This window comes from Jaculus jaculus, chromosome 18 (assembly GCF_020740685.1).
Source record: "Jaculus jaculus isolate mJacJac1 chromosome 18, mJacJac1.mat.Y.cur, whole genome shotgun sequence".
Lineage (NCBI taxonomy): Eukaryota > Metazoa > Chordata > Mammalia > Rodentia > Dipodidae > Jaculus > Jaculus jaculus.
Window position 1 is genome coordinate 6,803,174 of NC_059119.1, and position 143,803 is coordinate 6,946,976.

A 143,803-nucleotide genomic window follows, 5' to 3' on the forward strand; every position below is an offset into this window, starting at 1 on the left:
CCAAGCAAGTCAAACCATGAAGTATATCATTTAGCACCGCCTTACATCATCCCTGAAAAGCCAGAGGGAAGCTGGAGTATTATTAACCTCTTTTTATTACGGGGAAACTGAGGAACAAAAAGATTAAATTACAGTATGTCACAAAATAAACCATCATTTTTTCTACCATTTTAATTAAAGGTTGCAAGTCCACATTCCACCCTTTATTCTTCCCAGCATTTAAATATTGTAACTTTTACTGTTGTCTTAACTGGGGAAGAAACTGAAGTAACTGAATTGGTTATTTTTCCCAACCTGGTACTGTCACTCAAAAGTTTAAGTTTCTGGACCAGTTAAAGACCCTTTCTTGTAAAGCCAGACCAGAAGCACCAAGTGACACAGGAATCTGGAGTTCACTTGCAGAAAGTATCAAGAGGCCCTGGCCAGTCCCTGCTCATTTTCATTCATTGTTTCTCTTCTCTGTCTCTCTCTCCTTGCAAATAATAGTATTATTAAAATCCATAAATTCCTGGGACTGGAGAGATGGCTTAGCAGTTAAGGCACTTGCCTGCAAAGCCAAAGGACCCAGGTTCTGTCCCCCAGGACCCATATAATCCAGATGCACAGGGGGTTCACACATCTGGAGTTCATCTGCAGCAGCTAAAGACCCCTGTGCACCCATTCTTCCTCCCTCTCTCTCAAATAAATAAATAACAATAGTTTTTTAAAAATTAATAAATTTCTAAGCCAGGAACGGTGGTTCATGCCTTTAATCACAATACTCTGGAGGCTGTGGTAGGAGAATCACTGTGAGTTCAAGGCCAGCCTGAGACAGTGTGAGTTCCTGCCTAAGATAATAAATTTCAGTGAGTTCGAGGCCATTCTGAGACTACACAGTGAATTCCAGATCAGCTTGGACTAGTAAGACCCTACCTCGAAGAAAACAAAATATTAAAAACATTTCAATCTTCTAAATTTTATTTTTGACATATTTACAAGAACCGGAAAGTTAGTGATCCACTCGCCGCCACCACAATAGGTTAAGAGTAGGGCAGGCCGAGCATGGTAGGTGTAGCTTTTCCTTTGGGGACCTGGCAGGCTCTAAAAAGAAATGCCTGCAGGTTTGTGTCTGTAGAACAAGCTTTGCAGACACTCGCACGGAAAGATGCCTAGAAAGCCCAGAAACAGCGTTATCCTCCCTCCAGCCCCGCGGCTCCACGCAGCCAACGCAAGACGCAGCGCTGGGGCCCGCACCACGCCAGGCCTGCGCCGCCCGTGCCCCGGGCCGAAGGGCGCCCAGGGTTTCCGCCGCACGGGAGGCGCCCACGCCCTGCACGACCGAGCTCTCCGGGGCGTGGGGCCCGCTCCGCACCATTCCTTCGGACGCTGGCTTCCGGCTAACGTCGCGTGTGTGTGTTTTAAATTTTCTCACGCGTGCACACACAAACCCCCGCACACCCCAATCCGGGTCCTCGGCCTCCATCACTGGGAGATCTGGGGCTAGGTCGGAGCGCAAAGAAGGCAAAAAAAAAAAAAAAAAACAAGAGAAGGCCGCCGACTGCGCAGGCCTTCGCGGAGGCGCGGTTCCGGCCGGCCTTCCCACCCCCACCCCGGGAACCCGCCGCCGCCGCCGCCGCCGCCGGCCCCGCTCCGGTCCAACGCGCCGCCGCCTATCAGGGGAGCGCAGGGGTGGGGCGGGGCCGGCCCGCTCGGACGGCGACGGAAGCCCGGAGCTGCCAAGATAGCTCGGGCCGCGCGGGCGGGCGCGCGCACACACAACACCACACACACACACACACACGCACACGCACACGCACACGCGCACACACCCCGGGCCCGGCTCGCCCAGGGCGCCAGCGCGGCCCCGGGGACGAGCGCGACGAGAGCCGGCGGCGAGCGCGCGGCCTTGCCGTTGGGACGGCCCGACCCGACCCGGCGTGGGAGCGGGGGGGCCGGGCGCAGGGGGTCCCCGGGAAGATGGTGTCGTGGATAATCTCCCGAGCTGTGGTGTAAGTGCAGACCCCCCCACGCCGCGTCCTCCCGCCGCGCCGCGCCGCGCCTGCTCCCGGGGGTGGGGGCGGCGGCGGCGAAGGCCCGGGCTGGGGAACGCGGGCGGGCGGCCTACCGTGGAGGCTGACGGGCTGCGGCCCGCTCCGGGTGCTGCGGGCGCGGCCGGCGGTGCTCCGGGCGGGCGCCGGGCCGGAGGTCGGGCGCGGGGCCGCGGCGGGGCGTGCGGAGCGAGCGGCGGCCCTCTGCTCGGCGGCGCTGCTGGGGCGGGCGGCGGGCGGCGGGCGGCGCGCGCTCCCCGTGCGGTCGCTCGCTCGCGCTGCTCCGTGCGCGGCACCGCCCTGCGGCCCGGCAGCGGCGCGCCCTGCGCAGGCTCCGCAGACGCCCGGCGCCGAGGCTCCTGCGCCGCGGCCTCGCTCGCTCCCGGCGGCCGTGCGGGGTCTCCGCCCGCGGCGCCCTGCCCTGCGGTCACGTGTGCCGGGACAGCGCCGGGCCGCCGACCGGGGCTCCTCTGGCCCGCAGCCGGGACGGGGCGGGCGGGCGTCCCGGGGCTCCTCACCGAGATGGACAGCAGGGACGGGCAAGGGGGCACCTTCCAGATGGTGCCCAGCCTCCACCTGCGCCTGCTTTGGGAGGCAGATTTGCCAAGGAGCTGAGAGGATGCAGTTGTCTGTTTCCTTTGTTCAAAGGATGGGTCCAGTGCATTGTGCCCAGACCTACCTGAGCTACAGGTTTATAAGAAAAGAAAGACAAAAAAAAAAAAATCCTTGAAGTGGGTCGTTTACTTCTGTAAAAGTGTGTGTGTATATAGTTATGTATATAGCTTTTTCCAGGTATGGTCTCCCTCTAGCCCAGGTTGACCTATCTAAGCCAGTGTGTTCTCCCATCCTTGCCTGTCTTCCATCCTAAAAGAAAAAAGTCACCGAATAAACAACAGTGATGGGGGCCTGTGGATACGTTATTCATGATCTCTGTAGGACCAGTGTCCTCTCGGTAGCTTAATGAAACCTTCCTGTGACGCGACACGCTTCCCCGCTTAGCTTTATACTTTGAGGAGGGAGAAAATAATAATAGTTGGGGTTTTTTGTTAATTTAATTAGGGAGATGGAGCTTACATTTTCTTACTTTTGGTTTTACTTTGGAAGTGAGTTACTTACTATGTCTACTTTTAGCCTAATTTGCAGTGCATTCAGAACTTGGCACTTTGTGGAACCTTTTTGAGGTGGGTGGGGGCGGTGGGGGCACATCAGGGCTTCTTGCTGCCACAAATGAACTCCAGATGCATGTGCCACTTTTTGCATCTGGCTTTTTATGTGGGTACTGGAGAACCAAACTCAGGCTTTGCAAACAAGAGCCTTTATTTAACCACTGAGCCATCTCTCCAGGCCCATTTATAGTTTTAAAATCTGAGAATTTTTTATGTTAATCTAAAAAAATTACACTACAAATGCCATCAAATTGTTCATTAGCCTTTCCTAGGACGGTCTTTGTGTCATTTGCACAATGCAAGCAAACCTTCCTCCAGTCAGCGGAGGTCTATCAATTACTGTCTCTCTCCCCAGAAAAGTAAGCGCTCCATTAAAGAAACTGTGCCTTGGCTGGGCGTGGAGGCGCACGCCTTTAATCCCAGCACTCGGGAGGCAGAGGTAGGAGGATTGCTGTGAGTTCGAGGCCACCCTGAGACTCCATAGTGAATTCCAGGTCAGCCTGGGCTAGAGTGAGACCCTATCTCGAAAAACAAAAACAAAAAAAAAGAGAAAGAAAAAGAAACTGTGCCTTGCTTAGTGATGAGACACGGAAACCTGATTTTCTAGGGAAAAAAGAAAGAAAAAAAGTTGTGCCTTTTTTTTCTGAACTCCGGCTTCCTTTGATGAATTCCATTAGTAGCTGGTTGTGCATTGTGTTGTTCGCATGACTGGCGTTACACTTTGGCTTTTGATTGCTGATCAGGAATGTGAATTGGTTTTGGTGTTGACTGCAATACAAGGGTCAGTAACACGTCTATAGTCTTAATGGACCTGCCAACTCACATGCACAGGTCTCTAGTACAGGCCAGATTATCAAATCCAGGGAGAGGTAAATACCTAGTGTTGGACAAGGAAGGGATTATGCCTGCTTGGAGAATCATCAAAGACAGCCAGAGAGATTAAATTTGAATGGGCTGGGCAGGATGAAGGAGGAAAAAGGAAAAGATTCCTGACAGAGGGATTTGTGACCCAAAGCCCATCCGAGGGAGAGCCTCGGTTGGTGTCAGTGGATGTGAGGACACTGGGGAGAGAAGCTGGAAAGGAAGACCAGACAGCTTAAGAGAGCTGCAGTGTTGCTTTGCAAGAGTCTCCAACATTGTGTGAAGCTTGGGTAATCCAGAGGCTGGGTCAGGTAAAGACACCTGCACTGCCAGTAATGCAGGGTTTGAGGTCCAGGGAGGGATCAAGTGCCCTAACTGTGCAGGAGATCCCAGGCCCACCACAAATTCCAACTTTTGGGTTCTTATCTGAGTTAGCAAAGAATTGAAAGCACAAGCTCCAAGAAGGGTAAATTACGGATTGTGAGGTTTATTTTAGGGAGAGTTTGGATCTGGAGGGAAAACTAGCTGAAAGGCTCAAGCTAGAAAGGAATTCTCCCCTTGCCTAGCTGGAAGGGGTGGGAAGATGGAGAAAATCTCCTCAGAGAAACCTCTAGGGAATAAGCCTCTGGAGAACACACACACACACACACACACACACACACACAGCAAAACATAAGCGCCCAAGCCCTAAGATCCCCTTCACACTAACATGGGCGGTCAGAGATGAAAAGATGGGAAAGGACTTGGGCCTTGAAGTGAGATTTCACATGTGGTGAAGCAGGAAAGCAGCCAAAACTACAATACATACAGAAAGTCAGTGAAAAATGCCCAACTCCGCCCCTTTCAGTCTGTGAGCACTTTCCAAACCAAGAACTAGGAGCATCAGGCACCAAGAAAATGGAGAGAGACCAAGAGATGCCAGGCATGGTGGCACACCTTTAATCCCAGCACTCGGGAGGCAGAAGTAGGAGGATCTCTGTGAGTTCTAGGCCTCTCTGAGACTCCATAGTGAATTCCAGGTCAGCCTGGGCTACAGTAAGACCCTACCTTGACAAAATAAACAAAAAAGTAAAATAAACATCCAATTAGGATGAGCCTTATCATTAAACTAGGGTGAATGAGAAAGAGACCTGATTGGGTGGTGGACTCAAGAAGCTGACTCAGGAGGGGCCAGCCACAGGTGTGCTAAACTGAGGAAGAAACAGGAAGCTACTGATGGGGAGTGTTGGAAGAGACTAGATAGGGCGTGAGTTCCAGTCCTGCCAGGGCAGGCAAGGTGACATTTATGCTGTCCTTGGACCTGGGCCTCTGTCCCTGTCTAACACACAAAAGGCTAACTTGCTCCTGTTTCTCCTTCACTAGGACCCACAGAAGTTAAGATCTGAGTGAGAGAGCAAAAGTGTGAGGAAGATGCAGAATGTGTTTGTCAGGGGTGAAGAAATGTCTGTAGTGCATTAGGAAAAAACACTTGGCAGGGAGCACAGCCATCCTAGTGTGTTTCCTTGACCCCAGGGTCTGCACCCGGCAGCTGCTTGCTTCTCAGCAGGAAGGAGAAGTGACTTACATTCTGTCCTAAGCAGGATGAGACAGCTCTCAGCAGGATCCTCAGCCTGAGCAAGAAACAAAGGAAGCTCCACTTCCCAGAACTCCCAGAATGCTTAGCATGTTCACCCCAGACTGCTCAGTGTAACACTGGGGCCAGAACCCCGGCTTCAGAATCAGATGTCATGACAGTTAATAAGCCGTGTGGCCGCAGGCAGCATGCTAAACCTGAGTTTCACTCTCCTTGCGTTGAAATGCTTATAGTAAAGTCTGCCAACTTCAGCTTCACAGGCCAGGTTAGCAAGCCTAGGGAATGGTGATGTGATTACCAAATGATCCCAAACTCACACATCGTACACATACCTCACCTCTTAAACATGACTCAGAAGTTGAGAGAAATCCTACTTTCCCTCTAACTTTTCTTAATTTATTGACATTATAAGGGTCAGGACTAAAGCTAACTTGCCTGGATTCTAATATCATTTCTGTTATTCAGTGACTATAACCTAGCCCATAAGGTGAAATGCATTTTTATATTTAATGTCCATAGTCCATCATCCAGTGAATAATGAGTATTCTGTAAGTTCCTGAGGTTGATATTAGAAGACGGCAGAATAGACTCCTAATATACCTACATATTGGATGTTTAAACTGCATATTCATTGTTTTTATTTGAGTCTGTGTTTAGGTAACGAAGTTCTATAGTAAGTTTTTTGCTATTCAAGTACAAATATCTTCTCTGTTGCTCTGAAATCTTGTGTGCTATCTTCTATTTGATTGGACCAGTATTCATGATTGTTATAGCCATTTGTCTAATTTAATTGTGCTTTTAATTGACTTCCAATATTTCCTGATAAGTAATGCTGTAATGCAGTTAAATACCTCAGAGGTCAAAGGCAGTTGCTTACAAAGTCTATCGGCCTGGGTTCAGTTTCCTATTACCCAATGGTACTTACACTGTGCAGGCAGGAGACCTTGGTACACCCTTCATATTCTCTCTCTCTCTGTCGCTCTCTCTCTAATAAACAATAAAAATATGACTATTGGTATGAATCACCAAATTATATTCAAAAAAATATTAATACCTTAACTGCCATCAGCCTTGTGTGAGAGCTTTTTATCATGATAACAACCAGAACTGGGAATGGGGATCTTTGTAATTTCCTAGTAAGCATATCAGATATCATTTGTTTCTTTTGTATTTTACTTCTTATTTCCTAAGTTGAATGGTTATCTTACATTTGCTTATTAATTATACATCCTATTATGCAAACAATCTGCATATTCTTTACCCACTTATCTCTTGATTACTTGTTGATTGACTTGTTTTTTCTGAGCTCCTTAAATAATAAAAGTCTCCTCCTCTGTCATTCTTCCACCTTATTTCCCCAGACACTCTCTCACTGAACCTGGAACTCACTGCTTTTCAGTTAAACTGGCTGAGCTGGGAGCCCAGCAATCTTTCTCCATCCACAGGAATGCTTGTTGTGTGAGGACCAAACTCAGGTTCTCATGCGTACACAGCAAGTATTCCTATCCACTGAACCATCTTCCCAGCCTCTAAAATGAAATAAATTTTAAAATTTAGCCTGGCATGGTAGCACATGCCTTTATTCCCAGCACTCGGGAGGCAGAGGGAAGAGGATCACCATGAGAGCTCGAGGCCACCCTGACACTACTTAGTGAATTTCAGGTCAGTGTGGGTTAGAGTAAGACCCTTCCTTGAAAAACAAACCAAAACAAAATTCAGTTTCTTAGTTATGCTAGCCACGTGTCGACTATTCCATGACAACACGAAAGTGGAACATTTCCCCTGTTGTAGAAGCCCCGAGCAGGGGCCTCCTGGTAGAGGTAGTGTGGTTAGCGCACCCCTCTGAAGGTGGCGGGGTGTTCTCCACCAGCTCCCTCTGTGTGCTTAGTGGAGATATTATAAATCCCATAATGATACTGGAAACTCACAAAGTTAGCTCTTTCCTTTAAATTTTCTGGGCAAAATACTATTGCTGATCAATGTGTCATAATTTTTTTTACTATTTCAGAAATAATTTCTATTTCTGTTATTTACAGAGTTTTCAAAATTGAAAATTACTGAGCACTTTGAAAATAATTTTTATAATAACATTCTTTGTGTCATCACCCCTTATATTCCATATGTTCCAAAGTTATATATGAAGTGTAATTTTCAACTTGTAAGTTTCCTGATGTTGGAAGCTCATTATGGTATTAGACCTGAGAGTCTTATCTCAGTGGCTAAGCTTTTCAGTTTGGTTTTTCGAGGTAGGGTCTCGCTGTAGTCCAGATTGACCTGGAATTTACTATGCAGTCTCAAACTCACAGCAATCCTCCTTATCTCTGCCTTCTGAGTGCTGGGATTCAAGGTGTTACAATTTGGTTTTGTATGGTTTGGGGTTTGGGGAGTGTTTTGTTTTGTTTTTGTTTCTAACTAGTCTTGAACTCAAGATCCTTCTGCCTCCATTTATTTTGTTCTGGGATTATAGTTGTGAACTGTCCATACTAGAGCATTTGCCTAGCTGTTTTTAATCTAAGTCCACAAAAAAATACTATAATTAGAATAACTAAATACTAGAATCAAACACCAAAAGCTAGCAATATGTTGCCTTTCTGACTTAACAGTGTTAGTGACCGTGCAGAAGCAGAGTTACCATGGAAGTCAGACAAGTGAAAGTCAGAAAAAAGTCTAAAGTTAGGCTTCTGCTGACAAGTCATTCGGAACGTAATTTCACAACGTACTGAGATACCCTAGTATGAGCACTTTGATATCTTTCAAGTAATGACATGCATGTGCCCATGTTAGGAAGGAATTGTCTGCATGCAGAAAGTGAATCATTCTGCTGGTGAGACGTCATGAACCTTTTCTCATGTCGCATTTCTGGTAAATACATTAGTTTGCTGGGACTGATAGCAGAGTCCCACAAACTAGGTCAGCTCAGAAGTCTGAGATCAAGGTGACAACAAGGCCGCTTCTTCTGAGGGCTGTGAGGAGAGTCTGCTTTGGTGCTGTGACTGCCTTGTAGGTACTGTCTGATCTCCCTCATCTTCTCATCTCCCTTCATCTTCACATAGCACCCTCTCCCTTGCTGGCCTTCTGTCCAAACTCATTTTGGATCAGGCTGTACTCTGATGCCCTCATTGTGTCTTGATTATCCCCATGAAGACCCTCTCTCCTAATAATGTCCCTGTGTGAACTAGCGGAGGGTAGGTCTTCAGTGTACATTGCTTAGGGGAGTGTTACAGTCTACAACATCACTTTTAGACTATGCTGTATGTATGCTTCTCATAGAGAATCATACATAAATTACTTCTTGAGAAAAACTATTTAATTTTTTAAACTACTTAAATAAATGGCTATTAAGTTTGTATTATAAGAATATCAACAATGATTAACAAACAGTATTGTTTGACATTAAAATAGCAGGTATTGAGCTGGAGATTGCATAGTGAATTTCAGGTCAGCCTAGATTACAGTGAGACCCCACCTCAGGGGAAAAATAAGTGGCTTGAGAGATTGCTCAGTGGTTAAGGTGCTTGCCTGCAAAGCCTAAGGACCCAGGTTCAGTTCCTTAATACCCATGTAAGCCAGATGCACATAAGTGGCACATGCGTCTGAAGATTTTTTGCAGTGGCTAGAAGCCCTGGTGCACCCATTCTTTCTCTATCTGCCTCTTTCTCAAATAAATAAATAAAAATAAAACATTTTTTTAAAAATGTGGACTGGGCTGGAGGGATAGCTTAGCAGTTAAGGCATTTTCCTGCAAAGCCAAAGAGCCCAGGTTCAATTCCCCAGGACCCATGTTAGCCAGATGCACAAAGAGGCATCTGGAGTTTGCTTGCAGTGGCTGGAGGCCCTGGCAAGCCAATTCTCTCCCTTTCTCTGCCAGATAAATAAATAAATATATTTTTTAAAAAATGTGGGCTGGAGAGATAGCTTAGAAGCTAAGGTGCTTCCCTGCAAAGCCTTAGGACCCAAGTTCAATTCTCCAGGTCCCAGGTAAGCCATATACACAAGGTGACACATACATCTGGAGTTTGTTTGCAGTGACCAGAGGCCCTGGCACACCTATTCTGTGTGTGTGTGTGTGTGTGTGTGTGTGTGTGTGTGTGTGTCTCCCTCTCTCTCTCTCTCTGTGACTCAAATAAATAAAAATAAATTTAAAAAACATGTAGAGGTGAGTGTGGTGGCACATGCCTTTAATCCCAGCACTTGGGAGGCAGAGGTAGGAGGATGGCTGTGAGTTCAAGGCCACCTTGAGACTACAGGTCAGCATGAGCTAGAGTGAGACCCTACCTCAAAAAAACTAAAAAGAGAGAGAGAGAGACTCATTAGTTCTCAGTAAAATGTAAATTGAAGCCATATTCAAATTCTGTTTCACACCTACTAGATTGCAAAAATTAAGAAGTCTGAAAATACCAAGTGTTGGCAAGGATGTGTAGAGCAACCGGATCTTTATATCGCCAGGAAGAGAGAATGTGGCTGGAACTGCCTTGGAAAATACTTTGGCCCAAGCTTTCAGTGTTAATCATTCACACACCCTGTAACCTGAGTCCATAGTGAGCTGTGTAGCACAAGAGAAACTCGGCATGTACAGGAGACATCCATGAGAGTACTTACAGAGATGCTCTTAAAGCAAAACTCTGCACAGAGTGCTCTTTTACATGGCAAATGAGTAAATGTTGGCTATTTACATATTGGAATATTATACAATAGTAAAACCAGATGGATTGTCACTGACAATCATCCGCATATTGCATGATCTTGTAATTTTTAAAGGCCTCAGCATAGGCAAATACCAAACAATATATGCTTACATTGTTTATGTGCGGCAAATCTGTTTTTCATAAAAGTGAGTGATAAACAGAAATTTGATTATAGAGGTTAGTGATGCCAGGCTGGGAAGGGATCTAAGGCAGTGGCATTGGCATCCTGCCCCTAAGCTAGGTGACAGATGCGCAACATTCCTTCGGTGACAAGTATGTGCTTTTCATTCCTTCCTGACGTCAACTGTTACATGGAGTGAGTCAGGCCCAAGCTATCTGCAGTAACTGAAGGGACAAGCTGAGACACGCAGGGAGCAGATACCAGGGGAAGGAGCGGCTGGTCCCGTCCCAGCCCATATGCTCCGTGCTGGGTGAAGAGGCCAGTTTCTGAGCTGCGCCAGGCCCCAGATGGAGGCGGGGCGGGGACTGCACCTGTCACAACAAGTATGTGAGCAGAAGGCCTGAGCCTCCAGGGAGCCTCCAGGCAGGCTGTCTCTTCTCCTTTCTTCTCCTCGGCACTGGTCTGAGTCCAGTGGAGAATGTCCATCTTCTTACCCAAGGCATTCTCAAGGCTCCTCAGACCAACTCTAAGAGGTAATGTGCATGTTGGGACGTAGAAATGTAACCCATCGCCAGCTATTGCTGTGTTCCTTCACGATACTGCTGTTCTGTTCTGTTGGCTTAGCCAGTCAAAACTTACACTGGTTGAATCTCCCCAGAGCCTCCATGACAGTAGTTTGCCTTGGTCTGGGAGTGTGGCTCTTGGTAACATACTTGCTTAACGTGTCCAACGTCCTGTGTTCAATCCCCAGCACCACAAAGTACTTACAGTCTTGTCTGTTGCAGAGCAGTTCCCCAGGAGTAGAAAGGAGGGTCCCCACCACAGAATCTGGTTGGTTCTGAACTGTCAGGGGAAGCAAGCCTCTGATGTTAACATGTGATACCGGTGTATTGTTCTTGATCTGTATACACATTTATGTAAGAGAAGGAGAATGTCACAGGAAAAGCATGTCTCTTCCATGGGGTCAGCATTGCTGTGGGGGTGATCTGGCCAAGAAATCTGTCACTCAACCAGGATTTATTTGGCCTGTTAGCCTGTCCCCTGGCCCCTTCTCATTCACACTGTGCTCAGTTGGCCCATAAATGGCATGCAGAGCATCGCAAGACCTCAAGATCATGTGGCCATACCTCACAGACTGGCAGATCTGTCTAAAGATTTCTAATTCAAGGAGACAAAGTAAATAAATTTACTAGGATTGCGTTTTAAAAGTTATCTTCAGGCTGGAGAGATGGCTTAGCAGTTAAAGTACTTGCCTGCAAAACCAAAGTACGCAGGTTCAATTCCCCAGGACACATAAACCAGATGCACAAAGTGGTGTATGTGTCTGAAGGTCGTTTGCAGCAGCTGGAGCTGACACACCAATCTCTCTCTCTCTCTCTCTCTCTCTCTCTCTCTCTCTCTCTCTCTCTGTCTCTCTGTCTTTCTCTCTCTCTGTCTCTCTCTCTTAAATAAATAAAATATATATTTTTTAAAGTTGCCTTCAGCCAGGCATGGTGGTAGCACATGCCTTTAATCTCAGCACTTGGGAGGCAGAGGTAGGAGAATCACCAAGAGTTCAAGGCCACCTTGAGATTACGTAGTGAATTCCAGGTCAGCCTGAGCTAGAGTGAGACCCTACCTTGAAAAAAACAAAAAACAAAAAAAAGTTACCTTCTATACCCCTGTATTACAATAGTTACTCAGAAATACCAACAGATTGCAAACGTCAGTTTAACAGCTTTTGTAAAATTTTTCATTGTGTGTATGTAAGTATAGGTGCATCAGGGCTTCTTGCTGCTACAAACAAATGTCAGACAGATGTGCCACTTTTTGCATCTGGGTACTGGGAAATCAAACTCAAGGCCAGCAAGCTTTGCAAGTAAGCGCCTTTAACTGCTGAGCTATCTGTCCAGCTCTGCATCCTTATTTTGAAAATCTCCTCAGATGATTGGAATATGCAGGCAGATTTTTACAAACTCTTATGCCAGGAAACGTGAAACAAAAAAAAAAAAAGATGATTTCTTTCAGAAATAGTAATGTCAGAAACTCAGAGAATTGAACTGTGAAATGTTGTTTCTATTTTAAAACAAGGAAACAAAAATGGGCAACACAGTGTCTTGAGTTTGGTCCTCAGTGATTTGGTGGTATTACTAAAATGAGGAAATCTGAGACCATAAGAAATATCTTTGATATTTTGTGAGAAGCAACATTAGTGTTGTAGAGAGCAGTCCTTCCAGACAGACTGGTCTTTCCAGATTGAATTTTGGTAGTTTTAGAAGCAAGGAAAGCAATAGATGGAATGTCTGGGTTTGATGACAACATTCTAAGCAGTACCTCATGACCCTGTGCTGGGAAAGAGGTTCCAGGTTCCCGGCCAACCTGAGAGCAGAGTCTAGCAGATAGGAGAGCACCACGCCCGAAGGGGCCACAGGGCAGCTGGCCGCAGGAGCACGCTCCACTCCATCTGCGAGGCTGAGATGCCGCAGCAGTGTGTAAGGAGCTTGGTGGCCACACCTGGCCAAGGACCCATGTGAAGCCAGATGCACAAAGTGGTGTGTGTCTGGAGTCTGCTGCAGCAAGGGGCCCTGGTGTGCCCACTCTTTCCCTCGCTCAAATAAATTGTAAAAGTTCTTTCTAAAAGAACATTAAACTTTTCTGGTTGCAGGAGAAGAAAGCTTTGTTTTGCTCCTCTTCAAAAACCTGTAATGAGGGCTGGAGAGATGGTTTAGCGGGTAAGGCGTTTGCCTGTGAAGTCAAAGGACCCAGGTTCAATTCCCCAGGATCCACGTAAGCCAGATGCACAAGGGGCACATGAGTCTGGAATCAATTTGCAGTGGCTGGAGGCCCTGGTGTGCCCATTCTCTATTTGTCTCTCTTCTCTCTAACTCTGTCTGTTTGCAAATAAAAAAATAAAATAATTTTTTAAAAACCTATAATCATTCTCATTGTTCAGTGTTAACTCCTAAGTTCTAAATTTGACATTCAGAACTCTTCACAGAAGCCCAGTCTGGTGGCATAGGCCTGTTCCAGTACTCAGGAAGCAGGAGGGCAGAGTAGAGTGGGACATTGCCACTTAGGACTGTGAAGGTCAGGGGTTCAAGACCAGCCTGGACTCCCTGAGACCTGCTCATTAACATTAAACCTTTGCATGAATACCACCTCCTCTACCACGCCTTTGCTGATCGGATCCCACCTAGGCGTGGCTTCCTTCCTCCTCTGACTTGAGCTCAGTATGCAGTCCGCCACAGGGGTGCCATGGCGGGATGCGAGGCAGCTGTCACGTCGCACCCGCTCGCAAAAGCTGAGCGACACACAGACCGTGCAGGGTTGGTTAGCCCTGGAGTTTTCTTTATGACATGTGCGGGAAAAATGGGTAAAACTTGAAATTATTGTGTTAAGTGAAATAAGCCAGGCCTAGAAAGACCTATCACTTTCTTTCATGTGTAGATTTGTGTGTGTGTGTGTGTGTGTGTGTGTGTGTGTGTGTGTGTGTGTGTGTGTTTAAAGAAAATAGAAAGGGGACCACTAGAGGAGAAAAAAGGAATCTGAGTGAAAAAGAAAAGAAAGTAGTGGGTACATGTGACTTGAAAGCAGAAGAGAAAATTGAGGAGGAGAATGGGAAGGACAGGGCCCTGGGAAAGGGGACGTGTGGGAAAAAGGCAGAATGCTGCAATGAAACCATTATTTTGTATGCTATCTTAAAAAATAAAGAATCAGGTTCCATTTATGTATTTGAGAGATGGAGAGAAAGAGGCAGATAGAGAGAATGGGCACAGCAGGGCCTCCAGCCATTGCAAATGAACTCCAGACCGAGGAATAGAACCTGGTTCCTTAGGCTTCACAGCTTCCTTTACCACTAAGCCATCTCTCCAGCCCCAGGGTCTAAGTTTTTTATTTAAAGTTCAGCCAATAGCATTTTACATGAGATTTAAGTTCACGATGATATTATAAAAATTTCACAAAGCTGGGCATGGTGGTGCATGCCTTCAATCTCAGCACTCGGGAAGCAGAGGAAGGAGGATCACCATGAGTTGGAGGCCACCCTGAGAATACAGAGTGAATTCCAGGTCAGCCTGGGCTAGAGTGAGACCCTGCCTCTAAAAAAAAAAAATTCTCAACAAAGGATAATTTTTTCATCTAAAATAGTACTGCCTGTAGCATTAGGATAAAAGCAGCATTTAATTCCTTCTTCCAGCCAACTTTGAAATGATTTTATATGAAAGTAAAACAATTTTCAAGATTTTTATTATTTGGATTTTTGTGCCCAAGTTAAAACATCAGTATTTTTGTCTTATTACTTCTAATTTCTAGAACTTAGAGTTTAATCGAACACAACCAGGTGTCATCATTATCCTCTGTGGCGAGTGCCCTCACTGCTTCCCATAGCTGGTGACTTTACTCACCCTGAAGAAGGCTGGTTCTCTTCCCAGCAAGCCCTGTGGTGGCTGCCAGCGTGCAGGACCCTGTACAGGCACGCGTGGCCTGTCACTCTTTGCTCCTTGGAAACAGTCCGCTTACAAAGCACTGGTATGTGACATGACCGGAGTGTGTAAGACAGGAGCGCCTTTTGAAGGCTTCATGTCTGCTTTATGTCTAAAGAGCCTCTAGGTGTCAGCTCATAGACCTCAGGTAAGATGATTTTCATAGGTTAACTCTGAATCTAGTAGATTAGAAACTCTCAGCTGTGTAACTGGTTAGAGCTCAGTTCTTCACGTGGCACCCTCAGGAAACAGGAAGCCACAAGTAGGGTCCCTGAGGAGCTGTAGCCCTGCACTTCCCTCCTCTTTCCTGTGCAGGCTTGTGTTCCGCCCATGGAGTGTCCATTCTCCCGGGCTGCTGAGCTCTCTGGCTGTGCTCAGGACTACCACAGCCACCTGGTGTCCTGACATTTCAGGTGTCCACTGCACTGCAACAAAGTGGCCCAAAACTTAGTGGCTTAAAGTGACAACCACACTTAGAGCTCACAGTTCTGTTCTACTTGAAAAAGACAATTGGCTTTCTCTGATCTCTAATCATAAGCAACTATTGTGTGCAGTTGTTTGGTTTGGTTTGATTGTTTCTTCAGAGCTAGGGATGCTGGGCAAGCATTCTGCCACTGAGTACTGCATACCCAGCCTTGGGTTTTGTGTATTAAAGCTACTTCATGCATTAGAAGAATTCTGGTACATTCAGCTTTTTCTCTGAACTACTAAAATTCAAGTTAAATTTAGCAGTGGTAGAGAGCGTCTTCAAGCATTTAAACCAATAGTTTTTTCTTTCTTATATGAAAGTTATACTTCATTGCTACTCCTTTCTTTCTCACACAATGCATCAAGTTATAAGGTTAGTTTGAATAAGTTGTCCTTGAGAAAGAGTTGTGTCAAGAAGAAGGGAAACTGAAGCAAAGAGCACAGGTTTTTTGTCACTCCTTAGTGATCATGAGTCATACCTCTAAAAGCACTGTTTCTTGTTTTTGTTGTCTGAGAAAGGCAGACACAGAGAGCAGTCTCAAGGGGAGGCTTCATGATGGCAGGGGACAGCATGGCACGAGCAGAGGCTGACGTCACCCCTGCCACGGCAGCAGGAGAGCCCAGTTCTAGCAAGGGCAAGCTGGCTATAACACCCCAAAACCCACCGCCAATAACCTCCTCCAGCAAGGCTCCACCTCCCAAATTACCATCAGCTGGGGACAAGCATTCAAATACAGGATTTTATGGGAGGCTGCTGATTGAAGCCACCACAGATTGTAAATCTCCCAGGGGAAAAAATGTTTTTAAAAAGTCTTATTTGTGTGTGTGTCAACGTGAGCCTGCCAGGGTCTCTTGCTGCTGCAAGTGAATACTAGATGTCTGCACCACTTTTTGTGTGTCCAGCTTGATGTGGGTGGATTGGGAATTGTACCCAGGACAGCAGACATTGCAAGCAAGTGACTTTAACCTTTGAGCCATCTTCCCAGACTCAGAGGGTAAAAACTCTTTCTACAAATTTATTTTGGGGGCTGGAGAAATGGCTTAGCAGTTAAAGCATTTGCCTGCAAAGCCTCAGGATCCAGGTCCAATTACCCATGTAAGCCAGATGCACAAGATGGCACATGCATCTGGAGTTCATTTGCAGTGGCTGGAGGCCCTATCACATCCCCCCCCCTCTTTTTCTCTCTTTTAAAGAAAAAATATATATATATATATTTTTTTTTTGGTTTTTCAAGGTGGGGTCTCCCTCTAGCTCAGGTTGACCTGGAATTCACTATGCAGTTTCAGGGTGGCCTCGAACTCTCAGAGATCCTCCTTCTCTGCCTCCCAAGTGCTGGGGTTAGAAACGTGCACCACCACGCCCAGCAAAAATAAATAAACAAAATATTTTATAATTATTTTTGTATATTTGCATATGAATAGGTTGGTGGGAATACCAGGAGTTCTTGCCACTGCAAGCATACTCCAGATGCGTGCACCAGTTTGGGTCTAGCTTTACATGGGTTTGAGGGAATTGAACCCCAGTTGACAGCCAAGCACCTTCAACAGCTGAGCCATCTTCCCCAACCTCAGGAGAAGAGAAGTCTGTAAGGGTTCAGTTACTGGTAGAAGTGAATTTTCTGAGTGAGAGACAGGAGGACATATGATCCATATGATACCGATTCTGGCCAGTCACACTTGGAAGGTGTCCACTTGCGCACCCCACTTCAGTACAGCAGACAAATGCCGAACGCGCGCACTCCTAACAGATTACCAGAGCGCGGCCAGCTTCTCTCACGTGTGCTCTCCGCAAAACCTAAGAAATGTCATGAGAGTGCGTCACACTTAAAAGGCTGCTCAGAGTGCTGTTATGGAAACTAATAAGAAGGCACAACAAAGACCAATAAGGAAAATATTCTGTGAGAGTTATTTTAATGAAGCAAACACATTTTAAACAAATTGAGTAGAGATTTTCTGTACAAAATAATGATAGATAAGGAAGTGACCATTAACCCAAAAAAATAGAATTGGGGAAATATGACTGTTTTCAGAAAAGTATTATTGCTGAGCATGGTGGTGTATACCTTTAATCTCAGCACTCAAGGGACAGAAGTTAAGAGGATCTCTGTGACCAGCCCGGAACTACAGAATGAGTTCCAGGTCAGCCTGGGCTACAGTGAGATCATACCTCAGAAGAGGGGGAGGCACATGGAGAAATGGCTTAGCAGTAGGTATTTGCCTGCAGAGCCTAGTGTCTTAGGTTCGATTCCCCAGTCCCCACATGAAGCTCGATGCACAGAGTGATGCATGCATCTGGAGTTGGTTTACAGCTGCTACGGGCCCTGGCACTATTCTCATATTCTCTCTCTCTCTCTCCTTGCAAATAAATAAAATTGCCAGGTGTGGCGGTACACACCTTTAATCCCAGCACTCAGGAGCCAATCATAGGAGGATCACTGTGGGTTTGTAGCTATTGCCTGGAACTACAGAGTGAGATCCAGGTCAGCCTGGGCTAGAATGAGACCCTTGAAAATAAATAAATAAATAAATAAATAAATAAATAAATAAGTCTTATTTTTTTTGGAGAGAGATAATGGACACACCAGGGCCTCCTGCCATAACAAACAACCTTCAAATGCATGTGTCACATGGTGCATCTGGCTTTACATGGGTCCTGGGGAATTGAACTGGGCCATCAAGCTTTATAAGCAAATGCCTTTAATCACTGAACCAGCCCTCCAGCCCCCAATGGTCATATATAACCACTTTTACTGATGTCAACAATAAGAATCCTGTTACTGGCCAGGCGTGGTGGTGCACACCTTTAATCCCAGCACTCAGGAGGTAGAGGTAGGAGGATCACCATGAGTTTGAGGCCACTCTGACACTACATAGTGAAATCCAGGTCAGCCTGGGCTAGAGTGAGACCCATCTTGAAAAACAAACAACAAAAAAAGAGTTACTGAAGGAAAGCAGGCTTCTGTTACTGCTTTTTCACCTTTATGGATTAACAAATTATGACAAAAATGCATAGTGTATCAAATTGAAAATTAAAATTCTGATTCAAAGGCTACACACGGTGGTACATGCTTTTAGTTCCAACACTTGGGAGCTGAGGTAGGAGGATCGTTGTGAGTTTTAGGTCTGCCTGGACTAACGTGAGACCTTGTCTAAAAAGCACATGGGGGCTGGTGAGATGGCTTAGATGTTAAGGAGCTGGCGTGTGAAAGCAAACAACCCAAGTTCCATTCCTCAGGACTCAGGTCAAGCCATATGCACAAAGTGGCACATGCATCTGGAGTTTGCAGCAGCTGGAGGCTCTGGCACACCCATTTTATCTGTCTCTGCTTGCAAATAAGTAAATAAAAATGTTTTTGTGAATATTTTAGTTATTTATTTATTATAGAGAAAGAGAGAGAATGGGTGCATCAGGGCCTGCAACCACTGCAAACGAACTCCAGACATATGCCCCACTTTGTACCTCTGGCTTACATGAGTACTAGGGAATCAAACCTGTCCTTAAAACAAGTGCCTTAACCACTAAGCCATCTCTCCAGCCCTAAAAAATATCTTTTTAAATATATTTATTTGAGAGAGAGGAAGAGGCAGAGAGTGAGTGTGAGAGAGGGGGTGGACATGCCAGGTCCTCCAGCCACTGTAAACATCTGCTTTACATGGGTCCTGGGGAATCAAACTGGGGTCTTTTGGCTTTGCAGGCAAATTCCTTAACTGTTAAGCCATCTTCTCCAATCCCCTAAAAATATTTTTTAAAAATACATGTAAATAAAATACAATGCTGAGGACCCTGATTTGATTCCCCAGGACCCACCTAAGCCAGATGCACAATGGGGTACATGCGTCTGTTGTTTGCTTGCAGTGACTAGAGGCCCTGGAGCATCCATTCGTGTGAGTTCTCTCTCTAGTAAATAAATAAATTCTAGAAAATAACAATTCTGGTAAGTATATGCATGCAGTGATTACACTTTACCCACCAGAGAAATACTACCGCTGTCATAATTTTTTACCTTTTTAAATTGCGACTTTTACTGGATGAGCATTGCTTACATTCCCATCAGATTATACTCGTGAGCTCCTTCTCTCCAGCTCCGTTCTCCTGCGGCTCTCTTCCATGGGTCACAGGTGTTTCGCGTGGGGTTCTGAATATACGTCCATCTGGATGGGGGATTCAGGGCCTCAGGATATTCCTTCCCACCCTGTGGCTCTGGCATTCCTTCTGCTCCCTCTAGTGCACTTCTCTCTCGGCCTTGGAAGGCGTGTTAGAGGTCTCCTTTAGTGTTGAGCTCTCCACAGCCTCTGATATTCTGCTTTGATGAGTTTTGAGTCTCCCCATAATTTTCTACTCTTAGTGACCACTGTGTTTTTACAGACTATAAAATAAAGACACAGAGACATTGGGTTGAATGTTCATTTTGTCAGTTTCTTCTGCTCCTTTTGCATGTTTCAGTCGCAGCTTGGGCTGACTGGATTATGTGGCCAGAAGGCTTAGTTATGGCCTTTCCAGCCCCTGGAAAGGGTTACCCTACTTCAGCAAACCAAACATTTCTTCAGCTCCTACCATGTATCAGAGAATGTTCTCGTTTTGAGCATACAGAGCTAAACGTGGCAGTTTCTGTCCTAAAAGGATTTCCAACACAGACCACAAGTGGGAAGAACAGCCAACATAGATAGCATTGAGTGACTGCAATTACTAGTAATAAATACTTCAGGCATATGACGCTGGGCCTGGTGCTGTGACTGACTTTAACTCGTTGAGTGCTCCCAGAGAGCCTCTAGTACCCGGGAGCTTCAGGAAAGGTCATGTCCACACCAGGTTCCCTGCTACTGGAACAGGAAGCTGTGGCCACATGGGGAGGGCTCACCCACAGGAGGCAAGGAAGTCTGCCAGAGAAAGGAGACTTTGCACTCTGCCTTTAAAGCCACTTCTAAAGCCACGTGTGGGGTCTCACACCTTTGATCCCAGCACTCAGGAGGCTCCGGTAAGAGGACTGCCAGTTCGAGACCAGCCTGGACTCTAGATAGGATGAATTTTAGGTTAGCCTGGACTAGAGCAAAGTCATCCGGTTGAGAACTGGTCCCAGTCAAAGGGAACAAAATAGGCCACAGCATAGAAAAACAATGTGGCCCACTGGCTCTGTGTAGTTGGACACAGCTGTACAGGTGGCTCGCTGCCCAAAGGATTGCCTTGGGTAGGTCTAATATTAACAAGAGGATCTAGGGAGAGTGAGTGAGGGCAGACAGTTCCCATGAAAAGCAAGGTGAGAACCACGGCTGAAGTGTTTGAGTCATGGGGACACATAGGAGAGAGGCGGAGGTGGCAAAGTTGGTGATTGGGTGTGAGGAGGAGGAAGGAATTTGAGACTTCTGGCTGGGTGATTCAACGGAGTGGGAGTTGTCACTGTTTTGTGAGATGGGAGCTTGAGCAGAAGAGCAGGTTTGCAGAGACCCAAGAGCTGAAGGGCCTGGACTGGGAAAGGTCGAGTCGGGGCCGAGGCTGCTGCTGAGATCTCTAAAGTCAAGGCAACGCTCAGTGGATGGGTGTGTGAGGTGATATCTTCATCTTGCTTTGGATATTGGGGTCATGTGTCCATTTTGTTAGTCGTCATAACTTACACATACATTGCATATATTCTGCAGTGCAGACCATATAGTGCATAATAAACTTTAAAAGTAACATTTGTAGCACTCAGGAGGCAGAGGTAGGAGGATCACCATAAATTCGAGGCCACCCTGAGACAACATAGTGAATTCCAGGTCAGCCTGGGCTAGAATGCAAGCCTACCTCAAAAACCAAAAACAAAACAAAACCAAAAAAAATAATAATAATAACATTTGGTACAGGAGCCATTACAGTTACTTTTCCTCACTGGGACAAACATCCAACCAGAAGAGGCTTATTGGAGGAAAGGGCTTATTTCAGGCTTACAGATCCAGCAGGGGAAGTGGATCATGGTGGAAGAACTGGCTCACTTCCTTAGATCAGTAGCAGAGGGACTCCACCAGCTGCCAGCAAACAGGAACAGCCAGAGTTCAGACTGACTCTTCACACCCAGGGCTGGACTAAGAGATCCACACCCAGTGACACCTTCTCTAGTCGAGTTCCACCTACTGGAGATTTAAGTAGGAAGCTTAATCTTAACCAAAAGTCCCAGGCTTTGAAGGACATACATTCATATTCCAACCACCAGAGCAGCTCTTGAAAAAAAATACCCTAAGCCGGGCAAGGTGGTGCACCCTTTAATGCCTGCAGAGGTAGGAGGATTGCCATGAGTTCAAGGCCACCCTGAGATTACATAATGAATTCCAGGTCAGCCTGAGCTAGAGTGAGACCTTCCCTCAAAAAAAAAAAAAAAAAAAAAACTCAAGTTTTCTTTTGAATGTTCCCATTCTCCCTGTGTAAATATGTATTAGAGATTAATATCATTGAAGCAAAGACCATCAATTTACATAGTTATTTATGCACTAGAAATGAAAAGAAAAAGCAAGAACTAAGATCTTTGAGCAGCAGTAGTGTTCTTGCCTGCCAAACTGGTGTTTACAATTAGGTAAAACTGTGGCTAGCCAGGTATGGTGGTGCACGCCTTTCATCCCAACACTCGGGAGGCTGGGGTAGGAGTGTGAGGCCAGCGTGAGACTACACAATAAATTACAGGTCAACCCGGACTACGGTGAAACCCTACCTTGAAAAACAAAAAATAATAATTCCGTGGCTTTCTTATTCTTGCAAATACAAAAAGAACAGAATCAATTATGTGAAACTTTGATTTCTTTAAATTGCTTTAGTTGGAGCTAGGGAACACAAAGTCTGTGGTTTAATTCCCACACCCTGTAAAGCAGGAGTGCGGTACAAGACTGGATCCCAGCCCAAGTTCCGGGTCATCCTCTGCCACTAAGCAGATTCAGGCCATCTGGGGATACTTACAGCTATTAAGGGCATTCTTGGTTGTGTTGTATTTCTGCCAATGGATAAAACATAGCCACCCAGCACTCGGGAGGCAGAGGTAGGAGATTTACTGTGAGTTGGAAGCCATCCCAAGACTACATAATGAATTCCAGGTCAGCCTGAACCAGAGTGAGACCCTACCTCAAAAAACCAAAAGAAAAAAATTTTTTTAAAGATGAACCATTATTTGGGTAGAGTTTTCCCTTAGTCTGGGAGCGGGGTGACCTCCAGGGCTTTACAGCGGGGATAAGGAAGTCCTGTGAGAAGTTGACAAGCGACAAAGACTTGCGGGGCGTGAGGGCATGGCTGCTCACCAAGAAGATCCACGTCGTTTCTTGCTTCCACAGAACACTGAGAAAAGATTTTATTTATTTGCACACTTGTATGCATGCACACCAAGCCCTCTTACTACTGCAAATGAATACCAGACACATACCATGTTTTGCACTTGGCTTTACATGGGCGCTGGGGAACTGAGCTTGGGCCTATGTGTTTTGCAAGCAAACATCCTTAACCATTGATCCATTTCTTTATCCCAAGATTATTGTTTATAATAATGTCTTGCTTTATTCAGACACTTACTCTGTGCTCATCACTACCCACTGCAGGCCACATACACAAAGTCAGCTCCAGATATAGTCAGTTCCAGAATGATTACAAATAAAGGACACAATGAAGGTTCTAGAATACAGAAAGACATCTTTATGACTTTAAGACACAACAAATACAATCTTAAACAAAACAACATACTGAAGTATTAGCTATAAGGGAAAAGACTCATCATGAGAAATCTGAACAGATTAAAGTTAAGTTTTCCTTATGACAAAGACCCTGTTATGAGTGCAAAAGAAGCCAGAATAGAAGAAAAATATTTGTAGCATACAAAAGCAAGAAATGGCTCCTGTTTGGAATGTATAGAGACAGAGAGTCACAGAGCCTCCATCAGAAGTGGCTCCTGTTCAGAATATATAGAGACAGAGAGTCACAGAGCCTGAATCAGAAGTGGCTCCTGTTCGGAATATATAGAGACAGAGAGTCACAGAGCCTGAGTCAGAAGTGGCTCCTGTTCGGAATATATAGAGACAGAGTCACAGAGCCTGAATCAGAAGTGGCTCCTGTTCGGAATATATAGAGACACAGAGTCACAGAGCCTCTGTCAGAAGTGGCTCCTGGTGGAATATATAGACAGAGAGTCACAGAGCTTCCGTCAGAAGTGGCTCCTGATGGAATATATAGGGACAGAGAGTCACAGAGCCTCCGTCAGAAGTGGCTCCTGATGGAATATATAGGGACAGAGAGTCACAGAGCCTCCGTCAGAAGTGGCTCCTGATGGAATATATAGGGACAGAGAGTCACAGAGCCTCCTCAGAAGTGGCTCCTGATGGAATATATAGAGACAGAGAGTCATAGATCCTCCGTCAGAAGTGGCTCCTGATGGAATATATAGGGACAGAGAGTCACAGAGCCTCCGTCAGAAGTGGCTCCTGATGGAATATATAGGGACAGAGAGTCACAGAGCCTCCTCAGAAGTGGCTCCTGATGGAATATATAGGGACAGAGAGTCACAGAGCCTCCTCAGAAGTGGCTCCTGATGGAATATATAGGGACAGAGAGTCACGGAGCTTCCATTAGACATGGTATTATGCAAATAGCCAAGAGACAGGGAGAGGAGGTCCCTCGTCTCTGCTTCCTGGTGGCAGCTTGGTAAGAACTGCATCTATGCCAACTTTCTGTATCCATGGGGAGAGGGCTGCCTGGATCTTTGTACTACTACACCCTTAAGATTGACTAGGAGTCATAATGTTCAAGTGCAGTGTAAAATTTCTATAGCTGTGTATTTGAAACTAAAAGTCTATTTTTTTTATATTTTATTTTTATTTATTTATACATGTATTTTATTTATTTGACAGTGGAAGAGGGAGAGAGAGAGAATGGGCATGCCAGGGCCTCCAGCCACTGCAAACAGACTCCAGATGTGTGCACCCCCTTGTGCATCTGGCTAACATGGGTCCTGGGGAATCGAACCAGGGTCCTCTGGCTTTGTAGGCAAATGCCTTAACCGCTAAGCCATCCCTCCAGCCCTAAAAATCTATTCTTGAACATGAGATTATGGTCTTAAGAAAAGCCTCAGATAATCTGTAGACACTTGGGCATAACTTGATGAGTTGGACGCTTCGACCCTGCTGTAAAACCGGCAGTGGGATGTGGGGGGTAGGTGGGTGGAGTGGGGGGATGGGAGGGCTAGTCAGAAAAACACCAGCAAGAAAGCTGCAGCTTCAGGTCATAAAAGAAACGTCACTGGGAAGAATGCAGGCTACTCTGTATTAGGGTACTTAGTCACAGTTTGATTTTGACCACTTTACACTGTGTGTAACTTGTAGGAAGATGGAGGCTTCCCTGAATCTCATTTGTCACAGGAGGCCGGCTGTCATGATGTGACCGTGGGTCCCGGGTAGCCAACATGCAGTCCACGGGGCCTGGAGATGGACAGGACAGGAAGGCATCTGTGCTTCCAATGCTCCAGTGAGCACTCGCCGCTCTCCTGAGATGACCCTCGGCGGTTGCTAGGCACTCCTCTCTGTTTCTGGAGTGGGCTGCAGCATTACGTAAAGCTGAGCCACGGTTCAGTCCTTTTTATATATCTTTGGGGAGAGAATTAGAGCTTCCGGGCTATTTATTTTGAACTCTTACATCTTTACGATTGAATAGAAATCAAGATTGTTCAAGTTTGGCCTAAAAATAATGACTAGTTGTTCATTTAAAGAAAAAAAAAATGTATTCTTGAGCTTGAGATTGTTGGTTAATTTTTTTAAACTCTTTTTACTAACTGGGTGTGGTGGCTCATGCGAGGTGGGGGCGTCCCTGTGAGCTGGAGGCCCGCGGGGCTAGAGAGAGAGACCCTAGATGAAAATAAGAGCCAGTGGTGCACACCTTTAATCCCAGCACTCCGGAGGCAGAGGTAGGAGGACCACCATGAGTTTAAGGCCACCCTGAGAGGACAAAGTGAGTTACAGGTCAGCACGGACTAGAGTGAGACCCTACCTCAAAAAAAAAAAACAAAAAAAAAAACAACGCCCCCCCCCAAAAAAAGAAAGAAAACAAGGCAGCCCTGGTGGTGCATGCCTTTAATCCCAGCACCCAGAATCACCTATTCTTAACACTTTGTCACACTTGCTTTGTCCTTTTATCGTGTTTATCATGTTTTGATCTTACTGAACCATTTGAAAGTTGCTTCGAGGTGAAAGACAAGGAGGAGCAACACCCAAGGTTGACCTACGACCTTCAGGCATGTGCTGTGGCATGTCCATGCCCTCACTCACCCACATATATACACACATCAAAATAAAAATAAAAACCAAGACTGGTGCTATTTGGCACGCTCTAAAGAGAAGTACAAAAGTAGATTAAAATATTAACTTGGGCTGGAGAGATGGCTTAACGGTCAAGGCACTTGCCTACAGAGCCAAGGGACTTGGGTTCGATTCTCCAGGACCCACATAAGCCAGATGCACAGGATAGCACATGCATCTGGAGTTTGTTTGCAGTGGCTGGAGGCCCTGGTGTGCCCATTCACTCTTTCTCTCTACCTGCCTATTTCTTTCTCTCTGAAATAAATAAATATAAATAAAATTTTAAAAAATAGATTAACTTGAATAATGAAAATACAGCTAGGATGGCTAGTTTATGGAATTATACCTCATGTCGGCAGTGTGGGTAAACATAGGTGGACCAGGAGTCACGCTCTTGTTTAACCCTGGGATAGTTGGTTTCTTAGAAGTGTCTAAACTGAAAGGTTTCTATGTCAGCACAGGTCAGGAGGTATGAAAGTAAATTTGAAAGGTCCTAGTCTCTGGCATAGCTAAAACCCCCATAACCAGAGACTGTGAGTTGGCATGTCAGGTGAAGTTGCCTTCCCAGGGTGTTGTGGTAATGCACAGCAGAGGTTGTGTGTCTGAAGAAAAAATCCCTCCACATGAGAGAACTTGCTATGTCTCCTCTGACCTGGTGACACAAAACTACAAACTGGGCTGGAGAGATGGTGCAGTGGTTAAGGTGCCTATCTGCAAAGCCTAACTTGCTGGGTTCAGTTTTCCAGGACCCACATAAAACCACATGCAGTGGCACATGCAGCTGGAGTTCATTTGCAGCAGCTGGAGGCCCTGGAACACCCATTCTCTGTCTCTTCTCAATCTCTCTGTCCTTGCAAATAAATAAGTAAATAAATACAAAAAGATTAAAACCCCACAAACTCAGAACTTAGGGTTAAGGATGTGAGGAGTTAGAAAGTCACCAATTACCTGCCGCCCTCTCCCCCGAGAGGAAATAACCACGCTACAAATGAATTGAGACTGAGAGCAGGGTCTACCGCTCTCCGTAAGGAGTGCTCGGCTTACTCAGAATAGACGCAAACAGTAATGCAACATAGAGCTTCAGAACTGCAGGATAACGTGTGCTTATCAGCAAAATGATAAAACCAAGTGTAACCGCCCAACAAAAGTACTACTTCAATGTGAAATAGACAAAGATGACTGGACTCCACAACAGTCCAGTAGCAGCACTACACTAGTGTCCAGCTCTGGGTTTCAGATGCCATCCTCCACTCCGGGAACCAGGACACTGTGGAGAAATGGCTGGTTTTAAGAATAGATAGAAAACATACAAGATGAGCCTGGAATAGTAGTAGTGCCAGAAAATTATGAAGTGCTCCAAACAAGATCAGGACAGTGATGGAGATACATTCACAGGACATAGCAGCCAACTGGAAGAGACGCCAGTGCCTAGCTGTGAACAGATTTGAGCAGCCAAGCAGAGCAGTAGAAATTATCCTGGTAAGGGGAGGAGCAGGGACCCCGCCATGAGCCATGCTAGATCAGTAAGTGATTGAAGACACAGATGATGGAGGATGGCACATCTGTCACACATTAGAATTTGACTTGTCGGCTGGGAAGATGGCTCAGCAGTGAAGATACTTGCTGGCAAAGCCTGATGACCTGGGCTCAGTTCCCCAGTACCCACATGAAGCCAGATGCACTAAGTGGCGCATGCATCTAGAATTCATTTGCAGAAGCCAAGAGGTCTTGGCCCCGTTCCCTCTTGTCTCCCCCACCTCTAATAAGTAAAAAAAGAAGCTCACTTGTTTATGTTGCTTTCCCACTGTGGAGGGGGACATTACCCCCACTCCCTGAATGTAGCTGAAGTGATGACCTCCTGTGAGCACCTGCCCGACCACTTCAGACCCCTGGTTAACTGTTAGTGGTGCATTCATGGTGTGTGCCCTGTGTGAGGAGAATCACGTGTCATCTTTGGAGTATTGTTTATTTTTCTATAAATATATTTTGTCTGAGAGGGAAAGAGGCAGATAGAGAGGTAGAGAACGAATGTGCCAGGGCCTCTAGGCACTGGCTTAGCACTTCAGCCACATGCCTCCAAAGCCAGAGGACCCAGGTTTGACTCCCCAGGACCCATGTAAGCCAGATGCACAAAGTGGTACGTGTATCTGGAGTTCATTTGCAGTAGCTGGAGCCCACTGCACCCCCAGAACACCCATTTATTTTCAACCCCCCTTCCTCTGTCTTGCAAATAAATATATTTTTAAAAAATTAGGTAGGCTTGGGCTGGAGAGATGGCTCAGCAGTTAAAGGCACTTTGTAAAGCCTGTTGGCCCAGGTTCAATTCCCCATTCCCATGTAAAGCCATATGCATAAAGTGGTGTATGTATCTGGAGTTGGTACATGCCCATACTCCCTCCACCTCTCTCAAATAAGTATGATTTTTTTTTTTTTTTTTTGAGATAGGGTCTCACTCTGGCTCAGGCTGACCTGGAATTCACTCTGTAGTCACAGGGTGGCCTTGAACTCATGGTGATCCTCCTACCTTTGCCTCCCAAGTGCTAGGATTAAAGGCATGCACCACCGCACCCAGCTTCATAAGTATAATTTTTAAAAAAGAATTAGGGGCTGGAGGGATGGCTTAATGCTTAAGCCGTTTGCCTGCAAAAACCAAAGGACCCAGGTTTGATTCCCCAGGACCCACAGCCAGATCACAAGGTAGCGCATGTGTCTGGAATTCATTTGCAGCAGCTGGAGACCCTGGCATGCCCATATTTATTCATTCATTCATTCATTCATTCACTCATCCTCTTTCTCTCCCTCCTCATCAAAGATATAAAATAAATTATTTTTTAAAAAAAGAATTAGGAAGGCTTGAGAAGTCTGAATAGACAGGATGATTAAATTTAATGTGGTTAGTGGCTAAGATTCACAGATGGTATCCTAGAACAAAAGCGACACATTATGTCAAAATCAAGAAAATCAAAGTATGGACTTTCATTACTGGCCATGTGCTGTTGCTGCTTCGCTGTGTCAAGTGTGCAAATCCGTGCACAACTGTGTAATCAGGAGACGAGGTGTAGGACGTAAGGGACTTACCTCCCTATCGATACACTCTGACCTGTTTTCCTGCAAAACTAAAACTATTCTAACATGAATCTCGAAAAGAGCTAGAGGTAGAGCTGGGTAGTAGAGTGCTCACCCAGCGTGCACAGGGCTCTGGGTTCATTGCCCGGTACCCCAGGAGATAATTGTTAAAACTAACACCTAGATGCGCACACTCAGAAGGCTGAGGCAGGAGGATTGCCTTGTTCAAAGCTAGCCAACCTGGGCTAGAAGGACCCTATGTCAATAATAATAATTGAGTGGGGTGGCACAGACCTTTGAGGAGGAGGATGAAAATGTTAAGTATTGTTTTAAAAAGTAAATTACAGACATTGTGACAGTTGAGTGCTAACTACTGTGTCTCCTAAGCGAGGCGAGGCATTCCCTTACATAGCCACAGAATCATGCTAGCTGCTAAGCCATCCACACCTAAGGTACAATTCATAGGTAAACGCCTAAGCTGCCACACTAGTGCATGGCATGCCTGATTGCTGTTGTTAATTCAGAATCCAGTCACGACCATTGTGTTTACTTACCAGTCCTCTTTTGTCTTCCTAACATGAAACAGCCCTTCACTAGGAAGGATTTTAACAAACCTTTTCAATTATACCATCACTTAAAATGTTTCTTTCCTAAGAAAAAAGTTGTCAAGTCAGGAGTAGTGGAGATGGACTGTGCCTGTCTCGTGGCTCAGGGACAGAGGAGTCCTCCAGCGCTGCTTTTTATAACACAGTGAGCAGTCTCCCAAAAGCAGAGGCTTGGGTGCCAAGCAGTCGGCGTGCCCATCTTGAGCTAGGATGACTGAGGTCAGGATTAAATTAGGTGGTGTAGTCCTGGCAGCCTGTTGGTTTCGTCTTGTAGTGAGAGAGCAGAGCTCCTCCCCGGCTTCCCACGCTGAGCAGACATCCGACATCCCTTCTGTCGCGCGGCGCAGGAGCATTTGAAAATGCTTTCTCAATGCTTAATTGTTATGCACTGGTTATTTGCTTTGGTAATAAAACTTCTGCTATTGTTTGTCCTACAAAATAAGGCTACCAAGCCTTTCAGCCTCGCTAATGAAAGCCAGTGTGAGAGCAGGGCAGGCTCCCAACATGAAGAGAGGTGGTTCAGGCCGAAGGGAGTGGCCTGGGAGAAATCACCAAACTGGGGATTCTGGACACTACCATGATTTGACTGAATGAAACGAAGGAAGTGGCTTAAAAATCCAAAAATAGAATACTTGGTTTCCAAATCACATAAATGTGGTGGTCCCCATATTGGTGGAAGGCTGTGGCAAGAGAATCATAAGTTAGAGGCCAATCTGGGCTACAAAGCACAACCCTGTCAGCAAAAATAAATGAATAAAAAGAGCCAGGCCTGATGGCTCACACCCGCAACCCCAGCACTCAGTAAGCTGAGGTAGGTAGAAGGTCAATGCTAGCCTGGGCTACAGGGAGACCCTAAACTCAAACAACAGGAAGTAAAAAAGAAGTGAAATTAAAAATAAACACCAGGGCAGGGTGGAGACATGGCTCAGCAGTTAAGGCATTTGCCTGCAAACGACCCAGGTTCAGTTCCCTAGTGCCCACAGGAAGCCAGATGTGGAGTTCATTTGCAGTGGCTGGAGGCCTTGGCACACCCGTACACACACACACATCTGTCTGTCTGTCTGTCTCTCCCTCCCTCCTCCCCCCCCCCCTTGGAAAGAAAAGAAAAAACAATGGCAAGTGCACAGATGGTTCCACGGTGATAGAAACCGGGACGCCCGGCACAGCAGCCACCGGTGGCTGCTGACAGAGGAAGGAAAGCAACTTGGGCAGCAGAGCATTAAAGTGTCTTCAGCTTGGCTGCAAGCTGGTGAAGATACCAGGATGACAGTTGGTCACTGGGCTTTAGATGGCACAGGGGGCCAGAGGCCTGCTGGGAGGGTGCGACACTGGTTGAATGCTTGGTGGGCCGAGCTGACACTCCACCTGAGCGCATGCAGTTAAGCCCACTTTGTGGGCGGAAATTCAACTGCCCTGGTTGTGGCATCCCTTACTTGGCTTTTTTTTCCTCACCCCCCCCCCCAATTTGTGTAGACCTGATATATTTTAGGACAGGAAATTTTCTCAGCGTTTTCAGACTGATTTTCCTTCACCAGAAGCTCTTTTTTCTTTAAACCTGGATTAAACTGAACTCTCAGGCTGTCTGAAGTCAAAGTTAATGGCAGGCTTGGGTTTTGCAGAGCCTGTGCTTAAGGAACTAAGTGGCTGAGCCTGCTGAGTTACCCAGGAGGAGGTGGGAGCCGGTCAGATGATGGCAGTGTCCCTTGACCCCTTCAAGACCAGCTACCTAACCAGTTTGATAGGAATTGGGGATTAAAGATAAGAACATTGCTGGGTGCTGGAGAGATGGCTTTGCAGTCAAAGGTACTAGCTTGCAACCTGCTCACCTGAGTTCCGTCCTCAGCACTTCTCAGAGCAGCTGGAATCCTAGTCCTAATGCACCTCTGGCAGTGGGAAGCAGGGCCAGGAGAATCCCAAAGCCCTTGGGGTAGCTAGACCGCCCTATCCTGCAGCAGCTCGAGGGAGACCCCATCTCAAGAGAAGGCAGAAGGAACCAGGTGGGTGGCACATGCTCTCAATCGCAGAGCATGGGAGGCGAACGTAGGCGATGATGCGCTGGGAGTTTGAGGTGGACTGAGTACATAGTGAATTCCAGGCCAGCCTGGGCCAGAGTGAGACCCCACCTCAGGAAGAAAAATGATGGTAGAAGGAGGGTGGGAAATGGCTTAGGTGCATGCTTACAAGCCTATTTGTTGCAGTCAAGTTCACATTAATGGTAGAAATCACCCAACCAAGAGCAGCTGATGAGAGAAAATGTTATTTTGACTTACAGGCTTGAAGGGGAAGCTCCATGATGGCAGGGAAAACGATGGCATGAGCAGAGGGTGGACATCACTGCCTGGCCAATATAAGGTGGACCATAGCAACAGGAGGCTGTGCCAAACACTGGCGAGGGGAAACTGGCTATAATACCCACCCATAAGCCCACCCCAATAACACACTGCCTCCTGGAGGTGTTAGTTCCCAAATCCCCATCAGCTGGGAACCTAGCATTTAGAACACCTAAGTTTATGGGAGACACCTGAATCAAACCACCACATTCCACCCCTGCCCCCCATAAACTGATATCCAGACATGATATAAAATACAATGCATTCAGTCCAACTTTAAAAGTCCCCATAGTTTTTATCAATCCCAATGATGTTCAAACATGCCCATAGGCCAAGGTCTTTTAACTGAGCCATAATACAAAAAAAAAAAAAAAAAAAAAAAACCACTCCCAAAGGCCCATAATAACACAGAAACATTCACACTGCAAAAGACGACATTGGGCCTAACAAAGAAATATTCAACCAATAGAAGATTTAAAACAACCAGGACAAACATCAAACTCTTCAAGTCCAACAACTCTAGCCAGTGACAAATCTCCAAGTTCGATAATTCTAACGAGCAAGCAATAAGTCTCTGGCATTCCAATTCCGTTCCTCCAGCTAGGCTACTCACAGTCCTAGAAAACTTCATCGGGGCTGGCAGCTCTCCTGGGCAGCCATCTCATGGTCCCAGCATCTCCACTGGGTCTCCACTGCAATCCACGGTTCATCCTCATGGCCCCGTGGGGTCTCCATGCAGGCATCCGGCAAACCTGCTTCACACTGCCCATGGCCATTTCCAAAACACAAGACTGTGTTGCAAACTCAATGACTCTCTGTCCTGCATTTCTTATGCTACACAATACCAAGTAGGGTGACAATTTGTTAATCCGGGGGGAATAAAGCAGACTTTGAAGAACAGGACACTCCTTGAGCACCCAGGCCCCTTCAAAAGTCTACATTCTTTCTGTTGCCACAGTACAGGTCAGCTAACCCAGTCTCAAAGGTTGTAATCTCTCAATTGCAGCTGAATGGGCAGCAGTTCACCTAAAGGTTTTTCTTCCTGTGCCATATCCCTCTGCTCACACCAGATCATTTCTACACAAAGCAATCCTGCACAATTTCTCAGGTCATGGGCATAACAGCAAAGTGCCCACACAAACTGCTAGCCCAGTCCAAGCAAAGCTCTTTCTCACCATCATAAACCAAACCTCACAGTCCATAGTTCTTACTGCATTCAGGTCTTGCAGCTCTGACCAGAATAGTCCATCAAGCTGTATTCACAGCACTGGAAGGTGTCACTTAGGCCAAGGTTTCAAATCCTTCCACATTCCTCTTGAAAATCAGCTCTAAAAAACCAAAGCCACACAGTCAGGTATCTAGCAGCAATCCCACTCCTCGGTACCACTTTACTGTTGCAGTCAGGTTCACATTGCTGACCGAAATCCAAGAGCAGCTTGTGGGGAAAAAGAGTTTATTTTGGCCTACAGGCTTGAGGGGGAAGCTCCATGGTGGCAGGGAAAACGATGGCATGAGCAGAGGGTGGACATCACTGCCTGGCCAATGTAAGATGGACCACAGCAACAGGAGAGTGTGCCAAACACTAGCAAGGGGAAACTGGCTGTAATACCATACCCATAAGCCCGCCCCCAATAACACACTGCCTCCTGGAGGTGTTAGTTCCCAAATCCCCATCAGCTGGGAACCTAGCATTCAGAACACCTGAGTTTATGGAGGACACCTGAATCAAACCACCACACTACCTGCCCAGGTTCAGTTCCCCAGTACCCACATTAAGGTAGACCACAGAAATCGCATGTGTCTGATATTCATTATTCATTAACACTGGCAAAAAAAAAAAAAAAAAAAAAAAAAAAAAAAAAAAAAGCTATACCCATACACATGCATGCAAATAAACAATTTTTTTTTTTTTTTTTTTTCGGGATAGGGTCTCACTCTAGCTCAGGCTGACCTGGAATTCACTATGTAGCCTCAGGGTGGCCTCGAACTCATGGTGATCATCCCACTTCTGCCTCCCTAGTGCTGGGATTAAAGGCGTGTGCCACCACGCCTGGCTTGCAAATAAATAATTTTAACAGTAAAAATACTTTAAAAAATGAAAATAGGAGAAGAAAGCACCCCAGGGTTGTCCTCTGACCTCCACCCATTCTACACACACTCTACACACATACAAATACACTTTAAAACATTTAAAGATTATGGACATTATTTTGTGTAGACTGACTACAGAGTTTTAAAAATTATATGTGACACTTTTATATTCATAGATAACAGTTGCAGAGACTTTGCTCTGGAGAGGTGACTCAGCGGTTAAAGGTGCCTGCTTACAATTATATGACTGAGATAACCTGGGTGTTGACTTCGTCCGTCCCCTGGTATTGGTGACCCCTGTGCATTCTCCTTGTGTGACACATGGTTTTGTGTGGGCTCTGTTTTGGATACAGAAGAAGGCGTGGAAGGCTGTGAATGAGAGGCTGTGGTTATGATGTTTGGCTTCTTCCTTTCCCCACTGGGCAGAGTTCATGAGACGGGACTGGCTCCTTGAGCCGCACTTCCATGTGTCCTGTCTGCATTGTCACTGTGAATAGTACACTCACGGGCCGTGTGGTGTAGATGCCACTGTTTTATTTAAATTTACGACCCCTATGTCCCTTCCTCAGTGCTGGGATTGAAGGCATGCACCACCATGCTCGGTTCATGCGTTGCCGGGAATCAAACTCACTGCTTCATGCATGCTTAGGCAAAGCACTCCACCACCAAGCATTCTCCAGCCCCTCGGCATTCTTTAAACACTTTCCTTTGGCTGAGATTGACCACATACAGGTCCTGTGGTGGGAGCAAGGAAATGCTGAGTGGAGAGGGTGAGAAAGCGGAAGTCGGGTTTGCTCCGATTTTCACCAACCCCTTCCCCTACTTAGCTTTTCTTTTAGAGTAAAACCCTGGATAAAATAAGAAATCTTAACTCTGACAGCATGACCATCCCCAGCTCCACAGTGCGCTGTGACTATCTGTTTCTGCCTTTGGCACATTTAAACCTGTGCTTTTACTTCTAGAAGTCAAGATGGAGGGGTTTGCTTTGTGATTTGGACCTCTTTTTCCTATTTTCCCTGAAGGGTTTCCTTAACCAGTTAAGGGGGAGCTCTGCTGTGGGGAGATTTTCAGCAGCCAGTCTCTTTTTTCTTCAAATGTGTAAGGACAAAAGTCACACGTTGGTTTGGCTGACCATGAGCTAACTGTACTCCACTGGCGACCTGAACAGAGCAGGTGACTCACGTAGGAACTGGATCCTGAGGGAGCAGCACATGCGTTACGTAGCACTTCGCCTTGAACCACTTCCAATCAGCGGTTTTAAGAAGGCATAAGTCAGGTTAAGGCACTTGGCTGCAAAGCCTAAGAACCCAGCTTCAATTCCCCAGAACCCCCATATGCCAGATACACAGGGTGGCACATGGGTCTGGAGTTCATTTCCATTGGCTGGAGACCCTGGTGTGCCCATTCTCTCATATTTTCTCTCTCTCTCTCTCTCTCTCTCTCTCTCTCTCTCTCTCTCTCTCTCTCTCTCTCTCTCTCTCCCTCCCTCTCTCCCTCTCCCTACCTCCCTCCCTCCCTCCCTCCCTCCCTCAAATAAATAACTTTTTTTTTTTTTAATTTTAAGGGCTAGGGAAATGGCTTAGTGGTTAAGACACTTGCCTGCAAAACCAAAGGACACACATTTGATTCCTCAGTACCCATGTAAGCCAGACGCACAAGGTGGCACATGCATTTGGAATTCATTTACAGTGGCTAGAGGCCCTGGCGTGCCCATTCTCTCCCCCCTCCCCCTTTCTCCCTCTCAAATAAATAAATATAAATAAAAATACTTTTAAAAGACTCTCTTATAAAAAATTTTAAAGAAGGCATAAATGATTATTTTCAAAAATTTATAAGGTTTTTAGTTTACCTCTATGACTCTTCTATATTTGATTATCTCAGAGAAGAATAGAGTTATGTAAAAATCAAGATAACCTGAAGTCACTTTCATGCTATTTTAAGAAAAATTGATTCATTTTCACACATGTCAGGCAGGGAATGGGTGAAAATGAATGCCAGATACTCACACCACTTCTTATACCTGGCTTTGCAAAACCTGTTTACAGCCAGGGGTCGCAGTTTACACCTATTATCCCAGCACTGGGGAAACTGAAGCAGAAAGGTCATGAGTTTAAGACCAGCAAGATTATTTAACAAGATAATGTCTCAAAAAAAAAAAAAAAAATTCCAGTTAGACTGAAAGCAGCTTCCCAGTCTGACAGCATTGCCTTGCCATAATCAGTTGTAACTGGACATACAATATGCACAGTATTGTCACGGCTCAGTGGTTGAAGAGTCTAGGAGCTCTGGTTGAAGAGTCTAGGAGCTCGGAATGCTGGGCTCTGCTTCAAAGCCCCTTACTCCCAGCTGACTCTTCTGCAAAGATAGGGTTTGGGAACACTAGAACAAAGGTAAGGCATGTTTATCAGAAGTTCTCAAAAAGGAGTATGCAGTCTGCAGTCCACGCCCCCCCCCTCCCCCCCGCCGTGACCAAGGATCGCTGTGAATGTGACCCAACACGAACTCATAAACTCCCTTGCGGCCTCTTCTTCTATCACACATGTGTGTGTGTGGGCTTTTGTTTTTTAATCTGTGTCCGCTCTTTCAGTGAGCCTCTTCTTTCCAACTAGGCCCTCATCTATTCTGATGACTTTTTTCCCTTGCCCTCCTCCACCATCTGTGGTGGATGCCGATAAATTTAACGTTGTGCAGTAACAGCAGTCACCGTCCACTCATGAATAGGAGACCGGCAGCGTTCCGAAGCTCCGCTCTCCATCCTATGGCTCTCTCTGTGGTGGGAGCAAGGAAATGCTGAGTGGAGAGGGTGAGAAAGCGGAAGTCAGGTTTGCTCTGATTTTCACCAACTCCCTCCCCTACTTGGCTTTTCTTTTAGAGTAAAACCCTGGATAAAATAAGAAATCTTAACTCTGACAGCATGACCATCCCCAGCTCCACAGCGCGCCACTATTATTTTTTTCTTTTTTCTTTTGTAACTCCACTGAGCTTGAACTTGATACTTGACAGGCCATGTTGCAGTGTCAAAATGCTGGACATGGGCTGGAGAGTTGGCTTAGTGGTTAAGGCACTTGCCTGCAAAGCTAAAGGACCCAGGTTCAATTTTCCAGAACCCACGTAAGCTAGATGCACAAGGTGGCGCATGCATCTGGAGTTTGTTTGCAGGGGCTGGAGGCCCTGATGCGCCCATTCTCTCTCTATCTGCCTCTCTCTCTCTCATAAATGAAGAAAATAAAATAATTTTTAAAAAAAAAAAAGCTGGACACACCTCTAAGGGGTCAGTATTCCTCAGAAAGCTCAACTCAACTAACTGCGTCTATCTCTTCCTTGTGAGATTATTAAGAAAGATTTCCTCTGGAGGAAAAAACAATACTTTGTCACAAGTCAGAAAGGTACTGGTATAAAATAGACCGTTTGTAGGACTTCTTAAAACAACTTTCAAAATTCACCGCATTGCATTACTGCTGAAATCCACAGAATTGAAGTGAACTTCCATGAAGACAGAGAGTGCTGTCTTTCTCCTTCTGAATATTTCCTGAAGCCATTGTTATACTTGGATCATGTCATAAAGGCCTGCCTTTTCCTTTTCCACGTCCCTGAATTCTGAGCGCCCCTGCATAGAGGGTCCTATTGTCCCGCTGGAGACACAGCCCAGCTTCCCCAGCCCAGCTTCCCGGGCTCAGGGCCATGTGGGCAGTGGTTTGATGGTAATGCTTAACAGCTGGGCGAGAGAGGACTGATTCATATCATTAGCTAATTCCCACGATGGCAGCCCCACAATGGAGCACTTGAACCACCAGTGTGACCTCACTAAATGTGGAGCCACACACAGCACATGTAGCAATCCCCCATCCAATGAGACCAGATGCACAGACGTTCTAGAGCCTAGCACAGTGCAGTCACCCTATTAGCTATAAACTAACCAGGCACTGAAGGAAGGGGTTCTGAGTGTTAGCATCCTTATCCGTGTATACACTATTTTACTATAAGGAGATGCAGAAACTTCCCAAGCTGCTCTTGGGGTTAATACATTACTTCAAAGTGAAATAAGCCGTTTTTGCATTTTCTACCCCATTCTGTCATTTAAATTAATTACTATGTTAAGTTTAGCAGCAGTAAATCCAATTGTTTGTAAAGAAGATATAGTTAGATTTTTAAAAATTTAAATTTTATTTATTTGAGAAGGAGGCAGAAACAGAGAGAGGGAGGGAGAGAGAGAGAACGGGCACACCAGGCCATCCAGCCACTGCAAACAAACTCCAGACGCATAGCGCCACCTTGTACATCTGGCTTATGTAGGTGCTGGGGAATCAAACCTGGGTCTTCAGACTTTGCAGGCAAGTGCCTTAAGTGCTAAGCCATCTCTTCAGCCCAAGAAGTGTCTGGTGTTCCTTTGTGGTAGCAAGAGGTATTGTTGCCCCCAGTCCCAACCATGCATGCAAATAAATAAATACAATTTAAAAATTAAAAAGAGAACATCGTATAATAACACAAAGCAGGATATTCCCTACTCACCCACCTGACTTCTGATGTGTCTGCTGTTTTAACCAATGCCATGGTGAACGTCTGTGTCTACTGTAACTTTTTCATAAAATGATGCTGTTATTTCTATTTGGTAAGAATATTTTTCTTTTTTACAATTTTTCCATGGATTTCCAGGAAACTAGAGTTAAATTGGTGTCTACTTCATCAACTATATATGGTATCCTGTATGGTCGTTATATTGTTTACTATATTTTCTTATAAAATATTTTATTATTTATTTATTTGTAAGCAGAGAGAGAAAGTGAGACAGGGAGAGAAGAAAGACAGAATGGGCATGCCAGACCCTTTAGCCACTGCATACTCGAGATGCATGTGCCACTTCATGCATCTGGATTTACATGGGTACTGGGGAATTGAATCCAGTCATTAGACTTTGCAGGCAAGTGCCTTAACTGCTGAACCATCTCTGTAATCCTGTTTGCCATATTTTCTATGATTGCTAATTTCTTCATGTCTGCATTCTCTTTATTTTCTTAAATTATATTCATTTATTTATTTGAGAGACAGAAAAGAGGTAGATAGAGAGAATGGACATGCCAGGGCCTCCAGCCACTGCAAACAAACTCTAGATACATGTGCCACCGTGTGCATCTGGCTTATGTGGGTACTAGGGAATCGGACCTAGTCCTTAGGCTTTGAGGCAAGTGCCTTAACCACTAAGCTAGCTCTCCAGCCCCTGAAAAAAACTTTTGATGAAGATATATAAATATTTGAAAAACCCTTTTTAGAAAAAGAAAGGGACTGAAGAGATGGCCTCGTGGTTAAAAGCACTTGCTTAAAGCCTGATGGCCTGGGTTCTAGTCCCCAGTACTCACGTAAAGCCAGGCGCACAGATGGCACATGCATCTGGAGTTCGTTTGCAGTGGCAGGAGGCCTTGGCGTGCACATACTCTTTCCGTCTGCCTATTTCTGTCTCTCGGAAATAAGTAAATTTAAAAAATATTTTTAAGTGGTTTGGGAATATCCAGAGGCATTGATTCCCCCCCCACACACCCCATGACTGCTGCTGTCACGGCTCAACCCGCAACTCCATGGTGAGGAGCAGCTATCCCACTCAGAGGGCCCTCAGTGCAGTGAGGGCAGGGAGGAGGGAAATGGTGTTGCCAAAACATGCTGCGTCCATTCCAACTCTCTATTTAATAAATAGATGTTTTTTTAGAAAGGGCTAGAGAGATGGCTCAGCAGTTAAGGTGCTTGCCTAGAAAAGAAAGTTGACTCAGCAGAGGACTGATAAGTGATTTTGCTTTCTTTCTAATACTAACTGCACCTTCTAACAGCATGATAGCAAGCGGTTTAGAAAAAGAAGTTTGATCAACATGTAGTCAGCAATGATCCTGATGGCTGTTGGGCAGTGTGGGAGAGCAAAGGGCCCTGAGCATTTCTAAGCTTCGAGGGGTCATTCCAGCATTGTGAACACTCGTTCCTTTTAGACTGGCCTTTGAACGGGCTGCGGTTCTCTAAAACGATTTTAGTGAAGGATGAGGGAATATCTGTCCAGAAAATACCTGTCTGAAGCCTTTTCCAAGTATGGAGGCTGCCACAAGGACCACGTGCATCTCTCACTGCTTCCCTCCTGCTACTGGGCTTGCTTGTAACCGAGTAGGTTTCTTAGCATAGCTGGTGTCCATACATTTCAAAAGGCCGCTTTGCCTACTAGAGGGTGAGGGCATGGAGTGTTTTGGCAAAGGTTTCTCTTGTTAGGTGAAAATAAGATGAAGAGGAAATGAGTAACTGTTTCTGCCTCTGTGACTATAAAAATATTCCAATTTATAGGAGAATTTTATCCCTTTGTAAACCTTGAGTTTACCTTGTAGGTGGCCTGCTAAAATAGCTGTGTTCATGCTTTGGCTCCAGGCCCAACCTCCCAGGTTGCAAACATCAACAGTAGACCTCACTGTTAAAGAAAATAATCCCCACAAACCTAGAGAGTATTACAAATGTTACTAATAAATTACACCATAATGTTCACATTGGGCCGCCACAATATGCCATGTTCTTTATAAACTGTCCCAACATTGATGAAGCTGTTCATTCTTTCCCAGGTACCAAGAGAGAAGCATTTCTGTTTTCTGTTCTTATTTCAGATAGGTGCTAGGGATATTCTGGTCATAATTCTCATTTATTTTATTCAATATAGAGAATGAAAAATATAGGTGTGGGCTAGGGGTGTGACTGTCATTAGAGCACTTGCCTGTCATGCAGGAAACAGTGGGTTCACCCCCAGCACCACATTGGATAAAAAACAAAAACGGCATGGGGCCACACACCTGTAACCCCAGCCCCCCGGCGGGAGAGGCCGGAGGATCACAAGTTCAAGGTCATCCTCGGCTACATAGCAAATTTGAATCTAGCCTAGGATACATGAGACACTGTCTCAAATACATAAATAAATAATACCTATATGTATAGTGTCAATACCAAGTCTTTCTTATATTTAAGAAAATTATCTGTTTTGAAGCTAGTTACATATTAAAAAACCATGCCCAAGGACTGGAAGGATGGCTTAGCAGTTAAGGCATTTGCCTGCAAAGCCAAAGGACCCAGGTTTAATTTCCCAGGACCCACGTTAGCCAGATGCACAAGAGGCACACACGTCTGGAGTTCGTGTGCAGTGGCTGGAGGCCCTGGTGTGCCCATTCTTTCTCCCTCTCCCTCTCCCTCTTTCTCTGTCAAATAAATAAATATTTTTTTAAAAAGCCATGTCCAAGACTCTAAGATAGAATATACTGAGTGCAAAATAGCTAATCCTGACAATTTTCTGTAAAGTTCAAAATAACAATAATTCGGATGTTTTGTGCAGAGGGTTGGAGCTTAAGGGGAAATGTGTGATTTAATGATGCCACAAGAAGAAAACAGAAGCCAGGTGTGGTGGCATGCCTTTAATCTCAGGAGGCAGAGGTGGGAACATTGCCGGGGGTTCAAGGGCACCCTGAAGCTGCTGAATTCCACCTCAGCCTGGGCTTCAGCAAGACTGGGGGGGGGTGCGTAAAGGAAAGAAGAAAGGAAGGGAGGGCCAAGTACCCCAGGCAAGAAGGGATCTCGTCAGGAGACCCAGGAGGCATGCTGAGCAGATGGTCCATGAGAGGCAGTGACTCTACAGCTCTCTCTTGATGGGTCTCATAGGGCCAGCAGGCAAGGCAGCGGGAGAGGCGGCAAGCTACTCAAGTCTTAAGCAAGGCAGGGCTGCGCATCTGCAGGACATGATCTGACAGTGTGTGTGGAGGAACATGCTGGGAAACTGTCCCTCGTGTTGGTGGAATGGCGTGAGCTCATGCATTGCTGGCCACAAGACTGAACATAAAGTAGGACATGGCATGAGCCTACGAGCCTGGGTTACAGACTGGAGGAAGGCGTGACCCAGCGCAGTAGGACCATTCCGGGGAGGAACCCGAAGAGTGCCCTGTTGAATTCCAACCTAGAGGCACTAGTGTGGAGGCGGCCCCAGGTGGCCCATGGGTAACAGCTGTTGCTGCTGCACAAGCATGATGGCCCGACGTGGGTAGCATGAGTGTCCATCACCCCAGGGCTCCCACATAGCAAGTTCAAGGCTGTGACCACATGTGACCATGTCTCCAAAGCAAAACAGGCCAGGGGTGGTGGCACACGCCTTTAATCCCAGCACTGGGGAGGCAGAGGTAGGAGGATCACCATGATTTCAAATCCACCCTGAGACTTCATAGTGAATTCCAGGTCATGAGCTAGAGTCCTACCTTGAAAAATCAAAAAAGACAGTTGCTTGAAGGCTTCTCACTGATAAGCCTGTCCTCCTTTCTGACTTCTAATTCAAAAAGTGGTAACTTCCTCTCTCTCTCTCTCCTTTGGATGCTGCCCAGAATCCTAAGCAGGCTTGCTGTGACATTGTGGAGCTTTTCCACCTTTTTCTCAATAAATCTTTGTCTCAAAATATAAAGAGACAAATGGCCAGGGGTGGGGGCTGCTTGGGGAGAGAGCTGTGCCTGTTGACAAGGCCTGATGACTCAGGGTTCAATTCCTGAAAGATGCCCATGGAAGCCAGATGCACAAAGTGGCGGGTAACCTGCTGCCTTACCTGGTTTGCAGAGGCAAGGGGTCCTGGGTACTCACACACACACACACATGCAAATAAATAAAAACTTAAAAATAAGTAAATAAATAAAGAGCACTCTTGGCTCTCTGTATCCTCACTACACTGAACGTGACCGGCTTCTACAAGCTCTTCCGCACTTGCCCCGCCTACTTAGGATAAACTATAACATGTATAGTTCACGCTGAAATAACCCCTCTTCCCTTAAACTGATTAAAAAAGAAAAAACACTCATTTACTTGAGAAAAAGAGAGAGAAAATGGGTGCACTAAGGCCTCTTGCCACTGAAGAATCCACATGTACGTGCCACTTTATGCATCTGGCTTTTTATGGGCAATGGAATATCTAATCCAGGGCATTAGGCTTTGCAAGCAAACATCTTTGACTGCTAAGCCGTCCCTCCAGCCCCCTGAACTGTTTTTTTTTTTTTTCTTTTTGGTTTTTCGAGTTAGAATTTCACTCTATGCCAGGCTGACCTGGAATATACTCAGTAGGTAGTCTCAGGGTGGCCTTGAACTCACGGCAATCCTCCTACCTCAGCCTTCCAGGGGCTGGGGTTAAAGGTGTGTGCCACCACACCCAGCACAGTTACTTTCTTGTTGCTGAGACAAAGCACCTGACCAAAGTCGGCTGACAGGAGGAAAGGTTTTATTGTGGCTTACAGTCTTGAGAAACTCCATGACGGCAGGAAAAAGCATGGCATGAGCAAAGGCTGACATCACCTCTGCCAAGGCAGGTGGGAAACAGCAGCGGGAGAGTGAGCCCCTCACACTGGCAAGCTAATGGATAGTAAACCTCGAGGTCACCCCCAGAAACACACCTCTTCAGCAAGGCTCCACCTCCCAAACTGCCATCAGCTGGGGAGCAGGCATCCAGAACACGAGAGTTTGTAAGGGACATCTGATTCCAGCCATTAGTTAGGCACTTTGTTCAGCGACATGGGAAGTTGACCAGGGCGGTGACCCAGGTCTACAAAATGCAAATGGACATCTCTCTTAAAATAAAACAAGAGTAGGGCTGGAGAGATGGCTTAGCGGTTAAGTGCTTGCCTGTGAAGCCTAAGGACCCCGGTTCGAGGCTCGGTTCCCCAGGTCCCACGTTAGCCAGATGCACAAGGGGGCGCACGCGTCTGGAGTTCGTTTGCAGAGGCTGGAAGCCCTGGCGCGCCCATTGTCTCTCTCCCTCTATCTGTCTTTCTCTCTGTGTCTGTCGCTCTCAAATAAATAAATAAATAAATTTTTTAAAAAATTAAAAAAAAATAAATAAAACAAGAGTAGAACTGTGAGATGGCAGCTTCCGTGGTGATGGAGTTACGTGAGAGTGCCACTTGTTGGCTGTGTGTTCTGTGATGGACCCTCTCTATGTCGGTGTGCTCTGTGTGTGATCTTAACACTTAAGTCCTATTGGTGATTGAAAGCCATGTTATAAATGTTTAAATGCTTGGAGGGAGGGAGGGAGGGAGGGGTGCACATGCATGTGTGTTGTGCATTCCTGTGTGTCTGCACGTATGTGGGCACATGTTTGTGCAGGTGCATGTGCACATGTGTGTGGTGGTTAGATGTCTTCCTTAATTGCTTTCCATCTTCATCTTGAATCGGGGTCACTCCCTGAGCCTAGAGCACGCCAGCTGGCCAGTGAGCCCGCGCGTTCAGTCTCCACCTCCGCAGCGCTGGCCTTCCAGGCGCGCGCTCCGCACGCAGCGCCGATGTAGGTGCGAGGGACGTGAAAGGAGGTGCTGCTGCTGGCGACAAGCCCTCTGGCCCCAGCCACCTCCCTGCCCGCAGCTGCTGCAGTGCGCGTCAGGAGTGGTGCGTCCACCAGTGTTGCACAGCTCTGCCATCAAACCTGGAGCTCAGGCTTCTCAGCTGTGCTGAGAGGGACCAAGCTTGCATTGCCACAGTGTGTCTTACTTCACCCTGTGCAGATAAAAATGGGGTTTGCTGGCAGGAGAGGTAGCTCAGCAGGCTTGCTTGCAAAGCCTGCTGGCCTGAGTTCCCTTCCCCAGTGCCCACGTAAAGCCAGATCCGCAAAGTGTCTGCAGTTCTTTTGTAGTAGCCAGAGGCCTTGGCGCTCCCAGCGTGTCTGTCTCCCTCAAATTAAAAACACAAAGAAAGGAATTTGCAGCTGGGCATGGTGGCACACACCTTTAAGCCCAGCACTTGGGAAGCAGAGGTAGGAGGATTGCTGAGTTTGAGGCCAGCCTGGGACTACCTAGTGAATTCAGGTCAGCCTGGCCTAGAGTGAAACCCTACCTTGAAAAATAATAACAAAAAGGAATTTATAATAATGGGGTTATCTCTGACTAGTAGGATTGGGGCAATCTTTATTTTACTTTTGGTGATATCCTACATTTTTCAGGTATCCTTCAAAAAAAAAAAAAACCACAGTGTTTTTTTGCAGTGAGAAAAAAGATTTTAAATGTCAAATTCTGGCTGGGTGTGGTGGTGCACGCCTTTAATCCCAGCACTTGGGAGGCAGAAGTAGGAAGATTGCCAAGAGTTCGAGGCCACTCTGAGACTACATAGTGAATTCCAGGTCAGCCTGAGCTAGCATGAGACCCTACCTCAGAAAACCAAAAACAAAAAAGTCCAATTTTTCACAAGGCAAATTTTTTCTTTCCATGAAGCTGTGTAAAAAAATATTTTTACTTTGATTCTCAAAGTGAATGTAGTTTACATATGAATTTACAGTTATTGGTTTCCTAAGTATGTTCTGCTAGGTTAAATTTTCTTGAGCAGTTAAAGGCTGAGTTGTGCTTAATTAACTTTCTACTTCTTTTCAGGCTGGTGTTTGGAATGCTTTATCCTGCATATTATTCCTACAAAGCTGTGAAAACAAAAAATGTGAAGGAATATGTAAGTACTTGTGACTCTCCTTTAGCAAACGGCACGGGGCTGGGGAGGAGGCTCCGCAGGATAGAGGGCTTGCCATGCTGCCCCGAGGGCCTAGGAGGGCATGAGAGCACCTGGACCCGCTTCCCCAGAACCCGCATACCGAGCTCTGCATGGCCTCTCGGGCCTGCTCCCTAAGTCCAAGGGGGGCCGAGACAGGAGAGTTGCTGGAGCTTGCTGGCCTCTGCACGGTCACGCGTGGAGCACATGTGTCTGTACACACCAGCACATGCACCACATCACATACCGCACCACACACACTCCAGGCACACATGCCAAAAAAAATTCACCAATGCTACATGCAGAACACTAGGGAAACTAGTGCAACGTAAATGTTTAGTAATGGAAATAGTAATTTTAAAGAGCTAACTTTGAAGACAGCTGATAGGACCTTCAAGCAGACCTCACTATTTTGGGGGTTTCCCAATTCCCAAGACAAGTAATCACATAGCTCCTACATGAGTCTGCAATGCAGTTAAGAAGGGTCTGAGGGACTATTTGGGGCTTGGTTACATTCACAGATGAACTGAGTCTTTGCACAAGCCTGCTTCCTCTCCCCGTGAAGAGCACGGAGCCTCAGCGCCACTGTGGACAACCAGAGCTTGAATTAGACTTTATACACAGTGATCTCGTTCTTAGTCCTCAGCGCCTCTTCTTCCCTGTCCTCTTCCTTTCTTTCATTCACCGTTCCTCTTTCCTAATTTTACTTGTACTGTTTAGGAGAATATGGACTTACTCAGGCTTGAATCCTGTAGTTGACTATGTTTACTGGAGAAAAATTTCAGAGGCTAGCAAATGTATGTCTTATCTGTCAATGGGTAGTTTATCACCAGCAGTTAGCACTGAGATAACTCACTCCAATAAGTATGAGTCTCTCTTTAAAAAAAAAAATTAGGGCTGGAGAGATGGCTTGGCAGTTAAGTGCTTGTCTGTGAAGCCTAAGGACCCCAGTTCGAGGCTCAATTCCCCAGGACCCACGTTAGCCAGATGCACAAGGGGGTGCACGCATCTGGAGTTCATTTACAGAGGCTGGAAGTTCTGGCGTGCCCATTCTCTCTCTCTCTCTCTCTCTCTCTCCCTCCCTCCCTCCCTCTGTCGTTCTCAAATAAGTAAATAAACAAACAAAAATGTTTTTAAAAATCTTTAAAAAATAAAAAAAAATTATTTGCATGTGTGTGGATGGCTACGCCAAGGTCTTCTGCTGCTGCAAGTGGCATGCCCACTTTGGGCCTGGCTTTATGTTGCTACTGGAGAACCAAACTAGGCTTGTAGGCTTTGCAAGCAAGTACCTTTAGCTACTGATCCATTTTCCTGGCCCTAGCTCCTTCTTTTCTGAGAGTAACTCTCGTGAGGTAGTCTGTTCACAGTGCCGCATAAACACTGCCTCTTTCCAGACCTGCATCATTCCAGAATCAAAGCTCCAGCTCATTGAGTGCTCACTGAGGGCCTCTCCCGGCCCTCCCTTCCTGGGGCCTGGCAGCACCCAGGCTGCTTCCTGACTTTGTGTCCGGCTTCTTTTCCTGAGCATACTGCCCTCAAGGTTCACCTGTGGTCTGACAGATCGCTCCTCTTTATGTCTGAACAATATTCCCTTGTATTAATAACCAGGAGAGTGGTTTATTTATCTCTGCAGCAGGAGACCTTGGCGTAGCCATCCACACACATGCAAATAATTTTTTTTATTTTTTTAAGATTTTTTAAAAATATCTTCTTTTTGTTTATTTATTTGAGAGAAAGGGAGGAGACAGAAAGAGGCAGGTAGAGCAAATATGGGTGCATCAGGACCTCCAGACCTCTAGACGCTGTGAACGAATTCCAGATGCATGTGCCATCTTGTGCATCTAGCTAATATGGGTCCTGGGGAATGAAACCTGGGTCCTTTGACTTTGCAGGAAAATGCCTTGCCACTAAGCCACCTGTCCAGCCCCCCTTCATCTCTTGACAGACGCCTGACAATGGCAGCTACGGAAAGTGCTGCCACCAGCCCTTATGTGCAAACATCTGTCTACATACTTTTCATCCTTCGCTCTGCTCATGGCTGTGGCCTGTGTAAGGAGCCTGGGGTGGCCGCCTTTCGTCCAGCTCATCAGATGATCGGAAATCAAATCATGATTCTTTATTCTGCATTTTCAGGGATTTGGGGCTACAGTAACCAATTTGTCTAACAGGAAAGCCTTTAGAGAGACTACATTAAGATGTCTTCTTTGAATAATATCATATATATATATATATATATATATATATATATATATATATATATAATTTCTTACTGATTTCAAAATACCTTTCTTTGCATACTGTTGTCTCCAGTTGCTGCCCTCACAGGTTTCCGTGCTCTTACTGACTCCAATCACAAGATGCTATCCTCGGATAGCCCTAGAAGTCAGGAAGGCAAGATGGAAGCACAGCATTGCCCCTCTGTGCAAGCTCTCTGGTCGCTTCTCCAGCATCAGCAGGCTGCCCTCTCCTTGGCTCAGGGCTGTGTTCTACCCTCCTCAAAGCAAGCATCTTTGGGATGAAACTTTTTCGAGGTAGGGTCTCACTACCTGGTATTCACTACATAGTCTCAGGGTGGCCTCGAACTCACAGCAGTCCTCCCACCTCTGCCTCCCAAGTGCTAGAATTAAAGGCGTGTGCCAGTACACCTGGCGTGAGCTGAACTTTGGTACCACCGCAGGACCCCTTGCCTTCTGCCTCCCTCATCCTCTTAAGGATCCGCTTGATCAGTCCAAGCTAAGCCCTCCGTCTTAATTAAGGCTGTGTGAATCACGGTCTTAATTCCATCTGCCACCAGATTCTCTCTTTACCATGAAACCTAACACACTCAATCTCCAGGAATTAGGGCATAGATGTTGTCACTGGGAAGGAAAGCCCCACTCATCCTTCCTGTGCCCTCCCTCATGGAATCAGCAGAGAAACCTACAATGTTAGGAGTTAGGAGAAGTGCATTTCCTGCCCCGAGACACATGGAGGGTGGTAAAGGCTGAGTGGGCACCTGGTCAGTGTCTTGGGTTTCCGATGTTTAGGTGGGTTTGTTTTTTGTTGTTGTTACTGTGTGTGTGAGAGAGAGAGAGAATGTGCCCGGCTGCAGCCAGTGCGGTCAGACTGCAGAGGCGCAGGTGCAGCCTTGCCCACTTGCACCACTGGGCTCTGGCCTACATGGGACCAGGAGAGTCAGACATGAGTCCTTAGCTTTGCAGGGAAGCACTTTAACCACTAAGCCATCTCCAGCCCTGTTTAGTCTTCTCTATTCTCCCGTGCTCCCTGCAGAGATAGAGAGGCAGTTTCACTGTAAGCAGGGAGTACACCTGGTAAATCCAGACTATATCTTCAGGAACCATATTTATCTAAATATCTTCTAGCAGGGACAGTGAGGCAATTTACCTTATGCGAGGGCAGGACCCAGAGACCCCCAAATCAACTATGAACCAAAAGGTTGAAAATGAAATTGAAGAGGTTTGAAGCTCAATAAAGAAGTCCTTTTTAAAAGGTCCTTTAAGCATTTCCTATCTAATTTTTATATGTGTATATGTATGTATAGTCCAGACAACCTTGGCACACCCACTTTTGTTTTTTAATTTACTTAATTGCATGTATATATTTGTGTGAACACCAGGGTAGCTAGGGAATTGAACCCTGGATTGGCAGGATTTGCAAGCAAATACCTTTTACCATTGAGCCATCCCCCCAGCCCCTCGTGTTACTTTTTAATATTTTTATTTGCTTATTTGGGAGAGAAAGAGAAAGAGAGTGAGCATGGGCACACCAGGCCCTTCTGGCCCTGCAGACTCCAGATGCATGTGCTCCTTTGCATCTGGCTTTTATGTAGGTGCTGAGGAATCGAACCCAGGCTGTGAGGCTTTCTAAGCAAGCACCTGTAACTGCTAAGCCATTTCCCTAGCCCCTTCTGTTATGTTTTTTTTCTTTTTATTTATTTATTTATTTGAGAGAGAGAGAGAGAGAGAGAGAGAGAGAAGAGGCACAGAGAGAGAGAATGGGCGCACCAGGGCCTCCAGCCACTGCAGACGAACTCCAGATGTATGCACCCCTTTGTGCATCTGGCTTACGTGAGTACTGGAGAATCGAACCTCAAACGGGGTCCTTAGGCTTCACAGGCAAGCGCTTATGGCTAAGCCGTCTCTCCAGCCCCTCTGTTACTTCTTTAGTAGCCGTGAAGACAGCTGGCACGTATTCCTTATGGCTCATCTGCCTACAAGAGTAATCCCCAGGGAAGAGCTCCGTTGTTTCGTGGCACTGCTCCCGTCCCTAAAGCAGCGCATGGCCTGCAGTGGTCAGCGTGTGAATGAGTGAACGGATGAGTGAGTAGAGGACAGAAAAGCTGGCTTGGGGAGGAGGATGTAGGGTTTAGTCACACTCCCGACCAGGCCCCTCAACTCTGCCATCTTCCCACATCTGCCTCCCAAGTGCTGGGATTAAAGGCGTGAGCCACCAAGTCTGGCAAAAAGTCTGGCTTTTAAAGACATATACAACCTTGAATTGTACTGATAAGATTTTAACATTTCCTGGGAGAACTGAGCTCATTTCTCAGCTTGCATTCTGCTGGGTCATGGGGCTGTAACACGGTTCAGTTCCAGCACTTATCCCAAAGCCCAGTTTCTTTGCGGTATTTAGTTACGACCTAAATTCTATCTACTTCAAAAGTGTTTTGTAAAAACAAACATTTTTGGTTAATTTACTTCTTTCCACCCTAACTACTACCATTCCCCTTAATCCTGCAAATGGTAGATCGCACCTGACAAAACAGATGCAGTGTTCGTATCAAAACAAATGGAAAGTGCTGCGTGTTTTGGCAGCCTTCCCGTCTCCCTCTGCCTGCTTTGAAAGCAGAGTTTTCCCGGGTACGGTTTCCCGTGCCGTGCGGCTGGTGTGGCCTGCTTCAGCCCTCCCTGCACGGTGAGGAGTTGTGGCCTTGCAGAGGGTTCAGGCTCCGACCCTCCGTTTACTTGCAAGGCACGTGTGATTGCCCGTGTTCTTCTACTAAGAATGCTGTCGAAAGTAGCAATACAAAGAGTGGCTAGCTACGCCTGGAAGTTACAGTCAGACATGTGGTCCTGAGACACCCTGTGAGCCAAGAGGAAGAAGAAAAGATCGTGTGGAGGACATCTCGGGGAAAACCTAGACATGCTCTCCAAGTCGGAGTGTTTCCGCATGAGCCGGCATTTGTCTCAGTGCTCAGGTGATGAGCATGAGCAGACACGCGAGGTGTGCAGCTCGTGTTCCTTGTAGCATCTGGGTCTGTCCGGTAGCTCTGTGTATTTAAAAAGTGTTGTATTTATCATTTATTTTCAAGGAGAGAGAGAACAGGCATACCAGGCCTCCTGCCATGGCAAACAAGCCCCAGATGCATGTGTCAGTTTATGCCTCTGGCTTAATGTGGGTACTAGGGAACAGAAACCAAGGCATCCGGAGTTGCAAGCAGCTCCTTCACTGCTGAGCCCTCCCTCCAGGCCTCTTCAGGTGTCTTTGAGCTTCTGGGCTAGGGGTACTCCTGCTCCTGGGGCTACGCCAGCCTCCCTCCCATTGGCAGCCTGTCTTTTTTCAAAGTATTTATTTATGTGCCTGCATGTATGTGTGTGCATGCATGTGTATGGGTGTGCCAGGATCTCTTCCTGCTGCACATGAACACACCAGCTGCATACACCACTTTTTGCATCCAGCTTTCTGTGAATGCTGGAGACTGGCACCCAGGCTGGCGGTCTCTGGAGGCCCGTGTGTGCCTTTAACCGCTGCGCTCCGCTGAGTCACGTGGGGTCTTAGCTCTAAGACTGTCTCTGGTCTCCTCCTTACGCAACAGTTCATCCATTTCCTTCCTGACTCACAAATTGTGATGCTTCTTATCCTCATTCTAAGCTTGCAACCTCTTAACTGTTGTAAAATTTTATTTTCTGTGGCTTGAATGAGATTTCAGAGGGAGAGACCTTGAGCATGCGTGCCCTGTCCCTCGTCTTCCCCCGGTTCTCAGATGGGCTTCGCGATCGGAATGAATTCTGTCTGTTTACCTTGGGTTTGAGTTATTTATAAGTTCAGTTTTGAGTTTTTGCAAGTTTGGTTCAATTTTGTAGAGCTTGAGATCAAATCCATGGTCTTATGTGAGCTGATATTGTGCTTAGTCTTTAAGTTAAGATTTAATAAATAAATAACAATTTTAATAAACTTGACAATTCATTGTCCTTTAATGAAGTAAATCTACTTACATATACTCAAACTATGTGATAATTATTCTTGCAAATCTGATTTCTTTTTTTTGTTTTCTGAGATAGGATGTCACTTTAGCCCAGGCTGACCTGGAATTCACTATGTAATCTCAGGGTGGCCTTGAACTCATGTGATCCTCTTACTTCTGCCTCCCAAGTGCTGGTATTAAAGGCGTGCACCAGCACGCCCGGCTTGGAAACTTGACTTTTGATGTGTCAGATCTACTTATACATAACACATATCCGTCTACATAGCTTCTCTGGGGCTGGAGCTGTAGCCCATTGAGTCAGGTGCTGGCCTGGTCCACACAGAGCCCGAGTTTGATCCCTAGTGCCGCCTAAAGTGCTTCTGGCGGTGTTCGCCTTTGGTCCCAGTACTGGGAAGTCAGCGCAGGGGAAACAGAAGTTCAAGGCTGTCCTCAACTACATGGCAAGGCTAGTCTGTGCTATATAAAACCCTGAACAAATTAAAAAAAAAAAACAATAACACTCTTTCAGGAGTAGCTGCTGCTGATGCTCTGTTGTCATAAGTGGTTTCTTCTGACGTTTCCTGAAAATGCCCACCTGGGGAATCAATGCGTGTAGCGTTAGGAAGAGCTACATGTGGGTAAGAGGGCGTCGTTATGACTGAACATAAACGCCTAATGTAGTTCCTTCTCATACTTTCGAATGCCAGTTCATGTAACCCTTGACTTTTCTGAGGTGAATTGAAAGCGTTTCCCTGAGCTGCGGCCTCCCGTCCTTGCCAGCTTCCTTGAAAATGATTTGGAAGACACACAGAGAAAACTTCTCACAGTAACACTAAACCTCAGAGGCTAAGTCAGACTTCTATTATCTAGGAAGAATTTTACCAACTGTGGTGCCAATAGAAATGGAGTTTGAAACAGAGACAGAAACAGTTGTTTCCATTAAAGGAAATGTTGCTAAGAAGCGAATTGGAGGGAGGCCTGGCCACCTCCACGCTGATCCCTAGTGAGAGTGAGCAAGCAGCTAGCGCAGGGTCCAAAAGGCTCAGACAGCTGCCGCCTCCCCTCACCTCAGGGAGATGTGCCTTCCCAGCCAGGGCCCTCTGTGCCTGCCCGCAGTTCACACCGTCCCACCTCACCACTGAAGAAACCCTGGTAAGTTCCAAGAAGAAGAAAGCCGCTGAGCGGGAGAAGCACAGGCCAGTCCTGGTGGGCCGGTGGTGCACTTCACGGGCCTCACTCTTGGACGAGAGCGCTAAGACTTTGCTTTGAAAGCTGTGAGAGACAAGTGCAATGCCGGCCAGCGAGGAAAATGGCAGAAGTCAAGTCTCGGAATGGCTGAAGAGATGGCTCAGCATTGAGGCACTTGCCGGCAAAGCCTAACAGCCCAGGTTCATTTTCCTGGTACCCGTGTAAAGAGTCTCTGAAGCTGTGTGTGGCCGTACATGCCTGTAACCCCAGCCGTGTGGTGGTGCACACCTGTAACCCCAGCTGTGTCTGGCGGTACACACCTGTAACCCCAGCTGTGTCTGGCGGTACACACCTGTAACCCCCGTACTCAGGAGGCCACAGCAGGGGGATGGCCAGTTCCTGGGCAGCCTGGAGAGCATCGCAAGACCCTGTCTCAAAAGAAACAGGGACTGGAGAGATGGCTCAGGGGTTAAAAGTGTTTTCCACGCAAGCATGGAGGCCTGAGACTGCCTGAGTGATTTTCCAGCACCCACAGAAGCAGCTGGTTTGCTCACACATGTCTAGAACCCCAGTGTTGTGGGGCGCAGACTGGAGAATCACTGGAACTGGTGAAGCAGTGGCCAGAATCAGTGAGAGACCCTTCTCAAGGAATGCGCAGATGAGCAACGGAGGAGGGACCCTGACAGTCTCCTGGCCGCCACACCACTAAGCACAGGCACCATCTTTCCATTGTGGTAATTTATAAATGAGTGTTCTACCACACACATCAGCGCACACACGCCACAACATCACACCATAGGCACATGGAAAAATAAACAACAACAAAAAAAATAAGCAAGCAAAGCTGGGCCCTCTCGGAGGCAGAGTTACAGGAAGCTGTGAGTTCCAGGTTAGCCTGAGCTAGGGTGAGACCCTGCCCTGAAAATGGAAAACAAGAATGACAAGAGGAGAAGTAAAACAATATGAAAATGACATCAAAGGAATTAATACATCTGTGATTTGTTCACTTGGCTAAGCTTAAGAAGACAAACAGCAGGCGCTGGATACAAGGCCCGTTACTGACATCTCAGCACTTGGGAGGCTGAGCCGGAGAATTGTAGCTCAAAGGCAGCCTCTGCTTCATTCACAACAACTGAATCCCAGCACTCAGGAGGCTAAGGTAGGAGGATCGCTGTGAGTTCAAGGCCAGCCTATGACTAGAGTGAGTTCCAGGTCAGCCTGGACAAGAGTGAGACCCTACCTCAAGAAAACGAATGACAATCAAAACCACTAGCGGCTGAGGTTGGGGCTCAGTTGAGAGAGTGCCCAGCATGCCCAAAGGCTGGGGTTCAGTCCTCAGTAGCACATGAACCAGGTGTGGTGGCGCACACGTGGCCTCATGGCACTCTGGAGGTGACGGCAGGTGACTCAGCAGTTTGAGATCATCTTCCCTACATAACAGGTTCTAAGGGGTCTCAAAACAAAACAAAAGGAAAAAAATAACAAAAACACTTAAGAGACCTGAGGTAGGGAAACCCCTGGGGAGAGGTTTGACAAATGGATAAGCAAGAAGGTTTAATCAAACCACATGGCACATGAAATATTCAAGTACCTTTTTTGTTGTTGTTTTTGAGACAGGGTCTCCCTCTAGCACAGGCTACCCTGGAACTCACTCTGTAGCCCATGCTGCCCTTAAACTCACACTCGTCCCCTGCCTCAGCCCCTTGAGTGCTGGATTAAAGGCAGAAACTACCTCACCTGTTCTATACTACCTTTTTTTAAATATTCTTTATTTACTTGTTAGAAAGAGTATGGGCATACCCGGACCGCTTGTCACTGCCAACGAACTCCAGACACATGCACAATTTAGGGTATCTGGCTTTGCATGGGTACTAGGTAATGGAACCCAGGCCAACAGGCTTTGTAAGCAAGCACTTTTAACTGCTGAGCCATCTCCTCAGCCTTACCTATGTATTTTTTATATTTGTTTTTATTTGTTTATTTGAAAGAGAAAGAGGCAAATAGAGAAAATGGGCGCAACAGGGCCTCCAGCCACTGCAGACGAACTCCAGACACATGTGCCCCCTTGAGCATCTGGCTTTACGTGAGTCCTGGGGAACCGAACCTGGGTTCTTTGGCTTTGCAGGCAAGCTCCTTAACTGTTAAGCTATCTCTTCAGCCCCCTTACCTATAATTTTAATTCCTAAAAATAGGAGGCACTGCCTCCTGAACATGAAGTGTCTACTGCATTCATAATCTCACAGGAGCTGTCGTTTGTTACCTACACAGCACTGGGCCGGCGAACGCTGCATCCTGTGTGATAAAAGAACAGCCGGGCGAGGCGGTGCACACCGAGGGTGGGTATCCCAGTGCCCGGGAGACGGTAGGACGATCGCTGTTAAACTGAGGCCAGCCTGTGCTAGAACGAGACCCAATCTAAAAACAGCCAGACAAAAAAAGACATCAAATTTATTGAGAAGAAGAAAGGATTCAGTAGGAGAGGGTCAGAGAAAGAGGGGGAAACACACTTTTTAAAGTCTCCCCTCTCCATTAGAGGTTAGGTTGTGAGGCGTTGATGCCCCTCTTCTGCGTTATGCCAGGGGTACTCAGGGGTTCGTTGTCTTTCCGTTCTGTGGTTTTATAAGCACAGTGTGCTCTACCAGCTACACATGAAGCCAGCAGTGTCAACCAGGTTTCACGACCTGGCAGAGGTCCTCCAGCCCAAAAGGCCAGGGCTGTTCCTGGCGGTGTTGACTGAGAAGTGAAGTCGGTCCCAGAACTGCATGGAATCTTAAAAGCACATGAGAAAGTTGGTACTCCAGAAACCAAAGATAAATATAAGAAGACACAGTCTTTTGAACAGTCATTTAAAAATTTAGATATGGCCGTGTGGGGATGGCTTGGTGGTTTAAAGGGGTTTGCTTGCAAAGCCTACTGAACCAGGTTTAATTCCCCAGCTGCCCACAGCCAGATGTGCATTCATTTGCAGCAGCAAGAGACTCTGGCATATCCATGCACACACAAACATACACACACATGCTCACAATTACTTTTCTTATTTTAAATATATCCAAATATGTTTTAGTTTACGATCAGAATTTTTTATTGAAAAGAAAAAGGGAAACATGAAATACACACACATCAAACTCTTCAGATACAATGGGAAATAAAAGTTAAAAAGGTCGTAGTCACAGAAAAGACCGATTTGAGTGATTTATATTTTACAAAATCCCAATGACTTCCCAGCCTCCCTTCCGAAGGTTCGGAACAGGCGCAGCCGGAACACTGGCTTCATTGTGTTTGCAAGACTCCAAATTAATGCCAAGAGTTGCTTTCTGACCAGATTCCTCACCTCACTCCTGAAGGACACAGATTTACTCTTAAGGAACTGACGCCAAGTGGGTGGGAACGCACCTCCATGGGTCATCCACACCACACCCACACACACCTGGACAAGTGGACAGCAGCCTGTCCCTCATGGGCTTGGGGCAGAGCAATGTGCCAGGCTGGCATCTGCCGCTGCTCTGCGCGAGGTGTGCCGGCAGCCCTGCTCTCTGCTCTTGCAGACCTTTAAGTTCGGTGGTTTTTGGGTTTTTGATTTTTGGGGGGGTTATTTTGGAGACAGTGTCTCATTCTGTAGCCCAGGCTGGCCTGGAATTCAGTATGTAGCTGGTTTCGCACTTGTAGAAATCTTCCTGTGTCAATCTCCTGAGTGCTGGGATTGCAGGCAAGAGTCCGGGACTAGTGAGATGGCTTGGCAGTTGTGGCATGTGCCTGCAAAGCAAAGGACCCCAGTTTCAGTTCCCCAGGACGCACGCAAGCCAGATGCCCAAGGGGACGCATGCATCTGGAGTTTGTTTGCAGTGCTTGGAGGCCCTGTTCTCTCCCTTTCCCTGTTTCTCTCTCTCTCTCTCTCTCTCTCTCTCTCTCTCTCTCTCTCTCTCTCTCTCTCAAATAAATAAATAAATTTTTTAAAAGCTAAAAAAAAAAAAAAGAGTCACCGTGCTTCTCGGTAGTTATTTATTTATTTATTTATTTATTTATTTATTTATTTATTTATGGGGAGGTGAATGTATGTGCTATGCACAGGTGTATGTGAGCATGTGCACGCCATGCACGCCTGTGGAAGCAAGCAGAGGACATCGGGTTTCGGGTGTGTGTGGTCATTCCACACTTGTTGGGTGGGTTCTGAAGACCCAGCTCATGTCCTCATACTCACCCAGCAGTTAGGCATGGCCCAGGTCCATTCTCCGATGCCCACGTAAAGTGCTGCAGGGCGTTTTCAGTGTTGGGGGCCCCGTCGTGCCCACACTAGCTCTTCCCCTCTGCCTTTCCTTCTGTCTCAATTAAATAAATAAATAAACATTTTTTTAAAAAAAAAAAAAGCACAAATGGTGACAGGGATATGGGGAAAGGCTGCCTCAGGAATATAAGGCACCCTTTTTTCTTTTCTATTTTGTGTTGTTGGTTTTTTGAGGTAGGGCCCCATTCTAGCCCAGGCTGACCTGGAACTCAGCAGCCTGAATTGGCCGGGAACTCACAGAAGTTCTCCTTCGGCCTCCTGCGGTGGTTTGAATGTGCGGTGTCCCCACGGCCTCCTGTACCCTCGTCCTCGGTCAGTGGGCCATTGCCAGGCGGAGTCTGGCTGGAGGAGGTCTGTCCGTGGGCTGATGTCTGTGAGTTCAGCCTTCCTGAAGGTTCACGAGCTCAGCTCCATCTTGCCACTACCTTTCAGCTGCTGTGACAAAGATGTGAAACTTCTCAAGACTGTCAACTGAAAGAAACTCATTCCTCCCACAAACTGCTGCACCCCGGAATGCTGGGATTAAGGGCACGACCCAGCATGCTGCCGTGTCTGACATGTTCCTGTTTTCCTGTTTGTTTTTGAGGGAGTTCTTCTGTGCCCCAGGTTGGCCTCTGAAGAGAACTCAGCTTGATAGCACAGCCACATGTGTAGTCGTGACAGGGATTTATTCTTCCTCTAGTTTTTCTGTGTGTTTTCCCTGTCTGCTTTCTTGGGAAGGCTGTGTGGTTCTCCAGTTCGAAGCGCTGGTCCTTACCGTGTGAACACTGATGACGTGCTTAGACTACGCATTGAGCCTTTCTTGTTCCGCTGCTCTGGTATCAGAGCTGAACAAGGAAATTGGCCATGGGCTGTGTCAGTCAGCCTGGGCAGTCACTGCAGAAAGATGCCTATCAGCCAGTGACGAGGTGAGTGCACTTGGGAACAGACTGACAGAGATGAGGCCTGGCCCAGGGCGTGGTGCCCCTCCCTAGGTAGCTCAAATTAGGAAACATAATGAGCCAGAACATTGGAAACACCAACAGAAAGGAGATAGTAGGGTGACAGTTTAGCTTGGAAGCTAGACTCACCCACCAATCAGATAACCAGTTAGCCCATCTTATTCCCTGTTGGGATCCGCGTTTTCCCATCTTAAAACCCTGAGAAATTCTGTACAGTGTTATTAAAGGGAACCGTTCTCTTACAAATGGGTATCATTCCAAATAAATCAAGAGGATTTTAAACAAAAAAAAAAAGAAAAAAAAAAAGAAAGAAAGGGAAAAAAAGCGACATGTGAATTCTCAGCCAGTGTGGATGGAAAGAGTTATTTTGGGACTGAGAAGTCATTCCTTCCTAAGTTCTGCTCCTGGGAACAGTTCCCTTAAGCAGTTCCTGCTTTTTGCATCTTCTTTTCAACACTTTTAAAATTAATTATCATCTAGTTTTGAGACATTTCTGCACTTTTCCTTCTTCGGAGTCTCTCAGACCCTGCAGAGGTCAGGGGTGAGATATAGTCTTCAGTGAGTCAAGGGTCCTGAAGAGCTGGAAGTAAGCTGGTGACAGACCTCTGTTCTGTCTTCAGTCTGCCCCAGCTTCAATCTCTTGAACACGCAAAGCCTCTGTGTACTATCTGTCTCTCCGCTTCCAAGCAGCAGGGTATGCAAGCTGTGAGGTCGGGGCAGCCATAACCAGAAACTGCCGTAGATCCTGCTACTGTGAGTTCACCGTAGGGACTTGTGGCTTCTGACCACCTGAGTCCCAGTGAGCTGCAGGCCTTCAAGACCCACTCAGTGCAACACCGGGGGGAGAGGTACCCCAAAACTGACCTGCGTACACCTGGTGTGCCTCATCTCTTTGGAAAGCCGCTGTTGAGCCACTGTCTGTCCACTTGGAACTTAACCACAGCGGCTTCTTTCCACCCTGCCTCTCACTTGGCACAGCATGGAGAAGAAATGTCATCGCAGAGCCATCTGGGTTGGATAAAAGAGGGAGTCTCCTATTTGATTTCTCACATTTTGTTCCTCTTTGTTTTAAAAGGGAGAGAAATGTTACGAAATAACCAAATTATTGCATAACGTTAATGAAACAGATGAGATCTTTTCAAGTCTACCATTTCTAAAGAACTTCGTCAGGGGTCTCTCCTTCCTCTGAACTGTGGTGTGGTGGAGAGTTCTGGGTGAAGTGACCCCACTGAGTAGCTAGCAGTGGTCAGAAAATAAAGTGCTCCTTGGGTGGTCTGGAGCTCCACAGTGTTGGTTTCTCTTTAGACTCAGCAAAGTTGTTTTTCTTCTTATGTTTTTTTCTTTTCCACTGGACCATGTTTTATAACATTCATGCTCTGGATTTGTGGTTATAATTGAAGTCATTAGGCATATTTGATTAAAAAAAAAAACTAGCCTTAGTAACTATAGGATTCAGAGATCTCTTTAATTAAGAAAAGTTGGAAAGTTTTTTAATGTCTGATAATTTTGTAAACAACTGTGACAAAATAGTTATTTTGTACGCAACAAACTGCTGCTTCAGTTCATTTTTCACTCGGGTGTCAGTTTAGACTCTCAGTCTTCGGAAATAACGCAGATGTAGCTCACACCTGTAACCCCAGCGCGCAGATGGCTGACGCCAGCCTGGGTGCATCAGAAGTGTCCGGCCAGCCTAGTCTATACGGATTCTGTTGGGACAGAGAGAGAGACAGCAATAGATACCGGTGGAGAGATTCCTGTGGTGCTGGGAAGATGATGATGAGCAAGACACGTGGCGTTGTCTTTGTTGCAGTCGGATGGGGGCGTTAAGTGTACTGACCCCACACACCACGGCGCACAGCTTTGTGTGCGACCTTTGTAGGGGCAAGCTAACTAAGGAAGTGTCTTGCTCATTTATTTATTTGAGATAGAAAAAGTATGGGGGGTAGGAGTTAGAGAGATGGTTTAGCAGTCAAAGCACTTGTTTGTGAAGCCTAAGGATCCAGGTTCGATTCTCCAGGTCCCATGATAGCACAAGGCAGCGCATGCATTTGGAGTTCGTTAGCAGTGCCTAGAGGCCCTGTTGTGCGCATTCTCTTTCCCCCTCCCTCTCTCTCTCTGTCTCTAATAAATAAAATAAATCTTAAAAAAAAAAAAAGAAAGAAATAGTATGGGGGCACTAGGACCTCTTGCTGTAGCAAGTGAACTCCAGATGCAGGCATCACTTTGTGCACCTGGCTTTAAATGGGTACTGGGAATTGAACCCAGGCCAGCAGGCTTTGCAAGCAAGCATCTTTAACCGCTGAGCCATCTCCCTAGCCCAGAAGTCTGTAAAAGTAGACTCCACACAGACAAGCTGGTAAATTAAATTTAGCCTGTAATAAAATATTGTTATATGTTGGATCAAGCAACATGCTGCCAGCCCTTGTTCTTACCCTGTTACATGTCTGCTTAAATTCATGCCAACTCATGGGTGCTTCTAGGGGTAGGAACACCTTGACATAACAGTTTCTTACTAGTTCATGTCAACAAAAAGGCTCGTCTATAAGAGACCCTAAATAATGTTTGTCAAATCAAGTTATCACACTAACTCAAAAAAATAACTTATTATTTTAATTTTTCTAATACATACTATATACTAGTACAATTATATCATTTAACATGTTACTGTCACTGTTATAATATCACACTGGTGATGGCACAACAGAAGTAAGTTATACAAAGGTACAATTTAAGGAAAATGCTTTTTCTCTGTGAGTGTTAGAAACCATAGCAACATACTTCCATAACCAGATCAAGACACCCCTGCCTGTCAGGGCCTGGGTCCTGCTCTCTGTAGTGGAAATGGGAGGGTCACGTCCCAGTGGCAGCTGTTCATCCTGGGCTCTACCTACAAACTTGCTCTAGTGAAGGATGTGGATAATCACCAAAGGAGGCAGCTTTTCTTTCAGCATCGCCGATGTGACTCAGTCCAGTTGGGTGTAGTGGGTCTTCTGAGAGTGAATTTAGCCTGTGAGTACATCGCTCAGGCTTCTAGTGTCTTCTCATCCTGTGGGGAGCATGAAGCTAAGCACTCCCTCCCATGACTGTCTGGGTTTCTGAAATGCTGGGGCTTTAGAACAGCTATATGGATTTCCAATAATAATAAAGCAAGTGCCGGCTCGTTAAGAAGGATAATCCGATCCGTGTACTGTGTAAACTTGAATGTAATTTTAGATACTATGATTTTCTATCACAGATAGCTCCATAATCTTCAAAAGAACTTGCCTAAATATACAAGAATATTTCCTTGGCAAGTGAACTTCTTTTGATATCTGAATGACTTTAGATTTCATTTGAACTGGGATATAGCTCAGTGGCAGAGCGCTTGCCTTGCCAAGTATGCGTGAGGCCTTGGGTCCAATTCTCAGAACTGCTAAACAGGAAAGGAAAGAAAGGAACAGAAAAGAAGGTCACTATTTTGTTTGTTTGTTTTGTTTTGTTTTGTTTTTCGAGGTAGGCTCTCACTTTGGCCCAGGCTGACCTGGAATTAACTATGTAGTCTCAGGGTGGCCTCAAAGTCACAGTGATCCTCCTACCTCTGCCTCCCGAGTGCTGGGATCAAAGGAGTGCCCCACCACGCCTGGCTTAACGTCAGTTTAAAGAAAAAAAAAAGCCCAAACCGGGCATGGTGGCACACGCCTTTAATCCCAGCACTCGGGAGGCAGAGGTAAGAGGATCACTGTGACTTCGAGGCCACCCTGAGACTACATAGTTAATTCCAGGTCAACCTGGACCAGAGTGAAATCCTATCTCGAACCCCCCCCCAAAAAAAAAACCATTTGAGGCTGAGTTTGTTGGCACAATCCTGTAATCCTAGCACTTAGTAGGCAGGGGGAATGACAAATTGGAGGTCATTCTGCTATATAAGACTTTTTGAGGAGTCCATTTGAGAATTCTTAGGTATAATTTACTTTTTTACGTGTATGTGTGTATTGTATGTAGTGTGTTGTGTGTGGCACATACACATGCGTGTGCTGCTACATGCACGTATGTGCAGAGGCCAGAGGAAGATGTCCGGTGTCCTCTCCTGCATCGTGTCCCCCTGAGACAGAGTCTGTCGCTGAGCCAGGGCTCGCTGGCGCTCAGTCGGGCTGGCAGGCAGTGAGTCCTGGAGGCCTCCTGTCTCCACCCCACTGGGGCAGGAGTTGCAGGTAGGCACAGGCATGCCTGGTTCTTCACATGACTGTTGGCAATCAAATCGGTTCCTTGATCCTGCCCAGCAAATGCTGAGCCATCGTCCAGGCCCTCTGTTTATTAGATTTCATGAGTCAAAAAGAGTGAAAAATGACTACTATTTTATTGTGACTATATTCAAGAGAAGTTCATATAATTAGGAGAACTGGAAATTGCACTTTTGGTTAACTCGGTCCATTAACTTGTTTTTTTTTGTTTTGGGTTTTTTAGGTTTTTTGTTGTTGTTGTTGTTGTTGTTTTTTTTTTTTTTTTTTTTTTGAGGCTAACCCAACCAATTGGCCTTTTTTTGTTACAATGGGAGAGGGAGAGAGAGTTGGTGCACCAGGGCCTCCAGCCACTGTAATGGAACTCCAGACCTTGCATGCTTGCATCACCTCGTACATCTGAATTACGTGGGATCTGAAGAGTCAAACATGAGTCCATAGGCTTCACAGGCAAGCGCCTTAACCGCTAAGCATCTCTGCGGCCTCTTTAACTTGTTTTCATTTGTGTGCGTGTGTGTATGTGTGCTTGTATTTGTGTGTTCGTGAGCATGTCAGGGCCTGTTGCCATTGCAAATGAATACCAAATGCTTGCTCCACTTTTTGTATTCACCTTATGTGACATGGGTGACTTGGGAATTGAACCCAAGCCAGCAGGCTTTACAAGCAAGCACCTTTAACTGCTGACCCATCTTCCTAGCCCCTCATTAACTTTTGTAAAAGTGTATTTTATTTATTTATTTGAGAGAGAAAAAAACAGGTACATAGAGAGAATGGGTGGGCACACTGTGGCCTGTAGCCACCGCAAGTGAACTTCCAGACGCATGTGCCACCTTGGGCATCTGGCTTACGTGGGTAGTGGGGAATCAAACTTGGGTCCTTTGGCTTTGCAGGCAAGTGCCTTACCCAGTAAGCCATCTCTCTAGCCCTCATTAACTCCTTCGAACAGTACTTTAAAGCATCTGCCTTGTGCCAGGTTACTGTCACAAGCATCTCGGTCCAATCCCGAGACAGAAAACAAAGCAGTTGAGCAGAATGGAGCCAGGGCTGCGTTCTCACAGGTCTTCCTGGCCTGGTTCACACCTTGACCCAGTGTGAGGTCCCACTGGCCTTCCACCCAGAGTACATTTACTCCAAACTTGATGCCTGTGTTTAACAAGCAAGTTTATGAATTTACCTGATTCTTTTTTGCTCTAGTGGAGGTAGGGGATTGCTGCTGGAGTCATGTAACTGACAGCGCAAGGTGGCAGTTAAAGTCAAGGCGAGAAGCATGCTTCTAGAGAGATCGCAACAGGAACTTTAAAAATTACTCATCTAAGGGCTAGGGGGATGGCTTAGCGGTTAAGGTGCTTGCCTGCCAAACCTAAGGACTCAGGTTGGATTCCCCAGGACCCACATAAGCCAGATCTACAAGGGGCCACATGTGTCTGGAGTTTGCTGGCAGTGGCTGGAGGCCCTGGCATGCCCATTCTCTCTCTCTCTCTCTCTCTCTCTCTCTCTCTCTCTCTCTCTCTCTGTCTGTCTGTCTTTAGTAAATAGATAATAATAAAAAAAGCTTAAATTGCTCATCTGTCTGTGCACATGTGTGTTCGTGTGCACATGGGTACACCAGGGTCTCTTGTGGCTGCAATCCAACGTTGTCTTGCTTTATGGGCTGGTAGGTTTTGTAAGCAAATGCCTGTAGCCACCAAGGAATCTACCCAAGCCCCATGATAGTAATTTAAAATAGTTTTTCTCTGGCTGTGTTCCAGACTGCTGCTTGAGAATGTCACTGCCTCCCACCCTCCAGTTGCTTCCCAAATACTAAGAGTCCCTGGAGACATCTCCATCGTAGTGCCTGAAAAAGTGATCCTCTGCATTGCCCGTCACTGTGGAAGTCCGACCAGTCCCCACCAGCCAGGTCCCCCAGAGACTGTACCAGAGGCACAGGCAGATTGAAGATAATTGCTGTGGTGGCCTCGCCCTCTTGGGAGCTAAAATGCTGGGAGCATAATGTGGATTAAAGATGCAGTGACAGAAGGAATATCGGGATTAGGGACCAGAGTGATGGCTCAATGACTCAAGTGCTTACTTTGCTGCACCGAGTTTGATATCCAGAACCCACGGAAAACCGCTGGGCATGAGTGTATAATCCCATCACTGGGAAGGCTGAGACTTGGGATTCCTGGAGCTCATGGCCAGCCAGTCTAGCTTAATTATTGAGTGTCAGGCATGATGGTACAGTCAGGAGGCTGAGGTTAGGAGGATCACCGTGAGTTCAAGGCCAGCCTGGGACTCCAGAGTGAGTTCCAGGTCAGGCTGAACTAGAATGAGACCCTGCCATTGGGGGAGGGGAGTGCGGGGTGGGAAATGTGGATGATGTTCGTGAGGAACATCTCAAGTTGTCCTCTGGCCTCCACATGCACGTCCACATGTGTGCATCCACACACATACAAACATACATACCCACCAAAACCTTGTGAACAAAACTGCTGAATGTATTCAGACTTCCTTGTCATTCCTTTAGGTATAGTACAATAGCTGTTCCGTGGCCTTTCCATCTTACCAGCTGTTGTGAGTCATCTAGAGAGAAAGGGTTTAAGACGATGTGCGTAGGTCGTGTGCCAACTCTGTCTGTGGTGTAGAAGGGACTTGAGCAGTGGCATGTTTTGGTACCTGGAGGAGTTGTGGAGCCCATTCCCTACAGATACAAAGTCACAATCCTGTGCAGCCCCAGGCTGTGATTTTTTTTCCCACCAGTTGATGATACTAATACTGATGTTACTCTTGGTGTTTTCACCTGATCTAAAGATTAAAGATCTTTGTGTTCGCATGGACTTAACTACAATTTTACAATTTGTTTTTTTCTCTCTTATTTAACCTTGACTTCTCTGATATTTCTTTTGGGCAAAACCTTAAACAGTAGGTTGAGAGACTTGAGTTATAGGTTTAATAAAAGTTTTGCTGAGTTATCATTTCATATAAAATTCCAACCAAATGCATTAATGAAAAAATAAAGTCATACATTTTCAAGGCTAGCTTTCTTTGTGGTTGCTCCCAAGAATCACTTGTGCTTACTGAGTTACACTTAATTATTGCCTGAGTTCACCTACATTCGAGGTCCATATTTCTGATAAAGAAAATGAAAAATCCATGCATTTGAAAGAACAATTGGTCAGAGAATTTACTTATAAATGACAAACAAAAACCATAGGTTTTTCTTCATATAAAGTGTTCAGAAATCTTCGTAAATTGGATTACATTGATATTATTTACATTTCACTATAGAGTTGCTACATTTATGGTTATTGTTAATTGATTTTGTCTGCAGAAATAGAAAACTAAAAAACTGCTTTTGTTACCGTTTTTACTGTTGTGTTAAGTCACAGCACTGAGGTTGAACTCGAGCCTTGGACATGCTCTGCTCAGCGTAGCAGCAAGCTCCTCACGAGGCGTACCTTGCCTGTGTCATATCCAAACAAGCGGCTTTCTCCAAACCTGATCTCGGGGTGAATCAGCATGAAAATGCCTTCATGAAGCCCATTATTTGTATGCTAATTTAAAATCTTTACAAATATTTATTTATTTGCAAGTAGAGAGAGATAGAGAGAGAGATAAGGGGTTGTCGGGGCCTCTGGATGTGTGCACCACTTGTGCATCTGGCTTTATTTAGATGGGCACTTGGGAATCATACCTGAGTCGTTAGGCTTTGCCCGCAAGCACCTTAACTGCTGAGCCATCTCTCCAGCCCTTGAAAATTTTTTTAAAGATCAAACAGTCCAATATTTTAGCTGTTTGTAAGTACCTAATTTGTTTAGACACTGAGTAGGGTGGGTATAGGAGAAATGGTTACTGGACTCCACATTACACAGTTTCTCAACTTTTTCCCCATATGTGGGACAGTTGACTCATCAGCTCCAGAGTCAAGCAGCAGTAAAGTGACCTGAGCCACCTTTGGTTTGGTTTTGTTTTGTTTTGTTTTGTTTTTAAAGAGTTTGCATTGCTTTGTTTGTTTGTTTGTTTGAGAGAGAGAAAGAGAGAGAATGGACACACCAGGGCCTCCGGCCACTGCAAATGAATTTCAGATGCATGCGCCACCTTATGCATCTGGCTTACATGGGTACTGGGGAATCAAACTTAGGCCGTTTTGGCTTTACAGGCAAATGCCTTAGCCACTAAGCCATCTCCAGCCCATTGCCTTTTTTTAAAAAATATTTATTTCTTTTTAAATTTTATTTATTTGCAAGAGAAAGAGATAGAAGAGAGACAGACAGAGAGAGAATGGGAACGCCAGGCCCTCCAGCCACTGCAAATGAACTCCAGATGCATGTGCCCCTTGTGCATCTGGTTTACATGGGCTCGGAGGAACTGAACCTGGGTCCTTTGGCTTTGCAGGCAAACACCTTAACCGCTAAGCCATTTCTTCAGCCCACCCATCACCTTTTTTTTCAACCTAAGGCTAAGTGATTCTATTTCCTCCTTCATCGTGTTGTTATAGGGATTAAGGTGATTATTAATATGCCATGTATGTAGCAGTTTCCAGTCCATGGTTAGTATAGTGTTGTGCACACCTTTAATCCCAGCACTCAGGAGGCAGAGATAGGAGGATTGCCATGAGTTCGAGGCCACCCTGAGACTACACAGTGCATTCCAGATCAGCCTGAGCTAGAGTAAAACCCTACCTCAGAAAACCAAAAAGATTAAAAAAAAAAATGTATTACTGAGCAGAAAAGAAGAAAGTGTCTACTGACATAGAAAAGGTATACATTTGCATGAACAAGTTTAAGAAAGATTAATGTGATGCTCAGTCTATGAAAGATTGTACCAAAGGAAAAGCACAGTGTGAGGAACCAGTCAGTGCCCAAGTTCAGCGGGCAAGGGGTAAAAATGTCCCAAACTCCCATGAAGGGTGGGAATGGAAGGACAAAGACATGTGCAGGGCCACAGGTGTCCATGAGGGGAAGAGAGAGAGAAGCCGTTACAACCCTCACGCTGAGTGACTGGCACGATGGGCGTGTCCTTTATAGAAGTAACAGCCCAGGGATTCCTCTTATATGTGGAGAAATAAGGAATGCAAAATGTTAAAGACATGATCACCTGATGTGGTTGTGTCCTCTTGTGCTGTATTACTGAATAAACAAGTGATAGTCTTCGTCTAGAAGATTGTTTTCCATTCTTCACATTACCTTCCTGAGTTGTATTGTATCCGAGTCATTTGTTTAGTCTTGTATCTCAAGATACTTGGTGTAGCAATGTAAAACCTGTTGAGCCGGGCATGGTGGCACACACCTTTAATCCCAGTACTTGAGAGGCAGAGGTAAGAGGATCTCTGTGAGTTTGAGGCCACCCTGACACTTGATAATGAACTTCAGGTCAGCCTGGGCTAGAGCAAGACCCTCTCTCTAAAAATCAAAACAAATCTGTTGTGATAACTGAGCCATCATATTTTACAGTGTTCCTGCTACCTCTGCCTCCCAAATGCAAATACTCAGATTAGAGTCTGGGATTAAAGACACCTGCCTGGTCATATTTAGTTTTTGAAATAATCCTTCTGTCTGTAATGCAGGTCTGGCCTTGAATTTGTGGTGCTCCTCCTCCCTCAGCCCCTGAGTGCTGGGATTGCAGGCGGGCACTTCCAGCGGATGTCTCACGGCTCTCTCTGTCCCTAGGTGCGCTGGATGATGTACTGGATCGTCTTTGCTCTCTACACGGTGACAGAGACGATAGCAGATCAAACCATTGCCTGGTGAGTGCTGCTGCGCACAGTTTTGCGGGCTCACCTTTAGCACCCCAAGTTCTTACCTAGGTGCAACTGGGTAGAACACAGATGTGGTCTGCTTAAGAGACCAATGCTGCCCAGGGCTCAAGACCAGTGGGAAAACAAGACCAGTCCCCTGTTGCCAGGGGTCACAAGGCCACCTGAATTGTGGCGTTGGGGTTTATCTTGTGCCTTCCTGACTCCCCCCAGCTACTCATCCAACATCTCCATGGCTCCCAACGCCCAAAACCCTCCAAGAAGAGACACCTTGCTGTGTTCTTTGGAACCAAAGCTTCTGTCTTTGTCTCTGTCGTCAGGACCTCCATGTTGTGTTCCCGACTATTGCATTAATAACTAACCCTCTCAAGGACGGGATGTCTTGGTGCTTCTCTCGGACCACCCTGCACCCCTCCTCTGGTCGCTAGCAGTTGATCGCTGGCCTGATTAGCCGGCCCCTTTCCCCACGAGAACACTGCCTCTGTGTGGCTCCTCTGGCACGGAGCTTCCCTCCGCAAGCGCCCTCTCCCGCTTCTTTTCCCAGGACCTTAAAATAGAGCCGTGATGTCACCCTGCTTTCCACTCTGGTGACTTCAGACTGTTTTTCTCCATCGCTTCCGAAATGACTCCTCTTTTCAATCCCTGGCATCTGGTTCAGCCCTCCCTTCCCATCTTTATGTCTCTGCCTGCGAGTGTTCAGACCACAGCACGTCAGCGTCCGTGTGGGAGCCCGCAGCACGAGCGCCTGGGCGGCCCTGCCAAGCACCATAAGGCAAAATCAGAGTGTTCCTTTCCTCACAGGACGCAGTTGTCCCGGGAGCACCACACGGAGAGGAGCCGGCCCCTCTTCTGTGTGTCAGTGGTGAACCTCATCCTCCCCACGCTGCAAGATGTGCAGTCCTGTGACGTGGTCGGTGGAGGTGGCTCACTGGGTGAATTGCTGGCCTCATTAGCAAGAGGACCTGAGTTCAAACCAGATCACTCGCCTAAAAGATAGGCATGCCGGCCTAGGCCTCCATCCATACTGTGGGGAGGCGGTGGGGGTGGAGACGGGAGGATCCCTGGTACTTGCTGAGTAGCTAGTCTAGCCAGATCTGCGAGCTCCAGACTCAGAGACCCTGTATCAAAATGACAAGGTAGAACCCGGTGTGGCAGGGCGCTTCTCTTATCCCAGCACTCGGGAGGCAGCGGTAGCAGGATCACTGAGTTTGAGGCCAGCCCAGAATTACATATGGGACAGAAGGAGACCCTACCTCAAAGGAGAAAAAAAAAGGTAGAAAGGGATTGAGAAAGACACCCGATGTTGACCTCTGCCCTTCTCATGAGAATACACATACACACACACACCCCACAATAAAAGGCTAGGAAGATGGCTCAGTGGTGAAAGGTTCTTGCTTGCAAAGCTTGATGGAATGGCTCAATTCCCAACACCCACATAAAACCAGACACAAAACGTGGCACGTGGGCTGAAGAGATGGCTTAGCAGTTAAGACGCTTGCCTGCAGAGCCAAACAATTAAGACACTTGCCTGCAAAGCCAAACAACCTGACTTTGATTCCCCAGTACCCACATAAAGCCAGATGCAGAAAGTGGTGCAGGCGTCTGGAATTCATTTGCAATGGCTGGAGACCCTGGCGTGCCCATTCTCTCCCTTTCTCTCTCTCTCTCCCTTTCTCTTAAATAAACAAATGAACAAATTTTTACATGGCATGTGTGAAGATGAACACATGAAAACAAAATACAAGGACTAAACATTATTAAAAGTGTAGAGGTAGGAAGGTCAGATACTGCGAGTTCAAGGCCACCCTGAGAATGCAGAGTGAATTCCAGGTCAGCCTGAGCTAAAGTGAGACCCTACCTCGAAAAACCAAAAAAAAAAAAAGTGTTTTCCGATTTCCACATTATTTCCCCAAAACGCCAAGATGTTTCTTTCTCTACTTGTGTCCTGAAGGTTTCCGCTGTACTGCGAGCTGAAGATCGCCTTCGTCATATGGCTGCTGTCTCCCTACACCCGCGGGGCCAGCTTGATCTACAGGAAATTCCTCCACCCTCTTCTCTCTGCAAAGGAAAGGGTGAGGCCGATAAGCTCTTCTCACATCTAGCTTCCGCAAACACGCGTGGGCACGTGCTCTGTGTAGTGACACTCGTGAACTTAGCTGTGTTACGAGAATGTCATACCTGAGGTCTTATTGACATTATTCTGAATAATGTTAACATCTGTGGTTGCTTTTATTTTGTTGTTGTTTGTAGGGTTTTTTTTTTCCCCCCTTTTTTCTTTGGGAGTTTTTGAGGAAGAGTCTCACTCTAGCTCAGGCTGACCTGGAATTCACTATGTAGTCTCAGGGTGGCCTCGAACTCATGGTGGTCCTCCTACCTCTGCCTCCGGAGTGCTGGGATTAAAGAAGTGTGCTACCACGCCTGGCTTTGTAGATTTTTCCCAATTTTTTTGTTTTCATTTTTTCAAGGTAGGGTCTCCGTGTAGCCCAGGCTGACCTGGAACTCACTCTCGTGCTAAGCTGGCTCTGAACGCGTAGTGCTCCTCCTCCCTCAGCCCCCGTGCATGTACTAAAAGTGCACCATCACACCTGGCCTCTTTGTTTTGCTTGGTTATCCCTTTTTTTATTTCTATTTTTTTGAAAACAGGGTCCCATGTAGCACAGGCTGGCCTCAAACTTGCTATGTAGCCAATGCTGCCTTTCCACCTGGCAATACTGAGCTCATAAGCCTGCTCTCCCCACATCGGGGTTCACTGTGCTGTTTCTGTTTCTAGGAGATTGACGACTACATCGTGCAAGCAAAGGAGCGAGGCTACGAGACGATGGTGAACTTTGGGAGGCAAGGGCTCAATCTGGCGGCCACCGCTGCAGTCACCGCTGCGGTCAAGGTAATGATTCCGTTTGCAGTTTTCACCCGTGTCATAGCGACAGCTGAAATGGATTTTTAATATGAGCTCAGTATAAAAATTGTTACAGAATTTTGCTTTGTGTTTATGTTAATACTGAAATAAGCCAGAAGACAGTTTTTTTTTTAAATATTTCAGCATTTCATTTTCTATACTATTGATTTTTTTTTAGTACCGATGTTTTGAAGCTTTTTATTGGTCACAAAGTAAGCAGTACTTAATTAACAAAACATACCTGAACATGTCATTATGTCCTAATTTCCCCACTTTGTAGCCTTGAGATGGTTTAAGTAAAGTGTCCTTGTAAAGATGACCTTCTTCTTCCTGTCTTCGGTATCCCTCGACGACAATAACTTGCTAGGATTTCCGGCCCTTCCACACCTCTCCTTCAATCAGTTTGAGGTAACTGGCTCTTCAAAATAGGCATGGAGAAATCCTGTTTGTCCAACTTGAAATCTGATTTAGCAGATTACTAATGCGTTTGCTGCGCTCACCAGCCGGGTCAGGACCGCCTCCTGGGAGGCTGCGTCATGGCGTTCAGGTTTGCCTGCACATGGTCGCTGGTGTGCTTTACCTCAAGTGCCATGGCTACGTGATACATGGGAAGACAGTGGATGTCACATCCAGAAAGCGCCGACTCTGACTTTCTAAGTCACCGTAGGCGGTCTGCTTTTCGCTGTGGGCCTCGCTTGCTTCGTGTGATAGACGAGGGTGGCGTGTCTGTGGGGCAAACGGGGACGCTCCTTCCTCTCTGCATGTGGCTGGGCCCGCAACACTGAGAGTGTGTCAGGTTAACATGAGCTCATTAGTGATCAAGTCTGGCTCTCTGGTACCTTGAACTAAACGACAGCACTGCAGAAATATGCCAGTGACTTGGTGATTTTAAAGAATAAAAATGAGGGCACTAGCCGGGTGTGGTGGTGCACACCTTTAATCTCAGCGCTCAGGAGGCAGAGGTAGGAGGATCACCGTGAGTTCGAGGCCACCCTGAGACTCCACAGTGAATTCCAGGTCAGCCTAGGCTAAAGCGATTCCCTTCCTCAAAAACAAAAAATAAAGGGGGGGGCACTTTCACTTCTCAGAGACCTGTGGCTCCTCTGTGAAAGTTGACACACGGGAAGTTGAATGCCCCCAACCGACACCCGGCAACCCTGGAGCGAAGACTAAATGGGAGCTTATTAACTGACCGTGGAGCATGCATATGTAAGATAACCTATGAAAGTAGTTATGCTTATAATATGGCAGTGCACATAATGTAGTGTAGTTTTCCCATTATGTGGCTTTTTTTGTTTTGGTTTTTCAAGGTAGAGTCTCACTGTAGCCCAGGCTGACTTGGCACTCACTCCGTAGTCACAGGCTGGCCTCGAGCTCACAGTGATCTTCCTGCCTCTGCCTCCCTGAGTTCAGTGACTAAAGGTGCACACCACCACTCCCGCCTCCATTATTTGGCTTTTAAAGGTTTTTTAAATATAGATAGATAGATAGATTAGCAGTGCAGTCCTTTCATCCAGCATCAGAAAGCTGAGGTAGGAGAGTCACTGAGGCAGAAGCCAGCCTGAGGTGCAGAGTGAGACTCTGCCTCAACAAACAAAGAAAGAGCTAGGTTAATGAATTATAAAACAGCATACTTCATGAGTATTTGGATGCTGCTTTATGGTTTAGTAATCTATCTGTTTTGCTTTTTTGTTGAGTCAGGGTCTCACTGTAGCCCAGGCTTGCCTGGAGTTCACAGTGATCCTCCTGTCTCAGCCTCTGGAGTGCTGGGATTACAATTGTGAGCCATGTGCCCAGCTCCTAATGAACTTTCCTAATGCGTGCAGCAGATTCCAGGCGCGAGTCTCCAGCTAGACTCCAGTGTTATCCAGAGGGAGTGAAGGTAGCCGCCTCTTCCTGGTAACATGGTCTTGACTGGAGGTAACTTTATCTCATACTCTGGAGTAAATTGAAGCTGGAATAGGACATAGATCAAGTTTAAAGAGAAACAGAAAGAATGCCAATAGTAAAATGTGAACATTCTTTGCTTTTTACCACACAGTTTGTTAGGAATACGGTGTTGGGCTCTTGGTGTGACCTTAGCAAACAGTGGTACCCTGCCTGGGCTTCCCAGTCATACCGCCCGAACTCATCAGACAAAACAGAAATCTAATCAGAACATTTATTACTCCGTAAAGCAATTTTCAGAAAATGTTACTCATCCTCTGGCTTCATTACCAAGCATCTGTTCACAAGGTCAGTGCACGCACATGCTTATTTTGGCTGAGCAAAGCGTAACTCTGCAGAGGACCTTCAAGGGTTATGCTGAGGGTGTTCCGAGCCCCGTCCCTGCCCTGTGGAAATGCCAGCGGTGTCTGCAGGTGAGGTGAAGGGCAGGCGAAGAGCAGAGCTCGTGGTCCTTTGGCCATCTCTGCATTTTCCATCAGCCTCTTCTGGTGAATTCTTGAGAAGACTGGAAAAAAAATTATAGAAATTAAAGCTTTGTAGGTGAAATTGCTGAAGTCTAATCGAACTTTGGTCCTTAGGCTTTATAGACAAGTACCTTAAATTCTAAGCCATCTCTCCAGCATAAGAACTGAGCATGATCAGGGCTGGAAAGATGATTTAACAATTAAGGCACTTGTCTGCAAAGCCTAGGGACGCAGGTTTGATTCCCCGGGTCCCATGTAAGCCAGATGCACAAGGTGGCACACGAGTCTGGAGCTCATTTGCAATGGCTAGAGACCCTGGCACGCCCATTCTCTCTCTCTCTTCTCTCAAATTCATCAATGAATAAAATATTTTTTTAAAAGGTCACTTCTTATTTATTTCTTGAAGCAAGTTCTCACTGCAGCCCAGGCTGACCTAGAATTCACTCTGTAGTCCAGAGTGGCCTCCAACCCCTTCTGAGCAAACCTCCTATCTCAGCCTCCCAAGTGCTAGGATCACAGATGTGAGCTACTATGCCCAGCTGAAAACCCTGACCTCGTGCTGTTAGTGAGAAGATTCTAGAATATTCAGATGCTTAAAATCAGAGCCCTCTTGTAGACACTGGGGAAGAACGCGCACCCTGGCGTTCCCCACAGCAGAAGGAAGCAGACCGGCATGAGGAGCACTGAACTCCAGAGCACTTAAATCGATCTGGATTTCTTTCTGTTTTTAAGGTCTGATTTACTATTTAGCCATGAGATTACAGGCAAAATTAGCTTCCTTGGGATGATGGCACAAGTTTATAATCCCAGCACTCCAGAAACTCAAGTTAGGATTGCCTTGAGACTGTAGAATGAATTCCAGGTCAGCCTGAGCTACAGTGGGACCCTACTTCGAAAAACTTAAAAACCAAAAAAAAAAAAAAGTGGAAAAAATAACTTCATTTCATTAACCAACCAGGCATGGTGGCACACACCTTTGTACCCAGCACTCAAGAGACAGAGGTAAGAGGATTGCCATGAGTTTGAGGCCACCCTGAGACTATATAGTAAATTCCAGGTCAGCCTGAACTACAGCAAGACCTTACCTTACACAAAACCAAAAGAAATGGGGCTGGAGAGATGGCTTAGTGGATAAGATGCTTGCCTGCAAAGCCCAAGAACCCAGGTTCAATTCCCCAATACCCATGGAAGCCAGTGCACAAGGTGGTGCATGTGTCTGGAGCTCTTTTACAGTGGCTGGAGGCCCCAGAACACCCAATCTCTCTCTCTCTCTCTCTCTCTCTCTCTCTCTCTCTCTCTCTCTCTCTTTCTCTGCCTCTTAACCTCTTTCAAATAAGTAATTTTTTAAAAAACCATTTTTAAAATATTTTACTTATTTATTTATTTGAGAAACACACAGGAGAGAGAAAAAATGGGCACACCAGGGCCTCTAGCCACTGCAAATGAACTCCAGATGCATGTGCTACCTTGTGCATCTGGCTTACATGGGACCTGGGGAATCAAACCAAGGTCCTTTGGCTTTGCAGGCAAGCGCCTTAACTGCTAAGCCAACTCTCCAGCCTTTTAAAAACATTTTAAAATAAATTTCACTTACCATCTCTAATTTGTAATGTTAAAGAAGTGGTTGAAGGAAAAAAGCACCCATTTCAGCTGCCTAAGCAGGAAAGTATTTGCATGCGTGTGTGCTTTAACTGCCTTGGACACCTGCACACTTCAAGCACCTCTTAGGATTCTGGAGTCCAGAAAAGATATGTCCACTTACCTTCATGTAGCAAACAGATCCTTGACTAATGGGCTTTTTTTGGTACTGAGGTTATGAAACCTGGAGGGAGCAGGCTGGACATGAGGTGTGACTATTTTGTGATTACTCCTCTCTCAAAGGGGTCACATTGGGTAATTGTAATGTATGTAATATTTTTGAAGTTCGCAGTGTACCCTACTTCTGTGTTCTCATTTTAGTTCTGTTCTGGTTCCATAAAATACATGTGGTGAAAAATCCAAGTTTCAATGGTAATAACTGCTGTTGAAATGTTGGGGTCTCCAAACAAGGCTCCTCCCCCCATTTTTGCCTTTCTGTACAGCGCCTGACCTTTGAAGCCTGGAGGGTATGGATAATAATAATAGGCTTGTTTACCCCGCAGCTAAATCAAAGTCCAGGCAATGAGTGGATTCCGTGCGAGAGCAGAGCTGGGACGCCCGCTCTCTCCGCACTCTCACCTGAGCTGAAGCAGGGCTGGTGAGCCTGCCAGGAAGCACGCAACCTGCAGCTTGCACTGGCCTCTGAGTGCAAACGCGCAGTTCGTATTAGAGCACACTGCTGGGATGTGGCTTCTGGGTAGAGTGCTTGCCCAGCATGCCCAGAGCTTTGAGCTCAGTCCCCAGCACCCCATAAACCTAGCATGCTGGTGCATGCCCGTAATCTCAGCTGAGGAACACTCCTAAAGTTGACACCAGTCTGGGGCTACAGAGTGGGTTCCAGGTCAGCCCGGGTTAGAGTGAGACCCTGTCTTAAAGGAAGGGAGAAGGGAGGAAGGAAGGAATTATACCTGAGTCAGGCAGAGGAGGGTATCATGTTCATCAGCTGCCAGTGTAACAACGTATAAAAGAATGACCAGTCCACGCTTGTTTGGCCGACCCTGTTGCTTGGACTGGGGCCAAGTAGCGTAAGGTGGCAAAGCAGTCTGTTCTCCTCATGACACCAAAAGCAGAAAGGGTGGGGACCCAGTGCCTCCTTCAAGGGCACATCGGTGGCCTGGCCTCTCTCTACTAGATCTGCCTCTTAAAAGTCCTGCCACGTCCCAGTGAGCACCAGGGCCTGGGACCAAATCACATTGGCTTTAAAAGGAATAGAAGATCCAAACAATAACACATAGACGAATATGTCATTGTGTACGTGTGTGCGTGTGGATGTGTGCATGCGGGTATGTGTGTACATGTTGAAAATCGAGAACTGCTGAGAAAGGACATAGAAATATAAATATAAAAGCAAGATAAAGAAAATGTCCTTCCTGAAGGAAAATGGCATCTCTCAGGTGAGCTCTGGTTTCTCTCAAGTGTCCTGGTCACCTCCTATGTCATAAGATGCTATCTAGGAAAGAGGAAGCAAGTAAGGAACTAAACCACTAATTTTATTTCTTTGTGGGAGAAACAGAGAGAAAATGGGCGCCCAGGGCCTCCAGTTAGTGCAAATGAATTTCAAACACATGTACCACCGTGTGCATGGCTTATGTGGGTCCTAGGGAATCAAACCTTGGGTCCTTAGGCTCTCCATAAATGTGCCTTAACCACTAAGCCATTTCTCCAGCCCTGTTCTGTTTGTTTTGGTTTGGTCTTTTCAAGGTAGGGCCTCACTGTAGCCCAGGCTGACCTGGAATCCACTATGTAGTCTCAGGGTAGCCTCGAATTCACGGTGATCCTCCTACCTCTGTGTCACGAGGTGCTCAGATTAAAGGCATGCGCTACCATGCCTGGCCCCCAAGAATAATTTTTAAATGTGTGAAATCTAATTATGTCATAGAGAAATAGACTCTTTAATAATTCTTATCACAGTTCAAAAAAAAGTGGTCGAAATACCAACGTAAATGAGGAATGGAAACAGGATTTAGTTTTGATGTAATATGGTATTAGTAGCCCAGAATGTTGACTCAGAACTCCTGAATCCAAGACCTTCTTCTTTAGGGTAAAATCCAAGTTTGCAGCAAGGCCTAATGTTCATGGCACCTCGGCCCTTGAAGTTTAGAGGTGAACCATTATGGATGAGTTTCCATGGTAACATTAGAAGTAGAGGCAGTCAAAAATTCACATGTGTGAGAAGAAATAATAAGTGTAAAAAGCCTTCAGAAGAATATTTTTAATCTAGCTATAAATAAAAATTGAATCATCTACATGCTGCACAAATTTAAAGTGCATCTATTTAGGATTTTTTTCTTTTAACAAAGCTTTATAATTTGGGGTGTATATGAAGGTTCAGATGTCGCTGCGTGAGCTGCACGGAGAAGAGAATCACTGGCCTTTGCCATGACAAGAAGCTTTCTACGCCAGCCAGCACTGCGCCTCCCACAGCCGCAGTGACTGAGCACCTCCGGAGTGGACTCTGCGGCAAGGGAATCCAAGTGCATGTTGAGTTTATTTGAATTTCAACATTCAATTGTGTCGATCGTATTAAGACAAAATAACTTGAAGTCATCTTAGGTAGTGATAAGCACATCTTAACCATATAATGAATTCAATGCAGAACTATCATTTCATATCCAAAATGTGTTGGATCCTAAGTTTTTCTGCCTTGTTCTGGGCAGAGTTTCTCACATTCCTGACTTATCTTTAAGACAGTATCTTAACGTTATGTAATAAACTTTAAGCCCCATAAGCTGGTTTTGGTATCACTGACCCAGAATACTGAATCAGACGTAGTTATGGATTTTCTCATGCATTGTTTCAATTAATTGTTTTTTTATTTTTTAAGGTAGGGTCTCATTCTAGCCCAGGCTGACCTGGAATTCACTCTGTAATCTCAGGGTGGCCTCGAACTCACGGTGATCCTCCTACCTCTGCCTCCCAAGTGCTGGGATTAAAGGTGTGCACCACCACGCCCGGCTTCAATTAATATTTTTAAGTGTGATGTTGAAATGTGTGGGGTGAAGTGTAACATCTAATATTTACATTGAAATACATTAAAGTGGATTAATGGATGTCTACATAGTATCATAAAGCAAATATAAGCAGGTGTTAACTGTATGATAGTCACTCTGTGGATCAGGTGTAACTCCCCGTCCAGCCATGTAAACCTAGACACAACCAGTGCACAGTGTCTGGTGTTCACTGGCGGCAGCAAGAGGCCCTGGCAGACCCATACGTACACACGTGCAAATAAAGAAAACCATTAGATCTTCAAAAATGGCCTGTGTTTTAACATGTGGAACGGCTGGTGTGAATCCGAAAGCATCCTCTTGGGTCTGTCTTCTGTAAACAGAGCCAAGGAGCCATCACAGAGCGCCTGCGGAGCTTCAGCATGCACGACCTGACGGCCATCCAGGGGGACGAGCCTGCGGGGCAAAGACCATCCTACCAGCCCTTAGCGGAGGCAAAGAGGAGCAAAGCTGGCACCAGTGAGGCAGGAGGTAGGTTCGCTGCCTCTCGAGTGAGGCCCTGCCCTGATTGCCCTGTGGGGCACATTGGGGTCAAAATAACGCATGGCATCTATCTGAGCTCATGTGGACTAAATTTACCTTAAGTGTATAATTTTTTTTTCTTTTTTTTTGAGGTAGGGTCTCACTATAGCCCACGCTGACCTGGAATTCACTATGTAGATTTAGGGTGGCCTTGAACTCAATGGCAATCCTCCTACGCCTGCCTCCCAAGTGCTGAGATTAAAGGCATGCACCACCATGCCCAGCTTAATTTTTGATTTCTTCTTGTGTGTGTGTGTGTGTGTTTATTTGCATGAAACAGGATTTTATGTAGCCCAGGTTGGCCTCAACTGGTAAGTGGCATAGGATGACCTTGAACTCCTGATCCTCCTGCCTCCAGCTCTGGAGTGCTAGGGTTGCAGGCATGAATCACCACACTCAGTTTTTCCTTTAATATTTTTATTAGAGAGAACACGGGCACACTGGGGCCTCTAGCTACTGCAAACGAACTCCAGACGCACATGCCACTTGGGACATCTGGCTTCACATGGGTACTGAGGAATCAAAACCCAGGCCATCAGTTTTGCAAGCAAGTGCCTTTAACTGCAGGGCTGGGAGCTGAGATATTTAGGACATTCCTTATTAAAGTGTTCATATAAGGCTATAAGGTATGTGCTGTTAATCTTTCAAAGAGTAAAATTTTCAGAGCTAGGGAGATGGCTCACTAGGTAAAGTGCTTGCCACAAAAGCATAAGGACCTGAGTTCAGATCCCAGCACCCATATAAGATGTCCGCATCATGGTGTGCACCTATCTTCCTGGAACCAGAAAAGTAGAGACAGGGAATCAGTCCCTGGGGCTCCCTAGCTAGTCTACTCCAGTCACTGAGCTGTAGATTCAGTGAGAGACCGTGCCACAGGAAACAAGATGGACAGTGACAGAGGGAAACACCCAACATCCCATCTGGCCTCCACGTGCACATACATGTGCACACGCACACGTGCAACACACATATGCCAAAAAAAGTAGAAATTTTTTTTAGAGGGAGACCAATAACTCATACTTTATAATTGAAGACTTTGGAAAATAAAAGATCTGTCTCCCTCCCTCCCTCTGTGACATTCCTGCTGGCTTCCAAATTATGGCAGTCCTCCTGACTTAGCGTCCAAGTGCTGTGATTATAGCTGTTCAAGCCACCATGCCCAGCACTCTTTACAAAGGAAATGTCCTGAGCATTCTGCCTCTTTCTCACGAGAATGAGTAACTTTACAAATGGTGGCTGTTGTCTGACCCAGTTCTGACCTTTATGGAGGACCCATGGAATGGCGCACCATCTGCCACATTAATACACTACTAATGTTGATGAGAGTAGTTCGTAAAATAAGCATTTCTTTAGCTGGGCGTGGTGGCTCACGCCTTTAATCCCAGCCCTCGGGAGGCAGAGGTAGGAGGAGTTCAAGGCCACCCTGAGACTACATAGATAATTCCAGGTCAGCCTGGACCAGAGTGAGACCCTACCTCGAAAAACCAAAAAAGAAAAAAGCATTTCTTTATTTTTAATTTATTTATTTATTTACTTGAAAGAGAGGAGAGAGTAGGCGTGCCAGGGCCTCCAGCCACTGCAAACAAACTCCACATGCAGTCACCACTTTGTGCATCTGGCTTATGTGAGTCCTGGAGAATGGAACCGGGATCCTTTGGTTTTGCAGGCAGATGCCTTAACCACTAAGCCATCTTTCCAGCCTCTAAAATAGGCATTTCTTAATATGCGTTTAAAGTTAGTTACATTGGGCTGCAGAGATGGCTTAATGGTTAAGGCACTTACCGGCAAAACCAAAGGACCAAGGTTCAATTTTTTAGGACCCACATAAGCCAGTTGCACAAGGTGGCACATGTGTCTGAAGTTTGTCTGCAGTGGATAGAGGCCCTGGTGCACCCATTCTCATTCTCATTCTCTCTCTCTCTTTCTCTTCATGTTTCCCTCTGTCTCTCTCAAATAAATTTTAGAAATATATTTTAAAAAGGGCTGGAGAGATGGCTTAGCAGTTAAGGCGCTTGCCTGCAAAGCCAAGGGACCTCGGTTTCATTCCTCCCAGGACCCACATAAGCCAGATGCGTAAGGTGGTGCAGTTTGCAGTGGCTGGAGCCTTGGTATGCCCATTCTCTCTCTTTCTCTCTCTCTCTGCCTCTTTCTCTCTCTCAAATAAATAAACAAAAATAAAATTTTGTTTTATTTTGTTTTGTTTTTCGAGGTAGGGTCTCACTGTGGCCCAGAGTGAAACCCTGCCTTAATAATAATAATAATAATAATCTACTTAGAATTTATATTCCAGTTATTTAAATGAGCACAAGGTTATGACTCTGAAAACATAGACCACTAATTTTATGATGCTCTTCTATTACATCTAAAATAGTGTGCACTCAAATTTAAAATACCGAGGTGCTGTTTGATTTTTTATTTATTTTTAAACAATGAAATTAAAATAACTTCAGGTTAATTTTTTTTTAATTTTTATTTATTTATTTGAGAGCAAAGGACAGAGAAAGAGGCAGATGGAGAGAGAGAGAAAGAATAGACGCGCCAGGGCTTCCAGCCACTGCAAATGAACTCCAGATGCATGTGCCCCCTGTGCATCTGGCTAACGTGGGTCCTGGGGAATTGAGCCTCGAACCGGGGTCCTTAGGCTTCACAGACAAGCGCTTAACCACTAAGCCATCTCTCCAGCCCTCAGGTTAATTTTTAAATGTAGTTAAGGATACTTGCTAGACTTAAAGGTGGGGTAGAGATTGAAGTTGTAGATTTTTGAGCATAATAAGTTTCTAAGGAGCTGGGGTGAGTAGAGTACTTGCCTGGCATGCAGAGGCCCTAGGTTCAATCTTCAACGCCACATGAACTAGGTGGGGCCAGGCGTTCCCAAGTGGAGACAGTTCAAGGTCATCCTTGGCTACATAGTGAGTTCAAGGCCAGCCTAACTGCATGAGACCCTGGTTCAAAAGTGTGATTTCTTCCAAAGTCCAGTTGACCAAAAAATATATGAAAATGATTTTTCAGCTTCAAATAAATAATAAACTACAATAGTAATAACAGTATATTTTGTTCATCAGATTGCCCCCCCCAGTGTTTTTAATTAACAGTGCTGACAACTGCTCCACTGATCTGCTGTTGCGTAACAAAACACTCCAAAACAGTTGTTTAAAGCAATTACAGGCACTTCCTTTGCTCACAAATATGTGGGCGACTAGTCCCTGCAAAGCAGATCCTGTTCTCGCCTGGGCAGCTGGGGTCAGACGGCAGCCAGGGCTAGAGTCACAGCTCGGTCACAGGCGTCCCAGCTGCCAGCAAGACCGCAGGTGCCTGGGATGGCTGGGCCTCTCTTCATGGTCTCTCGGTGTCTTGGAGTACTTGGCCTCACCTGGCAGCTGACGCGTCCCAGAGTCAGAGTCCAGGGGAGCCTGGCAGGAATCCTGCTGGACGACTCTGCCACATTCTTGCACGATTTGATTGAGGCAGCTCCAAAGGCCTGTGAGGTTTAAGGGAAGGGAGAGGGCGTATCAGAGAGTTCATGCACATGTCTTAAGGGCACCTTGAGAAGCATATTGAAGAGAAAAAAAAAAACTTTAAAATGTAATAATCCTAGATGACAGTCTCTCAGTGAGCAGTATTGACTCCCTTTATCTGAGCAAGAAACATCCAGACTATGTCACACTTCTGGAGTAACAAGTTGATCCATTACAGAGGATGACAGTAAGATCATTTTTTAGCTGAAAATAGGAAAGAGGAAAGACCATGACATCTAATCAACTTGAGAATGACATTCCAATTCATCCTACAAAAGGAAGCAGGTAAAATCGCAGGGGTAAGCGTTTGAACTAGGCCGTGGGCAGCGTCGGCTGGCATTTTGATCATAGCGGTTCCTTTCTTCCCTTGGTTCTGCTTCCCCATTCCAGGACCTGGAACGCCGTGCTGCGACAGCAGTGGAGCGGTCGTCCCGGGTGGGGGCAGCGCGACGGCAGCAGCTGCCGGCATGCGTGGGGGCCTGGGGGTCCATCAGCACTGCACAGCTTCAACTCAACGGACAGCTGTCTAGAAACAGCCCCTCTGATTTACTTCCGTCATTCACAGAATGATATCTATGTGGTCTTTGTGTATCCCTAAGTATGTTACACATGTATGTGGGCACACAAAATACACACGCGTGCACATCTACATACAGGCCAGAGGCTGACATCAGGTGCTCTCCACATTACTTACTGAGGCACAGTCTTTCATGTAGACACAACACTTCTTTAAATTTTTATGTTTACTTATTTGTTGGGTGGGGGGAGAGAATGGGCGCGCCAGGGCCTCCAACCACTGCAAACGAACTCCAGGCACATGCACCACCTTGAGCATCTGGCCTACATGGGTCCTAGGAAATCGAACCTGGGTCCTTTGGCTTTGCAAGCAAGCGCCTTGACCTCTAAGCCATCTCCCCAGCCCAGCACAGCACTTTTAAGTCAACCTGTCTAACTGGCCGGCTGGCCCCGGGAATGCCTTCTCCCCCTGAGAGCCGCGGTGCCACAGCGGGTCTCTGCCACTCACCCGGCAGCCACGTGGGCATGGGGACCTGTGCTCTCGTCCTCACAGTTACGTGCCGTTTCCTCAGACCAAGGATTTTTTTTTTTCTTTGGGGAGGTTGAGGTAGGTCTCATTCCAGCCCAGGCTGGCTTTGAACTCATGGTGATAGGCCTAGCCTGGAAGTTTGCAGACTGGCCGACCAGTCTAGCTGCACCTCACGCCCCGTTAGCTCGCCCGTGGCCTCTCCCCGACCCTGGTGCTGCGCTCTGGCTAACATCTGGCAGCGTGGCCCGTGATGCTTCTGATTACTGCAGCTGCTCTGGCTGACTCCAGCTCTGCAACAAGCCAGGCGTAATAGCCAGGCTGCCCAGGGCGCTGCCTTGAGCTGCAGCCCTTTGGGTCTTCCTTGGTTACAAGATTGTTCCCAGTCTTGAGCAAAGATGACAAGTTGGGAGAAGGGCTTAATTCCTAATTAAAGTCAAAGACACAAATGGTGGTCTGAACACACAAGTGCTTGGGCTTGGAGCTCATGAAGAGGAAGAAAGGGAGGATGAGAAGACTTCCTATCTCTACTTACCCTGGTTTGGTTTGGTTTGGTTTTCAAGGTAGGGTTTCACTGTAGCTCAGGCTGACCTGGAATTCACTATGGAGTCTCAGGGTTGCCTCGAATTCACAGAGATCCTCCTACCTCTGCCTCCCAAGTGCTGAGATTAAAGGCGTGCGCCATCACCACTGGCTTGATTTCTTTTTTTTTTTTCTTTTTAATTTTTATTAACATTTTCCATGATTATAAAAAAATTCCATGGTAATTCCCTCCCTCCCCACCACACTTTCCCCTTTGAAATTCCATTCCCCATCATATTACTTGATTTCTTTTTTAACAAGACCAGAATGTTCAGTGCTTGAAATAAATTATCTGGATGTTGTGGGGGGCTGTTACTTTGGGGGAAGTTGGGGTTTTTTCTGCTTTTTACTAACAATCTCCATACACATATACAATATAGCTTGATGATAATCACTTCCGACCCACTCCTCTGTCTTTCCTTCCAAATGCCCCTCCACTGAACCCCTTGTTCTTTCCTGGTTTTTGTTTTTAAGACAAAGTCTTACTTTGTAGCCCAAGCTAGCCCCATACATTAATCTTCTGCCCTCCCAAGTGGTGGGATTACAAATGTGTGTTGCATGAAACGTCTTCCTTGGGAAGACAGGAACACACACATTTTCACGTCAGATTAGACACTGCAGACCAAAGTACCAGTGAGTTTAGTGGGGTTTCCTACAGAGCAGGGTGAGGGGTTGTGTGTGGGAACGCGGAGCCCCACAGCAATGGCACTCCCAGAGGACTCCCACGGAACTGAGGTGTCTCGTGATCACCTACCTCTACATGCTTCTCGCCCCTTTAGGCCGTGAGACCTCGTGCATATCGTTGCTTACCGCTGCCACAGGGCTGCCTGAGAGTGGGGGGGGTCTGACGACCTTCTCGTGCCCCTCCTTCTATGGGGGATGTCAAAAGGTCCAGTCTTGCTATTGTCCCAGGTTGCTTTTTTTGTGGATTTTCATGGTAGGGTCTCGCTCTAGCCCAGGCTGACCTGGAATTCTGTACATAGTCTCGAGGTAGCCTAGGACTCATGGCGATCCTCCTACCTCTGCCTTCCAAGTGCTGGGATCAAAGGCGTGCACCACCTCGCCCGGCTCCAACTGCTTTTATTTTTTTATTTTTATTTTTTATCTATTTATTTATTTGAGAGCGACAGACACAGAGAGAAAGACAGATAGAGGGAGAGAGAGAAAATGGGCGCGCCAGGGCTTCCAGCCTCTGCAATCGAACTCCAGACGCGTGCACCCCCTTGTGCATCTGGCTAACGTGGGACCTGGGGAACCAAGCCTCAAACCGTGGTCCTTAGGCTTCACAGGCAAGCGCTTAACCGCTAAGCCATCTCTCCAGCCCCCAACTGCTTTTAATAAAGCTGGCAGTAGTTGTTCACTGCTTCTCGTGTGGAGAAATTTGCTGTACAACAATATATATCATGCCTGTTTGTGTTTTGTTTGTTTGTTTGTTTTGAGTCAGGGTCTCATTCTAGCCCAGATTGATCAGGAACTTGCTATGCAGTCCAGGCTGGCTTTGAATGCACAATGATATTCCTACCTTAGCCTTCTGAGGACTGAGATTAAAAGTGTGAGCCACCGTGCCTGGCCACTTATTTTTTAATTAAAAAAAAAAAATCCAGGGCTGGAGGGATTGCTTAACGGTTAAGGAACTTGCCTGCAAAGCCAGAGGACCCAGGTTCAACTCCCCAGGACCCATGTAAACCAGATGCACAAGGGGGCACATGCATCTGGAGTTCGTCTGCATTGGTTACAGGCCCTGGCACACCCATTCTCTATGTCTATCTCCTCCCTCTCTCTCTCTGCTTACAAATAAATAAAATAAAATTTAAATTAAAAACAATCCAAAAATAAATAAATAAATAAAAGAAACAGTCATGGTGGCACATACCTTTAATCCCAACACTCAGGAGGCAGAGGCAGGAGGACTACCACGAGTTCAAGGCCACCCTGAGACTACATAGTGAATTTCAGGTCAGCCTGGGCTAGAGTGAAACCTTAACTGGAAAAACCAAAAAATAAAAAAAAAAAAAGAATCCATAGTGAAAATCAGACTAGTCTACTGGGTGTGGTGACTATGTCTGTAATCTCAGTTTAGGAAAAACTGAGGCAAAAGGATTTTGTGAGTTTGAGGCCAACCCGACCTACATAGTAAGTTCCAGGCTAGCCTTAGCTACAGAGTGAGACACTGTCTCAAAGATAATTGAGTAAATAAGGACTGGAGAACTTCTTGGAGGAAGTGAGTTACGATCTTCATTTTCACTGATGCAAGAACATCTAGAGGGGCTCCATGTTGGAGTGCTTGCCTAGCATGCGTGAAGTCCTGGGCTCCATCCCAGCCCAGGTAAGACCTGACCTGTAACACCGGTCCCCAGGAGGAAGGGGCAGGGGCAGGAGTCCAGGCTCATCCTTGACTACACAGCAAGTTAAAGGCCAGTCTGCACTGCATGAGGCACTCTCTCAGAAAAGGGGAAAATAGTGCAAGCAGCAAAAAAAGTAAAAAAAAATGAAAACCCCTCATTCTGAAGAGCAGAGAGAACTTCCCAGGTGAGGAGAAAGGCACCCAAGCAGACAGCAGGCCTGCAGAGCCCAGACAGGCTGCAGAGCCAGGCTTGCTGCCTTCTTACCACATCTCACTGTCTTTGACAACTCGTTTAGCTTACGGAATTCCACTGAGAGACGGCGGAGAGAAGACAGATGAAGAAGCCGAGGGGCCCTATTCAGACAACGAGATGGGGCCTCACAGAGGGCTGCGAAGATCCCAGAGCATGAAGTCTGTGAAGACCACCAAAGGCCGCAAGGAGGTGGGTGCCGAGGACAGAGTGCTTTTCCTAATGATGAGCTTTCCCTGCTGCCTTATCTTCCCCGGTATGAAGCTGTCCCAGGGAAGGGTGAAAAGGGCAGAGCAGCAGCTACTTTTAAGACTTTTAAAAAATGCTTTATTTAGGGATGGCTTAGCAGTTAAGGTCTTTGCTTGCAAAGCCAAAGGACCCAGGTTCAATACCCCAGGACTCACAGAAGGCAGATGCACAAGGGAGCACACGTGTCACAAGTTCTTTAAAACAGTGGCTGAGGCCCCGGCGTGCCCATTCTCTCACTCTGTCTCTCCCTCTCTCTCTGTCAAATAAATAAAGAAAATAAAATATATACTTTTAAATATTTTATTTATTTGAGAGAGAGAACCAGAGGACAAATGGGCACACCAGGGCCTCCAGCCACTATGAGCAAACTCAAGATACATTTGTGCACTACCTTGTGCATTTAGCTTACGTGGGTCCTGGGGAATGGAACCTGGATCCTTAGACTTCGCAAGCGAGCGCCTCAACCACTAAGCCATGTCCCCAGCCCCTTAAGATTCTTTAAAATCAAACATAGGGGAGAAGGGCTGGAGACTTGCAAAGCCTGCTGGGCCAGAATCAATTTCCACCACCCACATAAAAACAGTCCCCAAAAGTGGTGCAAGCATGTGGTGGTGTTTGCAGTGGCTGGAGGCTTTGGTGTGTGGGTGTATACACACATAAATAAATATATATTTTTTTAAGTGAATTGTAATAGGTATCTCTTCCTGCTATACATAGAAGAGGGCATTTCCATACAACAAAGCCCAGGGTTACGGCGAACACTGCTGCCGACCCTGGCTATAAACAAGGGAAGGCCCCGGTGGAGGGCTGGACGGCGCCAGCAGTCATCGATGATGAGCACGTACGTCACGGCCCTGCCTTCACACGCAGCAGCAGTGGAGAATCGCGTCCTTCACGTTTACTGAGCACAACGGAAGGAAAGCCAGTCAGTGTTTGAGGATTAGTAATAATAATGTGCTGCATACATCCAGCTACATTTGTTTTTTATTTATTTATTTTTATTTTTATTTTTTTTGGTTTTCCAAGGTAGGGTCTCACTGTAGCCCAAGCTGACCTGGAATTCACTATGGAGCCTCAGGGTGGCCTCGAACTCAGGGCAATCCTCCTACCTCTGCCTCCCAAGTGCTGGGATTAAAGGCGTGCGCCACCACGCCCAGCTTCCAGCTACATTTTTATGCATATATCACATGATTTTTCTTCTTCTTTGGTGCTGGAGACTGACTCCAGGTTTAGCGTGCTCCACCATTACCCACCTCTGAGCTACATCCCTATCCATTTTGCTTTTAACTTTTTTTTGGTTACGTTTTTATTTATTTATTTGAGAGCAACAGAGAGAGAAAGAGGCAGACAGAGAGAGAGAGTGGACACACCACTCCAGCCACTGCAAAAGAACTCCAGATGCGTGCGCCCCCTTATGCATCTGGCCATTGTGGGTCCTGGGGAATCGAGCCTTGAACCAGGGTCCTTAGGCTTCACAGGCAAGTGCTTAACCACTAAGCCATCTCTCCAGCCGCATTTTGCTTTTTATTTTGAGACAGTTTCACTGTGTTTCCCATGCTGACTTTGAATTGTTTTCTTTTTTTGTTGTTTTGTTTTTGTTTTTCGAGGTAGGGTATCACTTCTAGCCCAGGCTGACCTGGAATTCACTATGGAGTCTCAGGGTGGCCTCGAACTCAGGGCGATCCTCTGACCTCTGCCTCCCTAGTGCTGGGATTAAAGGTGTGCACCACCACACCCAGCTGCATTCATTTTTTGACCCAGGCAGGTCTTCAACTTGTGGTCCCTTCCTTCCTCAGCCTCCCAAGTAGCTAGGATAACAGACCAGCGCCCAAAGCCTGGCGAGGTGGCTGGTCCTTTCTGTCAGAAGGTTAAACAACTGCTACGCGTGTGCACAACCTAATTTTAAAGTCTCCTGTCTGTCATGGTGCGCGTCTCTCTGCAGGTGCGGTACGGCTCGCTGAAATACAAGGTGAAGAAGAGGCCACAGGTGTACTTTTAGTCGGTCCTCCACACGTCTAGATCCCAAGACCACGGAACTGAGGAGTCCCCTTCCTTTCTACGTGATGCATTCTCAGGACTTGCATGTTGACTCTGCAGGCTGTGGCGATGACAGGGTGTACTTTCCTGGGTTTAAGTAGTTCCGCTTCTCTAACAAGGACTTTCTAATACTGACTACTGCAGGCAGTTATGCAAGGGTTATTAATAGACATGTATAAATGACAGAAGTTACAGGAAGTCATGCTATCTGCTTTCAAGTTCCTCGGCGACCTTGAGTGCCTGGGATAGAAGATGAGACCCAAGACCAGAGAATGCTTCAAGCCCTTCCTGCTCCGGGAACCGGCTGTCCTGGCGCACGCACGGGCCGTGCTCCACCTAGTTGTCACCTCGCTGTACGGGGAGAGGTGGGACCGCCCCTGAGCGGGCAGACATCAGAGCGTCGTGTAAGGTGACTCTTGACAAGCCTTTCAACTCGTACTTTTGTAGTAATTTCTTTGGTCCTTTACACCACTAAGTGCACGTTTTTTGAAAGAAATATTTGAAAGCCAGGTTCGCACATAGCACTTTCCTGACTAGTCTTGCTCACTTGAAATGTTTACTTGTTTTACAACTACACATTTCCCTTCAGTTTGGCCGTCTGTCTGTCTGTCACATTCTGACATGCCACAATTATGCCTTTAACTCTGCCATCTCTGTTGCCTGTTGGTTTTGTTTCCTAAATTCAGTGGATTTATAATATAAAAATATAACTAATTGTTCAATTTCAACTCTGTTTTGAGACAAGATAACCTAAAATGGCCTCAAACTCACTAGATAGCTGAGGATGACCTTGAACTTGTGATTCTCCTGCCTCCACCTCCCAAGTGCAGCTATTACAGGTGTGTGTGACCACACCCGGCTAATTTCAAGTACTTTTAGTTATCTTCTTCACATATGAGAAGTTATTTTACATATTTACCAGGTTTCTCTACTTAGATGTATAATCTAATTGAATCTGGCATGTTTTTGTCAACACCAGTTATATTTTTTAGCTTTTATGAAGTAAAATCACAGACCAGTACAGCACTCAGGCCTTTTCTAACACATAAAATTTTCCCGTAGGCACCCGTTCCCAAGCTTGGCAGGGATGGGCGCTGCTGGTCCAGGAGTCTGGCACTGACTGGAATCATCTGAATCTTTTGCTGGCTGCAATGAGTCCTGAAGAGACGTGCCAGCGCAAAACACAGGCAGCCAGAAAAATACCACTTTTGTAGTCTAAGAGACTTAGAGGCATTGTTTGTTGTTTTAGGTGTACTGATAGCCGTGCATTATCAACCTTAGCTCCGTGGTTCTTTTGTGTGTGACGGTTTTGATGGTAAATAATCTAAGTCATAGATACCATGCTTGTTTCGATAATTCCCCTGGCTATTGGAGAGGTTTGCCCAAAAAGAACAGAATGAGGGAGATTTGTGTGGCCTTTGACCTTTCCAGCTTTTGACAAACGGCTGGTGCTACGTAGTGAGGGCTCCCGGGAGCGCTGACCCAACGCTGCCCGAGCGCTTGCGTGCCCGCCGCGCCCTGTCCCTTAGTGCTTGCCTTGGCTGCCTGACGGCTCTCGTCACTGGCACGCAACACCAAGGAAGAACTTGATTTTCTTTGCTCCTAAGGTTAATTCTGCAAATATTTCCACGTGCTTGGCTTTGACTCATTTTTCGGCTCTCTGTTTCTGGATAGACTTTAATTTCTATTCAAAATTCCTATGAATTCAAAGTCTCAGTTCTTGGAAGAGATCGCTGCTGATCTCACCTGACACTGCGTCCCGACGTGAACGCTGTAGAGTGCAGATGTCTTCAGGGCCGGGGCCTCAACTTTCTTGATGAGGTGACTTGATAAGTTAGAGATTTGTATCTATAACATCACCTCTGGGGCTCGCATTGCACCATTTTGTCTTTATCCAGTGCAATCTCAGTATTAACCCTACTTTCTGGGCTAGACTGTGGCTCAGTGAGAGACCCCATGTTGGGCAAGTACAAGGCCTTGGCACACAGACCAAACAAAACCACCTGTCCACCAGTAAGCTAGTGTTCTTTTCTTGATTTGCTTTGGTTTTGGTTATTTGGGAGGGGAGCATGGGAGGCTAGTTGATTGAGTTTGAGACAAGGTCTCACTCTATAGCCCAGGCTGGTCACGAACTCAAGGGCAGTCCTGTGCCTCCGCCTTCTGAGTGGCAAATTGAAGGCCCGCCATGCCCAGCCTCCTGTATCATTTTAAAAAGAAAGGGCTATTTTTCTTCTAGAATCAGAATGCTTAATCAAAAGTGACACCAGTCTCCAATAATGTAAGCTGTGTCACATGCACAGTCTTCCCCTGGTGGGTTTGGACTCTCAGGACCCCCAGCCACAGGCGAGGCTGTTTGGCTCCGCCGTCCTTTGCTTTCTTCATATTCTCACACTGTCCTCGCGCAGCTGAGGCCTCCTTGTCTCTTGGGAGGTGATGCTGGTCGTTTGGCTTGTTTCTCTGCTGCTAAGTTGCTGATCTTGGGAGATGTCAGTTCATTCCTAGACCACAGTGCCTTGGGGTGCTGGGTACAAGATGCCTGTGTAGGGCACTGTTGGAATTTATCCAGAAATTGTAGGCTACTGTTATTTTATTTTACTATACATTCATTCCACTTAGTCACTAATACCTATTTCCCAAGTTTGTTTAGGAGTAAGGAATAATCTATAGTGCTTTTTTGTCTTATCTGCCCTCAAAAGGACCCAGAAGCAAGCCTATTGCCAAGTAGTTAATTACATAAACTTGCCTAGCTCCTTCCTACTTAAGATCCCCTCCACGCTGTAGATAGGGCTAAAAGATAATTGTGTCACCGTTGCAAATTGTAAACACTGTACCACACTGATCACTAGGACAGTTACTGAAGTATTTTCAGGGATCTTACTCCATATGTCACCACCAAAGATTTCTACAGTGTTAGAAGTATGTAAATATTCCATATTTCTGTAAAACACTGGTTAAACAAATGTGTTTTCTTTCATTTTGTACTTTTGGAAAATGCTTGAACTTTTATGTTAAAATATATAACACTACCTTATATTAACCACAAGTAATTTTTTTAATTGGAAAAGCCTAGATTCACATTTAATATCGTTTATCAAGAAAACTAAGGAGCTTGCCGGGCGTGGTGGCCCACACCTTTAATCCCAGCACTTGGGAGGCAGAGGTAGGAGGATCACTGTAAGTTCAAGGCCACCCTGGGACTACATAGTAAATTCCAGGTCAGCCTGGGTTAGAGCAAAACCCTACCTCAAAAAAACAAAAAAAAAAAAAAAAAAAAAAGGAAGAAAGAAAGAAAACTAAGGAGCTAATATAGAGTTAAAAGTAATTTCCTAGGTCTTCTTTGTAGGTTGATATACTTGTGACGCAGTTGACTCAGTTTTGAGAAGATCATTGTTTGGTGATTGGCAGTATATTTTTCTAAGTAAACATCATATATGATTAAAGCTTTACAGAAGAAAAAATTATCAACTTTTTCCCTGAACTGCTTTAAGACTTAGCCTTTTGGAGCTGTACTGCAGACACAGCCTAACCCGTGAGACACTGACCACAACTTAGCTTGCTCTCTTAGCTTTTATACCAGTGTGCTTTAATAGCTCAGAGAAAATAGTTTTACAAATTTTAATCTCTTTGTAAAGGCTATCTTTAATAAAGCCCAGTATGTGGGTGATTTTGCAAGGGTATTTTTGGAAATTTTAAAATAAATAAACTAATCATATCACTGACGGTTTGTATTTTCTTTTTTTGCATGTGTGAATGTATGTGCATATTCATATGTGTGCAGTTACACACTCAAAGGTGTGCAAATACGTGTGTTGGGTATTGTTCTCAGGTACTGTCACCTTTTTTAAAATTTATTTATTTGAGAGAGAGAAAGAATATGTGTATGCCAGGGCCTCCTGCCACTGCAAACAAACTGCAGATGCATGCGCCACTCTGAACATCTGGCGTGATGTAGGTACTGGGGAATTGAACCCAGGCTTCAGAACTTGTAAGCAAAAGCTTTTAACTGCTGAGCCAACTCTACAGACCCTTTTTTTTAAAAAATATTTTTTGTTCATATTTTATTTATTTATTTGAGAGCGACAGACACAGGGAGAAAAACAGATAGAGGGAGAGAGAGAGAATGGGCGCACCAGGGCTTCCAGCCACTGCAAACGAACTCCAGACGCGTGCACCCCCTTGTGCATCTGGCTAACGTGGGACCTGGGGAACCGAGCCTTGAACCGGGGTCCTTAGGCTTCGCAGGCAAGCGCTTAACCGCTAAGCCATCTCTCCAGCCCTCTACAGCCCCTTTTTATTTTTATTTTTTTGTTTTTGTTTTTTTGAGGCAGGGCCACACTGTAGCCCGGCTTGGCCTGGAACTCATTGCTCTCTGCCTACGTCAGCCTCCTGAGTGCTGGGGTGAAGGCAGGCATCACCCTGCCCACTTTTACCCACCTTGTTTGAGAAAGGGTCTCACTACCTGGAGCCAATTCCCCTAGACTGACTAGCCTGTGAGCCCTGGGAATGCTCCTGCCTGTGCCTCCCCACACCCGCATTTTATGGTCTCTGATGACTGATCTAACTCAGAACCACGTGCTTTCAAGACAAGCACTTAACCAATCAAGCTTGTATTTCTTTTTCTTCCCCTCCCCCCCTCAGGTAAGGTCTCACTCTAGTCTAGGCTGACCTGAAACTTACTGTATAATGCCAGGCTGGCTTTGAACCCATAGCAATCCTACCTGTGCCTCCCAAGTGCTGGGATTAAAGGCATGCACCACCATGCCCAGCTCTATATTTCTTTTCTTATATCAGAATACAGATGTCAGATTCCATGAGCTGATATATCTTAAGTCGTAAACAACATATACATGCACTCAAGATTCATGTTCATGCAACAAATTATAAATATTGTATCCATTCTTTTTTGTTTGTTTGTTTGTTTTTATTTTTTGACGTAGGGTCTCGCTCTAGCCCAGGCTGACATGGAATTCACTATGTAGTCCAGGGTGACCTCGAATTCATGGCAACCCTCCTACCTCTGCCTCCCAAGTACTAGGATTAAAGGTGTGCTCCACCACGCCCAGGGTTGTGTATCTATCTACAGTCTCATCCACAGGGACTCAGAAGGTTGAGTGAATTGCTAAACTGGATGTTAGGGAGGATAGGAAAACAATGAGTGTAAAAACCCTTGCCATCGACTGACTGGTTAGCTGTCTCAGGCATAAAGTGTAACAGAAAATTGAGATTCATGTAGCCTGGAAATGTTCTGGGGTCCCATCTGTTTGAAAGTCAGGCATCTGTCTACCTCACATTTAAGCTTCACAGACAAATCCTATGTTTAAGAAAGTTTCCTGTGTTGCTTCATTATGGTATGTAATATATGTGAAAGTGCTCCAGAGAGTGTTGGAAGTGGGGTTTTATTTCCATTATATCCTTGTGATTATCAAACAAGGTTAGAAATTCAGATGAAAGTTCAGAACAGAATCAATCTGCAAACTGTTTCGCAAGGCGATTGGTCTGGCCTCAGGCTCTACTTGCCCTTGAAATGGCTCACTGTTCTTGTTGTTAACCTGCGTGTGCGGCTCCCTGTGAGCGCGGGCATGCATGTGGAGGTCCGAGGACAAGCCCGTCCTCACCTTCCCCCTTATGGAGGCAAGGTCTGCCTTGTTCCCTGCTACGTAGGCCAGGCTTACTGGCCCCCGAGCTTCCAGGGATGGTCCTGCCTCTGCCTGCCCTGCTTGCCCTGGGCATGCTGGATTGCAGCCAGAGCCGTGCCACCCAGCTTTGCGCAGGTTCTGGCGACCCGAACTCAAGCTGGAAGGCTTGCCCAGCAGATGCTTTCAGCCCCTGAGCCATCTCTCCAGCCTCTTACTCACAGTTCTTAAAAATGAGAGCTTCAGGGCTGGAAAGATAGGTGGTTTGGTGGTTAAAGTGCCTGCCTGCAAAGCCAAAAGACCCAGGTTTGATTCTCCGGTACCCACTTTAAAGCCAGATGCACAAGGTGGCGGCACAAGCATCTGGACTTTGTTTGCAGTGCCTAGAGGCCCTGACATGCCCATTCTCATTCTCTCTCTCTCTCTCTCTCTCTCTCTCAAATAAGTAAATATTTTTTTTTAATTAAGAGAGAAATTCAGAGCTGGGAAAAAGGGCTCAGTGGTTAAAGGTACTTGTTTGCAAAGCCTGCCAGCCCAGTACCCGCGTAGAGGAAGCCAAACAAAGTGGTTCCTGTGTCTGCAGTTTGTTTATAGCAGCAAGGGGCCCTGGAATCACCATATTCTCTCTTTCTAATAAAAATGAATAAATAAAAACACTTTCACAAAGAAAAGAAACTCATGAAACCGAGGTCATATCAGAGGTAGACTCCTTGTTCGCAGTCCTCTACCCCTGACACCCCGTCCTCACGGTCTAGCCGCTATTGGAGATTCGCCACACCTCCTGCCACTGCAAGCGAATTCCAGACGCATGTGCATCTTGACTTGACCTGGGTACTGGGGAATCAAACCAGGACAAGCATTTGTCTTTAAGCAGCCTGATCCTTGAAGTCTTAGAGCACGAAATTAATGATGTTGGTGACTGTAGTTATTGAAGGGCTGTGCTCAGCAGAACGGGAAAATGGCCTCGTTTGTCTTCGTCTACCTGACAGACCCATTCTGAGAAAGGGGAAGGAGAAAAGAGAAAGGGGGAAACTGTGGCACGTTGTGCAGATCAGATTAGCCTCAGCTTTTTACATTCAGTAATGTCCACTGATTGCCCAGTCTGTCTGCACAAAGCCTGCATTCAAAAAGGTAGCAATTTTTAAAGTGAATTATTAAATCAACATTTAGATTAATCTAGGATTTCTAATAGGTTCCTGAATAATTCATTTGATTCCCTTGAGACAGATACATATATGTTTTAATACTTGGTTACCTTTCTTTTACCATTATATTTATATTCTAAAAATACTTTTAGAGCCAGGAGTGGTGGTGCACACCTTTAGTCCTAGCACTTGGGAGGCAGAGGTAGGAGGATTGCACTGAGTTCAAGGCCACCCTGAGACTTTCTAGTGAATTCCGGGTCAGCCTGGGCTATAGACCCTACCTAGGGGTAAAAAAAGAAAAGAAAAAGAAAAAGAAAAAATTTTAATTTACTTAAGAGAGAATGGGCACACCTGAGCTACAAACAAACTCCAAATGCATGTGTCACTTTGTACATCTGGTTTGGGAATTGAACCAAGGCCAACAGGCTTTGCAAGCAAGGGCCTTTAGCCAGTGAGCCGTCTCCCCAGCCCTCCTTTACTAACATTGAGCCAATCTATAGATCCAATGGCCTTCCAAAGCATGTTCAGAGTGTGACCACTTCACACTCGTCTCCTGGCTTAATTTAGGCCATCATCAACTCTCACCTGGAGTACTCCAGGCATCATTTTTTTCCTGAGGTAGGTTCTCGCCCTAGCCCAGGCAGATTTAGAAATGACCACGTAGTCTCAGGCTGGCCTCAAATTCACAGCGAGGCTCTGCCTCCCGAGTGCTGGGATTAGAGGCATGCTCCACCACGCAGGCTGGCCTTGCAGTTTTAAACAAGGACATTTAACGATGAGTACTCCGTAAGGCCAGTGCGTTTGTTTCAGCCGGTCCCTTTGGTGGACACTACTGGACAGCAGGAAGAGGCTGTGTGTGAGGAGGATGGACGTGCAGACCAGCAGAGGCGGTCGGGGCACAGCAGCTCAGAGGAGAGCATGTTCTTCCTTCCGGCTGCTGAGATGGAGGGGTGAGGGGGAGGGGCTGGTGAAGCCTGGCCCTGCTGTCTGGCTGAGTCCTCCTGTTATGACATGGCGCTGTCTCAGACTTTACAAGATAGATCGGTGAAGTGTGGGATCTTCCCCTCATCAGTGCCAAGCCTCCTTTCAGCTCCTGTGAACTTGAGAGCTACGCAAGAGCATGCTTGTGCCAGGAATCCATGGTAGTAGGTATGTAGATGAGTCAGGGTTTAACAGAGGAGCACGACTATTTATAACTGGAAAGAAGGACACTAACTGGTATTTAAGGAATTGGCTCATATGATCGTGAAGGCTGGCAAGCTCATAATTCTCAAGGTAGCTCGGGAGGAAGAGGGGAGCAGGAAAGAAAGAAAAGAAAAAAGACCTCTAGACTAGTGTTAAATCAAATGTTTGGGTGCCACACATAAATTAACCATCACCATATCTTAAAATTTAAATTCCAGAAGAGGGCCTAAAGAGAGGGCTGAGTGGTTAGAGGCACTTGCTTGCAAAGCCTATGACCTGGGTTCAAATCCCCAGGACCCACATGTTGCAGTCCGGTTCGCATTGCTGGTAGAAATCACCCAACCAAGAGCAGCTTGTGGGGAAAAGAGGTTTATTTTGGCTGATAGGCTCGAGGGGAAGCTTCACGATGGCAGGGGAAAATGATAGCATGAGCAGAGGGTAGACATCTGGCCCACATAAGGTAGACAATAGGAACAGGAGAGTGTGCCAAACACTGGCAAGGGGAAACTGGCAATAATACCCATAAGCGTGGCCCCAACATTACACTCCCTCCAGGAGGTGTTAATTCCCAAATCTCCATCAGCATTCAGAACACTTAAGTTTGTGGGGGATACCTGAATCAAACCACCACATTCCGCCCCTGGCCCCCATAAACTAATAACCATCCACGATGTAAAATGCAATACACTCGGTCCAACTTTAAAAGTCCCCATGTTTTTTAATAATCCCAGTGATGTTCATACATCCCCATAATCCAAGGTCTTTTAACTGAGCCATAATACCAAAAAATAACCTCAAAAAAACCATTATGGGGCTGGAGGGATGGCTTAGCAGTTAAGGTATTTTATTTGCCTGCAAAACCAAAGAGCCCAGGTTCAATTCCCCAGGACCAACGTTAGCCAGATGTATAAGGGTGTGCATGCATCTGGAGTTTGTTTGTGGTGGCTGGAGGCCCTGGCATGCCCGTTCTCTCCCACCCCCCATTCTCTGTCAAATAAATAAAAATAAAATATTTTTTTAAAACCCATAATGACACAGAATAAACATTCACACTGCAAAAGATGACATTGGTCATAGCAAAGAAATATTCAACCAATACAATACAAGATTTAAAACAACCAGGGCAAACATCAAACTCTGTAGCTTCAAGTCCAACAATTCTAGCCAGTGACAAATCTCCAAGTCCAATAATTCTAACCAGCAACAAGTCTCTGGCATTCCAATTCTGGCCCTCCAGGTAGGCTACTCACAGTCCTGGAAAACTTCATCGGTCCGGCAGCCCTGCTGAGCAGCCATCTCGTGGTCCCGGCGTCTCCACTGGGTCTCCACTGCAAGCCACGGTTCATCCTCATGGCCCCATGGGGTCTCCATGCAGACCTGCTTCATACTGCCCATGGCCATTTCCAAAACACAACATTGTGTTGCAAACTCAATGACCCTGTCTTTCCTGCATTTCTTATACTCCACAATATCAGGAAGGGTGCCAATTTGTTAATCCAGGGGGGAATAAAGCAGACTTTGAAGAACAGGACACTTCTTGAGCACTCAGACCCCTTCAAAGGAGTCTACATTCTTCCTGCTGCCCCAGCGCAGGTCAGCTGGTCCAGTCTCAAAAGTTGTAATCAGGCTGCAGTTTGGGCCCAAAGCTTTCTTTTGGCGCCATAACCCTCTGCTCATATTACTCCGTAACTACGCAAAGCAGCCCTGCACAGCTTCTCAGGACACAGGCATAAGAGCAAGCTTCTCACACAAACTGCTTCTAGCCCAGTCAGTCCAAGCAAAGCTCTTTCTCACCCTCATAAGCCAAACCTCACAGTCCATAGTTCTTACTGCATTCAGGTCTTTCAGCTCAGACCCAGAACAGTCCATCAAGCTGTACTTACAGCACTGCAAGGCGTCTCTGAGGCCAAGGTTTCAAATCCTCCCTCATTCCTCTTGAAAATCAGCTCCAAAAGGCCAAAGCCACATAGTCAGGTGTCTATTAGCAACCTCACCTCGGTACCACTTTACTGTTGCAGTCAGGTTCACATTGCTGGTAGAAATCACCCAACCATGAGCAGCTGGTGGGGAAAAAGAGGTATATTTTGGCTTATAGGCTAGAGGGAAAAGCTCTATGATGGCAGGGAAAACGATGGCATGAGCAGAGGGTGGACATCACCCCCTGGCCAACATAAGGTGGACAAGGGCAACAGGAGAGTGTGCCAAACACTGGCAAGGGGAAACTGGCTATAACACCCATAAGCCCGCCCCCAACAATACACTGCCTCCTGGAGGCTTTAATTCCCAAATCTCCATCAGCTGGGGACGTAGCATTCAGAACACCTGAGTTTATGGGGGACGCCTGAATCAAACCACCACACCACATAAAGCCAGACAGATAATGTGGCTCGTGGGAGGTCGTTTGCAGTGGCAAGAGGCCCCGGGCACCCATCCCCTCCCTTTCACTTTCTCTCTCTCTCTCTCCCTCTGTTTGCAAAGAACTAATTTTTCTTTTTTAGTTCCAAAGGAAACTCCACCCCAAAATGTAAAGCCACTTGACTTACTTAATGTGTGGAAACCAAAAATCCTGAATCTTATCTAACAAAGAAAGGGAGTATTTATTGCACCGCAGAGTTTATTTGGGAAAACAATGATCACACTGTGGTGATTTCAATGTAAATGGCCCCCATAGTCTTGGGTTGTTTTTTTGTTTTGTTTTTTTGGTTTTTTTTTTGAGGTAGGGTCTCACTCTGGCCCAGGCTGACCTGGAATTCACTATGGAGTCTAGAGTGGCCTTGAACTCAGTGATCCTCCTACCTCTGCTTCCCAAGTGCTGGGATTAAAGGCGTGGGTCACCACGCCCATCTTCAGGTATTATTTGTTTATTTATTTATTTGACAGAGAAAGAGAATGGGCACACCAGGGCCTCCAACCACTGCAAACAAACTCCCCCCTTGTGCATCTGGTTAGCGTGGGTCCTGGGGAATCAAACCTGGGTCCTTTGGCTTTGCAGGCAAACGCCTCAACTGCTAACCGCCTTAACCCTCCAGCCCGTCTCAGGTATTTTTGATTAAGGATCCTACTTAGTGTTCAGCAGGCAAAACTCTGATAGAGGTGGTGTGTCAGTGAGGACAGATCTGGAGTGTACCCGAAAGGTGTGTGTTCGAAGTCAGCTTGTGCCAGCTGGCCCCTGCTGCTGTCTCTGTGCTATAGATGTGTGGCGAAGCGTCCCCTGTAGTCTGCAATCCTGAATTGAACCCTTTTCTCCCGGCAGCTGCTTCTAGCCGGGTGTTTGTCCCAGCCATGAGAAGTAACTGCAACGTGCACCTCAAAGGCTGTCGGTGCCCCTAACATCACTGTGCTAAGTAAGCATAGAAACGTCTGCTTTCACCCTTCGGGAAGAAATACCATCCCTACTGTGTAAACAGAGCTCTGGGCTCTGTAATGATGGAGTCCTATCGTTGTTGGCTTCAGATTCCTGTTAATTCCATTGTGCCTAATTATCTCCAACAAACACATGATTCTAAAAATAAAGGGAGCCTGGAAATGATTCTTGGTATACATTATATCAAACTTTCAGATATTCCTCAGAAGATCAAACAGAATCAACTGTTGAGTTTAGCAGTAGAATTGGCCCCAGAGTAGCCTCAGTAAGCAGAGAGAATGCTTTTAAGTTGAATAGGAAAAAAAGAGAAATCATTGACTCGCCCTCAGTTATTTGGCTGAGACAGGCAGGAAGAGACTGAGGAGAGGATGCGGACCAAGGGGAGGAGCATCCTGCCAGGAAGAGCTTCCTTCCCGCTTGCCCGCCCACCACCGTTTGTTCCCTGCGTCCTCCCCTCGGCCCGCACCTTGTAAACGCTTTTATGTGCTCTGTTCACGACATGAGGAATTCCTGGTGTTGTTCCACAGTGGGTTTCAGCTAATAAAACACGCGAAGGTCTGATGCCTCTTTACACAGGGGATTAACTTTACTCGGTCTTTAAGTGGAAAGGGAGTGCGGGGGAGGGGCGGTCTAGAGCAGGCGACAGTTAACATATGCTCTGTTCTAGGAAAGTAGAACTGTAGCATTTATAGTTTACGACATGGTGTACAAAATGAAAGCTTGCAAGAGGCTCCCAGGGAGGGAAGTTAGACAAGGGTGGGAAGACAGAACCCCTATTTTCCCACATTCTGAGAAGATACCTGCAAAAAAATTTTAATATCTAATACCAGGGCAATGTGCAGGCGAAGTATGGTGTTTGCCGCACAATAAGTCAAAGTGTAGAATTAAGAGACTGAAGGTGGGCAGACGCTGGCAGGAAATCAGAGGACGAAGCCCACCTCTTGTCTCCCTAGATGGAGGGGTGGGGAGTGGGTGACAGATACCCAGGCTAAAGTCGTAGTTAATCCCGCACCTGGCCCACCGCCCCCTCGATGAAGCCCAAATGCGCCCCAGGAGCCCCCCTTGGCTCCTCACTGTTCAGCCTGCCCACTCCTCTACCTCAGAAAGCACTCACTTCTTCCTTCCTCTCTTCTCTGGGTGCTGGCCCCGACATTTGGGGGCCTTCTCCCCTTTTTTCTCAATAAACCTCCTTGGCTTTTACTTGCTCCTGGTGGCCCACGTGAGTGTTCTGTGAGCACAAGACAAAGGACTCCATAGTCCGTAGAGGGCCCGAGGACTGCGGCTCAGGTCAGGTGGGTGGGTAAGGCATGGGGAGGGGGCATCAGAAAACAAAACCTTGCAGAGAAACAGGACTAATGATTGCCCTTGAAAGGGTTTCTCTCCCCCGAGGGCCTCTAAGGAGACTTGAGACCCAGCAGCAAGGACTGACTGCTGCCTCCTGAGCCCTCTGCAAACCCTGGCGCTCTCAGCGGCCTGGAGTCCGCCAGGAACCTGGCCTTCCTCCTGCTCCTCTTCAGGGCGGCCTGGCGCAGGGCGCTGGGTGCTGGGCGCAGCCCGCCGCTCCCGGCTTTTATTGTTAGCCTTGAAGGTCACATGCCCTCGCTGACAAAGAGGTTTATGGGCTCTCTCTAATTAGCAGCACCCTCCAGCAGACGGATGGCCCCCTTCCAAGAAGGGGGAGGGGGCTGTTAGCGGCCACTGCCCAAGGAGAAAACAAGGTTATTTACCCTGTGACTGTAATTCTTGGCACAAGTTCACCCATTACACTCAAACACGTTTCCCTTTTGTTCCAACTCGCCTTTGGAATTCTGAGCAGGGCGCTGAGGGAAATGTAGTTATATATTTAGTATGTAAGCAACCCATATGTTGGTCTTAGATACTTGTTTTTTTTTTTTTTTTGGGGCTGCATACAAAAAGAAAAGGGTATCGCGAATATAGTGGAGCACATGCCCACCCAGAAGCTCAGAAAAGGAAGTTAAATTTGCAATATCTATAAACTAAGGCCACTTGTACGTTGGGACACAGAAATCCCGGCTGTCAAATGTGATTGGGTCTATTACAGAAGTGTTACGTTAAAAGAAAAAAGTGCCCGGTATCTATCTGGCTGGTCCTGTTCTGCCGGTGCTGAGGATGTAGGATTAAGCCGCTTGAAATGCTTTTTGGTGGATTTAAACCAGATGCTCGGACTATTTTTGTCCACCCCGCCGGCGCTGCGGCCCAGCATTAGGCAACACTGCTCCCCTCGGCGGGCCGCCAAGGGCCGACCTCAGGGCCGGCCTGCACCAGATACGGCGGCCGGAAACCCTTTCAAGTCCCATTGTGATTCCAGGCACATTCCAGGGGGATGGAGTCACAGGGCTCCCTAGAACTGCGGGGCGCCCAGGCTCCCCCCCACCCCCCCCACCCCCGGCTTCCAGGCACAGCTGTTGGGGCGCAGGCCTGCCGCGCCGGCTCTGCAGCCCACCCAGCTCCGCCCGCGGCGCCTGCCCAAGAAGGGGGCTTTTTCTTTTTTATCATCCCCAGCGATGGTTTGAGAAACTCCCCAGAACCAGCCGGTGTCAGGCCTGCAGACGTTTCCACTGGGCGGTGATGAGGAAGGCCAGGAGGGCCCCGCCCCGAGGAAAAGTCCCCGGTCCTCCCACGCGCCCCGGGCCACATCTGGAGCGCCGCCCCGCCCCGGGCCACATCTGGAGCGCGCCCCGCCCCGGGCCACATCTGGAGTGCCGCCCCGCCCCGGGCCACATCTGGAGCGCGCCCCGCCCCGCGCCGGAGGCCCGGAAGCCCGCGGAGGGCCGGGAAGGACCCCGGCGGAGGGTGGCGGCCCCGGCCCAGATGCGGTGTGCTCGTGGGTATATGTGCATGTGGAGTGTGCTCTCCTCCCTCCTCCTCCCCGCAGGGAGCTGCACCCGCCCCGGGGGGGGGGGGGGAGGCCGGGGACGCCGGCTCGGAGGATGCTCGCCCCGCGGCGGGCCATCGCCCCCGGTCCCCGGGAGACGGCGAGGGTGGAAGGAGGACCCGTGGGGACGTTTCCGCACGGAGGGAGGGAAGGTGATGCCCGTGGGGACCAGACCCCGGCGGATCTCCCCGCTCCCTCGGGCCCTTGCGCGGGCCGGGGTCACCTCCGCTCCTCCCCGCACGGGAAGCGGGGTCCCCCGGGGAGGGAGGCGGACCGGAGCCCGCTGGGCTTCTCCGGACCCCGGCGCGTCTGCGGCCGCGCCCCTCCCGCCTGGCTTGGCGCGCAGTCCTGGCTCCTCTCTGAGCAGAGTCTGCCAAGGAGTCCGCGCTGCGCGCCGGGCCTGCGTCTGTCTATTGGATGCTCCTGTCTGAACAAATCGTTTCCATTCGATTTGTTTAACCTAGGCGAGGGCAGGCTGTGTTCTTATTTAAAAGTTGTCCTCAGATTTTTATCGAAGGGTGTCATGACACTCCAGGTCGTTGTGCAAATGTTTATTTAGTGACCATCCGAGACCAGGGGAGGGGGGTGAGTCTCCTCAAAGAAAAATAACCAGTAGGAAAGTGATGTTAAAAGATGTTGGGGGTTGGAGATATGTCTCAGCAGTTAAGGTGCTTGCCTCCAGAGCCTAATGACACGGGTTCGATTCCCCAGCACCCACGTAAGCTAGATGCACAAAGTGGAGCATACATCTGGAGTTCATTTGCAGTGGCTGGAGTCCCTGGCTCGCCCATTTTCTCTTATCTGCTTACAAGTAAATAAAACATATGTTTTAATTAAAAGTAAAGTTTAAAACTTTTTTTTTTTTAAGATGGTGGTCCTTGCTGGAGCTTAGGTGGCAAATGCCTTTAATCTCAGCACTGTGAAGGCAGAGGGAGAATAACTGAGCTCGAGGTCACTTTCGGACTACAGAGTGAGTTCCAGGTCAGCCTGAGCTAGAGTGAGACCCTACCTCGAAAACTAAATAAATAAATAAACAAAAACCTACAGGCCTTGGCATGGTCGGGCCCAGCTGTAATCCCATCAACTGGATGGTGGAAGGAGGAGAATCGGAAGTTCAAGGTCACCCTCCACTATACCAAGTTCGGAGCCTCTCTGTACTTGCTATATGAGTGACTTTCTGTCTCAAAGAAGACAAGAGAGAGAGAGTGAACCAAAGTTCCTGAGGAAGTCCTCATGCACCTGGACAGAACGAGGCTAAGTGGACTGATGAAACCCCTGTGATAAGGGAACCGGGTTCAGAGCCATATTGCCGTGGGCTACCTTTCACCTCTTAATAACCATTTTGTGCCGAGCCTACGTCTGACCTAACATCCTGGTGACTATCAGGTCACAAGTTGAGACCTTTGGAATGTGCAGCCAGATCACCAGCTTCCCCCAACCCAAAAGCTAAGAATGTCATCAGATAGTATCACAAGCCCATAGCAGAGATTCCCCCACCTCTGTCTCTCTCACACGTACAGACAATTTGCTGTTACCCAACCTCCTGATGTCTATAAACCTTCATACAATTGTTAACACATTGCAATAGGGAATTTGGGACAACCTGAATCTGTGTTACCCAGCCATGTTCACTCATATGTGGTTCCAGAATAAACTCTCTTAACCCGAGGTGAGAGCTGTGTATTTTGCATGGACAAAAGAAGGAAAAAAAAAAGGATTTGACATTCAAATTTCCTATTACAGCCACTTCCCACAGATCATATTCTCCCTCCCTCTCTCCCTCCCTCTCTCCCTCCCTCTCTCCCTCCCTCTCTCCCTCTCTCCCTCTCCTTCTCTCTCTCTCTCTCTCTCTCTCTCTCTCTCTCTCTCTCTCTCTTAAGGTAGGGTCTTGCTCTAGCCCAGGCTGACCTGGGTGGCCTCAAACTCAAGGCAATCCTCCCTCTGCCTCCCTAGTGCTGGGATTAAAGGCGCTGCCACCACGCCCAGCTTCACAGATCATTCTTTCTGGAGAAAATTACGCTAGGATGCTGAAAATACATTAAAAGATGTGTATTAGCTGGGTGTGATAAAGCAGCCTGTAATCCCAGCATCCAGAGACTGAGGCAGGACAGTAAGTTTGAAACTAGCCTGGGCTACATAGAGAGGCTCTGTCTCCAAAACAGAAGGGTGCTGCTTTCCTGTTCCTGCCTAGCTCCTCTTACTAATGTAGTGAAAGAATCTGATGCACCCTTGTACTAAGTGAAAATCTAAGAACGTAGAAATTTATTCAAGGACTAGAGAGATGGCTTAGCAATTAAGACACTTGCCTATGAAGTCTCAGGACCCAGGTTTGATTCCCCAGTACCCACTTAAGCCAGATGCACATGGTGGCACATGTGTCTGGAGTTCATTTGCAGTGGCTAGAGGCCCTGGTGCACCCATTCTCTCTCCCTCTCAAATAAACAAAATAAAATGTTTTTTAGAAAATAAATATATTCAGTATACATAAAGAATTCTGAAAAGGTCAGAGGTGGGAGCTGTTGTGTACAGAAGCTGCCACCAGGCCGTGGGCTGGGTCCTGCCACTGCACCTGGCTGGAAGTCAAGGGTGGGCAGGAGAAGCTGGTCTCAGTGGCTTTTCCCTCCGCGCTTGAGTGCAGCCGGGGCAGCAGAAGGCAGGCCCAAGCAGCAGTGCGTGGCACTCTCTGTGGTCACTGTCCTTGTGCAGGCCTCTGGTGTGGGGACCTTTACAGCCGGCTAGTGACCAGTGTCACAACCCTCTGCCTGGGCTCTGAGGCCCAGGGGTCCCTAACGACTTCACAGCTCTTTGGAGCCAAGACCTATGGCTTCTCTTTTCTAGCTGCTTTACAGCACTTTTTTTTTGGGGGGAGGGGTTGTTTTTTTGGAAGTAAGGTCTTGTTCTAGCCCAGGCTGACCTGGAGTTCACTATGGAGTCTCAGGGTGGTCTGGAACTCACAGCAATCCTCCTACCTCTGCCTCCTGAGTGCTGGGATTAAAGGTGTACACCACTTTTGTTTGTAAACATGTGTGTTGGGTGGTGTGTGTGAACGTGTGCATGTGTATGAGTTTGTATGTGGGCGCATGTGTGTCCAAGTACACACATACACATGTGTGTGAAAGCCAGAGATAGACATCAGCTGTCTATCCCACTTGGTCTCTCCTCTCATCACAGAACTGGAGCCTGCTGATTCCAGCTAATCTAGCTAGCCTGCAAGTCCTGGGGTCTTCCAGCCCTGGGGTTACAGTTGCATACTGCCATGCCCAGCTGTTAGGTGGGTGTTGGTCTTGGTGCTTGGGTGATAAGCAATTTATCCACTGAGCCATCTCCCCAGCCCTGCTGACAGCCTCCCATCTCCCCGGAGTCAGCTGTGCCCCTGAATTGGAACTGCTCAGCTTCCCAGGGAACGGAGGCCTCACCTCTTCCGCAGCTCTGCTGCACCTGCTCCTGCTCCGGAGCTACCTGGAGTGCCTGGCTCCACCAAGACTGCTTGGGCGTGGGGCGAGATAGGCACCCAAGCTGCTTAGGATCCGGGGTGCCTGCCAGGCTGCTCTGGGGGCCACCTGAGGGAAACGGCCAGCTTCTAACACTGTCAAGCCGTTGGCTGCCCTGCTGTTTTTACAGCTTGCCCTGCTGACTGGAAGGCTATCGATGCCGCTGCCTCCTGCGGCCACCGTCACCAGCTGCTGAGAAGGTCCCATTGTCTCTCCCATCATGCCACTCTGAGATTGCTTTCTTCCTGTTCCAGCTCAATTCACACTGCTGAAAATTGGCAAGGCAAGACTGCTTGAGGGAAGCCTTTTATGGGCATAACGCTGCAACAGCTGGGAGGCAGCACAGGAGGAAGCGAGCCTGGGCAGCCTGCTTCTCTAACCCAGGAAGGGTGTTGGGACCAAGGCAGCCATTTGTTTGGGAGGCAGTCACAACTTCGAACCAATCGTGGTCCCGTCTCTCAGCTCCAGCCACAGGAGTTGCTCTACCAGGCCCCTTGGGGGAGGGGCTCTCCCTCTGGCCAGGGTGGAAATGGTTGCTGGATCATTTAGAGTTTACCCAAGCTGTGATAACAAAATGTCTGGGGCTGTGTGCCCAGGATCTGGAGGGAAAAGCTGCCTCTTTCTTTGTGTGGTTATCGGAAAGCATCCACGAGGTGTTTAAGATGGCTAGTGCTGGCGTGGCCCGTGTCTGCCTGGCTAGCCCATCACCATGTAGCGGAAGCCAGCCAGGACAAGCAGCTGCTAATTCGGCACGCTAGCTCCCCCAGGTTCAGGGTCTTATTGACAGGAAAATGAACATCAAAGAGGTTTATAAACCACGCATGGTGGCGCACGCCTTTAATCCCAGCACTCAGGAGGCAGAGGATCACCATGAGTTCGAGGCCACCCTGAGACTACATAGTGAATTCTGGGTCAGCTTGGACTAGACTGAGACGCTAGCTTGAAAAACCAAAAAGAAAGAAAGTGGGGGAGGCTTATAAGATTGAAGAAATTATCCTGAACCCTAATAGAGACTTTGCCAGGACTTTCACGAGGCTTGACTTTTGTCCAGTGCCCCGGAGAGAGGTAGGTCCCCTCATCTGTCTGAGAGGGAGGTGTTAGTACGTTTGGAAGTCATCCGTCTGGCTTGGTGGTGAAGGCCTTTAATCCCAGCACTCGGGAGGCAGATGTAAGAGGATCGCCCCGTGAGTTCAAGGCCATCCTAAGACCACATAGTGAATTCCAGGTCAGCCTGAGCTACCGTGAGAACCTACCATGAAGAACAAAAGAACAAACAAACAAACAAAAGAACTCATGAAAGTCTTCCAAATTCTCCAAGCGTTGGTTTTCTTTGCTTCAAAGTAAAAAAGAAGGTTTAGTCGAATTCTTCCTCCACTAAAGTTCTTTGGTTCAAAAGTTGCTGTGTTCAGCTTATGTGGTCTGTCCTTGGGAAGGGAAGGACTTTGGCTTTGGGGTTGAGAAAATGTCACGGAGTCTAATGGAGGAAGCTAAGGAACCAGACCCATACTGAGCTATAAAACACGAACAACACAGGACCAGCACCCAGGTAAAGATTAACATCTTCTGCCGCATGCAATGGCCATGTTACCATCATGCACATTGGTCTGTAGTAGACATAAGAAGTTTGTATGTACTCACTTCTAGTGTGTCTACAACATAAGTGTTCTTCACACAGAGACCCTTCTGTTACTAAATTTTCTACCTCCCACACAGCAAACAAGGGCGTATTTTCATACCCTGGCCATGACTGGTCTGAGGAGTGACTGCCGCCGAGGAAGAGTCCACGTGTGGGTGAGCTCCACCGCGGCCTCGTGTCAGACCGTCAGCAAAGCTCACCAACCTAAAGGCCTGCGGTCCTTGTGGTCAGGCCTGCGGTCCTTGTGGTCAGGCCTGCGGTCGTGATTTTGCTTTACGTCTCGACCGCGGTGTTCTCTCACCACTCCGCAGGCAAGTTTCCCCAGGTACTGACACTGCTCCTCCTGCCTCACACTGCACAGCTGGAACTGGCAGGTGCAGATGTGCACATAAATGTAACCAAGCCCCCCCCACCCCCCATGCTCAGACTCACAGTGCTCCTCCGCCTCTGCTTCCCGAGGGCTGGAATTAAAGGCCTTCACCACCATGCCGACGGACGACTTCTGAGCCACCCAGGTGAAGACAGATGCAAAAAGGTGACATGAAGCCAGGCCTGGTGACACACGCCTTTAATGCCAGCAATCAAGAGGCAGAGGTAGGAGAATCACCATGAGTTCAAGGCCACCCTGAAACTGCATAGTGAATTCCAGGTCAGCCTAAGCTAGAGTGAGACCCTGCCTCAAAAAAAAAAAAAAAAAAAAAAAAGACATGAGCATCTAGCATTCATTTGCAGTAGCAAGAGGCCCTGGTATAGCCACACACACACACACACACACACACACACAAATAAGTAAATAAACAAGCAAAGTGAATGGGTGCTGGGTTAGTTGTTCAGGGCTAGAATGTTTGCCTAGCATAAATAAGGCCCGGCACTTGTGTGTGTGTGGGGGGGGGGGATAGGAAGTAAACATCTCTGAAACCTGTAAACAGACCACAAAACAAAATATATAAATCACTTTATACTTATTTATAAATCTATGGGTTGTTTTTTGTTATTGTTGTTGTTTCGTTTTTTGTGGGGGATTTTTTGTGTGTGTTTTTGATTTTTGTTTTTTTGCTTTTCCAGGTAGGATCTCGCTTTAGCCCAGACTGACCTGGAATTCACTATGTAGATTCAGGGTGGCTTTGAACTCCTACCTCTGCCTCCCAGTGTTGGGATTGAAGGGGTGCACCACCATGCCTGGCTGTATTGTGAAGGACCTCTTTCTTTTCCAGTGAAACATGGAGTGCTTCACGACTTGGCATGTCACCCTTGCTCAGGGCCGTGTTAGCTTTCTCTACCACTGCAGTGTTGGTATACATGCTGCCGAAGTGAGCGCTAAAGGGAATCTTCTTTTTTAAAAAATATTTCATTTATTTGTTTACTTATTTATTCAAGAGAGAGAATGGGCATACCAGGGCCCGCGGCTACTGCAAATGAACTCCAAATGCATGCGCCACGCTGTCCATCTAGTTTACACAGGTCCTGGGGATCAAACCTGGGTCCTTAGGTTCTGCAGGCACGTGCCTTGACTGCTAAGCCCCCTCTCCCGCCCCAAGTCCATGGGTTACCGATCACCGTGTGAGCAGAGTGCAGCCGCCTTGCAGCCTTCCGCAGCCTCCTCCCTCCCTGCTGTCTGCAGCCCTCTCGCGGCTGCTTCATCTCTACAGGCTCTGCAGCGTCGCTGGCAGCTGAGCTCCTTCCCCGCTTCCGAGCAGTTACAGGGCACCCGCAGCCTGCCCGGTAGGTCCTCAGAAGCCCTGGCTTGTTGGAAGAAGGGGAGGGTGTGCCTGAGTTCCACAGCTCCTGTCAGAATCCAGCCAAATGCAAGCCTGGCGAACAGGGCTCGTGTGTGTGTGTCTGGACGCCCTCGTGCCAATCATTGCCCGCTATTTCCCGCCACACCAGGCAGAGGGTCCAGCAGGGAGTCCAGCCACTGGTCCTGAGGCTCTCAGGCTCACTTGGCTCTGCCTGATGCTTTATTTGGGGGAGGGTCAAGGATGAGTCTCATCTAGTGCAGGTTGACTTGGAACTCACTCTACAGTCCCAGGTTGGCCTCAAACTCACAACACTCTTATCTCTGCCTCCCATGTGCTGGGACTAAAGACGTGTACCACCACGTCCTGCTCTGTCTGATGTGCTAATCACATCCCCACGTGGGCGGCACCCCAGGAGCGTGCGGAAATGTGGGCCCTAGCATCGGATCTCTTTTGCTGGGGCTGTCATGGTAGAATGACAGCCGAGAGACGTGTGGGGGAGAGATTTGAAAAAGAAATCACCATGCAGTGCTTTCTGGATAATCCTCACTGCGCTGTGGTAAACTCCGGTTTTCAAAGCACTTCTTTTTTTTTTTGGTTGTTGGTGGTTTTTCTAGGTACAGTCTCACTCTAGCCCAAGCTGGCCTGGAATTGACTACGTAGTCTTAGGCTGGCCTCAAACTCATGGCAATCCTCTGCCTCCCAAGTGCTGGGATTAAAGGCGTGTGCCCCTGTGCCCGCGGCTCAAAGCAGCTCTTATCTGTCACCTCGTCATGGTTGGGTTACAAGCAAGCAGAGCTGGCGTCTGTAGTCGAGGAGGGAACTCTGTGACATGACATCTGAAGATAGCCAAGGGAATAAGACTGGACAGAGGCTGGGGTGGCCCAGATGCAGCTCCATCACGGGGCTCAACCGTCTTCTGAGGCACTCTGGTCCGAGGTGATAGTTCTTCATTACCCTCTTGTTTTTTTTTTTTAATTTAGTTATTTATTTGCAAGCAGAGAGAATGAGCACACCAGGGCTTCCAGTTGCTGCAAACGAACTCCAAATGCATGTGCCACTCTGTGCATCTGACTTTATGTGGGTACTGGGGAACTGAACCCAGGTCATTAGGCTTTGCAAGCAAGTACCTTAACCAGTGGACCATCTCTCCAGCCCCCATTATTTTCTTTTAATTTTTTTTAACTTGTGTGTATGTCTGTGTACATGTATGTGACAGGATGTTAGGGTCCTTTGCCACAGCAAACCAATGTCCGTCCAGCTTTAGGTGGGTGGTACATTTAACACCTCCGCCATCTCCCCAGCCCCCACTGCGAGGCAAGAGGGCTTGTCCTTCACAGCTGTGCAACGCGTCACTGTATCCAGGCCGCCTCCTGGGAAGAGGGCCTGCCTCTCTGTCTCCTTCTCTCTCATAAATAAAGAAATCATAATTTTAAAGTGAGCAAGTTTCCAAGGGAGGCAGAAAAATAAACCCCACAAAACTTTCTTTCTGACACGTCGAAGTAGAAGTTAGGTCCTAGGTGGCCTTGCTGTGATAATTCAGATATTTGGAGCTGGTAATCACTGACTCCCTGTCCTCAGACCAGTGACGTCGCACGCCAGCGGGCTTTTGGCATAAGAAAGTTCTGACGTGCCCTTCCTCTGAACTTGGGAACTTTTTGTGCCATAAAAACAAAGGGTCCAGATATTTTCATGTTTTCTTTTGTTCCTGAGTTCTTACAACATCATAAATTAACAAACTTAAATTACTTGCCTGTATCTACGAACCATCACAACTTGTGCTTGATTGGATTCTTAGCCCTGGCCCTGGGGTTTAAGAGTCAGTAGGTTGGGACTGGCAATGGAGCTCTTTAGTGAAAAAAATAAATAAAATAAAATAAACTTGCCTAGCATGCCCAAGTTCCTGGGTTCGATTCCTCTGGGTCCAACCCCTGGCACCCATAGATGGAAAGGGTGCATGCCTGCTTGCGGTCACAGCATGCCAGAGGTGGGATCAGAGGTCCACAGCCACCCTCGGCTACACAGTAAGTTCCAGGCCAGCCTGGGCTACACGAGACTAGACCGTAGCTAACGAGAAGGGCCGGGACAGGGACAGGGTGCAATGTGACGACCTGAATCCAGCACTGCAGAACCCACGGAAACGCTGGAAGGGAGCCGGGCGTGGTGGCACACGCCTTTAATCCCAGCACTCAGGAGGCAGAGGTAAGAGGATCGCCGTGAGTTCAAGGCCACCCTGCGACTACATAGTGAATTCCAGGTCAGCCTGGGCTAGAATAAAACCCTACTTTGAAAAACCAAAAATGTGTGTGTGTGCGTGTGTGTGTGTGTGTGTGTGTATGTGTGTTGATTTATCTGCACACGTGTGGGTGTGGGTGTATCTGGCAGGGTCTCTGGCCACTGCAAATAAATGCCTATCTGGCTTTGCATGGGTGCTGGGAAATCACAGAATGACAGGCTTTGAAATCAAGTACCTTCAACCACTGAGCCATTTCCCCAGCCCTTGGTTTTTGTTTGTTTGTTTATTTGTTTGTTTGTTTTGTTTGTCCTAGAACTCACTCAGTAGAGCCTCAAAATCATGGCCACCCTTCTCCCTCAGTCTCCTAATATCTTTTTTTTTGAGACAAGGCCTCACTCTAGTCCAACTTGACCTGGAATTCTTTCTGTAGCCCAGGCTAGTCTTGAGCTCACAGCAATCCTTCTACCCCAGCTGCCTCAGTGCTATGATTAAAGGCGTGAGTCATGAGTCTCCAACCCAGCTGAGAACAGCCCTACCTTTATTTATTTATTTATTTTTAATATTTTTTGTTCATTTTTTATTTATTTATTTGAGAGCGACAGACACAGAGAGAAAGACAGATAGAGGGAGAGAGAGAGAATGGGTGCGCCAGGGCTTCCAGCCTCTGCAAACGAACTCCAGACGCATGCGTCCCCTTGTGCATCTGGCTAATGTGGGACCTGGGGAACCGAGCCTCGAACCGGGGTCCTTAGGCTTCACAGGCAAGCGCTTAACCGCTAAGCCATCTCTCCAGCCCTTTTTTTTTTCTTTCTTTTTTTTTTTTAAATATTTTTTGTTCATTTTTTATTTATTTATATGAGAGCGACCAGCCCTACCTTTAAAGCACGGATTACTTACACACTGCTATGTAATAAATGGCTCCCAACTTACTAGCACTGATCTATATACCCCGCGGTTTCCCAGTGCCAGGAATTTTGGAACCGCGTGATGGGAGGCTCTGGGCAGGACGGCTCTCTAAGGAAGATGTGGTTTCTAAGAGGATCGTGGGTGGCACTAGCGAGGTGGCAGGTGTGGGTGGCATGGTTCCTGTCCACGAGAGCTCGCCGAGGCTGCTCATGGGACACGGGATGTGCAGGCGGCTCCTGCCGCACTGAGCCGCGCCAGGCAACCAGGTAGAAACTTCCACACCACCACCTGGCCCGAGAAGTCACATCTGGTCTGTGCCCCTGGGGAGCAGCTGGTGCTTGCAGCCTCGTTAGGCCGCGATGTCCAGTGGGAGGGGCCGTCCGCGTCTGAGGAGGTGCTGCTCACCGGGGACCATCAGGAGCAGGCCATGCGGGAAGTTTAGTCACTGATCATGAAAGAAACGTTTCCGCTGACAAGGATCTGAGAGTTCTCCCGGCCTTCCTCCAGAAGAGACATGCCACAGTGGCTGAGAGAGATTCTTCCTGAAGAAGCCTTTGTTCTTAAGTTGGGGAGGGGGGCTGGAGAGATGGTTCGGTGGTTAAGTCACTTTGTCTGCAAAGCCTAATGACCCACCAGGTTTGATTCCTCAGTACCCACAGAAAGCCAGATGCACAAAGTGGCACATGCATCTGAAGTTCATTCTCAGTGACTAGAGACCCTGGAGTACCCATTTTCTCCTCTCTCTCTTTGCAAATAAATAAATAAAATATTAAAAAATAATTTGTTTTATTTTATTTTATTTTACTTTGGTTTTTGAAGGTAGAGTCTCTCTCTAGCCCAGGCTGACCTGGAATCCACTCTGTAGTCCCAGGTTGGCCTCAAACTCACGATGATCCTCCTACCTATGCCTCCCCAGTGCTGGGATTAAAGGTGTGTGCCACCTCTCCTGGCTCAAAAAATTCTTTTAAAAAATATTATTTATTTGCAAGGAAAGAGGGAGGGACACAGAAAGAGACAGAGAGTGAGAGACTTAAGCATGCCAGGGCTTTCTGCAGCTGCAAACAAACTCCAAACACATATACCACTTTGTGCATTTGGTTTTACATGGGTACTGGGAAATCAAATCCAGGCTGTCAGGCAAGTGCCTTTAACTGCTGAGAAATCTCTCCAGTCCTAGATGTAGATCTTTAATGTTACTTTTCTAAAAGATGTTTGTTTATTTAAGAGAGAGAGAGGCAGATAGAGAAAGAGAGAATGGGAGTGCCAGGGTCTTCAGCTGCTGAAAATGAACTCTAGACACTTAAAAATATTTTTTTTTAAATTTTTATTTATTTATTTATTTGAGAGCGACAGACACAGAGAGAAAGACAGATAGAGGAAGAGAGAGAATGGGCGCGCCAGGGCTTCCAGCCTCTGCAAACGAACTCCAGACGCGTGCGCCCCCTTGTGCATCTGGCTAACGTGGGACCTGGGGAACCGAGCCTCGAACCGGGGTCCTTAGGCTTCACAGGCAAGCGCTTAACCGCTAAGCCATCTCTCCAGCCCAAACTTAAAAATATTTTTATTTATTAATTTGAGAAAGAGAGAGCATGGACACACCAGGGCCTCTTTCCACTGCAAACAAGCCTCAGGTGCATGTGTCCACCACCTTGCGCACCTGGCTGTCTGCGGGTCCTGGGGAACTGATCTGTGTCAGCCAGCTTTGCAAGCAAGCACCATTAACCACTGAGCCATGTCCCCAGACCTAATATGACATTTTTTTTTTTTAAAAAAACTGAAGGTCAGGCTGGAGGGATGGCTTAGCAGTTAAGGCGCTTGCCTGCAAAGCAAAAGGATCCAGGTTCGATTCCCCAGGACCCACGTTAGCCAGATGCACAAGGTGGAACTTACGCCTGGAGTTCGTTTGCAGTGACTGGAGGCCCTAGCACACCCACTCTCTCTCTATATATCAAATAAATTAATAAAAAATAGGGCTGGGGAAATGGCCTAGTGGTTAAGGCATTTACCTATGAAGTTTAAGGACCCAGGCTCGATTCCCCAGGACCCACGTTAGACAGATGCACAAGGTGGAACTTACGCCTGGAGTTCATTTGCAGTGACTGGAGGCCCTAGCACACCCACTCTCTCTCTCTCTATCAAATAAATTAATAAAAAATAGGGCTGGGGAAATGGCCTAGTGGTTAAGGCATTTACCTATGAAGTTTAAGGACCCAGGCTCGATTCCCCAGGACCCACGTTAGACAGATGCACAAGGGGGCGCACGTGTCTGGAGTTCATTTGCAGTGGCTGGAGGCCCTGATGCTCCCATTCTCTTTCTCTCTGTCTCCTCCTCTCTCTTTCTCAAGTAAATATCGAAATAACATATTAAAAAATAAATACATTTTTTTAAAAAGACTGAGGCTCATTTTAGCTCTGCTTATTGCTTGGGCAGTGCAGTCAGCAGGCCATTTTGACCCAGAAGGACACGGAGGCTGAGGCGGCCCCAGGCCCGCTCCTGTCACGAAGGACAGGACACAGAAGAAGCTGCAATGTGACGAGATGAAGGTCCTCAAGCCGTTCTTATTTCATCACTTAGAGGTCAGAACACAGATGCAGATGGCTGAGTCACAACTAGAGGTCCGAGGCATGTGTTTTTAAATGAATCTGGAGCTTGGACCAGCTCTTTTGCTATATTAATAATGAAGCTTCCCTCAGGTAGAATAAATTTAAATCAGATTCACACTAAATGATTCATAGGTTTGTTCTTATGTTTTCCCCTCTGAATTTTGAATTTCTCACCTTGAGTGTCAAGAAAGGTCATTAAAGTTGCTAACAAGGAGACCAATCACAGAATGATTCAGAGTTGCTGAAAATTTTTTCCCTGTTTGTGTTTCTATATTTATACTCTGCCCTACATAGAAATGTGTCATGGAGTTACTTCTTAAATAACCCTTTAATTTTTAACGTATAATCGGCTGTAACAATGAGAAGATGACTTATCGCAAGCCAGGCATGATGCCATGACTCGGTATGCCAGTCCTCCAGGTTAGGCCAACATCATGCCATGATTCTCGGCACTGCTTTGAAAATGTTCTGTGATATTATCCAGAACAACTTCCAGATATTTTATGAAATCCCAAGCTAAGCTAATTAACAGAAAAAGAGACCTCCCAGCTGATTTGATTTCCCTTTCATCTTACAGGCTCTGACACACTCTTGGAAGGAGGAAGGATCTTTAACCCTTTCACAGTGCTTCCTTTTCAAGCAGGTTGGGCCATTTCAAGGTCTGAGGGTAAAAGGAGAGAAGTACCACTGCTCTTTGACTTTGAGTGATACTTTCAGGGAATTTCAAAGCAGGAACAAAATAGAGGGTCTTGGGGAAATAGGTCAGTTAGCAAAGTGCCTGCCTTACAAACATGAGGAACTAAAATTTGTAAATACTTTCATTTTCTTGCATTGTGTGGGCGGTGGGGGAGGCTTTCCAGGCCTTCTTGCCACTGCAAATAAACACCAGATGCACGCACCACTTCTTGTGGTCTGGATTTACATGTGTGCTTGGAAGTTGAACACAGGCCAGCCGACTTTGCAAGGAAGCACCATTAACCACTGAGCAATCTCACCAGCCCAAGACCTGAAGTTTTATATTATTTTTGAGGCAAGCCCAACAGACTGACTTTTTTTTTTTTTTTTTTTTAATGAGAAAGAACGAGAGTGAGAGAGAGATTGAGAACTGGCACGTCAGGACCTCCCGCCGCTGTGACTGAGCTCCGGATGCGTACACCAACTTGTGAGCGTGTGTGACTTGCACATGTGTCGTCTCGTGTGTCCGGCTTACATGGGATCTGAAGAGTCAACCAGGGGTCTTATGTTTTGCAGTCAGATACCTTATCTGCTTAAGCTATCTCTCAAAGCTAAAACCTGAATTAAATTTTTTTAAATATTTTATTTATTTATTTGAGAGAGAGAAAGAGGGAGACAGAGAGGAAGAGAATGGGCACACGAGGGCCTCCAGCCACTGTAAATGAACTCCAGGTGCATGTGCCCCCTTGGGCATCTGGCTCAAGTGGGTCCTGGAGAGTTGAACTGGGATCCTTTGGCTTTTCAGGCAAACATCTTAACCACTAAGCCATCTCTCCAGCCCCCTTAAAGAAAATATTTTTATCTACTTGCAAGGGCATACACACACACACACACACACACACACACACACACACACACACAGTGAGAGAGGGCACACCAGGACCTCTTGCCACTGCAGAGGAACTCCAGATGCATTTGGCTTTATGTGAGTACTAGGGAATTGAACCTGGGCTGTCAGGCTTTGCAAACAAGTACCTTTAACCACTGAGCCGTCTGCCTAACCTGGAATATAAATTTGGTCCTCAGCACTCACGTACTGAGCTGGGTGGTGTGCACCCATGACCCCAGCACCGAGAGGTGGAGAGGAGAGGGCCCTGGGACTTGCTGACTAAGCTCATGTAGCCGAACTGGTGAACTCTGCACCACATCTTTAAAGATATATATATATATATTGTTTATTTTATGTATTTATTTGAGAGTGGCAGGGAAAGAGGCAGAGAGAAAGAGAGAGAGAATGGGTGCACCAGGGCCTCCAGCCACTGCAAATGAACTCCTGACAAGTGTACCCTCTTGTGCATCTGGCTAACGTGTGTTCCTGGGGAATCGAGCCTCGAACTGGCCTCCTTAGGTTTCATAGGCAAGTGCTTAACTACGCCATCTCTCCAGCAATATATATATATATATTTGAGAGAGTAGTACACTTTTTAAAAAATTTATTTTTGAGACAGACAGAGAGAGAGAGAATGGGTGCACCAGGGCCTCTATCCACTGCAAAATGAACTCCAGACACATGCACCACCCTGGCATGCCCACCAATAAATAATTTTAAAAAAAAAGAAGCCTATTACATATTTTCACAGATGGCTGACCTAGGACCAATGATTTGAATCCTAGAGGTTCTGGTTCAGTTTAAACATTTTTTCATGGTTCAAACTGGAGGAGGGAGCCCTTCCCTGGTTGATAATCCTGAGGTTGTTAGGCTTTCATTGGAGGCTGATGGATCCGTTAACCTTGTTCCTTGTCACTTACCCATGTATTACCCAAGACATCAACAAATGGTTGAGTGGTTTTGACCACTTTGTCTTCTGTAACATAATATCTGAAAGGGGTGCTTTGTCATGAAGGGAGATTTATTTCATATTGTTCTGGAGACTTGGAGGTCCAGGATCAAGGGGCCCACGTCCAAGGAAGGTCTCACTGCTTGTCAACCTAGGAAGGCGTGAGAGCAAGAAAGGGGGAAAAGGCTGGAATTGCCTTATCAAAATCCCACTCTTTATTATTATTATTGTTGTTATATGAGAAAGAGTAAGAGAGAAAGAGAGAGAGGGAGAGAAGTGGTATGCCAGGGCCTCTAGCCACTGCAATCAAACTCCAAATGTGTGTGCCACCTTATATGCATGAGTTACCTTGTGCATCTTGCTTACATGGGTTCTGGGGAGTCAAACCTGGGTCCTTAGGCTTCGCAGGCAAGCACCTTAACTGGTAAGCCATCTCTGCAGCCCCATAAGCGCACTCTTGAAATAATGAATCCACTCCGTCAATAAGGACATGAGCCTGTTCATGAGAACAGAGACTTCATGACCTAATCATCACTTGTTTCACTTCTCGACACTGTTGCCTTGGGGATGAACTCCCAGAAAATGAGCTTTGGGGACCACCTTCTACACAACTGTACAGTCAGTGTATAGTTGATGCCATGGAGGTTTCTGTCTCAAGATCCACAAGGGAATACAACTCCCCGAGCTTGGTGCAGAAGACAGGTGGGTGGTGGAGGCTGCGGGGCACCAGTGGGGATGGACGTATTCTGCATGGCTTCCGATATGTAAAACTTCCCTGGTGTTTTGTTAGAAGAGTAGAATGTCAACTGGATGTGGTGGCGCACGCCTTTAATCCCAGCACTCAGGAGGCAGAGGTAGGAGGATCGCCCTGAGTTCAAGACCACCCTGAGACTACTTAGTGAATTCCATGACAGCCTTGGCTAGAGTGTGACCCTACCCCAAATTAAATTATATTAAATTAAATAGTGTAGAATGCTAAGTCACTCCCTTGAATGAGAATCTACATTTTAGATATCCCAAGGTGCTTTCTTTCTCATTCTGTGGCTATAATTTTCTATGATGTCACATCTTTCCGTATTGATAATGAAAGATCCTGGAAAAAGTCAGGGAAGTTTACAGCCATGACATGTCTTTTTGATAATGGACAGTGTTCTCATGATGTCACCTTAGTCTAGAAATCTTATGTCCTAATTTCTTTTTCCTACACTCTTCTATTGGCAGGGTCAGTGGTACAGCTCAACATCTGCCTGGCCTTGGGATCCCCCAAATAGTGAAGAAATCAGTCAAGCAAACAAGAAAATCCTATTTCACATGAATCATCTCAGCGTCGATACTTCTCTGACATCTCACAGTTACTGCAGGAAATCTGGACATTTTTCTCTTATTTAAACATGTTTGTTTGTTTGTTTTGAGGTAGGGTTTCGCTCTAGCTCAGGCTGACCTAGAATTCACTATGTAGTCTCAGGGTGGCCTTGAACTCAGAGAGATCAGTCCTCTATCTCTGCCTCCAGAGTGCTGGGATGAAAGGCATGTGCCACCACGCCCGGCTATTTAAACTCTTTTATTGAATGTATTGAATACACCCATGGAACACAACCTAGTGTGGTATACACACATGTACACACACACACACACACACACACCTTATATCAGCATATGTCATCTTCTGATTGAGTGACATCTCTGATGTCTTCCATTAAGAAGAAAATTCACACTCCTTACCATGGTCTATGGCTCTCAAAGTGGCAGACCCTTACCTGTCCTTAAGTCCCATGTCCCTGTCTCCGTTGCAGCCTATCATTCTCACTGTATTTGGGTTGGTAACGGGAGTGCCTTTCTGCATTTGGGCCTGTGTGGCTAGATGTCCTGGTCTAGATGAGTGTAGGTGACACCTCCCTCCCTCGAGTGTAAAGCAGACTCCTTTGCCATTCTCCCTCACAAGCCCATGTTGACTCTCCTCTTCTTACTTCGTTGATCCTCTCTGTGACTTTGCTGGGTTTTTACTTGTTTGCTGTCTCTTCCCTGGACCCACTGGATTGTAATGTCGACTTGCAATGCATACTTACTGAGGGGATTAACGAATAAAATAAAGTCTTTTTTTTTTTCCTTGCAAGTTTCATTTCACTAACTCAAAGTTATAAGCACTTACACTCATTTGCAGAAACTTCACAGAAATGAGACAGAATAGCTTCCGACTGTAAGCAAGGTAGTTCAGGAAGAGAAAAAGACGACAGACTTCCCTTTCAGGAGCTGCAGTGTCTGCTCTGGCAGATGTGACCTTGGTCCGACTTCCAGGTGCGCTGCGGAGCAGTGTGGCTCTGCTGAGCAGATGACATCATCTTAGCGCGGTCTCTCTTCCTTCTCGCCCCCAAGCGTGAGGTCTGCAAAGTGAGCCAGCAGTCACCTCACCCTGCGCGGGCTCCCTGATTGGAAGGCTCACCCTTGGCCCTGTGACGGCATCCACTTGGCAGGAAGGCCGCTTACTTGATGGGAAAGGGTATCAACTTGTTTCTTTTCTTGGTAGATTTGATCCTCCTTCCCCGGAAATACAGTACACATGGAATCAAAGTGTCAAGTGTGCAGGTCATGTCATCTCAGGTGGCCTCTGAGGGACAGTGCGGGAAGAGGGGGAGACTGCCACCGGGTGTGACATCAGTGAGTGACCAGCTCTTTCTTTACTTGCCTGGGAGTGTTCGTTCCCCGCCCCTTTCCACCTTAGCAGCTTACAGGATTTCTGAGGATAAGGTATTATCTTTCTTTGCAATTTTGTTCACTGATACGCTCTTTGCCTGGTGGATTATGTTACTAATTATGCTCTGTGAAGTGGAGTGGTGGGCTCCTTGGAAGAATGTTCCACATAACGCAATCTATTTAGAATGCAAATGCAATTTGCTTACCATGTAAAACAAAAACCGGCCATCTGTCCCATTGTGCACCAGTAAGTGGAGGCTGATGGTTGTAGTCAGGATGACATTGATGGGGTGCAGAGATGGCTGTTAAGGAGCCCCAAGGGCCTTATGACCCGGGTTTGATTCCCCACTACGTACATAAAGCTGGATGCGCAAAGTGGTGCCTGCACCTGGAGTTTGTTTGCACTGGCTAGAGGCCCTGGTGTGCCTGTTCTCTCTCTCTCTCTCTCTCTCTCTCTCTCTCTCTCTCTCTCTCTCTCGGTCTCCTTTTGCTTGCAAATAAATTTTAAAAATATTGTTTTTTAAAAAAATGGCACTGCTGGGCTGGAGAGATGGCTTAGCGGTTAAGCGCTTGCCTGTGAAGCCTAAGGACCACGGTTCGAGGCTTGGTTCCCCAGGTCCCACGTTATCCAGATGCACAAGGGGGCGCACGCGTCTGGAGTTCGTTTGCAGAGGCTGGAAGCCCTGGCGCGCCCATTCTCTCTCTCTCTCCCTCTATCTGTCTTTCTCTCTGTGTCTGTCGCTCTCAAATAAAAAAAAAAAAAAAATGGCACTGCTAAGTGCATGCCATGCTGTGTGGTAGGCCTTTTTCTAACCGATTCACATGTTCCATGTTCCATGATGCCCGGCGACTACCTGCCAACCACGGACATTGACGTGGAAGAATCAGGGGGGTCAATAGGCTATGGTAAAGAAATTTATTCTTGGTTTGTTGACTCACTTAACATAGAAGTTTGCATTCACTCTTCTTTTCCTTAGGGTGTGAAATAGTGCAAGTGAGCAGTGGCAAAGGCACTTGCATCCATTGTGTACTGGACGCTCTGACAATGTCCCTCCCCTTCCTGTGCACGTGGGCAAGTTCAGTATGTGTGAAGTATGTGTGTGCATGCATGTGTTCATTGTTCTTATAATCCACGCTGTCCATGATCATTTGTTACAACAGCTTGAAAGGACAGTTCCTCCCCACTCCCTGCACCAAGAGACAATTTTTAATCCGACTTCAAAACGGAATCACTATTTAGGCCAAGCATGGTGGTGCACACCTTTAATGCCAGCACTCAAGAGGCAGAGGTAGGAGGATCGCCATGAATTCAAAGCCACCCTGAGACCACATAGTGAATTCCAGGTTAGCCTGGGCTACACTGAGATCCTACCTTGAAAAACCAAAAGAAGAAAGAAAGGAAGGAAGGAAGGAAGAAAACAGAAAAAGAAACTTGACTCACGTTGGCAGGGATGGTAGGTGAGGGCAGCTTTTCATAAACTCAGCTGTAGCACAACATATCACCTGTCCACACACTAGTTACATCAGAATTTCTCAGACAGTCTGAGCATCAACCTTGTTTATTGACTGGTTGATTTGCTTTATTGGCTGATTGGTTGGTTGAGGCAGGGTCTCACTCTAGCCCAGGCTGACCTGGAATTCACTCTGTAGCTCTGACTGGCCTCAAATTCACAGCAATCCTCTTACCAAGTGCTAGGATCAGAAGTGTGAGCCACCACACCCTGCAGATTCAACATTTAAAAAAAACGATTTATTTGTTTATTTGTGGTTTTCGAGGTAGGGTCTCACTGGTAGCCCAGGGTGACCTGGAACTCATTATGTAGTCACAGGGTAGCCTTGAACTCACGGCGATCCTCCTACCTTTGCTCCCAAGTGCTGGGATTAAAGGCATGTGCCATCACACCTGGCTTATTATTTATTTACAAGGGGAGAGAGAGAGAGAGAGAGAGAGAGAGAGAGAAAGAAAGAGAGAGAGAGAGAGGGAGAGAGGGGCACCATGTCAGGGCCTCTAGCCACTACAAAGTAATTCCAGATACATGTGCCACTTTGTGTATCTGGCTTTACAAGAATTTTGGAGAAGTGAACCCAGGTCACTGGGCTTTGCAGGCAAGCACCTAATTGCTGAGCCATCTCTCCAGCCCCCAGCTTCAACATTTTGAAGCCTCCTCTCTCCCCCATGATGTGAATGAACAGCCGCTGATCTAGAATAGAATGTTGCTTAATCATTGCCCAACTGCTCTGATAGAGCAGCTTTGAGAGCCAACCCATTTCAGGGAAACAGAATCCCAGGGTCCCGTCGTTTGTGAATCTTCCAAACACTTCCTTACTGTAATTGCATGATTTGGACTCATGAGATTTTCTTTGTTGTTATTGTTCATTAGCAATTTCAAATTAGCCATGACAGTCTGCTTAATGGTTCATTTCATCCCAGTAATCACAGAAATAGAACAGTTTCCTATCTAGGACTTGATCACTTTTTAAATTAATTAATTTTTATGAGTGTGTAGAGAATTAGACTCCATTATGCTGCATTTCAGTCGAATGTTGTTTCCCTTCCTCTTTCTTTGTTCTTCCTTCCCTTTGTGCCTTCTTCAGTTTGGCTTTCTGACCACTGCTTCCTCTTGTTTTCGCTCCCTTCTCATCCCCCCTTCGCTCTGCTCTCGAGGCCCCGTGTCCGCTCACGGTCCACGCCCACGCACAGCCCCTTACTTACTTATTCCAGACCCGCATTAGCAGTTAGGATCAGCCCCAGTGAACTTGGTGGTTACGTTGTGAAAGAGAGATGAGAGCACCTGCCAGTGTGGAAAAGGCTACAGGCTAAGGGTTGAAAGTTGAGGCTTTCTTTTGAATGCTAATAAACTGGCTTATTTGAAAATCTCTATTTCAAAAACTGAAACAGTGATATAACTTTGGTATTTCTCCCCAATCCTTCAGTAACCCTTAATTGTTAGTAGCTACTTCCACAATTAAATGAGACCCAGAGGTTTCCATCCATTCATCTCCAGGAAATTCAGTAATAAAACTTAATTTATATTCACCAGTCCTGGAAATCCCTTATCACCACAGGACTCTGAAAGTCGTGGTGAAAGACATCCACTTCTAGGTCAGGACCCCGAGGAGACGCCACCCTTCACAGAGCCGATTAAAGGAATTATCTCAAATTCCACAGTCATAACAGCGGAACAGACTCTGCTGTACCTTATTTATTCACTCTACCATCTGGTGTCAAGCACCAGACGAAAGAAGGTTATGTAATTTGACAATGAACCTGTGGTTCATTACACCATGCTTATTTAGACTCTTCTGATGCCCAAAAGGGCTCGCTCCCTGGTCCTTAGCCACTGACAGAGGTCAGGTCAGCAGCCCCACTGTGAGTTCTCTTTTCTTCAGGAATGGGGTGTAGGGGAAAGAGTCCCCGAAGCCTCCCCCAGGTGTGAGCCATCTGCCGGAACGCATGGGGAGCCTTCCCCATGGGGAACGCAGGGTTTCAGATTGTCCCAGTGTCATCACATCAACGCTGTGCAAGCCCGCTAGGGCTGTCCCACCGAGGGAAGGAAGGGTTCTACCGAGTCATGCGTGGGGTCTCTGTGCTGCGTTGTCACCTGTGATGTTTTGTTTGTGACTCCCCCATGGATGGCACAATTAAATGGAAATGAAGTGCTCCCTCCTGGGGCACAGGGGTGCTGTCCCACTTGAGTTTCTGTGTGCTGTTTTGGTTCTGTGCTCCCTGCAGACTTAAAAGACATTTTTTCAATATTTTATTTTTATTTATTTAAGTTATACATATATATAAAGAAATAGGCAGGTAGACAGAGAGAGAGAGAATGGGAAGCCAGTGATCTCCTGGAGTGAATGTGCACATCTACTCTCTTCATGTCTCTGTCTTGCTTCATAAGCAAAGGAGGCTGTGAAGGAAGTGGCGCCAATTCTCTTTCACCCATCTGGCACCCATTGTTTCCAAGCCAGGCATCTCGTGGCGGATGATTTGTGGGTCAAAGAGGGTGAAGGTCACCCTAGAATTCCCCATTGCTTATATAACCATTAGGCAATACCTTTATTTATTTATGTACCTGTTTTTTTGAGGCTGACCTGGAATTCACTCTGTAGTCTCGGGTGGCCTCACGCTTACAGCAGTCCTCCTGCCTCAGCCTCCCGAGAGCACGGATGAAAGGCGAGCACCACCACACCCAGCTAGACAGTGCACACCCGGCTAGACAGTGCCTCTTGCTCATGGGCACGCATCCTTTCTCCAATTCAGTCTTCTCCCACGAGTTTGGACAGACGTGCTTTCTCGAATACAGACATATGCCTACCCTAATTTTCTCCCATCTTTGAAAGTTATTTTGCCCATGACAAACTTATCCATCTGTTTTATATTGAGATAGTCCCCTGTAGTGTAAACTTTAAGGTGCCATTATGGCCACTGGGAACATCTTGAAAATGAAGGAAAATCAAATGTCAGGGACTAGAAGCACAAGAGCTCTTACCCTCAGTGAGCAGGAGGGAGCGATGGCAGGGAGCAGAAGCAAAATGCATATACTGGAAAGTTTTATTTATTTATTTATTTATTTTGATTTTTTGAGGTAGGGTCTCACTCTAGCCCAGGCTGACCTGGAATTCACTATGGAGTCTCAGGGTGGCCTCGAACTCATGGCGATCTTCCTACCTCTGCCTCCCAAGTGCTGGGATTAAAGGTGTGCACTACCACGCCTGACTTTATTTTTATTTTTTTTTTAGTTATAGACAATAAACCATGTTGATTCCGTTCCCCCTTTCCCTTCACAGCTCCATTCTCTATCATATCCCCTCCCCACCTCAGTCTCTCTCTTATTTTGATGCCATCATCCTTTCCTCCTGTTAGGAGGGTCTTGTGTAGGTAGTGCCAGGCACTGTGGGGTCACGGATAGCCAGGCCGTTTTGTGTCTTGAAGAGCGCACTGCACTGTAAGGAGTCCTCGCATTCTTCCCGCGAGCTCTTCCACAATGGAGCCTGGAGCTTGGAAGGTGTGGTGGAGATGTTTCAGTGACAGAGGAGATTCCCTCCTCGGTCACTTCTCAGCACTGTGGTGCCTTTTGAGTCATGCCAGGGTCACCGCCCTCTTTTGAGGCGGCTTCCAATCTCACCAATGCTGAGGGCCCGCCTCGGTCCCTCTTGGTTGTGCTATGGAGCTGGTGCCCTCCAGAAAGTTCTAAAACATCCATAACTCATAAAAATTCGTGGTGAGGCCCGGGTGGAGGGCTCAGTGGTGAAAGTGCTTGTGGTATCTGCACGGGCCTGAGCTAGGCTAGGTGCGGCTCCCGCTCTGAGGCTGCTGGTCAGCCAACGCAACCAAACGAATGAGCTCTAGGCTCGGTGAGAAACTCGATCGCAGAGAGGTAAAGCGGAAGCGTGAAAGAGGAGGATAGCCAATGTCACCTTCTGGCCTCCTCACCCGTGTGCGTCTGTGTCTACACGTCTACAAACACACAGACATGCATATATACACACCACCCACTTGCACACATACGCAAATTAACAGTGAATGGGTGCTTAGAATCCTGCATTCTAAAGGGGCAGGAAGCATGTGAGAGCTGCAGGTGGAAAGGCGTACTTGGAAGCAATGTTCCCTCCGACAGAGACTGAGGGGTGCTCTCATGTCTGCAGTGAATGTGGAGAACATCTCTAATGGGATCCTTCAGTGGAATGTGCGCAGGGAGAGGAAATAGAAGAGCCCAGCCCAGTGGGAATATGGCCAATATGCAGTCTCTTCTCAACAAGCTTAATCGAGGTGGCGCAAGCCCAAGTCATCCTGGGCTAGAGCGAGACCCCACCTCGAAATAACAAAAGAAGAGGGGTCAGTGGAAAGGCAATGGAGGAAGGAGGAAGATCAAAGTACTAGGAGGGGTTATGATCAAAGTACATGATATTGAGCTGGAGAGATGGCTTAGCAGTTGAGGCACTGGGCCTGAAAAGCGTAAGGACCCCGGTTCAATTCTCCTGTACCCATGTAAAGTCAGATGTGCAAAGTGGAGCATACATCTGGAGTTTATTTGCAGAGGCTAGAGGCCCTGGCATGCCCATTCTTTCTTTCTTTCCCTCTCTTCCTCTTTCTCTCTCTCTCAAATAAATAAATAAAATAAAAAAATACATTATGTACATGTATGAACAATGTCAATAACAAGTTTAAAAAGTCAAAATACATTATTATCCTTATTTGGTGGTCTAGGGGTTAGGATTAGGTGCTCTCACATGTATGAAAATATCAAAAATAGAAAATAAAATAGGGCTGGGGAGTAAAAGGGCTTGCTTGCAAAGCCAACTGGCCCAGGTTCACTTACCCAGGGCCTGTGTCAAATTACATGCTCCAAGTGCCATGTGCTGCTGGAGCTGGTTTGCAGCGACATGAGGTCTTGGCGCATCCATTCTCAGTCTCTCTCTCTCTCAAATAAATGAAAACATGTTATAAGATAAATAGAAATTAAAAGAAGCAAGGTGTGGTAGCTGACGCCTTTCATCCCAGCACTCAGGAGGCAGAAGTAGGAGGATTGCCATGAGTTCAAGGCCACCCTACGATTACATAGTAAATTCCAGGTCAGCCTGGGCTAGAGTTAGACACTACCTTGAAAAATCAATAAATAAATAGGAAGATTGGGGGAAAAAAACTCCTTATTCTATAATAGTGAGAGGAACTGCTGATATCCAAACAAAATGAATCCTGTGTTGACAAATCACAATGTGGACAGGAAAGTGCGTGATTTTATTATACATTTGGAGGGCATAAGTCACAAATGTTTGAAACCAGCTCTCATTAGCATATCTTTCAACTGGGTTCACCATCAATTGCAGAGATGTGGACCAGAATTATCAATGAGGCTCTAGAAACTCAACATTCCCACGTCCTTGAAACCATTCTTTATTCCATCAGTCTTTCCCAAACCAGCTTGGCAGGATCTCAAAGTCAGTGTTCCCAGCCAAGGACAGTCAGACAGTCTCCGTGTGGCCTAATTTTTTTAAAAACTTTTTTTATTGGCAACTTCCATAATTATAGACAATAAACCATGATAATTTCCTCCCCTCCCCCACTCTAATTTTTTTAATGTGTTTGTATGAGTGAGTGTGTGAGTGCGTATGCATATGCATGTGGTAGTCAGGGGACAACCTCAGGAATGTCATCCATCTCCTTTGGGACAGGGTCTCCAGACCTGGAATCACCTGAACTGCTGACTGGCCAGCCAGCCCCAGGAATCCTTTTGTTTCTGCCTTCCCAGGCAGGACTGGGATTATAGACATGTACAAACAAATCTTGTATTTTTAAAAAATATATACATATATTTTTAAATTTTTATTTAATTATTTATTTGAGAGAGAGAGAGAGAGAGAGAGAGAGAATGGGCATGCCAGGGCCTCTAGCCACTGCAAATGAACTCCAGAGGCGTGCACCTCCATGTGCATCTGGCTTATGTGGGACCTGGATAATTGAACCAGGGTCCTTAGGCTTTGCAGGCATGTGCCTTAACCACTAAACCATCTCTCCAGCCCCATATTTTTAAATTATTTCATTTTACTTATTTGAGAGAGAGAGAGAGGAAGAGAAAGGCAGGTGGAGAGAATGGGCACACCAGGGCCTTTCGCCACTGTAAACAAACTCCAGGCGCACGAACAACTTTGCGCATCTGGCTTACGTGGGTCCTGGGGAATTGAACTTGGGTCCTTTGAATTTGCAGGCAAACGTCTTAGCAGCTAAGCCATCCCTCCAAGCCCAAACCTTGTATTTTCGAATGTGGGCTCTAGAGAGCAAACTCAGGTCCTCACGCTTTGCAGGCGCGCACGTTCTTCACTGCCCCTGCCCCATACGGCCTGGTCCTGATCTCACCACGCGTCCCTGGCCTTGGCATAGCCTGTCCGATGAGCAGGGCTGGCGTAGACATTCAGCTAGGGTCCACCTCAGATCCTGGCAGAATCTGAAGCAAAGAATCCCGAAGTCTAGAAGGCATTAGAGCCCCCTGGGTCGGGAGATCCCAGATGACACAAGGGTCGTATGTTATGTTAGCGAAAGCAGATAGTGGTGACACCAGATGCCGGGTGATGTGTTTGATATGCCCGGAAGAAAGCGCCACACTGTGTGCAAACAAGGTCGGCTAGGGGAACTTTACCAGAGGCTGGGCTTGGCCACTTAGCGCGCCTCTCTCTTGCTCCTTTGCTTCCTCGGAGCTCTCTGAGTCTCCTTCCTCGATGACGGTGGCCTTGGCACGAGACCTCGGAGCCATGACTTACGCCTTCTGTTATGTGGCCTCAGCTAGGCCGGTCCAGGTCTGCTTCTTTCTCTCCTTACATTGTTCTAGGAATGCATCCAAGGACGCGGACCGCTGAGGGAACGGTGTGGAAGAAGTGACTCCAATATCCAGTTTCTTTCCCCTTCCAGGCACAACTGACGCAGCATTCTCCCTGCCCGTCCCGTAGTGGCTGGAACGAGCCCTGGGGGTTCGCCCGGCGGGTGAAATGGGAGAAGCAGCACGTGTGAGGGATTCCCCGCGGCCACGCGTCCCGGCAGGGCAGCTGTGGCCGGCGGAGCGATGGGCGGCCAGCCCTTCAGTGGCTGGGCGGAGGGTTCTGGCTGAGCAACCAAGGACAGCCATGCCGGATCAGCCCACGGCCACGTGGGGATATTCCGTTATCACCAAAAAATTGAGTCCGTTCTGATTGCTATCAAGTGATTATTATTCTTTTTGTTTCGTTTTGTTTTTCGAGGTAGGGTCTCACTGTGGCCCAGGCTGACCTGGAATCCTCTGTGTAGCCTCAGGGTGGCCTTGAACTCACAGCATCCTCCTACCTCTGTGTTCCCAAGGGCTGGGATTAAAGGCATGTGCCATACCCGGCCCCCAAAGCCCCACCCGACTCTGTCCTGATAAAGCATATTTGAATGACACAGTCACACATTTTTCCGTTTAAATTTGCTGGATTTCGCATGGAAGTGTGATGGGCAGGGGACAGGGTCAGGCTAAGGCGACCCGAGCTTTACTGTGGTGGATCTACATTCTGGATGCCTGTCGTAGGAACTTTCGTTGCCCGCAGAAGGCCAATTAGGCTGTCTACACTGTCCTCGTTTTACCTTTGCAAGGGCCTAGTTGAAACTGTACAGCTGGAAGAAAGACCTAGAAACAGATCCCTCTGGGGCGACTGTGTCGCATTCCTGGCCCACAGCAACATGTAAGGGCGATTTTCTTTTGTTCTCTGCACGCCCTGCTCTTGCCTGGCCCTTCCAAATCCTGGGCGAATTTTCAAACTTCTGCATAGGCCAGGGTTTCCCCCTCATGTGTGCTCTGACTGAATTTCTGGGCTCGCATCCAGCCAATATTCGTGTTGTTTACTGCCTTTCCGAGTCTTCTTGGGAGATTGGTGTTTTAATTAAGACCACATTGACTTTAGATTCTAGACAATGTCATCTGACCCCAAATCTCTCCATTTTAAGCCTTCTCACCAGACTTGCCACCGACCTCCAGCCACTCCCTGGCAGTTTACCCTGCGCATACTGATATTTCTGAATATGATGTGTGTGTGTGTGTGTAACAAGCATACATGTATATACACATGTATGTGGGTAAGTGCGTGCATGTATGAAAGTGTGTATGTGCACGTGTACACACGTGAGTGGAGGCCAGAGGTTGATGTTGGGGGTCTCCACCTAATTCTTCGAGAGTCTCTTGCTGAACTCAGAGCTCACCAATTCAACGAGATTAGCCAGCCAGTGAGCCCCAGGGCTTTTCTATCTCTGCAGCCTTGGGACGGCAGCTGCACACCACCCTGCCCAGAATTTAAGTGGCTGATGCCGACTCAAGCTTGGAGCTATTTCCATGGCCTCTCCATTTATTTAGTTACTTAGTTTTCCAAGGTACAGTCTCACTCTAGCCCAGGCTGACCTCAGTTCACTGTGGAGTCTCAAGCTGGCCTCAAACTCATGGGGATCCTCCTACCTCTGCTTCCTGGGTGCTGGAATTAAAGGTGTATGCCACCAGAGCCAGCTATTTATTTATTTATCATTAATTTTTTTGTTGTTGTTTTTTTCGAGGTAGGGTTTCACTCTAGTCCAGGCTGACCTGGAACTCATTATGTAGTCTCAGGGTGGCCTTGGACTCACGGGGATCCTCTTACCTCTGCCTCCCGAGTACTTATTTATTTTTATTTTATTTATTTATTTATTAGACAGGATCTCATTATGTTGTCCAGGCTGGATACAAATTCCTGGGTTTAAGCCATCATTTCTGCTTAGTCTTCCAAGTAGCTGGGATTACAGGTGCATACCATGCCTGGTCCTTGAATGTAGCTTTTTATTATAAATTTGACCTATACACTCACCTACACTTTGGCTAAAATAGTTTCTACACTACAGTTTTCTAGTTTGTTTTCATTTTCCTACATGTATTTGTTTATTTATTTAATTTTGTGAGAGAGAGATGGAGAGACAGAGAGAGTGAACGCACATGCCAGGCAGGGCCCCTAGCCACTGCAAACGAACTCCAGATGCATGCACCACGTTGTGTATCTGGCTTTATGTGAGTACTGAGGAATCAAATCTAGGTCATTAGGTTTTGCAGGCAAGCATCTTAAGCGCTGAGCCATCTCCCCAGTCCTCATTTTCCTGCATTTTAGCTAATTTATACTCCCAAGAAAATCTGTAGCTCTCTGTTGTGCCTCTAAGGTCTGTACGTGTGGAAGACCCATCTCTCCCAGCAGTGACAGGGCCTTCTGGGGGCCGCGGGGAGCGGAGAAAGCGGCCCCAGAAGCTAGGCAGTGTCTCGGCTAGGTAGACAGGGCAAAGGGCCCTGGTGGGTGACTATATTCTAGGGGACAGTAAGATGGCTAGTTCAAATGATGGCAAACTAAGACGGTAGCAAGTTAAGATGGTGAAGAGGGGGTTCACTACCTATGTCTTCCCTGATGAGGTGAGTTTTCCCGTGGACACGCTCACTTGGCACGCTTTCTGACACCTGAGGTTGCCCTCTGGCCTCGTGCATGCACGCGCATGCACCCACCACGCGCATGCACCCACCACGCGCATGCACCCACCACGCGCATGCACCCACCACGCGCATGCACCCACCACGCGCACAAAGCGGGAAATATGTCAATAACCAGGTAATTGATTAAATGATGGAGGGAAATCATGTTGTCTTAGTTTGGATTCTCAACTCAGAAGGAAACCCTGAGATAAGGATTTGAGCTCAAGTAGTTTTAATATTTTTTTATTTGGAGAGAGGAGGGAGAGGTGGGCAGGAAGAGGCATATAGAGAGAGGATGGAAACACCAGGGCCTCCAGCCACAGCAAACAAACTCCAGACACATATGCCGCCTTGTGCATCTGAGTTATGTGGATACTGGGGATACTGGGGGATCAAACCTGGGTCATTAGGCTTCACAGTCAAGTGCCTTAATAGCTAACCAACTCTCCAGCCCTAAAGTAGTTTTCATTGGGAGATTATCCTGGGGGAAACACAAAAAACAAAAACCACTGATGGGAAGCAGGAATGAAAATTAAGGAAGGAAACCAGCAAAAGAAAAATCATTAAGCCATTTCTTTTGTGGGCGGTGGGAACTCAGTCCTGCTGGGGAACTCTGGGGGACGGTGCAGAATGTTCTCTAGAGGAGTCTCACCTCTGGTGCAGCTAGGGTTTACCCCTCCACGTGGTTAAGGCTGCTCTTGGAGTGCTAATTCCTGGGCGCTCCTGCTCCCCCTGCCATTAGAGCAAAGAAAACCCTCAGTAGACTCAGCCCTCTGGGTAACTAGCCATCAGCTAGAGAGGTATGGAAAGGCCTGATGGGGTCTTATAAAAAGATGACCATTCTCACTAGTAATCATATACATGAAAATGAAAATAACAAGGAAATATTATTTTTGACATGTTGTGGCATACTTCTGCCATATTAGAGAATGGAAATGATTTTTTTTTTTTTCTCCAAAGGGGAGAATGTTGGAAAACTGGCACATAAACTGCTGGCCAGAGTGAAAGTTAATACAGTCTTCTGGAAGGGCAATTTGGGATAGAAGGAAAAACCTTAAAAATGTGCTTTTCTTTCATCCACAAACTCAAAGAATGTGTTCTAAAAGTATAGTTAGACCAGTGAGTGGATTATCTGTCTTTTCATCCATATGTCCGTCTACCCATCCATCTATCTGTCCGTTCATCCAAGTGTATAGCTACTTTCTCTTGCCGTGACTGGAAGAGCTGCCATAACAACTGAAGGAGAGGAATTACTTATTTTGGCTCCTGGGCTCAGAGGGTTTGTTTGCAGTGGTTCTTGTTCCCATGTGCTTAAGGGGACATCACCTGGCAGACTGTGCTTCACTTCCTCGTGGACAGGAAGTCAAGCGTGAGATGTGGCCTCCAGGACACACTCCCAGTGGCTTTACTTCCTCCAACAACCTCCCAACAATTCCGTCACATTAATCTATCCACTAGGTCGCAGCCCTCATGGTCTGGCTCTGGAAATGCCCCACAGGCCACCCAGAGGGCGCTCTATTACCTGTCTAAGTGACACTCTTCTTATTCCTCTTTAGAAAATATTTTATTTGGGCTGGAGAGATGGCTTAGTGGTTAAGGCATTTGCCTGCAAAGCCAAAGGACCCAGAGGTAGGAGGAGGACTGCTGAGAGTTCAAGACCAGTGACTACATAGTGAATTCCAGGTTCAGCCTGAGTTACAGTGAGACCCTACCTCAAGAAACCAAAACCAACCAACCAAACAAAAAAAGAAGAAGAGAGATGTACTCAGGTTACTTCTTCCCTTTTTATTCAGTCCAACACCCCAGCCCACAGGATGGTGCTTCCCACTTTTACAGGGAGGCTTCCCTCTCTGGAAACACTCTCCCTGACTTGCTGCCAAGGGCACACTTCCGTGGGCTGTCACAGCAGCGAGACAGCAACTGGAGCCTTTGTCAGCGAGCTCTCTCTGCAGCCCGGTAAGTGGCGCACCCGAGTGAGCTGGTACCTTCCTAATGTGAATCCCACCGCTCAACACGGACGTCCTTTAATTCGCCCCTGGCCCGACTAGGTTGCATTTCAAACTAGAATCTCTTACTCTCTTTTATTAAGGACAAGGTGATTTTTAAAATGCTGATTCATGGAATTTATTAATTTTTGTCCCATCTTAGTCTTTATGATTTTCAGACTAAAAGTTCTGAAAATTTTTTTCTTTTCTTTTTTTTTTTTTTCAGTTTCTTAAGACTAGCCCAGGCTGACCAGGAACTTTCTCTATAGCTCCAGGCTGGCCTTGAACTCCTGACAATTCTCCTATTTCAGCCTCCTTAGTGCTGGGCTTACTTTTTTGTTTGTGTGTTTTTCAAGGTAGGGTCTCACTCTAGCCCAGGCTGACCTGGAATTCACTATGTAGTCTCAGGATGGCCTTGAACTCACAGTGATCCTCCTACCTCTGCCTCCTGAGTGCTGGGCTTGAAGGCGTGAGCCATCACACCCGGCTTTGAGATTACATTTTTTTTGGGGGGGGATTACATTTTTAAGCACAGAAATAAATAATAGCTGCTGTTTCTTTCCCCAAAACCTGGTAAATGAATTTTCAAAAAAAAAAACAACTGGATACATAAGCTTCAGGTGGATGTTGTTTGAGTTTGGAGGCCTCTGTCTTTTCCAAGAGAATATGAAAGTGGCTGTGGGTGTTTAGAGATTACCTAGACCCCAAACGTTTTAGAATTAAGTTAAGAACCCAAAACTTCTGACACTGCTTCACTCTTACTTTGAAAGAGAATCAGGAGCAAACATCTTGACCCTTAGGGAGATCTTCTCCCTCTCCCTTGACAATGGGATCCACTCACTAGCTTATGTCTGCTTCATTTCCTTCTTTCTTTAGACGGATGACAGATTAGATGACAGATGGCAGACAGAACCAGTGTGCCAGGGCCTCCAGCCACCGCAAATGAAGTCCTGGTGCGTGCATCTGGCTTATGTGAGTACTGGGAATCGAACGTTGGTCCTTTGGCTTTGCAGGCAAGCACCTTAACCACTAAGCCAGGCAAGCGCTTTAGCCGCTAAGCCGACTCTCCAGCCCTCTTCTTCATTTCTACTCAAGAAGACATTTAGCTGCTTGAGCATTCCGACACTTCGTTTGGAAGGGGTTTCTTGTCTTGCAGCTGTCTGACTAGGCGTCACCCTTTCTTTCATTCCTTGTAGTCATGGTTAGCACAATGCATTAATCAAAGTTGTCTCTTTTATTTCCTTTCCCTGTTTATCTTTTCACACAAGCCCTCCCCCTTTTTTTCCTTTTTGTCTACCTCTTGCACAAAAAGCCAAATAAAAGTCCCACACAAAACACAATTTGGATCAATTATTATAATAGAAATGCCAGGGCCATATGGCATTTATTTCTAGGTTTTCTGAACTAAAAATAAGATTTTATGTTGTAGCTCAAGGCACTGTTGCAAATCTTCATCTGTTATTCTCAGGAGGGAGGAACATTTGTTATGGTTCCAGCTTAGGGCACGAGAAGGAGCGGGTTGCCCTGCTGTGGTGCTCTGTGTCGAGGAGGTGAGAGAGGAGCTCGCGGTTCTGGAGTCTCATCTCGCTCCTTGCGGCGGGTTCCGTTGCTGCCGTGCTAAGAACACGCTGCTAGACGGTAGTCATGAACACTTCAAAGAAGCACTGGCCGGGCGTGGTGGCGCACACCTTGAATCCCAGCACTCAGGAGGCAGGGGAGGAGGATCGCTGTGAGTTCAAGGCCACCCTGAGATTAGCGAGGACCTACCTTGGAAAAGAAGAAAAAGAAGCTGCATTGGTTACTCGTTGTGTTATATTATTTAATTAATTTTTTTTATTTATTTGAGAGAGAGAGAAATAGGCAGGTAGAGAGAGAGAGAGAGATACAGAATAGGTGCGCCAGGGCCTTTGGCCACTGCAAACAAACTCCAGAGGCATGCACTCCCTTGTGCATCTGGCTTTACATGGGTCTGAGAAATCAAACCTTACGTCCTTAGGCTTTGCAGGCAACGTCTTAACCACCAAGCCATCTCCGCTGCCCCTGTCTTGCAGTGCGGCAGAAGCTTGGTGCTGGCTACATGATCAGGTTTGTTTAGAAGGTTGCTGAGGGCGTGGAGTTCTGCGACCTGAGGTTGTGGCCTCATGCCTGGCCCACCTTGGTAGCGTCACTATAGCAGTAACCTTCTCATTGCTGAGACCTGGCACCCAACCGAGACCGGGGAGATGGCTCCGTGGTTAAAGGCGCTCACCTGTAGCCAGATGGGCCTGCCTTTGCTTCGCCAGTACCCACGTAAAGCCAGGCGCTCGGAGCGGCACAAGTGCCTGGAGTTCCTTTGTAGTCTCCCTTTCTCTCTCTCTCTCTCTCTCTCTCTCTCACTCTCTCTCTCCCTCCTGTACATAAACAAAATATTTAAAAATAAAATCCCCTGTCAAAAGCATCTTATGGGAGAAAAGGGCTTATTTTGGCTTACAGTTTTTTTTTTTTCATTTTTTTTTTTTTATTGACAATTTCCATGATTGTAAACAGTATTCCATGGTAATTCCCTTCTTCCCCCCACTTTCCCCTTTGAAACTCCACTTTCCATCATATCCTCTCCCCTTCTCAATCAGTCTCTCTTTTATTTTTATTTTTTTTTAATTTTTATTAACATTTTCCATGATTATAAAATATATCCCCTGGTAATTCCCTCACTCCCCACCCCCACACTTTCCCATTTGAAATTCCATTCTCCATCATATTACCTCCCCACTCTCTTTTATTTTGATGTCATCATCCTTTCCTCCTGTTATGATGGTCTTGTGTAGGTAGTGTCAGGCACTGTGAGGTCATGGATTTCCAGGCCATTTTGTGTCTGGAGGAAGCACATTGTAAGGAGTTCTACCCTTCCTTTGGCTCTTACATTCTTTCCCCCACCTCTTCCGCAATAGACCCTGAGCCTTGGAAAGTGTGATAGAGATATTGCAGTGCTGAGTGTTCGTCTGTCACTTCTCAGCACCATGGTGCCTTCTGAGTCATCCCAAGGTCATGGCCATCTGAAAAGAGAAGGTTCTCTAACCAAAAGTGAGAGTAGCATTGATATATGGGTATGAATAAGAGAAGTGCTTCTGGGCAGTTTGGTGAGCACAGTATATACATTTAGCCAGACAGCAGCAGATGTTATACCCCTAGGGCTCATAACTGTTATAGGTTTTCAGTATCAGGAATATATTCCCTCCCATGGAGCAGGCCTCCAGTCCAATTAGAGGGCAGTTGATTTCCCCCATAACAGACGTGCCACTATTGCACCCATTGGCTCATTTGGCCTGGCTGGCTGAATTTAAGGCTTGCAGTGTCCACTGTTGAGTATCTTCACTGGTGATTTATCTCTCTCCCATTGATCTGCATGCAGTGTGGCTTTTTCCAGTTTTCTGTCAGCTGGTCTACATGGGGGGAGGGGGGGTTCAGCTCAGTTCCAGCAGGATTTCTCAGTGACCTTGCAGCCCAAGTATGTGGAGTCTTCAGCAACACAGTTTTTAAATACATTATTTATTTATGAGAGAATGAGTGCACCAGGGCTTCTAGCCATGCAAACAAACTCCAGATGCATGCACCCCCTTGTGCACTTGGCTTCCATGATCCTAGGGAATGGAACCTGGGTCCTGTGGCTTTGCAGGCAAGTTCATTAGTCCCTAAGCCATCTCTCCAGCCCTTTGCTTACAGTTTTGAGGGGAAGTTTCACCATAGCAGGGAAAGCATGGCAGAACAGACAGCTGGGGCATCACATCTTGTCACACAACAGGGGAAGAAAACAGCCCTAGTGAGCTAGCAGGTGAACGCCTGCAGGGCTGGAAGAATAAGTGTCAAGGTCTGCCCAGTGACACAGCTCTTCCAGCAAGAAGAGGCTCTACACCTTACCTAAACCGCCACCAGCTGAGGACCGAGAACTTAAAGCCCATGAACCTACAGGGGATATTTCATTCCAACCATGATGGTCACACAACCTATGGGCGTTTGTGCAGCAAGTACAGTGGATTCAGGATCTTTGTGAGAACAAAACTAAAACAAGCCTGGCAAAGAATAAGGTTGGAGAGGGGCTGGAAAGATGGCTTAGCAGTGAAGGTGCTTGTCTGCAAACCCTAAGGAACCTGGTTCGATTCCCTAGTACCCATGTAAGCCAGATGCACATGGGGGTGCATGCGTCTGGGATTCATTTGCAGAGGCCCTGGAGTGCCCATTCTCTCTCTCAATCTCTCTCTCTCTCTGCTCACTTCTCTTTCTCTTTCTTTCTCAAAGTAAATAAATGAAAGGTTTATTACTTATAGCAGGTAAGGAAAACACATGAGTTACTTTCAAAGCATGCGTGTGGAGGCCAGAATGCGGAGCTTGCATGTTTTGGTTAGGCTAGCTGACCAGAAAGCCCCTGTTCTCTTTCTGTCTCCATCCCCAGCCCCATCAGTGCTGGGGCTACAGGCGACACCCGGATTTTTTAAAAAAATATTTTATTTTTATTTATTTGGCAGAGAAAGAGAGAGAGAGAATGGGTGCACCAGGATTCCAGACACTGCAAACGAACTCCAGATGCATGCGCCCCTTTGGGCCTCTGGCTAACAGGGGTCCTGAGGGATCGAACCTGGGTCCTTTGGCTTTGCAGGCAAATGCCTTAACCGCTAAGCCATCCCTATGCCCGGATTTTTATGTGGGTGCTTGTGCAGAAAGCACTTTTACTAGCTGAACCATTTCACCAGCCCTGGTGTAAGAGTTTGCTCCTAAATAAAACTCATTTAGCTGGTCATCATTTTGACTTTATTTCTTACTACTTTATAGGTTATTATAATATTCACAAGGCATAAGTGAAAGCTCATCTGTATCTTCCTGTGGTGTTGAGGGGGAGGATTATTGCCGGGCACTACCAGGCACAGGCTGTAGCCTTCAGGAGAAGGGCCTGAGATGCCAGGCACGGCTAAGGACCACCCCTCTCCACAGGAGGCCACGCCCTCTCCAAGGCAGCACACCTGAATTTAGGCTTCCCATAACCCTGTGACCTTTGGCCAGTTGCCTAGGAAAGTCCTTATGTGGTGCCAGCCAGCACCTTCACACAGCCCATCCCCCTGCAAGCCCCTTCCCACCGCGAGTAGATCACCTGACTCTCTCCCTGTGTGCTGGAATGCACGAAGGTCCTAGGCCTCAGCCAGCAACCTTTGGGCCCACCAATCCCCTCAGGATCCTCTTCCTGCTCTCGACTGCCCATAAACCCATTTCCCCACTGAATAAACGGAGCTGCTCTCTGAGGCCGTCTCCCGGGTGCCACTCAAGCCCCTGCTCTCCACAGTTGCCTGGAAGCCTTCGGGAACCGCTGCCCAAGCCTCCAGGGACCTACAGGTTATAGGGTAAGAGAATAGGGTGCAAAGCTCTTGACTTGGTCTAACTCGTTCCTCACTTTGGGTGTAACTGAATGTCCATGAATAAGATGCCATCTTAAAACTTCCCATGTCAGGCTGGAAATCTTGCTCAGCAGTTAATGGTCCTTGCTTGCAAAGCCTGATGGCCAGAGTTCAATTCCCCAGTGTCCAGGTAAAGCCAGAAAGAAGCACATGTGTCTGAAGTTTGTTTGCAGTGCCAAGAGGCTCTGGTGTGCCCACATTCTCTCTCTCTAATAAATAAATATTTTAAAAAACTTTTTGGGCTGGAGAGGTGGCTTAGTTGTTAAGGCACATACCTGTGAGGCTTACAGACCCAGGTTTGATTCCCTAGGACCCATGTAAGCCAAATGCACAAGGTGGCACATGCATCTGGAGTTTGTTTGCAGTTTCTCTCTCAAATAAGTAAATATAATATAATATGATATAATATAATATAATATAATATAATATAATATAATATAATATATAACAACTTTCCAGGACTGGAGAGATGGGTTAGCAGCTAAGGCATTTATCTGTGAAACCTAAAGACCTCGGTTCAACTCCCCAGCACCCACATAAACCAGATGCAATATGGTGACACATGCATGTGGAGTTCATTTACAGTGGCTGGAGGCCCTGGTGTGCCCATTCTCTCTCTCTCTCTTTCAAACAAATAAAATAACAACAACAACAAAAAAAAAACTTTTGAAAACTTTGCAAGTAATATCTTGTTTTGGTGTGGTGTGTATGCATACGTGTGTGCAGATTAGTGTGCTCTGTGTGCATGCGTGTGGAGGCCAGCAGAGAATGTTGGGTACCCTCTTGGTTTCGCTCACCCACTTCTTTCCTTGAGATGGAGTCTCTCTGTGTTTGGGTCAGGCTGGCTAACCAGCAAGCGCAAGGATTCTCTGATCTCCACGGGGTTGGATGATGGGTGCACGTCCGCCGCCCTTCGTGTGGAGAGTTGAAGGCCGAGCAAGTCAGGCCCTCGTACTTACTCCGCCGAGTGTGTAAGGCCTATTGACTCTATCAGGAAAGCTTGTGTGAGTGCTGCCAGGGTAAAATGGAGTCCCCTTCTCCTGTCTGCTTTTTTACTGACATACCTATTAACAAATTCCATTTAGATTTCTGAAGTGAAAATGAGTAAGTGGAATTTAGACATTTTTCTTTGGAAAAAAATAATAACAACTGAAAACACTTTGGAAAAAAATGTATTTATTCAGGAAGACTGTAGTTCTGGTTTGTGGTATGTGTGTGTGTGTTTGGCATTTTAATGGGATTATTTGGCAGATTTTAAACCTTTAGGACATGAAAACTGATTATTTTCTTTGCTTTGAAAATTGGGCCCGAGCTCCCTGTTCTTGAAGTCACGGGATGAATATGTAATTACCTTACAGGCTATTGTGCACGTTGCTTGGTTAAGGAACACAGGCTGAGGACGGCTTCCCTTAAGGGAGCTGAGCTTTCACAGTTGAGTCTTTTTGGGGCGTGTGCTTCCTGAATCCCTAAGATGGCTGAGCTCCCAAGGCAGCAAGGAAATCATGGGATGTCGCAACACATCACCCATGGGAGTGAAGAGAAGTCAGGATACAATTGAAAACATTTGTAAGAACAATGGAGACAAGTCAACGGATGTTCGGATGTTGTCTCAAACAGGTGGAACACCGGGTCTTTCTTGGCAAATTGTCATCTGGTGTTCGCTCCACTGGTTGACTGACGGGTCGGGGAGGAAGCTGGAGGTAGTCATGTTAACCAAACGTGGAAAGCTGGTCATGACTTTTCCCATTTCCCCACTTATTCTAGAGTAGATCTTTCACATTAACGTTCTGGTTGGTTGGCTTGGTGCACCTGGATTTACACGGGTGCTGGGGAACAGCACTCACGTCGTTAGGCTCTGCAGGCAAGTGAAAAGTTGGCGCTGGGGAGGTGGCTTCACGGTTAAAGGCACTGGCTTGCAAAGTGTAACGGCCTGTGTTCGGTTCCCCAGGTCCCACCTAAGCCAGATGCACAAAGTGGAGCATGTGTCTGGGGTTCATTTGCAGTGGCAAGTGGCCCTGGCATACCCATTCTCTCTCTCTCTGTTTCCCTCCCTCTCTCTGTTTGCAAATAAATAAAGAAATAAATTTTTAAATATAAGAATTAAGGGCTGGAGAGATGGCTTAGCGGTTAAGTGCTTGCCTGTGAAGCCTAAGGACCCTGGTTTGAGGCTCGGTTCCCCAGGTCCCACGTTAGCCAGATGCACAAGGGGGCGCACACATCTGGAGTTCGTTTGCAGTGGCTGGAAGCCCTGGCGTGCCCATTCTCTCTCTCTCCCTCTATCTGTCTTTCTCCCTGTGTCTGTCGCTCTCAAATAAATAAATAAATAAATAATGAACAAAAAATATTTTTAAAAAATTAAAAAGAATTTACCACTGGAACAGAACATCTCCAATCTTTGATTTGATTTTTTCCTTGAGGATTTAACTGGATTATCATCCTCCCCTCCCCCCATTAAAGCAGTCTAGGTCTTGTCAAATACCTAAACTCAAAAGAAAAATAGCCAGCCGGCCGTGGTGGCGCACGCCTTGAATCCCAGCCCTCGGGAGGCAGAGGTAGGAGGATCGCCGTGTGCGTGTGAGGCCAGCCTGAGACTACATAGCAAATTTCAGATCAACCTGGGCTAGAGTGAGACCCTATCTTGAAAAACCAAAAAAGAAAAGAAAGGAGAAAGATCTGTCACTGAGCACTCATAACATCTCTATTTTGCTCCTGCTTTCAAAAACTGCATGGTTTACACAGAGATTTTAGTTTCCTTGGGGCAGTGAAAGCACCTCTTCCTCTTTCAGAGTGGGTTATTTTGGGAAGTGATATAAATGACCTTTAGCAAGTAATGTTGTCATTGGTGTAAGCAGGAACCAGTAGGTGGGGGCTGGAGAAACGGCTCAGCAGTGGTACAAGGCCACCCTGGGACTGCAGAGAGAGTTCTAGGCCAGCCAGGACTAGAGTGAGACCCTCCCTCAGAGAATAAAACAAAACAAACCATGACTGGCTTTATTCTATTTTTCAAAATACTTATTTATTTATAAATGCAGAGAGAGACAGAGGAAGGGGGGAGAGAATAGGCATGCCAGGGTCTCTAGTCACTGCCTATGTACTCCAGACACATGGGCCACTTTATGCACCTGGCTTTACATGGGTACTGGGGAATTGAACTTGGGTCGTTAGGCTTTGTAGGCAAGTGCCTTAACTACTGAGCTATCTCTCCAGCCCTATTTTATTTTTAAAAATATTTTATTTGACCACATTTGGTAACTCATATATATAATTCCAGCACTCAGGGAACTGAGGTAGGAAGCTTGCCATGAATTTAAGGCCCACCTGGATTACAAAGTTCCAGGTCGGCCTGGGCTAGAATGAGAGCCTGCATCAAAAAAAGTTTTGTAGCTAGGCATGGTGGTACACACCTTTAATCCTAGCACTCAGGAGGTAGAAGGATCACTGTGAGTTCAAGACCATCCTGAGACCACATAATGAGTTCCAGGTCAGCCTGGGCTAGTGTTAAACCCTATCTTGAAAGAAAAAAAAAATTATGGCTATAGAGGTGGGTCAGTGGCTAAGGCGTTTGCCTGAAAGGCCTAAGGACCCAGGTTTGGTTCCTCAGTACCCATGTAAAGCCAGAGGCCCAAGGTGGAGCATATGCATCTGGAGTTCCTTTGCAGTGGTTAGAGGCCCTGGCACACCAGTTCTCTCTCTGTGAGTGTCTCTCTCAAATAGATAAAATATTTTTTAAAATTAAATTAAAAAATTGATTTGCATGGGGCAGCGGGGGGAGGTGCACCAGAGTCTCTGCCCATGGCAGACTAACCTTAAATGTTTATTTGTACCACTTTCTGCACCTGACTTGATGTGGGTACTTGTTGGGGAATTGAACCCAGGCTTTAAACATTGAGCCATCTCCCCAGGTGCATGATTTTCTCCTTTTCAGAATTAGTACAATACAGTAACATAGTCAGAACTTAGATTTCTGGATTCTAGCACACTGGATTTATCTGAATAATCTCCTTCAATATTCACTTTCAATATCTATTTGCCTAGCATGCATGAAGCCCTTGGTTCAGTCCCTAGCACCACATATACCCCACGTGATGGCCCACACCCCCAAGTCCCATCACTGGGAAGGTGGAGGCAGGAGAATCATGAGTGCAAAGTCATCTTCTGCTAGATAGCAAGTTTGAGAGCTGCCTGGGCTACATGGGACGGTGGCTCAAAAAAATAAAGCAAAAATTTAAAAAGCCACAGAGGAAACCCGTCAGTGATGATAATAAGCAGTTAAATGTTCTCAGTGTTGGACACTCCCCAGCCTCATCATGTCTCCTCTTCCTTCCTTCAGCCGGGTTGTGTTTGGCTCAGCTTCCTCTGGCTCGCTTCTGGGGTCAGTGCTGGCCTCTCCTTTGGCTGCTGTCTTGGCATATACACTAGTAATGTTTCTTTTAAAGAAGAAAATAGTTCTTGCTTTGGCCACACGCATGTAACTCTCTCTCTCTCTCTCTCTCTCTCTCTCTCTCTTTCTCTCTGTCTCTTTGTCTTACACACACACATGCATACACAGAGCTAATTCTACTTTGAATAAAGCCAACCCTACAATTAGTGGTTTAGGATTGAAATTGAATACAGGAGTAAAAGGGATTGTGTAAATATGATGTCAACCAAAATGTTCCAGAGAATTCCAAGAAGTTATTTGTTCCATAAATAAAGATGCCAAGTATGGTGGCATACACCTTTAATCCAAGCACTCAGGAGGCTGAAGTGGGAGGATCGCTGTGAGTTTGAGGCCAACCTGAGACCACGAAGTGAGTTTCAGGTCAGCCTGGGCTGGAGTGAGACCCTACCTAAAAAAAAAAAAAAAAGTAAAAAAATAAAAGAGAGAGAGAGAGAGAGAGAGGGAGATGGCAAGAGCCAAACCTTTTTTTTTTTTCTTTTTTATGGGGTGGGGGCTCAAGGCAGAGTCTTGCTGTAGCCCAGGATAACCTGGAATTCACTATGTAGTCTCAGGGTGGCCTCAAACTCATGGTGATCCTCCTACCTCTGCTTCCCAAGTGCTGGGATTAAAGGCGTGCGCCACCACGCCCAGCAAACCTTTTCTATTTTAAAAAAAGTATTTTTGCCGGGCGTG

General features: G+C 46.8%; 1 protein-coding gene and 1 long non-coding RNA gene across 2 annotated transcripts; both read left to right on the plus strand.

Moving 5' to 3' along the window:
- The first annotated feature begins 1,871 nt into the window (after positions 1-1,871).
- Positions 1,872-91,311, plus strand: Reep3 (receptor accessory protein 3). Its single transcript, XM_045137149.1, has 8 exons — positions 1,872-1,988; positions 45,128-45,200; positions 67,694-67,770; positions 69,731-69,851; positions 70,550-70,663; positions 78,056-78,203; positions 86,034-86,179; positions 88,179-91,311. Exons 1-8 carry the CDS (start codon positions 1,957-1,959, stop codon positions 88,233-88,235), a joined length of 768 nt encoding a protein of 255 aa, XP_044993084.1. The 5' UTR covers positions 1,872-1,956; the 3' UTR covers positions 88,236-91,311.
- Positions 91,312-102,355: 11,044 nt separating this feature from the next.
- LOC123455806 lies at positions 102,356-104,164 on the plus strand. Its single transcript, XR_006634150.1, has 2 exons — positions 102,356-102,445; positions 103,365-104,164. It is a non-coding gene; the product is annotated as an uncharacterized LOC123455806 (long non-coding RNA).
- Positions 104,165-143,803: the final 39,639 nt, after the last annotated feature.

What these genes read in the sequence shown, in the direction of transcription:
- Reep3 (XM_045137149.1), top strand. Translation starts at nt 1,957, where the DNA reads ATGGTGTCGTGGATAATCTCCCGAGCTGTGGT. An exon ending in TTCTCTCTGCAAAGGAAAGG is followed by an intron (nt 69,852 to 70,549) that starts GTGAGGCCGATA and finishes TTCTGTTTCTAG; the next exon opens with GAGATTGACGACTACATCGT. An exon ending in CCACCAAAGGCCGCAAGGAG is followed by an intron (nt 86,180 to 88,178) that starts GTGGGTGCCGAG and finishes GTCTCTCTGCAG; the next exon opens with GTGCGGTACGGCTCGCTGAA.